General features: G+C 43.1%; 4 protein-coding genes, 1 long non-coding RNA gene and 1 pseudogene across 9 annotated transcripts in view; 4 read left to right on the top strand and 2 right to left on the bottom strand.

Moving 5' to 3' along the window:
* The first annotated feature begins 14,210 nt into the window (after positions 1 to 14,210).
* On the top strand, positions 14,211 to 21,118 carry LOC117712739 (serine/threonine-protein phosphatase 2A 56 kDa regulatory subunit gamma isoform pseudogene; annotated as a pseudogene).
* Scg3 (secretogranin III) lies at positions 21,007 to 59,791 on the top strand. The gene is made up of 12 exons (XM_034509408.2): positions 21,007 to 21,555; positions 22,182 to 22,234; positions 22,847 to 22,892; positions 22,987 to 23,202; positions 28,330 to 28,472; positions 29,618 to 29,767; positions 34,674 to 34,851; positions 38,360 to 38,476; positions 40,656 to 40,739; positions 41,186 to 41,323; positions 50,571 to 50,651; positions 59,220 to 59,791. Exons 1-12 carry the CDS (start codon positions 21,465 to 21,467, stop codon positions 59,336 to 59,338), a joined length of 1,416 nt encoding a protein of 471 aa, XP_034365299.1. The 5' UTR covers positions 21,007 to 21,464; the 3' UTR covers positions 59,339 to 59,791.
* A 1,126-nt stretch (positions 59,792 to 60,917) lies between these two features.
* Positions 60,918 to 67,011, top strand: LOC143443013 (uncharacterized). Its single transcript, XR_013111671.1, has 2 exons — positions 60,918 to 64,090; positions 64,137 to 67,011. It is a non-coding gene; the product is annotated as an uncharacterized LOC143443013 (long non-coding RNA).
* On the bottom strand, positions 65,323 to 80,410 carry Lysmd2 (LysM domain containing 2). 3 transcript variants are annotated; one of them, XM_076937889.1, is made up of 4 exons: positions 79,632 to 79,770; positions 79,092 to 79,173; positions 67,235 to 67,566; positions 65,323 to 65,887 (listed from the first exon to the last, which is right to left on the bottom strand). In XM_076937889.1, the coding sequence occupies exons 3-4, from the start codon at positions 67,564 to 67,566 to the stop codon at positions 65,845 to 65,847; spliced, it is 375 nt and encodes a 124-aa protein (XP_076794004.1). In that variant the 5' UTR covers positions 79,092 to 79,173; positions 79,632 to 79,770; the 3' UTR covers positions 65,323 to 65,844. The 3 variants fall into 3 exon arrangements, with proteins under 3 accessions (XP_076794004.1, XP_076794003.1, XP_034364065.3); XM_076937888.1 differs by lacking the exon at positions 79,092 to 79,173 and having other exon boundaries at positions 67,235 to 67,436; positions 79,632 to 80,410; XM_034508174.3 differs by lacking the exon at positions 79,092 to 79,173 and having other exon boundaries at positions 79,632 to 80,088.
* A 15,295-nt stretch (positions 80,411 to 95,705) lies between these two features.
* LOC143443012 (uncharacterized) lies at positions 95,706 to 97,515 on the bottom strand. Its single transcript, XM_076937887.1, has 2 exons — positions 97,074 to 97,515; positions 95,706 to 95,845 (listed from the first exon to the last, which is right to left on the bottom strand). The coding sequence occupies exons 1-2, from the start codon at positions 97,513 to 97,515 to the stop codon at positions 95,820 to 95,822; spliced, it is 468 nt and encodes a 155-aa protein (XP_076794002.1). The 3' UTR covers positions 95,706 to 95,819.
* The window catches only part of Tmod2 (tropomodulin 2), a 44,526-nt gene continuing 19,619 nt past the window's right edge, over positions 96,990 to 121,896 (top strand). Inside the window, exons 1-4 of one of the 3 annotated variants that reach the window (XM_034508987.2) lie at positions 96,990 to 97,130; positions 108,966 to 109,158; positions 111,905 to 112,061; positions 114,621 to 114,743. In XM_034508987.2, the coding sequence (XP_034364878.1) occupies positions 109,033 to 109,158; positions 111,905 to 112,061; positions 114,621 to 114,743 (406 nt within the window). In that variant the 5' untranslated portion in view covers positions 96,990 to 97,130; positions 108,966 to 109,032. Of the gene's footprint in view, positions 97,131 to 97,279; positions 97,722 to 108,684; positions 108,703 to 108,965; positions 109,159 to 111,904; positions 112,062 to 114,620; positions 114,744 to 121,896 lie in introns of those variants that run through there. The other 2 variants (XM_034508988.3, XM_076937886.1) reach the window with 2 other exon arrangements.

Below are 121,896 nucleotides of genomic sequence, written 5' to 3'. Positions count from 1 at the left end.
CATGGGAAAAACACACACTATAAGTTGTAATGTAGAGACCTCTCTGCAAACTGGATAGAAATCAGCATGGGGTGGGGAATTAGGCGTGAAGTTCCAACCATAGTCAAGAAGCTATTCTTGACAGATAGCTACTGGAAGAGAAAAACCGGTTTTCATCAACGGAGCGCCACTGGGTGTATCAAACACACTCCAGGAATGTGTTTGCTCAGGAATAGTTAATTCTGAGCATGGTCACATGTTGCACATATGCATTTGTTCACATACATTCAGTTCCAAGCATGGTCACATGTCAGTGCATATCCATGTGTTCACATGTGCAATTTCTGAGTATGGTCAATTTTCTGGTGCATAACACATATATACACATATTGTGAAATTTCTGAATGTGGTCAATTTTCAGAGCATATGCATGTATTCTCAAGCATACATTTTCAAGCATGGTCACTCATCAATTTGTATGTGCATGTTGGCACATGCATTTCCCACACTTAGGTATATGTCATTATGTGTGTGTTCATATGTGTGCAGTATGGTCATATGTCAGAACATATGTGTATATTTACACACATACAATTTCTAAGTCTAGTCACATTTTGGTTCATATGCAGATGTTCACATGCATGGAAATCCCAAAAGCAGTCTAATATTGACTCATATATATGCATTCATACATGTAAAGTTACTGAGTATGGTCAAATTCAGTTAACATGCACATGTTCATACATACAGTTCTTAGCAATAGTTACATGTTGGTGCCTGTGCATGTGTTTACACACATAAAATTTCAGAGTACACCTGTCTAAGCATATGTATCTATCCACACATATTCAATCTCCAAGCATGGTCAAATTTCAATGCATATGAGCATGTTCACACATGTGCAGTCCCAATTATAGTTTCATGTTGAAGAATGTATGTTCACATCCATGCATTTCTGACCACATGACATGTGCAAGGTCCAAGTGAAATCACATGTCAGCACCTATGTATATATCACATGTGTGTAAGTTCTGAGGATAGTCATATATCAGAATATATATACATGTTAATACATTTGCAGTTTGAAATACAGCCACATATCATGTGCATGTTCACATGTGTACAGATTCTAAGTGTGACTGTGTGCACATGTGCATTTACTTATAGGTATTCGGTTCCAAGTATGGTTACATGTTGGTGCATATATTCATGTTCACACGCATGCAATTTCAAGGCATAGTCAATTGTTAGCACATATATGTGTGATCATATACATACAGTTCCGAAGTTTAGTCATACATCAGTGAATATGTGCATGTCACCTGTATGCAGTTCTGAGTGTGCTCGGCTCGGATATATATATATATATATTCATACATGCAGTTCCAAGAGTGGTCACATGTTGGCACATTGCACATGTCACAAGCATGCAAGTTCCAAGATGAGACAAATGTACATGAATACTCATGTGTTCACACAGTGTAATTCCCAAGGGTGATCATATATGGGCCCATATGCATGGGTTCACATATGTGTGATTTATGAGCATGGTTACATGTCATCGCCTGCATGCATGTTCACACACATACAATTCCCTAGCATTGTCAAGTGTTGATGCATATACATATGTTCACATAGGTGCATTTTCTAAGCTTGGTCACATGTACACATGTACATGTTCACATGTGTAGAGTCCCAATAGCAGCCCCACATCAGTGCCTATGCCTGTGTCATACACATGCAAGTTTCATACTGTTTCATTTAAGCATATATGAGTGTATTCACATATGAGTTATTTCCAAGTATTGCCACATACTGGTGCATATGAGCAAGTTTCAACATATTTCTCATGTTGAAATATGTACATTTGTTCACACACATGAAATTACAGAACAAAGTCACACTTCAGCTCCTATGTACATGTTCAGGTACATTTAATTTCCAACATTGTCATATATCATGGCATATCCACATGTTCACATGCATGTAGTTCAAACAGTAGTCACATCTGAGCATATACACTCAGGTTCACACGTGAAGTTCCTAAGCATGATTACATTTTAACACATATGACCATGTTCACACATGTTCAAATTCTAAGTGTGGTAACATGTCAACACATATGCATGCATTCACATCCTTAAAGTTCATATATTGGACTCAATACATATGTTCATGTATATGCTGTTACAAGCATAGTCACATATGTGAGAATTCACAAACATGCAGTTCCTGAGCATGGTCACATATCAGCACATATGCACATGTCCACAACTGTGTAGTTCCAAGCAGTCACATGGTGTATGATCACATCTTTATACATGTGTAATTTCTGAGAAGAGTTGGCTGTTGGGGAATATTCACATGTCCACATATATGCAATTTCTAAGACTAGGCAACTGTTGACCCATATGCATGTGTTCACACATGCATTTCAGAGGGTTGTTATATATCAGTGCATATACATAAGTTGACACATGTGCATTTGTCAAGCTTAACCAATGTCAGTGCATATATATATTTCTCTTATATGCAGTGATTATGTATTGGCACTTATGCATGTACATGCTTGAAGTTCCTGAGTGTGGTCACATATTGGTGCTTATGCCATGTTCACATGTGTCCTGTCACATATGCAGTCACATATGTATATGTTCACATGCATGCAAGTTCTGAATGCAGTCACAAGTTGGTACATATATATGTTCACACACTTGTAGTTCTTGAACATGGTCATGGGTTTATGCACATGCATACGTTCATACACATGCTTTTCCATGAGACACATTTGGATAAACGTGTATGTTCACATGTGTACAAGTTTAGATCAGGGTCACATGGTAACACATAAGCACATGCTTATACATGTGTAGATCTGGGTGCAATGTAGGTGAATTTGTAGGTGCATATGCCATATGTTCACATGCATGTTAGCTCTGGACATGGTCAAACATCAGTACAGTTCAAAATATGGACACATATCAGCACCTGTGAATTTCTAAAGGATGGACACATGTTGGTGTATATGTGCATGTTCACACACATGCTTTCCAGAGCATAGTCATGAGTTGGCATATACATGCACACGCACATTTGTGCAGTTCCTAAGCACAGCCAAATGTCAGCACATGGGAACCTGTTCACATGTGCAGTTCCTAAATGTGGCCACATTTTGGTGTACATGCATACTATGTTTACATTCATGTGCATTTGAAGATTGGTCACATGATAACACATATGCATGTGTTCACACATGTGTAGACCCAAATGTGGCCACATGTGGGTGTATATGCACATGCTCACATTCATAAAAGTTCCAAGCATAGTTACATGTGCACACAAATGAGTGTACTCCCATGTGTACAAGTTCCAAGCACAGTCATATATCGGTGCATATTCTGTTTGCAAATGTCCCAACCATAGTCACTGTGGTAGTTTGAATAAGAGTGGTCCCCACAGGCTCATGTGTTTGAACACTTGGCCCCCAGTTGGTGGAACTGTTTAGGAAGGATTAGGGGCTGTGGCCTCATTGGTGGAGTCACCAGGAAGTAGGCTTTGGTGTTTCAAAGACTTATGCCAGGCTCTGCTACTGCTCCAGCTCCATGTCTGCTTGCCTGCTGCCATGTTCCTCACCATGATGGTCATGGACTCACCCTCTGAAACTCTAAGTAAGTCCTTACTTAAATGTTCTGTTTTGTAAGTTGACTTACCCAAAATGTCTCTTCATGGCAACAGAAAAGTAACTGAGATGGTCATCTTTCAACATGCATGTGCATTCTCACATGCACAAAGTTTCTGTGTGTCATCACATATATATATTTAATCACACACAAATACATAGTAAGTTTTGAGCTTAATCAGATGTTTAAGCATATGTATTTTCTAACATGTGTGAAATTTTTTTGTATGGTCACATGTGTTCTCATATATACATAACCACATTCTTGCAAGTTCTGATTCTGGTCAGATGTCAGCCCATATACATTTGTTCATAGGTGTTCAACTCAATAGCATTGTCATGTGTTATCACATATTGAAGTTCTTGAGCATGAACATGTATTCACTCATATGCATGTGTTCACATGAGTACAGCTTCCTGAGCATGGACATATGTTGGCACATAAGCATGTGTTGACATGTGTACAAATTCTGAGCTCAGTTATGTGTCAGTACATATTCATGTGTTCATACACCAAAGTTCCAAGCACAGTCACTTGTTGGCATACATGTCCATGTTTACACAAATGCAAGCACTGGGTACAGTCTCATGTTAGCCCAAACATGCACATTCACATCTATGCAGTCTTGAGTACAGTCACATTTTGCTGTTTCCAAGCATGGTCACATGTCAGCACGTATATACATGTTCACATACATGAAATTTACAAGAACAATCAAATGTTGGCAAATATACTATGGGGCAGATGTGTTGTAGAGACAGCTGGGCCTCTATGAGAGTTCTGTGAGGTGGTGAGCTGTGAGAAGCAGCTGGGTGCTTGATCGAGCATGAGCTTGGAACCCGGGACCATTATTGGACAGCAGGAGTTCAGCTCTGCTGGGGGGGGGGGGGGCCCTGGTTCTTTTCATTTAGCTTCAGCCCTCCACAGCCCCTCCCACAGTGAGGTCTATGGCCAACAGTCATGAGGAACAATGCCTCAGGCACTAGAGAGATTTACATATTAATGAGGTGCCTGAAGGCCAGAGGGTGGAGCCAATTAAGCATTCTTCCCCAGCCCCTCCACCTTCTGTCCCTCCCTATTTAACTCAGGTCTGCTCTGAGTTTGAGGGGGAGGGGGTTACATTCAGATCCAACCACCATCCGCCATGACATTAAAGCCTGTAAAAACCCATGGACTTTCTCATGTCATAGGGACCGCGCCCGTGAGGAATGGTGGAGGAGGCCTTTAATGAGCCACAGCCGCTGTGCCTAACTTCACCCTGGAGGAACCCAGAGCGTTCCCATCAACTACCTACAATACACACATTTTCACACATGTAAAGTTTCCATTTATTGAGATATATCATCGTTATGCACATGTTCCCTTACATGCAGTTTCTAAGCATTATTATATGGAGAGCTTCGTGTAGATGATTATATGCATATGACTTCTGGGCACAGATACATGTCAATGTATGTACCATGTTCACATGCATGTAGTTTTGAATATAATAAAATGTATGTACATTTTCTCACAAAACAGCTTCCATATGAAGTCCTATATCTTTGTGTACATGTATGATCATATGCATGCAGTTTCCAAAAACAATCACATTTTGGCATGTATGTGCATGTTCACATGCATATAGTTTCAAGGGTGGTCACTTGTCACCATATATATACATTTCAAATACATGCAGCTTCTGAGATTAGACAAATGTTGGTATGTATTTGTATGTTTACACATTTGCAGTTTCAGAGCACAATCGCATGTTGTTCTATACATGCATGTATACATGCATCAAAATTTTCAGTGTGGTCATGTGTCAGAGGGTATAGATATGTTCATAAGAATTCAGTTGTGGAGCAAAGTCACATGCTGTTATATATGCACATGCCAACACTCATGCATGTACTAAGTGTAATCACATGTAATTATTTACCCACACGTTTTCACACATGCAATCTCTGAGCCTTGTCATATGTCAATATACATGTGCCTATACACACACATGCAACTTCCAAGCACTCTATTATGCTATTATGTAGTGATTTATTCACATCTGTGCAATTTTCAATAACTCACCTATGTCATTGTGTCCATGTACATTCATTCACATGCATGAAGCTTCTGTGTATTGTCACATCATCATTCATATGCATATTCACACACATAAAAATTCTGAACACTATCACATGTCATATTCTCTTCCATATGCTCAGATGCCCTCTTCTGGCTTTCACAACACTCACACACATGTGCAGACACACATATATCAATAAAATATAAACATCTTTTTAAAAAGTAATGAGTTTGAGGCTAGCCTTGGATCAATGAGACTTAAAAATAAAATTTAAGAGTAGAAAGAGGACTTAGCAGTTAAGAGCACTGGCTGCTCTTCCAAAGATCCCCACTACTACTTCTGGCCTATGGGGGAACTAGGCATGTACATGGTGCAGACATAAATGCATTCGCAAAACACATACCCATACCCATAATAGAAACTGTGTTCTAAAACTAGAAACTTCAGAAATTCTAAAGAAATGACAAACACCTGAATCTGACTTTCCTAGGAATAACTGCACTTTACAAGTTCATTTTAATAGATGCTGGATACATAAATATGTGAGTATATTTTTAAATACATTTTACCATGTTTTATCATAATGTATTATATTTTCAGTGTTGTTAATTCTAGGTAGAAAATAGAAATGAATTTTATATTCAATTTGTTTCAGCTATGAAACATGCTCAGATCCCAGGCACAGTGACACACACCTTACATGCTCAGATCCCAGGAACGGTTGCACACACCTTTACTCCCAACCTACGGGGAGGGAAAGGCAGACAGTGCTCTTAGCCCCTGAGCCTCTCTCCAGTCCCTTCCTGATACTGTCTATCTGAAATGTTTAGAGTAACATTTCTCTTCTTGAGGCTATTAAAGTATTCACACATTTTTTCATGTTTTCCCATTTAAATCCCTGATCTGTAATATAATTTATTTCAGTGAAAGTGTGAAGAGTACATTTGTTATTTTTTAAAAAAACGCTAGCCAATCGCACTGACATCATTTCTGAATTAATTATTTATTTCCTACAGATTTTTTAAATACAACTTGTATAAATGCTAAAATAACGCATCCCTGGGAAACAGCCTGGAAGCCACTGTAGCAGTTCTATTTCTGGACAACTTTCTTTGGGCAAGGGCTAGGGTTAATAAAGATTCCTTAATGCAGGCTTAAGGACAAGAGTAAAGAAAGGAGTTCAGAAAGAAAGACAATCCTGAGCGTATAGCTATGGCTTCTCTAAAAGAATCACGTGTTCTCTTGTTGTGGTGCCGAGGTCAAAATATTTTAACTCTGTAATTTAACATCTAATAAGACGCTTTATCACCATTTTCTTTAGAATTCTCTTATTTATTACTCCTATTATTCACTGCTGAAAATATTACTCATTGAACACCTACTACTCCTTCCTGAGAGACTCCCTCCCAAGTGCAGGAACATGAGAAATAAGGTTTGTTCTGGCAGAGCGCTTGCATAGTCTGGAGGAGGACGTAGGGCATGAAATAATTTTAATGAAAGTTGTGATAGATTTGAAGAAGGAAAGAGGTAGAATAGTGTAATCGAAGGCAATCCTGTAGGATATTAATCAAGGAGCATCCTTCTGAGGAGGGGACATTTACCCTGCAGAGGAGAATAACCAACGGAAGGAAGAGCAAGACAGGTGAGGTGATAGAGGTGTGGTGACACAATCCTCCACTCAAGAGACTGGCACAGAGTATCAGGAGTCCTTCTCAGATATGGAGCAAGCTGAAGGGCACAGAACATACACTACAAAAAAAAAAAAAATGCATGCCGCGCGCACGCGCACACACACACACACACACACACACACACACACACACACACGGAGGGACACGATTTGACAGGCCTAAATTTGCATAAAAAAGAAAGTGTCGTGAGGTTGCAGCAGCATGAAAATAAAAGGTGACCATCTTTGATTTCCTCCTTGCCACATTCAGTCCATTTTTCTCTTTGCTACACAGGTTTACTTCTGGGACTGCACAGGTACCCTTTGGTTGCTGGTTGAGTCCTGTCACTTTGGGGTGCACCACCGGTGGAAGCTGAGAAGACAAGTGGAAAGTGGAATTGGGTTTCTTCAAAGCCTTCCCTGAAGGTTGCAACATCTACCGAAGGCTACAGCTCTGCCTACTGCCCTTCTGTGTGGCTCACTGAGTTCACGTCTTCATTGGTAATGTCTCCAACGATGGTGGCTGTAACTTCTCACATTTCTTCACCTAAAATCCACCTTTATTGTTCATCAAACTTCTATCTTTGAAACACATATTCTTTGAAATGTTTGAACTTTCAGTGTTTTGATTCTTTGGTTGTTTCGTTTTGTGGTGCTGGGATGGAACCTAAGACCTTGAACAGGCTGGGCAGCACTTTACCCCTGAGCCATATCCCCAGGCCTTCAGGTTGTTGTTTAAAGATCACATGGTTGCTGTGAACTATAAACAAAAGGTCTCAAAAAGAGAGAGCTTGATAGCAATGAGCTTAAATCCAGGACTGACCTGAAGAAAACATGAATGGTTGGACACAGGGAATCACATGTCTGAGCTTCCTTCATTTTGTCATTCAATGTTTTCAGCAAGTATTTATATGACCAATATTATTATTGGAACAATACTGTTCTTCTAAGAACCCTGGAAAGACAGGTAAATTGTACAGGATGCTCAAAAGAGACAAATGGCAAGGAAAAAAGATAAAGAATTAAGGCACACGGGTAGAAAAGAGGGTGAAATTTTAACTGACCCATCACTGAGGTGAAATTTGACTTTATGTTTGGAGGAGGAAACAGATGAGACATTGGAGACTCTTCTGGGTGGGTCTCAGTGACAGCTTCTGTGTGAGGATGTGTCTGGCCATGGCAAAAGCATCAGAGGCTGATAAGGCTGGACCTTTGAAGCCTGGGGAGAGTGGGAGAGAGAGGCTAGAGAGACCACAGAAGCACTCAGAGAAGCTTCTCTGTGTCACAGGAGTGGGAAGAAACAATAGTCACTGCCTCTCAGAAGGCATTAGTTCTACCTAATTACACCTAGGTACTATCTAGAAAGAAATGATACCCTAATTCCCCAATGTTTTGGAGATTACAGGGAGTTGCCAGCTAAAACACGGGAATGGGTGGAGGATGGTCTTTGAAATATCAAAGCAAAGCCATTGATTTCCATTTCCACTAAGGGAAATATTTAATTGCCTTTTTAAAATGACCTCTGGGAGAAGAGAAAGAACAGGCAAACCTCTCTCTCCACTATGAGAAATTGTCCTATAACTGCCTCATGTATCTGTGGCATGAACACCACACACACACACACACACACACACACAAACACACACACAGTATAAATCTGTATAATTTTAACAGAGCTTGGATTTCTTTCACAATGACTAGAAAACTTAAAAACTTCTTAAGAAGGGACCTCGAGAGATGATTCAGTTGGTAAAGTGCTTGCTTGCACAAGTGGGAGGACCCAAGTTCAAGCCTCAGCAATTGTGTTTTAAAAAGAAAAGCAGGGCTGAGCATGCAAGTGCACGCCTTTATTCTCAGCACTCAGAAGGCAGAGAGACACGCAGGCGGATCTCTGTGAGTCCAAGGCCAGCCTGGTCTCCAAATTGAGCCTAGGGCACTGTTAAACAAAAAAGCCCTGTATTGGAAAACAAGAAAGAAAGAAAGAAAGAAAGAAAGAAAGAAAGAAGGGAGGGAGGGAGGGAGGGAGGGAGGGAGGGAGGGAGGGAGGGAGGGAGGGAGGGAGGGAGGGAAAGAAACAAAGAAACAGAAAAAGAAGATAGAAAATAAAACAAGAAAGAAAAGAGATGAGGAGAGAAGAGAGGAGAAGAGGGGAGGGGAGGGGAGGGGAGGGGAGGGGAGGGGAGGGGAGGGGAGGGGCTTGTAATCCCAGCATTGGAACGAATACAGGTGGATCTACAGAGCTCACTGGCCAGCACCTTAGCCTCTTGGTGAGATCTTGGTCCCAGAGAGAGACAGTATCTCAAAAAACAATGTGGACAGCACCTGAGGAACATCTGAGTTTCCCTTCCCTTTCAATTCTAAACCCTTATTGTTAGTTTTAGGCCCCTGATATGCTAGTTACTGTAAATCTAGTCATGTTTATCTTTGGGATTTGATAATTAGTGTTTGCCAATCACCCCAACTCACTGTAACCATGAGTTAGAAACAACCCATGCCCCAAGCCTATGTCATCTGGCTCATGTCACATGAGGCCCAGAGAACAATGTTTTCTTTGGGCTCTTTCAGTTAGTTAGTTAGTTAGTTAGCTAGCTAGCTAGCTAGCTAGTTGTGTGTGTCTGAGATGAAAACTCATATGGAGTTCTCTCCCTCCCTCCCTCCCTCCCTCCCTCTTTCTACCATGTAGATCTGAGGAATTAAACTCAGGTCATTAGTCTTGGTGGCAAGTGTCTTTACCTGTTGATCCATTTTTATGGGTCTCTAAGGCTCTTATTTGAGATAATCTGTTAGTCTTGCCACACCCTAGGTTTACTAACCAATCCTCCTGCACATGTATGAACTGATGAAGTGTGTGTGTGTGTGTGTGTGTGTGTGTGTGTGTGTGTTCACCTCTACCTTGTCCTCTGCTTGACCTCAGATGAGAAAGTAGGCTTGGGAAAGATGACCTCAGTGTGGCAGCTACTCATTCAGTTTTGCCCAGACCTGAGTGTAGTGCTTTCCTGCTAAGTCCTGCTTAGACATGTAAGGGACAGACTGAAATGGTTCCCACCCCCAGACAAAGCAAACAGGGCTTGAGCCTCCATTAGTGCTGAGAGTTGCTGTGGGTATAAGGCTTGTTTGTATAATAACGTACATATGTTCATGCTCCTCTTTTGACAAATGTCCTCTCTGCCAAGATTAGTGACTCCATGATAGAGACAGCACAAAACTGGGGGGGGGGGGGGGCGGGGGCAAGCGTGTGTCTAATGTCTCAACAAAATGGTAGAATACTATGACCTTCAAAACAGTTCTTAAGGCTTGGGGAATGAACTCTGATAACATGAATTCAAAAATATATAATTCCTCAACTATGCAAAATATAAGGATGCACTGTGAATTTTATAAGGAACTTCACAGATCTAAAAGAAGAGAGGCAGCTGCACTATGCGCCAGCTTGTCAGAAAAAGACTAAAGAAGATAAAGAGATTTAGAGTGTGCTGATCACAAGGCAAGATCCCACCCACCTAAGGTTTTAAGGTTATGCTTACAAAAGCAGGCAGATTCCTGAGTTCAAGGTCAACCTGGGACAGAGTGAGTTTAGGTCCAGGCCCAGATGAGGTAAGAATGGTAATTTCAGGGTGAGGTTCCACTATCTTATAGTCTGTGCTTGTGCTTGCTGTCTCTTTCTAAGAATCAAGGGACTGGCTCATGGGATGTTGATTCATGGGATAATCAAAAAGGAACCTGGGGAAATGACTGAATTGACAATTGACATGTAAATAAAAGACTGGGCTTTTGATCTGCAAAAGATGAACTATCCAGAGAGTTCTTAGAATATCAAGAAAAAGTTGCTAGAACAGAACACAGAGAAAACATTCTGGAAAGCAGAACATAGACCATCAGCTTGGACCTACAATTTGACTTCGAGTTGTTTGTTTCTTGGCTCCCAGACACCCCTTTTTTCAGAATTTCTCTCCAAGCTGAGGCTGGTCCTTGGCATGATCCAGTATCAAGAGGTCAAGTTCTGATGCATTCTCTCTCTCTCACAACAGAAGACCATAGGATCCTGATAACAGTCCTGCTGGTTTGTAATAGCTTTCTCAGTGCTAGCCTAGTCAACACACTAGCCAAGAAATCAAAAATAGCCTGAACTTACAAGCTGAGTGCACTTTGTTGTGTCAATATCTTGTGCAGATCCACAAGAGAGCACTGCCCTCAATAGTTATGTACTGCATTTAAAAAAAAAAAAAAAAAAAAAAAACTTAGTCAAAAGAAGAGTTCAAAAGATGGTAGTCCCATAAGATTGTATAGCATAGTACCAACATCACCTCCTTGGTTTGTAGAAGTATATTCAATGATGATCACCCTGTGACACAATTCTCAGGACCTATCTTGTCATTAAGTAACATATAACTGTTTTACGAGATTCTCCAAGGCTAGACTCTGCTGGAAGCAACCCTAGTGTATTAGTCAGGGTTCTCTAGAGGAACATGAATAAATATGAATTTGTAGATAAATTGGGAGAAGACAGAGAGAAAGACAGAGACAGAGACAGAGACAGAGAGAGAGAGAGAGACAGAGAGAGAGAGAGAGAGAGAGAGAGAACAATGGCTGTCTACCAATGGAAAGTCCAGAAATCCAGTAGTTGTTCAATCCACAAGGCTAGATGGCTCAGCTGGTCTTCAGTATATGCCAGAATTCCAAATAAGTAGACTCTAATGCTAGTGAAAAAAAATGGTCTTACCACTGAGATTGAGAGCAAACAAGCTAAGAGATCAAGCTTTCTTCTTTCATGTCTTTTATTATAGGGTGCAAGCAGAATGTGTAGTCCAAATTGAACATGTATCTTCTGTATCGTCCCACCTCAAAAAAAAAACTGAATTAAGGGTGAGTCTTCCCAGTAGGTGGTGGTGGTACATGACTTTAATTTAGCACAGATTAAAGGAGGCAGAGGCAGGCAGGTCTCTGAATTTGAGGTCAGCCTGTTCTACAGAGTGAGATCTAGGACAGCCAGGGCTACACAGAGAAACCCTGTCTCGATAGATAGGTGATAGATAGATAGATAGATAGATAGATAGATAGATAGATAGATAGGCAGATAGGCAGATAGGCAGATAGATAAATAGATAGCTAGAATGGGTCTTCCCACTGCAAATTTTTTGAATTAGAAAAACCCTCCACAGGTATACCCAGCCACTTGGGTACTAGTTAATTCTAGATGTAGACAAGTCGCCAACCACAAATAGCCATCACACCCAGCACTTCATTTCTTATTCACTCCAAGCCCCATATCTGCACCACTGAACTGGAGCCATTCCCTAAATCCAGTCCCAGAGGCAGCCACAGTGCACAGGAGGGCGTCAACCTCAAGGCATTTGAGAAGCAGACTAGTAACCACTTAGCAGCTTCTTCCCTAGAAAGAGAAAAGACAAGGCTGGGGGAGGAGGGGCTGGGCAGTTTGGCCACTTAAGGTGAATAAGTAGCTTAACAAAAAGTTGCCAAGTCCTTTTGCTGCTATGAGTAGACTTATGCAATGGTAAGGTTCCATTCAACAAGCATGCATCAGCATCTCTCTTGTATGCTAGGCCTTAAGATAAGTAAATGAGTCCAGATTCATTCCTTCCATCAAGAATGTCACAATAAAAAAGAAATACTAAGTGAAAATAACATGCTTTGGAAATAGTTTCTAGCAACATTCACATAGTAGCTGCATGTCAGGGAAGACCCAAGTACCAACCCACTGGGCTTTAATTTCCCTTCTACTGATCTGATCACAAAGTATCTCCATATCTCAGAAAAAATAATTTACATTTTCTCAAAATGTAACAATATGAAACACTGTGGTATATAATAGTATTACATAGATTATACCGCCTTACTTTCTTGTTATGAAGTTACTGCATGTTCCTGTTTTAAAATTCAAGGTTTTCTAAGCTGCAAAGGAAGTAAAATCCCAACCAGGCATCCAGAAGTATGATGAAAAATAGACCTTGTGATAAGTCTCTATGCATAATTGAGCATGCACAAATATAGAGAAAAGGCCATACTCTATAACAAAAACTGTAGGCCCCCAAAGGGCCCTGGCTGAGACTTTCCGTGTGCTGCTGTCTGCAAAGTAACATTCTGCAGTTTTTCTAAGAACAAAACATCCTGTTGAAGGATGATGCCCCAGGAAGGGAATTTACACTTGACATGCTTTTGCCCCCCAGTTGAGTTCCTGTTTTTTCCTGAGTTTGTGTTTTTCCTTCCCTGGTTTGGTGTATATATTGAACCTGCCCAGTAAAGGCACAGGCATTCTCTCATAACGGATGACCTGAGTCCGAGTCTTTCTTTAATCCCCCAGACCTACTCCCAAGCTCGGTACCACAGGCAGCTCCAGAGCTGTCAAGTGGAGGTCACACTGAGATCAGGAAAGAGAGAACCTGAGGCCTGCTCAGTGAGTGGAACGTATTTGAGAAGCGGTGTGGGATCAAACTGAAAGTAGTAAGTAGCACTACAAGAGTTTGAGCATTTTGATTGCGCCATGGGAACTAGGAGTTCCTCCCTACAAGTGATGGCACAGTATGATGCAGCTAAGAAATCCTTGCAAGAGGTGGAGAACAGCTCCAGTTCTGAGGATGAGGGAGAAATTTTAGAAAAGGAAAAACTGAAGAAATGCAAGGTCAAAAAGTTGGAAGGGGAGCCTGGGAAAGCGGAAGCGAGAGCAGATGAGCAACTCAGTCCCCGGGTGGTGGCAGTGGCAGCTGGGACGGCAGGATGGCCAGGCCAGGGGCATTTCTGCCACTGCAGAAGCAGTGGTGGCGGGCGGCTGCAGGAGCTGCAGAAGCTGCGGTCCACACCAGCCATGCCAAATAAAAGCAAGAGAAAAAAAACACCAAAACTGGTGAAAAGTGGAAAAAGTTCAAAAGAAGGACAAGATACAGCAGAAGCAGAGATAGCCAGTGGGAAAAACAGCCTCTCAGCTGTCCAGTCTTTGACATCTACTAAAATAAAAGTACTAGTTCCTCAGCCAATCGTAGTCCCTGTGAAGAAAGACAAATGGCAGAACTCTTCACGGTTTAATGCCAGCAATAACAGAGAACTGCAAAAACTCCCATCTTTACAAGATGTTCCTCCTGCGGGTCAAAAGAAGCTTTTCATCCAGAAGCTATGTCGTCAATGTTGTGTCCTCTTTGACTTTGCTTCTGACCCACTGAGTGACCTGAAGTGGAAGGAAGTAAAGCGAGCTGCGCTAAGTGAAATGGTGGAACCTATCACCCACAACCGGAACATGATCACAAAGCCCATTTATCCCGAAGCCACCCACATGTTGGCAGTTAATATGTTTCAAACCTTGCCACCCTCTTCCAACCCTACGGGAGCAGAATTCGACCCAGGAGGAGATGAACCAACGTTGGAAGCAGCCTGGCCTCATCTGCAGCTTGTTTATGAATTTTTCTTAAGATTTTTAGAGTCTCCAGATTTCCAGCCTAATATAGCAAAGAAATATAATGATCAGAAGTTTATATTACAGCTTCTAGAACTCTTTGACAGTGAGGATCCTCGGGAGAGAGATTTTCTAAAAACAACCCTGCACAGAATCTATGTGAAGTTCTTAGGCCTGCGTGCTTACATCTGTATCTATGAGACAGAGCACCACAATGGCATAGCAGAGTTACTGGAGATCCTGGGAAGTATAATTAATGGATTTGCCTTACCACTAAAGGAAGAGTACAAGAATTTTCTGTTGAAGATGTTGCTGCCCTTGCACAAAGTGAGGTCCCTGAGTGTCTACCATCCCAAGCTGCCGTACTGTGTCGTGCAGTTTTTAGAGAAGAACAGCACCCTCACTGAACCAGTGGTAATGACACTTCTCAAATATTGGCCAAAGACTCACAGTACAAAAGAAGTAATGTTCTTAAATGAGTTAGAAGAAATTTTAGATGTAACTGAACCATCAGAATTTGTGAAAATCATGGAGCTTCTTTTCTGACAGTTAGCCAAAAAATGGAGGTGGGGATTCAGAAGAGCAGTTGTCCTCTCTCTGGCTATGTTAGCAAAAAAGAAGGAAAAGGCTGTTTCAGAGCCCTCCTAGGAGCAGGAGAAAATCAGGAGACGTCCTGCTTTCTCTCTGGCTCCTACTGGAGAGATCCTTAGTTCTGCTTTCCCTGTATATTTTCAGTTCTTGGCGCACCAATCTGTCCACATGTGTTAATTGTCTGGTTTTGTTTCATTGTTTGAATGATTGTTGTTCTATGTTTTATGTTTAAAAAAGTGTTTATTGGGTATGATTAAAAATTCGCAACTTTGATAATAGAAAGTTGGTTTAACTAGTAACTCAGGGCTGGAGCGATGGCTCAGCTGTTAAAGGCTAGGCTATAGTAGAAAGAACACATTTAACTTTGAAAAATTATCTTGAAAAAACAAAAGGGGGGAGTTTACCTCACCCCATGCAAGATTATCCTTTATTTTATATATTTTAAATTTTTTATCAGTGGATAAGGATGCATTGTCTGCAGCAGACAGACATTGGAAATGAGCCCAGAAGGCACTGGGCTTAGTGAAATGGAAAGAATTGTCATCAGGTGTATGGAAAGGCCTTGACTCTGTGTTAGTCAGGGTGAGAGGTTCTGTTTGTGTTTTTCCTAAAGATGCTGAAAGTCTTGATTAGATTCTTGAGAGTTGTGTGCACCCTGTCACTATGGAGCCTTGCACAGGCAGAGATCTACTGGAGCCTTGTGAAGAATCCCCCAGTTCTGATGTCAATGGGAATAAGCAGCTCAACCTAGCCAGTCATAGTATCCACCAACAGGACTACTGAAAAAGCTGTAGCGGGATTAATATTTCTTTGCCACTTATGCAGACAGCAGACCCAGTCCCAGGCAATTACTAAGCAGGTACTTGTGTCACTGGCATGAGAGAACCCTACTGCCCAGGTTTGTCTCTTTACAAAGAATAGTTAATGACAGGCAACTTTTTTGTAGTCCTTACCTACCTAAGACAGGGGCCCTGAGGCTGGCAGGGATTCCCAATGACAGGTATTTGGTATTGATGGAAGGTGACCTAAGACAGACACTATTCACCTATAAATAAAAATGGAGGACTTGTAGGACCCCAAAGGGCTGCTATGCCCTGGCTGAGACTTTCCGTGTGCTGCTGTCTGCAAAGTAAATTTCTGCAGTTTTTCTAAGAACAAACATCCTGTTGAAGGATGATGCCTCAGGAAGGAAATTTACACTTGACATCCTATTGCCCCCCAGTTGAGTTCCTGTTTTTTCCTGAGTTTGGGTTTTTCCTTCCCTGGCTTGGTGTATATCTTGAACCTGCCCAGTAAGGCATGGGCATTCTCTCATAACAGATGACCTGAGTCTGAGTCTTTCTTTAATCCCCCAAGTCTACGCCCAAGCTCAGTACTAAGGGCAGCACCAGAACTGTTAAAAAAAAAAAACAAAAAAAAAACAGTGATAATAGGCAACCTATTTCACTCAGTTCTGCTAGATCTGCTTTAATATTGTACTGTATATGTGCTTTAAGTGGTATAGCCTTAAAGATTCCATTAGAAATCAGAGAGCACGTGATGTTTTGTTTGCTTGTCACTCTTGCCCTGGCCCATTCTGGGAAACCTTTCTTTCTTGAGGTTCTAGAGGGAGCGTCCAGTGTCTCACTTCTTCCTCCCACAGTCCTGAGCTGGACCATTAGCTTAATGTCATTCAACTGCAGTACAAAATAAGGGAACCAGAAAAGTTTTCTGTGCATCCACCGTCTCTGGACACCCACTCTCAGATTCAGTTCTGGAACCTTCTGTGTGTAGGTGGCCTATGACGTTTAGCCATTTGAGCTAGTTTATTTATTTCTATTCTTTTTCCATGTCCCTTTTCTTGGCTGCATTAGTCATGCTCTTTCCAGTATTATGCTTGGTTATTGCATCTCTCCTCTGATGGTACACTGCCAGATTCCACATTTACTTCTCTTCTGCTCTGGACCATTAGCCATTTCAAGTAGGAGCACTTGGGTCATTTCCTCTCACGGCAACCGATCCATTCTCATCATTCTGAAGAACTGAGCCTTATCAGTTCAGACTCTATTCTTGGGCCTTTCATGAATACCTCTTTGACAAAAATACTCACTCTTAATGAAAATGTCAAACAGGGAACCATCTGACGGGACATGACCCTCTGAGCTGGGACAGCCAGCATAGTTTCAGCATCTGGAAACCAGTAATAAGCAAGCAACCCTCCACCACTTTATTAATTTATTTAAACAAGTAGATTTTTACATACTGGAAAATCACCAATAACTTCAACAGGATCTTTTCTCTTATAAATTCATAGGCAGGACAAGCAAGAGGCACAGATTTATAAATATTCACACAAAATATTTTCTTTGAAAAAAAATGCCCTAGCTACCTATTGTTATTGCTATCACATAAATGGATGATCACATGATTTTTTATTGCCCTTGTTTTTGCTTATTCATATCTTTAAAAAATTTCCCCTAACACATGCAATGTCAGTAAACAGTCTTGTTTACATCCTGGTCCAAGCAAATCTATTGTGAAAATATTTATAAGAAAATTCAGGAAATTTAAACTCTGTATATTGGATAATACTAAAACAGTGTTATTCCTATTAGGTGTGTTTAAAATGCTACAGTATCATTAAAAAATAACTCTCATCTTTTAGATAAATGCACTAACATATTTGGGGATGAAATGAAATCTATAGCTTTTATGGGTAATACCTGATTGGAAACTGAAATACCAAGAAGTTGTGGGTTTATAACTGTTGAAGTTGGACAACAGATTCATAGTGCTCATTTCCATATATTGTTTACTTTTATATTTGACATCTGTAACAAAATATGTAATAATAGTAAATATAACAATCACTTATTAATTATAATTAATACCATGCTTTTTTATAATAAGTAGGCAGGCATATCATCTAATTATCTCTACCTATGTTTATGCTGTTTGTTTACTTTTTGGAGACAAGGTCTCATGTAGTCCAGGCTAGCCTTGAATTCACAGTGTAATAGAACTAGCCTTGAACTCCTTATCCTACTATCTCCACCTCCTAAGTGCTAGGATTAGAAGTGTGGGCCACCATGCTGGGTAGATACGTCCATCTCAAGCTTAAAAGGCATCTTTCCGGGTACCAGTTGATCTGCTTGTGTGCTGAAAGCCACATGGGTCACAGTGACAGGCTCACTGTGTATTCTACTACTCTCACCGTGTCCTTTGTGTTCATGTGTTTCACCACTACTACTCTCTTGTAAAGTCAACATACTTTTAAAATATTTAATATTTACATGCCTTTGAATATAAGAATAAAATATTTTAATATTTTTAGTATTAACAACTTTTTCAAACCTTGTGTCTTAATTAGGGTTTCTACTGCTGTGAAGAGACACCATGACCATAGAAAACTCTTATAAAGGAAAACATTCACTTGAGGCTGGTTTAGTTTCAGAGGTTTAGTCCATTGTCATCATGGCAGGGAAACAGGACCATGCAGGCAGAATTCGAGAAGTAGCTGAGAGTTCTACATCTGGATCAGCAGACAGCAAAAATAAATAAATAAATAAACTATGAACCACTAGGCCTGGCTTGACTCTTTGAACCTCAGTGCTACCCCCCAGTGACACACCTACTCCAATAAGGCCCCACCTCTTAATAATGCCACTCCCTATAGGTCTATGGTGGCCATTTTTGTTCAGCTACCACACCTTGCCTGGTCATTGATTCCATAATTTGGACTCCATTTGAACTCTGCATATACAAAGGAGACATAACAAACCTCGGTGATTATTTACTCATTTATACTTAACTAAGAACATCATGTTGCACATGAACCTTATATAATATATAGTTGTTTTGCTGTTGGTTTCACTACTGTTTTTTTTTCTCCTTACTAGTCACAAGACCAGCAGTGACCAATGTCATCTTGTCATTTTATACAAGCAACTACATTTCAAATTATATATGTATATATATGTGTGTGTCTATAATTTATATATATAATTAATTAAATTAAGATTATTCCATTTACAAATCTATACTTTTCCAGTATGATCATGTATATTGAGACTAAAAAACATAAACTAATTCAGGTTCTATGATTCCTTCCTGCTCCATAAGTCAGCCGATTGAAACATTAGACGTTCCGTAGTTCAGTGTCTATCTAATATAATAAATAACAAATGGCATATATATGTCAGCTGACGGAACTGTCATTTATGCTTCAAAAACAAAAATCTAAAGAACTTTCCTTTGTCACAGCTGTGACTTTAAAATATGACCTAATTTTTAAATTTTTAAACATAATTTTAATTATTATATGAATGTGTGTCTATGTGGGGGTATGTGCACATAAGATGCTCACAGAGGCCAGAAGAGAATGTCAGATCCTCTGGAGTTGCAATTACAGACAGTTGTGAGCTGCAGTTATGTGGGTGCTGGGTCCTCTGCAAACCCACTGAACCATCTCTCTAGCCCATGAGCTAATTTTTAAGACTGCCGTACACCAGAATAATGATACTGTGCTAGCCACCATTGAGAAAGATGTATTTGGTTTGAAGTAACTGCTAGATTTTAAGTATTCTGTAACAGTTTTTAATGTATCAGTTTTAAAAACGGATTCACATGGAAACAAAAAGACTTTTAGATTCTCAACTGAAATACTTGCATGACTATTAAACTCAAAACATCCAGAAAGAGGGAAATTTGTCAGTGGGTTTGTTTGTTTGTTTGTTTGTTTTCATGTATTTAAATAAGTAACTTGGTCCATGAAAGGGAGGAGGCAGAAATCAAAGGCCTGACTGTGCTTGATCCTTCTTTGTGGCCATTATTCAGCTGGGTTCTCAGCAGGCTGCAGTTGAAAGAAAAAGATCCAAGTTCTGCTTAAAAATCAGACTAAAGAGCTTGCGCAGCACCCTGTCACATTATGCTATTTGTATTCACCGCTTAAAAGTCTTTGGATAGTAAGTTAGCTGTGTGCAATGACATCAGTCTTCTGGGGTATTCTTAGATTGTAGGAAGCACCCCTCTGACTTGCTTTTCATGGCAAGGAGTGTTTTCCATGGCTTTCTCTTTTCTTGAAAGACTCCCAGAGCATCAAGCTCCTCCGGTATAAATGAGACCCAGGGAAGAATGTCACGAAAGCGCACTATTTTTCCTACTTGGTGGGAAGACAGAGAACAAAACTGAATGTTTCTGGTGAGGACTCTCACTCCAAGAGACAATGGATTTTATTTTGTTTTTGTTTGTTTTTCTTCTCTGACTCACCATATGTGAGAGCGAAGTTTTATGCACAATGTATTTGAAATAATATTTGTACGATTTCCTAACCAAAAGACTCCTGTGGAGCTGAGATGCAAGAGCATCAAAAGAATGTCAACACTGATCAATAAAGGCATGTCTTTATACTGTTTAATAGAATTATATCTTTTGATTATAGTAGAATTACATAGGTATAATAGAATTATACCTTTTGAGTATAGCAGGAAGTGATTTGGGAGCAGATACTGCAGAAAAAAAAAATCACAAATCAAAATTAGACAAGATTACCCATTTCTCCTTGACAGGTTCACGGGGAGAGAGGGCATTTAGTCCTTGAGGTACGACAACCATGCCTATCGTCCAGCAATTCTGCAATCCGGCCGGACTCGGACGTAGAAACAAACCCGAGACTGCGGCATGGAGAATACACGAGCAAGCCTGTCTCCCCTCCCCCGCTCCATTCCCGCGGGATTGGAGTAGCGCTGGGTCGCTGACGCCATCCTCACGCCTCTGGTTTGCATGGAGCATGCGCCTCCTCCTCATTTCCTCTCCAGGAGCTAGTGGAGTAAAGCTACGCCCAGGCCTGAGTCCGCCCGCGTCGCAGGAACTTCAGCACCCGAGGGGCGGACAGCGCCCTCCGCACCTGCTCACCTGTTCCGGGCTGGCATCCTCCTGCCACCGCGCAACTGCCGCCAGAGGACCACCCAGATCCTCTCCCTTCCAGCACCCAGGCTCTTGTCCCTTCCAGCTTCTTACTCCCCTTCTCATTCATAACAAAAGCTACAGCTCAGGGGCCCAGCGCCAGGCTCTTTCCAGCAGAGCGCAGAGGAGGAAGAAAGAATGGGGTTCCTTTGGACCGGCTCTTGGATACTGGTGTTGGTGCTTAACAGCGGCCCAATTCAAGCTTTCCCCAAACCCGAAGGCAGCCAAGGTATGTGGACATTGCTCTGCTTTTGAGTTCTCTTTCATTTGGCCCAGCAAAGATAAAGCTTGATATGACCCGTGAGCTCTAAATCACCCTGCCTAGTTTTTCTAACCAGATCGTATCCGTGGATATTGACAGAATTGTTTGTTTTGACTTCAGAGAACGATGATGAGTTTTTCTTTCTCCTTTACTTTTAAAGTAATAGAGCAACAGCATGGTCTAATTTTGAAAGGGGGAGCAGGTACCTGTTCTTAAAGTGGCTAGGATTTTTTCCTCATTACATATGCAGGATATGATGATCTCTTTTAATGTGCCAGCAACAATAATCCAAATAATATATTTCCAATTGAAAAGAGCTAATAAGCCAGGAATTAGAACTATATGTTAAATTTCTGATCAGAAAATAGAAATGTGATTGCATTTAACTCAGGATATGCAGTAATATAATAAACATACTAACTTTGATACTCACCATATATACAATTGATAATCTTGCTAATATAAATTTATTTTATAACATCCAGAATTATTTCTCCAAAAAAACTTTTTTATTGTGTTGTTTATTTTAATAAGTAACATATTTGACCACTCAAATGCACAATTAAACTTATATTTATGTGTATTTATTCTAGACAAATCCCTGCATAATAGAGAATTAAGTGCAGAAAGACCTTTGAATGAACAGGTAGGTCGGATGTAAAATTATAACTCCTGTGTTATCTTACTTACTGTTGTCACTTATTATAATTTTCTTGTGATATCTTAGCCATTTTACGTTTATAAACTCTAAGACATTAATAATAAATTGACAAAAAATAAGATCATAAATCTAGTTCCAATAATTCTGTGTTCTCGAAATTAATGGACAGAGTTCTGTAGAGCACATGGACTGAGGCATGAGATAACCCAGTGAGATCACTACTGCAACCACTCTTATACGACTGCCTAATTTACCAAAGTGTGTACGTGGCTTCTTTTGGTTTGTTTGAGACAGAGCCTTGCTGGGTAGCTTTGATTGCCCTACAACTCTTGCCCTTCCTCTTGGTGGGATTATAGGCACATGCTATCACACTTGGCTGAAGATTTGTCTGTTGTCAGTATCATAGGAGAAAGGAATTATTTGGTTAAAGCATATCGACTCTTTGTTTTTGTCTCACTTAATCCTTACAACAGTGCTTTCTGCCTGCGTTTTACAAACAGAACTGAATCTCACAGAGAGTGAATCATGTGGCCCATATACTTAGTAAGTAGTGAAGCAATGATTTAAAAGCCGATCTGTCTCCTGTTTCTTTCACAGATCGCTGAGGCAGAGGCAGACAAGATTAAAAAGGCATACCCTTCAGGTAAAAAAGAAATCACACTGCTGTTCAGTTAAATATGTGGGTCACAGAATTCTAAACTAAAATGGATGTGTTGGGCTTGGAACTTTCCTTCCAGAAAGCAAGCCAAGTGAAAGCAATTATTCTTCTGTCGATAACTTGAATCTGCTAAAGGCAATAACAGAAAAGGAAACAGTTGAGAAAGGGAAACAATCCATAAGAAGCTCCCCATTTGATAACAAACTGGACGTGGAAGACGCTGATTCAACTAAAAGTCGGAAACTGACCGATGAGTATGATTCTACTAAGACTGGACTGAACCGCAAGTTTCAAGGTAAACAATTTAACAGATTCTCTGCTGCCTTTTCTTCTTCTCATTTTGAGTTTTTCATTACATATTAAGAAAAGGTCACATACTTTCAAATTGTGACTTATAACCTTTTATTTATCAAGTCTAAAACTGAGGTAAAACCAAAATTTACTGATAATGTACAAAAGCCAGAGTATCAATTTTTCAAAGGTTCCTTTACCAAAACAGGTGTGGTGGTCAGGCCTGTAATCCCGATCAACATTCAGATGCTGAAGCAGGAGAATTGTCACAAGGTTGAGCTATATAGGGTACCAGGCCATCCAGACCCTGACTCTAAAGAACTGACAAGGACAGCAGTGGTGATTAGTTTTCCTTACTGATGCTTTTTTTAAAAAAAGTTAAAACCTGATATCTGCATTTTATATGATTGAATTCATTTTTGCTATTTCTGTTTTTTTAGCAACTAGAACAAATTAAAATATGATTTCCTCAAACAATTAGATCAATTAAAATCCCCCCAATGGTTAAATGTATTTATTAAATGGTTAAATGTAAATATTTAATTATTGAAAGTTTCCTCCTCTTGCCTTTGATCATCTGCATTTTAATCCAGACTTCTTTGAGATATAGAGCTACTTTCTTCCTACCTAACATCTTGCTTCGGGAGTTTCAGATGCACTTGGAAACTGAGCATATCCCAGAGTCACCTTATGTGGTCTGTTCTCTCAAGTCCCCTTTAAGAGGTGGGGAGAGGAAGGGAAGGTCAGCAATCATGATGTAAAGTGAATGGATAGATAGATAGATAGATAGATAGATAGATAGATAGATAGATAGATAGATAGACAGACAGACAGATAGATAAGAAATAAAAGAAATCTTTCCTTAGGAACTGTGCTGCTATTTATTTATTTTTCCATGGCAGAAATCTAGGATTAAACTATTTTTTCTTACCTCTTTAAGTCTAGCCTTCCCAAACTTACTCATTTTGTTTCTCGTGTTATCTCCCAACTTCGTTTTACAAACAAAAAAATTACTGTTCTCAATCACCTCCAGCTTTACCCAATCACGTCTCACTTCAGCTACAGCAAAATCATTTACACATCTCCCAGCAACCACTCCAGCGTTTTTCAACCTGTTCATGATATGACAGCTGAAGTGGAGTTTTTAGTTTACAAATGTGACATATTGCAATGTGCACATGCCATGATTTGTAGAGGGTGTCCAATATCAATAGTCTAAACTATAGTCTAGTCTAGTCTTAAACTCATGATCCTTCTGCCTCAGTTTTCTGACTGCTGGGATTGCAAACATATGCCACCATGGCCAGCATGCCCTGTTAGTTTTGTTCATTTATTTTAAATCAAGGACTTTCATGCACTCAAGCTGGCCTGGATCTTAAGTTTCCCGTGCGTGTGCATTCAGATGCTGGGATTACAAGCATGCAATGAACATGCCTTCTTTATTTTCCATAAATCTCTTTAGTAGATTCTCATTCCTCTTGCAACCAACACCAAAATCCTTCTTATAGTCCCTGCCCCCTGAGCTACTGTCCAGCACTTCTAGGTTGGTCTAGCACACAAGACCTGACAGACACCTTGCCCCTTGCCTTCACTGCACTTCTTGTAGTTTGAACGTTTATATTTGTAGCTGTAGCCATGATTGTCTTTATCCAAAAATACATTGAAAACTTCACAAGAACAGAGACCTATATTATGGGCCAGTACCTGAACAGTCATTAATTCGTTGTACGAGTCTACAAATGAATGAAGAAATGAGTGTGTAAGGGAATGAGTGAATTGACGCAAGTAGGCCTTGAAAAGGAGAGAATTTCCATCCTTCAGACCAGTGCTCAGAAGTGAGTACGGGCTTTCTTCTCTGTCTGTATTTTGTTTCGTGGCAACAGGAGAATTATGCTGATTATCTCTGGGGCAGGGATAATGAGACTTTCACAGAACATCATGGTCTGAGGAGAGCTTGGAAGTGTATTATACATGTTGGGTAGATAGAGGCCATGATTTATGTTTTGCTACATGGGAATTTAAATCTTGAATTCTACTTTTTAACCTAAGGTATGTGGACCAGAAGCACAGACACTGGGCCTAACTGCATCAAAAACAAGTTTAATCACTCTAGTGGAACAGAACATTTAGTTTAATAGAGTATAAAAAGAGTGCAACGTTTGTTTGACGTGATTAGTCACCCTGGCTGTAGGCACCAGCAGAGACACAGATCTGGTTTTTGTGATCTGACCACTACTACTTTCTAAATTAGTCATTGTACTACCAGCTCACAAGCTTTTAACTACAGGGCTAGTCCTCATGGCTGTGGGCTTATCCTACAATTTACTTTAACTTTACTTGAGATCCTACAGAAACTGAGCCAAGGGTCTTACAGAGAAGGTTTTGTGGGTAAAGCTCTAGTTTCCTTTCATAGTCTACAAATCCTACAGGCAGAGGGTTTGAACCCACAGAGTATTTGAGTAGAACATTGGAGAAGTGTAGACTTCATCCCAGAAGGCAGAGAAGGAGAGATTCTCTTTTGCAGGCTATATCCTCAGACCTAAGGCCATCTGTAAGGAAGCTCCAAATTTCGAGATTCATGCCAGTTTCTTCTTATGTGCTTATGATTTAAGCTTCTTTGTGTGTTCACTAGCAAAAAAAGAAAAGAAAAGCCTTATCATGTAATTCCTATCTTGCAAGCTGTGAGCTAGGTCCAGGTAGATCCAGGGAGCATGCTCAGCCCAGTCATCACTCTACCAGTGCTTGGCAGATAGTAAGACTTGAATTCAATTTGGCTGAAGAAATGAATTCCAGGTATTAAATGAGATGGTAGAGATATAAGATGAACATGGAAAGATAATGACAGGGCATAGTCCTTCGATGTCTGTGTAGAACTCTGTAGCTACTCTGTAAGCTAAAGGCTTAAAATATGAATCCATGCCGACTTCTTAAGGAAGCTTCACATGGGGAGCGTAAAATACTCCTTTGTGCACAGTAGGAAAATCACCGTGAGATATTCTGCTCATTTTCAAAGAGCTTGGAAGAAACTGAGGGAAGCTAGGGGCAGTGGCCAAGGGCTACACTTTTAACTGCAGCTAGCAAAGCCCCACTGTGGGAGACCTGAGTTCTGGGCTCAAGAGCCTGCAGTGGTGCCACAGAAGAGGAAGATATTTCTTCTGAGTTACCAGCCTTCTCCCTGTTGGGAAGTAAATGAACTGAAAAACAGTCATCTGGGTCATTTTCCAGCTTCAGCCGGCAGCCAACATTCTTTCTCAGATCCTGAGGGACAAGTGGGGAGGGAAGTAAATTCTTCCACCTCTGCATAGACTATTCCCCAGCGCCTGACTTGCAACCCACAGATGGAAAATTCAGACCGAAGTGATCGAGAGGCTGTGCTCCTGAGAAATAGAACCAGCCAAGGGGGTGGGGGATCTAATTGTGTGATTCTTGTCATTCTGGCATTTGGGTCTCAAAGGCCTCACAGCTCAACAAGAGCTCAGCCTCTGTGTTCAATCACCACTTATCATAATAAGCTTGGTTCCAAAAGAGGGAGGGGTTTGCCTGAGGTGGCAGAGGCCACCATCCTGACACAGTCTAGAAGAAAGGCCACACTATGGGGAAAATTCGAGTTCCTGGGAGCCTCAGAAGAAAAGAGCAAAACTGAGATAGATATAAGTTGTTCTTTCTTTGGGCAAAAGTGATGAAGGTTATTCTCATGGCTGGGTGTAATGGTGCAGCACTCGGAGGCAGAAGCAGGCAGATCTCTGTGAGTTCAAAGTCAACCTACCCAATGGCTTTCTCCAAATATAAAAAATAAAAGGTCTTATTCATAGCATATCTGGCAAGGAATTCAATTTCCATTTTCTCCAGAAGATAATCACAGTCCCTTTAACTAAAATAAAATCTGAATCTGCTGTGCACTTTACAATAGTGCACTCGTCCATACACAACTAATGTCACTCAAAACGTGCATTTAGTGTCTTAAAATCTGCTCCTTATAACAACTTCATGAAAATTGCACTAGATAGCCTTGTTATTCATATTCACTTGTTTTATTGTTTTGCTTTGCTTTGCTTTGTTTCGTTTTCAGTGCTGGGGCTTTACACTATGCTAGGCGAAGCACTCTACCACTGAGCTAAATGCAAGGCCGGATACCCTTATTGTTTTGTACAGTGATCCAATGTTGCATAAATAACAAGAGATATCACTGAGCTAAACTACTGATCTTTCCCATCTGCCTCTATGTAACGGAGAGAGGTGCACACTGAACTGAGTCTGCTCAGTTTGGTACAGATCTCCGGGATTCCTGTGAGAGTGGAACAGAACTTCCGGGATTCCTGTGGGAGTGGTACAGTACTTTCGGGATTCCTGTGAGAGTGGTACAGAGCTTCCGGGATTCCTGTGAGAGTGGTACAGAGCTTCCGGGATTCCTGTGGGAGTGGTACAGAGCTTCCGGGATTCCTGTGGGAGTGGTACAGAGCCTCACTGGCCTCATCATCTTTCTCTCACACGTTATGTGTCATTATCAGCATTGTTGTTTATAGTTTGGATTTGTTTTGTTTTCTTTGAGACAGGAGCTTCCTCTGTAGCACAGGCTAGCCTCAAACTCAAGGCAATCCTCTTGCCTCAGGCACTCAACTGCTAGGATTGTAGGAGTGATCCATCATACTAAGCCCATTTCCTTCGCTCAGAATGGTCCCTTCTTTTAGTCTAAAGTTAAGCTGCAAAGAAACTAAGGACATATATTCATAGGCCTCTCTGCAAAGATTTACACACTGTTCATTCAGATCTCTCACCTTATATTAAAGTTTTGATTCCAAGCTCATAAAATAAGTTCCCTGTCTTTTGTCGATTCTGATTTAATGACATTACGTTTTGTTACATAGAGTGTCTCTAGCAGCAAGGCATGGCGGTGCATGCCCATGATTCCAGCACTCAAGAGACAGAGGCTGGAGGGTTGCTCCAACTTCTAGTCCAGCCAGGGTGACATAGTAGGATGCTATCTCTAAATAGATGGATGATTAATTAATTAATTAATTAATTAATTAAATGGAATGAAACAGGTAAGTATTTTACAAGGAATAGGTTATAAAATGATGCGTGGACTAGGTCTGTACTGACCAAGATGTGAAGCTGTGTTTGCTCTGTCTAGATGACCCAGATGGCCTTCATCAACTGGATGGAACTCCTCTAACTGCCGAAGACATTGTCCATAAAATTGCCACCAGGATTTATGAGGAGAACGACAGAGGAGTATTTGACAAGATTGTTTCTAAACTGCTGAATCTCGGCCTAGTAAGTTGTATGCATAAGAGTACAGTCTGCAGTGTCCTAAGTCAAGCCTCATAATTAAAGTAACCGAACGCTTATGGTGCTTTGCACTAAGCTCCAAAGAATTCCCGGGAGTTTTTCAGAAGGGCCAGATAAGCACACACACCCATCACACAAGCTGTTTGAGAGTCGGATGAGCTGCGCAGCTTGCCAGGGAATGTCTTGCGCCCAGCTGGAAGTCAGGAAAGACTTCAGAGGAAGAGGTGTTGGAAATGAGCTTAGAAGGAAGTGATATAACCTGCTGGATATAACAGCAGAGACTGAGGATGTGTGTGGCAAAACCAGAAATAGCACGAGCAGAGACTTGCACTGTGTGCTTGAGGAACTCTGAGCAATTGAATCAACCCTAGTCTCAGTTTGGCTGTTCAGCCCTGACACAACCCCAGCAGACTTTACCATGGTTCTTACTTTACAGTTACAAGGGACATGTAACTGGCCATGTGACCGACAACTGTAGAGCAGCATTCCCCTTCTTCCTCCTTCCACTTACTCTCTGAGGAAGCATCCGTAGGGTTTCAGAAAGTAGCACTGACAACTTACATGAATAGCCTTAAGACACTTCTTCCTAGAGTGCCAGGCACTCATGGTCACAGCCTACATAAGACAGGATTATCTGTTGTTTCCTTTATCAGGGTTGAACACTGCACTTATCTGTGGGAATAAGGACAAATGTCTAGATTACTGTTAGGAATTGTGCTGGATCAGTAAAGAAGTGGCTGTAGATTTCCCTCCAGTGTCCATGACTTCACTGTCACTGAGTAGCTAGGTTTCTAGCACCAGGCATGTTTTCACTTTTGTTAAGCAGGCCTTAAGTCTGACTAGAGAACTGTTGGTTACGTGAGGGCATGTGTGCCACTCACTACTGCATCTGCAGGGTAATCATGCCATGCTGATCCGTGATAGAGTTCAAAGGAGTCCTGGGTGAGTAGGACTGTTGGCAGCTTGGACTTTGGATGCTTGCTTAGTGCAACTGGACTTTACATTTGAACTTAACCAAAAGGACAAGAAGTGATTCAACTAGAGTTCAGATCTTTGTTTGTTTGTTTGTTTGTTTGTTTGAGCCCAGAAATAGAAATAGCAGTTATACATGCTTTGTCTCTTTATAACAGATCACTGAAAGTCAGGCACATACTCTGGAAGATGAAGTAGCAGAAGCTTTACAAAAATTGATTTCAAAAGAGGCCAACAATTATGAGGAGGCCCTGGATAAACCCACAAGCAGGACTGAGAATCAGGATGGAAAAATACTGGAGAAAGTGGTATGTCCATGTGTGTTAGGAATGTGAGCATGACATGGGCATGCGTGTGTATATGCTTTTGTATCTCTGTACATTAGTGCCTTGCCTGATGCCAGAGAATATTTGGAGAGTATAGCATTTTTAGTATACTGGAAACATGTATACAGCTAATTGTTCTGTGCCAGTGTGCTGGAACCAGTACTCTATAGATTTTTTGGTATTCAATTTTCATTAACAATGAATGTTATCATATATTTCCAGTGCATGTTTATGCATGCGCAGGTATACACACACACACACACACACACACACACACACACACACACACACACACAGAGGAGTGGATAGATCAATCAATCCTCTACACAGCAGCCTCATACCCCTCATCTTATACTGTTCCTCTGTTCTAGGCTGTGTTCTTCCTCCTGCCCTTTCGTCCTTTTCACTGGCTCAGAAGCCTGTCTATCACGTTTTATCTGGGCTAGCCATTTGCCTTAGTTAGGATTTCCTTGCTGTGAAGAGACACCATGACCACAGCAACTCTTATAAAGGAAAACATTTCACTGGGGCTGGCTTACATTGAGGTTTAGTTCATTATCATCATGGAGGGATACATGACTGGAGGAGCCAAGAGTTCTACAGCTTGATCCATAGGCATCAGACGGAGACTGTGTGTCACACTAAGTGTGTCACACTATGTGTGGAGTATAGGAGACCTCAAAGTCCACCCCCACAGTTACACACTTCCTCCAACAAGGCCACACCTTTCTCCAACAGGCCATACCTACTCCAACCAGGACACACCTCCTAATAATGCCCACTCCCTGGTGACCAACCATTCAAATCTGTGAGCCTATGGGGCTCATTCCTATTCAAACCACCATACTTTCCATATTCATAAAAGAACAAAAGTATACTTCCTAATAGTGTCACTCCCTATGGACCAAGCATTCAGACCCATGAGCCTGGGGGTGGAGGTGGGGGCCATTCCTATTCAAACCACCACACCATTCATCATTAGCTCCTGTTCCTTGTCTCCTCTCTGCATTTTCCTCTTGGAATCAACAAAGCTACTGTGATCTTTCTCCCTTTCTTCAGTTCTCTTTATAATTCTGAAGAAATTAGCCATAAGAGGGTGTCAGATTCCTTGCCTTGCCAGAGTACCCAGAGCTGAAGCTCCCTCTTTATCACCTCCAGCATCCTTTCCAATACAAAGTAAGGGTGTATAGAATATAAAGCTTCTGTTGTTTGGTTTCGGTTTTCTTGGAAAGTGGTTGTTTCTGTGGAAAAGCTGCCTTCTGGCCTTCTAAGTGCTATAAAGGCATGAAACACCACATGCATTATGGCAATGTTTGTGTGGGTTTAGGTGTGTGTGTGTGTGTGTGTGTGTGTGTGTGTGTGTGTGTGTGTGTTATATAGTCCAAGCTAGCCCTGAATTTTCTGTATACCCCCAAGTTGTCTTTGAACTCTAGATCAAATCCTTTGTCCACTCTCCACCCCACCTCCCAGGTTCCAAAGTGCTTGTATTAATTACAGATGTGAACCACCAGGGCCAGAAAATAAAATTAGTTCTAGATTTCTGACTTGATGCCTAGAGACTCTCCCTTTCTCTTCTTGATAACTATTCCTAGGAGCTGGCACCTATTTAAATATCTTTTAACGAAACTACTTCCTCTTAAAAAAATACTTTCTGTCTTAGAGTTTCTATTGATGTGAACAGACACCATGACTACAGAAACTCTTATAAAGGCAAACATTTAATTGGGGCTGGCTTACAGGTTCAGAGGTTCAGTTCATTATCATTATGGAAGAAGCATGGTGGCATACAGGCAGACGTGGTGCTGGAGAAGTAGCTGAGATTGGCAGCAGCAGGAACAAGAGGCACTGGGCATGACTTGAGCATTTGAGACCTCAAAGCCCACCCCAGTGACACAGTTCCTCCTACAAGGCCACACCTCCTCCAGCCAGGACACACCTCCTAATAAGTGCCACTCACTAGTGACAAAGCATTCAAATCTGTGAGCCTATGGGGCCATTCTGATTCAAACCACCACACTTTCCATATTCTTAAAAGAACAAATGTACAGGTCTGAACTGAAATAGCTGTGGTGATTTTCAAGAGCCTTCACTGTCAAGTCATTCATTTATAAAATGTCTGTATGCTTGGCTTGTTTTTCACGCCACCTAAATGTACCAATGCAAATAAAATATTCTTTTAGAGTACCAAATGTTATGCTAAGAATGCCTTGCTCATCTAAAAAAAAAAAAATAGTCTCTGTTCCACAAAGGCAAAGTTCCAGTGGAAGACATAAATTGTCTCCAGCATTGGTCATTTTAAGGGCAGCTGGGTGATGTGCTTTGAGGAAAGGCCCCTGTTCTGTACTTAGGCTGAGAGAAGGCTTCCCTAAGGAAGCCATTTGAGCTGAGAACTAAATGTCAAATAGGATTAACTTGTAAACAAGAGAGGCCACACATGTGGAGTCCAGGCAACTAAAACAAGGACTTATGGCTGGCACAGAAAGACAGAGTTGGGTTATGAGCCTGGGGAGTAAACCCATCCCAGACCATGCAGAGCCATCTGTAGAGTCTGACACCTACTGTAAAAGCCAAAGGAGCATACTGAAGGATTTTGCCTTCATCCACTTCCTGTGGCTACAACAGAATGAATACCTGGGACTGGATAATTCATAAGGCAAAGAAACAGGATCAGGAAGGATGACTCAGCATTAAGAACATTGATTTCTCTTCCAGAAGATGCAGATTTGATTCCCAGCACCCATGTAGTGGCTCACAACCTTCTGTAATTTCATTCTCAGGGGATCCAAGGTCCTCTTCTGACCTCCACCTTCATCAGGCACACACATGGCACAGAGACATATATGCAAGCAAAACACCCATACACATGAAAATAATTCTTTTTAAAGAAAAAAGAAATGTATTTCGCTCATAGCTTTGGAGGGTGGAAAGCTGAAGATGGGACAGTTTCTGGTGAGGCCATGTGTTGAGAAGGGAAAGTGAAGGACAAGCAAGTGTGTGTGTGTGTGTGTGTGTGTGTGTGTGTGTGTGTGTGTGTAAGCGGGGGAAGGGGTGCCAGCCACCTTTTAACAACTCACCCTCTCCTACACAATAGCTAGGCTGCTACAACTAGCCCAGTTTTGTCAACAGTTGAGAGATACAGCGTAGCAGCAGCACCAACACTCTAAGGAGCACCGTTTCAGCTAGGGACTCCACTCAGGTACAGCCAGATCCTTGACCACAGCTCAAAAGAGAACCCCAGAGCAAACCAGGGTGAGGCAAAGTCAGCAAATGTATCAACTGTTGAGACAGAAAGTCATAGGAAAAAAGACAGTCTGCATGGAAGGCACGGATGCAGGCTCCCTGAGAGGCTCACTTTTATGTTCTTACAATGGCTGTCTCTATGACCCTGTGCCTTCTTAAGTTAGATTGCACAGAGAGTGCAATTTTCATGTTTAAAAGGCTAGACAAGCTGGAGCCATAAGATGACTCAGCAGGTAAAGACAGCTACTGCCAAGCCTGGTGACCTAAATGGCCCATATGGAAGAGGAGGCACCAAGTAGCTAAAGTTGTCCTTTGATCTTTGTCCCATAACTGGACACCAACATGCATGTGCACACACACACACACACACACACACATATATATATAAACTCCTAGATATATATATGTGTGTGTGTGTGTGTGTGTGTGTGTACGTATATATATATGTATATATATATAAGTTTTATATATATATATATATATATATATATATATATATATATATATATGTTAGCTGGTTATCAAGCCAAAGAAATATGCCTATTTCCATCTTCCTAACATTGGGATTACAAGTATGTGCCACTGGGCTCAACTTTTATTTTTAATGTGGGTTCAGGGATCAAACTCGAATACTTATACCCATAAAGCAAGCAGTTTACCAACCCAGCTATGGCTCTGGCCTCCATGTAGAGATTTTAAGCAAAAGAGCTGTAAGTAAAATCAGATTACTAGAAAGATACCTTAGGCCCCAGGATATAAGATACTGAATGGAGAAGAGATTTGAGATACGTGGTGTATCAGTTAGAAAGTGGGAGTGAAGGGCTGCTTGAACTAACATGGGCTGCTGAAGAAAGATGTACAAAATGCCCTAAGATTTAAAAGTAGAGCCAACAAGGGTACTAGTGGATCATATTGAGGAAATAAAGGGGGGAAACATAAAAAAAAAAAAACCTCCTAGATTTTTGTCTCATCTACTGAATGGCAAATGCGCTCTCACCAACATAGGAACAAAGATCAGGTCTAGGAAGGAGGGAAAAAAACATTAAGCATCATCCAGACACAAATACCCGCTAGAAGTTCCAAGGTGTGAGTACTCTGTTACCGATGGACACTCTGAAAAGCTTTTATTTCCTAATGACCTGGTCCATCCTACCCACCCCACCCCTATATGTTATATGAATCAAAACTCTCTTCCCGCTGGGCAGTGGTGGCGCACGCCTTTAATCCTAGCACTTGGGAGGCAGAGGCAGGTGGATTTCTGAGTTCGAGGCCAGCCTGGTCTACCGAGTGAGTTCCAGGACAGCCAAGGCTACACAGAGAAACCCTGTCTCAAAAAAACCAAAAAAAAAAACAAAAAAAAAAAAAAAAAAAAAAAAACAAAAACCCTCTCTTCCCCTCTATGAAAGACTCCTGAAGAGGGACTTGGCCAAAGCAGATCCACAGAAATCCCTAGTCTAGTCTCTCCTGAGCCTCGTGAAGATACTTTACTTTCTCAAGGTGGCTCACACTGAGAACCTGCAGGATCTTATGACAAAGAAAGAACTCTGAGATTTCACATTCAAGGTCACCAGAAAGGAGAGGATTGAACTGGCGTTATGTTACTTCTAAACAGTGTTTATTTTCTATTGTTATTTTTCCCTCACTGAAGACTCCGGTGGCAGCAATCCAAGATGGCTTTACTAACCGTGAAAACGATGAGACCGTTTCTAACACCTTGACGTTGTCCAGCAGCTTGGAAAGGAGGACTAACCCCCACAGGGAGGACGACTTTGAGGAGCTCCAGTACTTCCCCAACTTCTATGCACTACTGACAAGCATCGACTCAGGTAACCGCCACTTTATGGCCATTCGGAAGGTAAATGAGACAGCAATTCTTGGAAGTGTGTGGGTAGCTTTCTTCCTGTTCATAGTCCCAAGTGCAGTCCTTCGTGACATACACTGTTGGCTGGAAAAAACATTTCACATCTTTTTTTTTTTTTTTTTTTCAAAAACAGTATACTAGCCATGGAAAGAGTAATCAGGAAATGTGGAGTTTCTGGATAATTTAATCTTGTTAACAGACAGTTCGTTTATTTGTTCAATAAACAGTTATGGAACATCTGCTGTGTTCAGGTCCTCAAATCTGCCACATGCTGAGATGAATCACCACCCTGCCCTGACACAGCCCAGCCTTCATTCTTTAGTACGGCTGCTTTTTTACTATCAACCTTTTTTATTTTATCCATTTATTCATTCATTTTGTGTGTGGGCATGTGTGCCACAGTGCACATGTGAAGACTGGAGGACAATTTCCGGGAATCAGTTTTGTCCTGTCTGCTGCAAGGATCCTAGGGATGGGACGCAGGTCATCAGGCTTGGCAGCAAGTGCTCTTAGCAACTATGTCATCTCTCTGGTCCTTCAGCCTTTTTAATGCTTTATTCTCAGCTTTATTGGGGTGAGATATAGATGGATAGATAGATAGATAGATAGATAGATAGATAGATAGATAGATAGATACAGAGATACAGAGATACAGAGATACAGAGATACAGAGATACAGAGATACAGAGATACAGAGATACAGAGATACAGAGATACAGACCCCTATAATCCCAGCTCTTGGAAGGCTGAGGTACCATGAGCATGGATCCAGCTGGGTCTATATAATGAGCTTGAAGCTAGCCTTAGCTACATAGCAAGATCTCTCTCTCTCTCTCTCTCTCTCTCTCTCTCTCTCTCTCACACACACACACACACACACACACACACACGCACCACGGTGTTTCAGTGTTCATCTACATTGTGAAATAAACATCATTGCTAACAACTGTACATCTGTCACCCGTACACATAGCTGTCATTATCTGTTTATTCGTTTTCTTTTTGTTATTGTAAGACTGCCCTCTTAGCACATTTCAAGTATGTAATCTGGTGATGTTAGCCATAGCTACCAGGCTGCATAGTGCCCCGACTTATTCACACTACAGAACAGAAACTTGATACCTTGGACCAGCATCTCCCAGTTTCACCCTCTCCACCCAGTCTCAGGCAATGCGTCTCTACTTCTATGACCTTGGCTATTCTAAATTCCACATCCAGTTGTCTCTCCACAAATGTAAAGGGGATGTCAGGACCTCTTTCAGATACCAAAATCCACACCTACTCAAGTCCTTTATATAAAATGGTACCGGAACTGTGGCTAAAGCTCAGGGGTAGAGTGCTTGCCTAGCATGTCCAAGGCCCTGGACTGGATTTGGTTACTTGTAATATACCTGCATACACACACACACACACACACACACACACACACACACAGAGAGAGAGAGAGAGAGAGAGAGAGAGAGAGAGAGAGACAGAGACAGAGACAGAGACAGAGACAGAGAGACAGAGACAGACAGAAAGACAGAGGCAGAGTAAGGGTAGAATATAGTATTTTCATATAATTATCACACACATCCTCCATGGACTTTAAATCATCTCTGAACTACTTACAATGCCTACCCCAGTGGCAGTGCTCTGGAAATAGTTGTTTTTCTGTATTGCTTAGAGAATTGTGACAAGAAAATGACCTGTCTGTGCACACTAAATTTTTCTTTCTTCCTTCTTTTTCTTTAGTATTTTTGATCCTCGGTTAGTTGAGTCCATGGGTAATGAAGCCTCGGGTTCAGAACTGAGAGAACGCACTATCTGTCTCTGTGTCTGACTTGTTTTACCTAGTGTGTTTTCTAGGCACATTGTCAAAAAACAAAACATCAAGAAGAAATCCTGCCAGTTGTATTAAATCTTTTTGGAAAGCGTTCCTCATTTTCCTCTCTTAGTAGGGACCTTATTTGTCCTTCTCTGAATTATTCAGGACGTTACTAGACATTTGCAGCTTGGATTGGTTTTTTTGTTTGTTTTTTTTTTTTTCCCAGTGAATTCAAATTAGCATTGGAGGAAAGGGAGTCAGGAGCACAAATATATTTGGGGAGATTTTTCTGTTTTAAACAAGTCCTGCCCCAGTTTTGTCAGTCATGTGTGTACTGAGCTGTCTGCAGGAGTTGGCTCCTGATCGTTTCTGGTTAATCTGCGAGGGTAGTAGTCTCCAGCTCGCCAGTTGCTGTTCAGGCAGATGCCCTGCGTGGCCCAAGTGGCTCTCCATGTCCCTGTCACTGCCCTCGAGAGAGCAATTGTGTCAAAATTTCTGGAACTGTAATCTGTTTTCTCCATAAAGTGATCTTGGAATGAGCCTTTATTCCCAGAGAGTTCGGTTTGCCCTTCAGGTCCAGACACTAGCCAGATGGCTCTGGCCTCTCTGCTTGAATCTGCCAGGCTGTGTGTCTAGGGGATCTGTTCTGCACCGTTTTGCCCCATTGGTTGGCAAATGACCAGTTCAGAACCTCCATCATTCCAGTGAGTCACCGCTCGTCCCTGAAGAGCATCTGCGTAATGCTAAATATACACGCATGCCCTTGATCTAGCACTGTGATGGCTAAAGTCACCTGTCAAGTCTTACTCAGGATCTCCCTAACCCATCTTCCTCCCAACCTGTGAGTTTTGTGGTATCTGAAAAATCCTGCTGCATAGAGAGTCCTTTATTTATTTTTCAGGAAGGTTGTTTCGTATGTTCCATTGATTGTTTTAAGACAATGTCATATATGCCGGGCTGACCTCAAACTCTGTATCTAAGGATGACATTGAACTTCTAATCCTCCTGTCCCTGATTCCCAGATGCTGGGATTGTAGGCATCCATCATCACACCAGGTTTATTTAGTGCTAGAGTTTAAAGCCCAGGACCTTGTATACACTAAGCAATCACTGTACCAACCGAGCTAAAATCTCAACACCAGATGCTATCTCTTTACTGTCTACTTTATTACTATAATAGTTCGGGTATAATTAAAGCCCTGTGGAAAAGTTAATATGTACTCATTTTTAAAAGCAGTTTTGTATAGTTATATACTGCCCTATATTTCCAGTCATGTGTTAGTTTGGGGTTTTGGGGGGAGTATGTGTTTTTATTTCAGTTAAATGTATGTGGATTTAGTTATAAATAAATGGAGAGATATTTCAATACTTATGATGCTATACTTCATAAATTGACAGTGAAAGATAAAACTGTTTCCTACCAGTTGTCTTTAAATTATTTTTGTTCTCATGGGGGCTGGAAAGATGTTAAGAACAGTTAAGAGTACTAGTTGCTCTTCCAGAAGACCCAAGTTCACTTTCCAGCATCCATACTGTGGCTCAGAACCTTCTGTAACTCCAGTTCCAGGGGAATCTGTCCCTGTCTTCTGACCTCTGAAGGCAAAGCACATAAAATAATATGAAATTTTCAATTTTTTAGTGAGTTATTTTTGCTCGTTTTCCATAGAAAAAGAAGCAAAAGAGAAAGAAACCCTGATCACCATCATGAAGACGTTGATTGACTTCGTGAAAATGATGGTGAAATACGGTACAATATCTCCAGAGGAAGGCGTTTCGTACCTTGGTGAGAACTCTGCTTTATTTATTTTTACCTCGGCCATTTCCATTGTTCAAAGCAAATTAAGGATCTGGCAATAATCATCTCACTAATTTGATGATTTATGCCAGAGCAGCCCAGGTCTCCAGGGTAACAGAATTGCTTGGGTTGGTGATGCATACAAATAAAATTAATTAGACAGTCTCCACTTTTCCTCTTAATAAATACAGCTTGATGGGAACTCTCCCACATTTTTATATTAAATCTTACTAGTGCTTTATAATAATCCTCAGAGAGTAATTTTTATTACAATTAAACTCATTAATTTTTTTTTAGCTTATGTTTAGAAGTCTGGATTAAGTCTTGATTTTCCCCCCTCTGAGTACTGTATGTGACAAGCAGCAAGAGTACTAGGTAGGTAGCCAGGATCCTCCTATGCTGGGAAAGAAGGCCCTGTACCATGCAAGGCTTCACTTCTTACATCTGTAAAATAAAGGCTGAAACAACTCTCAGGTTACCCCATCCTTAAAGGAAGTCAAGGCAGGAACTCAAAACAGGAACCTGGAGGTAGGAGCTGATGCAGAGGCCATGGAGGAACATTGCTTGCTGACATGCTCCTTCTGGCTTGCTCTCTTACAGCGCCCAGTACCACTAACTCAGGGGTAGCACCATTCGCCATGATCTGGGCACTTCCATATCACTCATTACTCAAGAAAATACATGACAGATTTGCCCACAGGCCAATGTGTTGGGGGCATCTTTGCAATTGAAGTTCCCTCTTCCTAAATGACTCTGGCTTGTGCCAAATTGACATAAAACTAGCCAGTGCACACATGGTGCATGTACATGCATAAAGACAAAATATTCATACGCATAAAATGAATAAATCTTGAAAATTAAAACACAGTTTCTAGGCTTAATTGTTTGGTTTTTTGGTTTTTTTAAGGAGTTTTGCTTCCCTGAGTACTTTTTACCACCCATGTAGTTTTGGTAAGATGGCCTCAGAGCCTCTCACTCTGCTAGGGCCAAGAGAAACAGATAAGGAAGTCTCATTGATTAGCAGGATCCAGAATTATTCAACAGGACCCCAGGATGTCTCATAAAAAACAGTTCTTCCTGGTTTTATTTTGATTATAAAAAGAACATCTTTCTTGTAAAAAGCCATTCAAGGCAAAAAAAAAAAGAAAGAAAGAAAAAAGAAAGAAAGAAAAAAAGAAATGAATGAATGAATGAATGAATGAAAAGAAATATAAAAGAAAGTTAAAATCACTCCTGATACCAATCTCCTCATAACATTTTGATTTACAATCTTCCAGATGTCTTGTTTAAAGTGTGTTCATGTTACAGTTGGTGCAACTCTACTCCTCTAACACAGTGATCACAACCTTCCTAATGCTTTGACCCTTTAACACAGATCCTAATGTTATGGTGACCCCCAGCCATAAAATCGTTTTCATTGCTACCTCATAACTGCAGTTATGCTACTGTTATGAACCATAATGTAAACATCTGTGTTTTCCGATGGTCTTAGGCGATCTCTGTGAAAGGGTCGTTTGACACCCAAAACGGTCACGACCCAAGAGTTGAGAACCTCTACTGCTATGAATCTTTATCTAAATATCTGATATGCAGGATATCCTGCATATCAGATATGTGACCCCCAAAGGGGTCATGATCCACTGGCTGAGGACCGTTGCTCTAATAGGATAGCAAATGTTACTCAAGACAATGTCAACAGTGAGACCTGGGAATTCTGTGCTTTGACATTTTTCCTGTGAAAATATGTCACGATACTGGAAAGACTTAATGTGTAAGCAGTTGTTCCTGAAGCTACCTGATGCTAAGTATCTAACACGGTAACCACTAACCACAAGTTGCTACTTACATGAAAAGTCATTAAAGTTAAGTTCTTCCTAAACTAAGCCAGCTGGCCAGGCAGGCATGGTGGCTCAGCCTATAATCCCAGCACAAGGGAAGCTAAAGCAGGAGGATTAAAAAGGAGTGGGAAGCCAGCCTTGGCTGCAGCCAAAGTTTCAGGTCAGCCTAGGGTAGAATGAGGCCCTGCTTTGAAGGAAATTAAAAATAAAAATGAATAAATAAATAAAATCTAAGACAGGAGTTGCAGTACACGCCTGTACTCACCACATATGGGAGTAAACATTTAATAGCTTTTCTCAGGAAATTAAAGCATATTTCTTCTCTCTAGAAAACTTGGATGAAACAATTGCTCTGCAGACCAAGAACAAGCTAGAAAAAAATACTACTGACAGCAAAAGCAAGCTTTTCCCAGGTAGTATCTGCTTAACAGTGTGTGTGTGTTTGTGTGTTTTAAGCTGTTAAAAACTGTTTTCAGAGGTAAGTAATGGGCTTCAGTAAACATTAATAAAGCATTGCAGATTTCAAAACATTTTAAAATCTCAAGTTCAACCATGGGGATAACCACATGTAACCTTGGCTATTTTATAGCCTGTCATGGCAGAGAAATCTTACCACCAAAAATACAAAACAGTTCTTTCGCTTCGGGGCTTCTTTGTTGGTTTTGCTGGCCTGGGAACTGAACACAGAACCCCAGTGTGGAAAGCTAACATTCTCCTGTAGAGCCATGCTTCTAACACTATGCTAAAACTTAATGTGAGTATTTAAGGAAGACTCTTTAGAAGTGACTAGTTTGTTCTCATTAAGAAATAAAGAAGGTATGAAATGGTGTTTTAACCACGGTGCACTATCTGATCACAGCGCCATCAGAGAAGAACCACGAAGAAACAGACAGTACCAAGGAAGAAGCCGCCAAGATGGAAAAGGAATACGGAAGCCTAAAGGACTCTACAAAAGAAGATAACTCCAACCTAGGAGGAAAGACAGATGAAGCCAAAGGTTCGGATCTAACAGCTCTGGGGTGGGCAATGAAACTGGGGGAGCAGAGTTTTTTAACACTCAAGTAAGGCGGTCCAAAATCAAGCCCCACCCCCACCCCCACAGCACAATCTGTGCGGTTAAGATTAGCGGAGTGGGGAGATCCAACATCAAGTCCCCCACAGCACGATCTGTGTGGCTAAGATTAGCAGAGCGCGGCAGTCCAACATCAAGCCCACACGGCACAGTCTGCGAAATTAAGATCAGCATGCAGCTCCTTTGCTGGAGTGTGTTTTAGTAGTCTTGAGTCTTCTGGGATGGCAAGTTGGCTTCATTCTTGAGTGGTCAGTGGCTTTTGGACTTGGGGAGAGATATTCACAATTGAGAGAATGTTCAGATATTTATGTTTTATTATGTCTTTAATGTTCAATTTATTATCCTAACTTATTGAGAAATGTTTGTTTGTTTATAGGAAAAAGGACTTACTGACTTTACAATTCTACATTTTGATCCATAGTAATAGTCATTGTTTTAGACTTTGTTGAGTTTGATGTTTTGAGACAAAATAGTTCAGGTTGGTCTAGAAGTCTCTGTGTAACCCAGGCTGGACTCAAACTCATGGCAACTCCCCTGCCTCTGCCTCCCAAGTATTAGAATTACAGATATGAGCAAATATTTTTTAAAAAATTGTTTAAATAGTCCTCCAGATAATCCCAATATGGCTCACTCAGCCCGGTCACCCTAGTGAATGGGCAAAGTCCTCACTCAAGCGGTGATGCAGCATGGCAACTCCTTTAAGAGCTTGGTAAAAATCACTAATTCAGTGCATCCGTTTGCTTTAAATATAAATATAGCTAAGGCCTGCAAAATTCACACCTTCCTAGGGTTTTACAAGCTTTCCCAGAAACCACCCTCCCTCCAGGAGAAAGACTTGATGGGGCATAAGTTCTAAATCATTAAATCCTTTGGTTGAGGGCAAAAAGTGGATTCTGTAATATGCTCATGGTTTGAACCCCTTTTATTACAAGTTTCATAGGTACATCATAGAAAACCTGCATCTCTATGTCCTAAGATACCTTGTTTGAAACATAGAGTCTTTATCAGAAGCTGGACAGAGATGTTTGGTCCTGCTTTATGTTTCTGTCTTCAGGAAATGTTGACCTCTTTGGTATAACTGACGCCCACTAGGTCTTACCAATGTCTTAGTAGCGGGTCCATCAGGATACTTTACCCCTCAAGAGGAGAGAAGGGAGTGGGAGTGGGTCAGTGCTCTCTCCTGAGGGAGAGGAACTGGTACTAGGCTAAGCTGTCATCTGAGAGCATGGCACTGGACCCTTTACACTGGCTCCGTATGTAATGGCCGCCCATGGCAATGAGTGGATTCACTTTGCTTTCTCTTTGCTATGCTATGGTAAAATATGATTACCAGGCACCTCGGGCTCATGCCTTAACTTTCTTTTATGCTTATTTATTTGTTTATTTATTTATATTTTTAGTGTGTGTGTGTACGCGTGTGTGTACGTGTATGTGTGTGTGCGCACACGTGCACTTCACACACACTAACACTCATGCACAGGTACAAACATCACAGAACACAAGATTGGTCTGGGGACACGAGGTAAGCTTGTCCTCTCCTCCCATCATGTGAGATCCAAAGATCAAACTCCGGTTGTCAGTCTTGGCAGCCATCTTATTGGCCCGGTATTGATCAACATATTTTTCAAATTTTTTCAGACAGATTCTCACTATGTAGCTTTGGCTAGCCTGGAGCTCTCTGTGTAGACCAGGCTGGCCTCAAATTCACAAAGAGCTACCTGTATCAGTCTCCCCAGTGCTGAGATTAAAGATACGTGCTACCATGAGTGGCTGTTAACATTGACTATTAAGTTTTTCCATTCTTGTCAGTCAGTGATGGTTTTATGGGGAGATAGACACAGTGTGGCAGTAGGAACCCTCTATTCATTCCACCACTGTCTTTTAACACCCCATCTTCACTTCTTACTAAGAACAAGATATTCTAGATCCACTGCAAATTTTCTTTTCCCAAGACTTGAAACCAATTTCTTCAAGGCATTCTGTTTCCTCCCTCCCTTCTTTCCTTCCCTTTTTCCTTCATGTGCAAAGGTCGTTTTCCCCAGGAGCACAGCAGCCACACAGTAAGTCCTTGAACCTGCCTAGGTAGCATGCTGAGTGTTGAGGATGACACCTTATGTTGCCGGACAAGCATCCCCAGGCCAGTGTAACATAGCTCAACTTTTCTACTTTTTAAAGAGAGCACCATGAGACTGGAGCCTGAAGGGAGAATCGGTGCTGCTTACAGAGAATGTGAGTGTTAGTCACCTTTCTCTCACTATAATACAACACCTGAGACTTGTGAAGAGAAAGGTTGATTTTGACTCAGAGTTTGGCTCATCCGTTTCTCTCACTGCTTTGGGCCTGTGGTAGGTGGCACATTGTAGGAGGGACACTGCCAGAGCAAAATCACTCACTTCAGTAGCGAGCAGGGAAAAAGAGAACAAGGTGGAGGCTGGAGTCCCACTATGCTCATGGAGAGTGTACCCCACCCCCATGACCTAGAAGCCCCACCTCTTAAAGTTTCCACAACCACCTATAGTGCCATCTTGGGAACCAGGCTGTGAATACTTGGATCTATGGGGACATCCCAGTTCTGAGCTATAGCAGAGCATTTGGAGACTGATGCTGGTGGGATAGTTCACCCTCCATAGGGTTTCCATCCGACAGTAATGCTCTGTCTAGTGTTAGTCTTTACATTAGCTCTCCTGAAACTCCTGAAGGTGGTGGAGACTCGGGGCTTAAATTAGCTCCCTATTCCCCACAGCCCTTGGTTGTATTATTCTATGGCAAGAACAAATGAGTCTAACATAGTTTAGGAAACACTAAACTGAACATAATTTGAGTACCAACATTTCTAACTTCCCCCCTTCAAAAAAATTTGTCTTTGATTAATCCTCAAAAGAACAAGCATTCGCTTGTTCTTACATTTGCTCATTGGCACCATTTTTCGAAGGTTACTTTGCTTCTGTTATAAAATCAGTGAGGATCACCCATTGACTCTATGCAGAAAGTAAGTGCATAGATGTGGTTGAAGGCTAGATTGACTGGGTTTCTTTTTCTTTTCCTTTTTCTTTATTTAAAAGCAGGGTCTTTAACGCTGGCTGGTTTGGAACTCACTCTGTAGCCCAGTCTGGATGTGAATTTGTGGCAGTCCTCTTGACTCAGCCTTCTGAGAACTAGGAGAAAAGACCTGAGCCACTGTGCCTGCAGAGATGCTTCTCACCCTCTACATAGGCAAGAGTCATACACATACACATACATCCTATTTATTGGTGAGTAGGCAGGTGGAGCACAGGCTTTCTTCAGGAGGGAGTTAGGAGCACTGCTGAACAGAGCATAGAATAAGGTAATGGCCCAGCTAAAAGAATTTAAGAAAATTGTTATAAGTAGGACACACTGGCCAGAATGTTCTCAGAGAGTCTCTTTTGGTCTTGGAGTATGAGGTGATGGTGCCATGTAACCACAGTTAATATTCCTTAACTAGGCAGGCAGATGCTGGACCTGCATGCAATATATGTGGGAGTAATAGTAACAACAACAATAAAATTCTAAGACATATCACGTCACTTTACGAAATATAGTTTGCATGCATTTTGTTTCACAAAATCTAGTATAGGGGCTGGAGAGCTGCTCTTACAGAGGACCTGAGTCTAATTCCCAACACCCAGGTCAGTGGCTCAGCACCACCTATAACTATAGCCCCAGAGAGTCCAATGCCCTCTTCTGACACCTTAGGCACCAGCATATATGTGGCACACAGACACACATAAACAAAAATTAAACCTTTATATCAAATTTAATTTTTAGTACAAAAAAATGACACACTTTATTTAAAAGATAATTCTTTTTTCTAATTTACTTTTGAATGTAATTTAGACTATTTAAACAATTGATTTCTACAAGGACTCGTATTTTTTACTTACTTGTATTTACTTATTTTGGTTTTTTAAGACAGGGTTTCAGGTGGTCCCGACTGAACTTGAATTCACTAGGTTGCTGAAGCTCTTCATCTTCCTGGCTTGACCTCCTAAATTCTGAGAATACAGATTTGGGCCACCACACTTGTCACAGATTGACAGTCTTTTTTTTAAAAAAAAAAAAAAAAAAAAAAAAAAAAACATGATGATTTCTAATTGGTAAAGTTATTTGAATGATTCCATAGCTATTTCTAAATTTAGGAATTTATTAATAGTGAAATTTTATTCCAATTCTAACCATATCCAGAAAGTTGCTTAATTTTCTCTAGAGACTAGGGGAATGTTCTTTGTAATGTTCCATTATGTAAGTGCAGCCCTTGCTGCCAGCTGGACATTCACTTACTCACTTTTGATTTGTGAGTCACTGAAAATCTTCTTTTAATTAATTGATTGATTTTTATGGGTGTTCTGCCTCTCTCTCTCTCTCTCTCTCTCTCTCTCTCTCTCTCTCTCTCTCTCTCTGTGTGTGTGTGTGTGTGTGTGTGTGTGTGTGTGTGTGTGTGCGCGCGCGCGCGCGCGCGCGTGTGCGTGCAGTGCCCATAGTGGCCAGAAGAGGGCATTTGATTCCCAGGACTGGAGTTTCAGATTGTTGTCAACCAACATCTGGGTGCTGCAATGGAACCAGAGTTGTCTGGAGAAGCAACCAGTGCTCTTAATCACTGAGCAACCTAGCCAGCCCTCTGAAAATGTTTTCAAAACTCATCCAAGGGATGAGATGAGCCTTGTGGCACCAGAGGCTCATTCTGGTGCCATCACTTGTCATGTTGATAACTTGATAATGACATTATAATGGAAAAGGTGACTCTGAGGGGACTTTCACCTGCACATCTTCTCATTCCCTTCCCTTTTTTACTGAAGCCAGAAAAGTCAGCCTATTGAATTTCTAAACCCACAGCTCCTGAGGATGTTCTTTGTTAAGCAACCTAAGAACAGACCATTACACACCTCAGGTCCCCAGCCTTCCACATACATCCAAATGCAGAGAGTCTAGTCTTCTCTGAGCCAAGTAAGATGGGAGCCCAAACAAACTCAGGAGGCTTTATATCAGCACACATTGCTAAAAGACATCAAAAGTGTCTCCTCCTTTGTAAAACCATAAACTGCCTTTCCAGAATTCACCCCTTAAAAAACCAGAAAGCAACATACAAGAAATGAATTGACTAACATAAGAGCTCATGACCAGAAAGTAGTAAAGCTGGGCCTTGAATCCATGACCCCTGACTCTTAATCCAGAGCCTATCAGCATTTGTATTACTGCATCTTGTGGGTATGTAAAATACTGTGGAGAAATGATATGCTTTCTCCTTTTCCTGCTCTTTCCCCTTCCTTTTTCTTCCTCTTTATTCCTCCTCCTCCTTCTTTCCTTAAGACAATGTCTCACGCACCTCTAGCTGGCCTCAAACTCCTTGTGTAACTGAGGATGGCCTTGAACTCTTAAGTGCTGGAATTATAGTCATGCATTACCATTTCAATGTGTTTGGTGCTAGGGATCAAACCCAGCTTTCACACATGGCATGAACTCTACCAACTGGGTTTCATTCTCAGTAAGTGGTTTTGTGCCCCTTCTCACTGTTCACACCAGTGGTTATATGTGGAACTCAAACTGGAGTCATGTAATATTGACATGGTTTTAAGTGTTACATAAAAAAAAAAATCTTTATAAACACTTGGGTTTTTTATCATTTACTTATTTATTTGATGGCAGGAGCACACACCACAGCAGGCACGTAGAGGTCAAAGAATAACTTTCAGGAGTCCTCTCCTTCCACCATGTGGATCCAGGAGGATTGAACTCAAGTCATTAGACTTGAAGGCGAATGCCTTTATTTGCTGGCCCATTTTGTATGTTGGGGGGAGGGTTCTTTGTGTTGTTGTAAATGTCCTTGAAGCTCTAATGTATTTAGGATCTACTGTACTCGGTAGAGTAATCACATGGATTTCTACTTTTCTTCAGGACAGGAGAAGGTCAGGGTCACATATTAGGGCCAAGAAGGCCATGAATAAGAAGGGGTGTTTCTCTTATAGCACTGAAGATCAGAACAGCCAGAGATGCTGGCTGAGTCTTGACTTTGGCTCCCTTCCATCTACTTCAGCATGTGTTTTAAGGCTCATGTCATATTACCTCAGCCATGAGCTATTTTTTTCCAAAGACTGCTGAAATAAATTGAAAAAAAAATAGCCCAGTGTTCCAAAGTGGACTCTCATGGGCTTTCAGTGAATAGTGCATAAATAAAAGATTTACTTTACAGCTCAGAGAAGAGAAGATGTAAATAAAAGCCAGCTGCTCCTCTTCAAGAGCAGAGGACACCTGACTTCATTCCTGCTCTAACACACATCCCAGGAAATGTGTGGAGGGCTCATACCGGTGCCAGTCATTTAGAACCATCTCAGGATTATTACTAATAATCCTGATGCTTCATCCCTCACCCCTGAATATGTTAATCATCAGTGTTTGTCAGTGGGCCGCAAAGTGTACCACCCAGGGGACTGTGTGAACATGCCTGAGGAAGCTGAAGTATTGATGTGTCATTTTGTTCTCTATCAGTTGAAGGCTGTCCTGTTATCATATGTGAATAAAGGGAGACATGGGGGCTCAGTGGTTAAGAGCACTGCCTGCTCTTTCAGAATACTCAGAGGCCATCCCAGCAAGGCAGTTCATGGCCATCACGTATCTCCAGTTCCATTGAATCCCACACCCACCTCTGGCTTCCTCAGGCACCAGGCCCACAGCTCACTTGCATCCATTCAGAAAACTCAATACACATAAATAAGAACTAATCTGTAAAAGGAAACCCAAAGGTAAAGACTGTATGCTGTGGTTTTTTAAAGATGGGTATCAGTAGGTAGTTCTGGCTGTCCTGGAACTCAACACGTAGACCAGTCTGGCCTCAAATTCACATAGATCATCTGCCTCCACCCCCATCCCACCCCACCCTCTCCTCCACCTCCTCATTCTGGAATTAAAGTTGTGAGCCACAAAGCCCATCTTCCCCTTCCCCCTCCAGTATCATATATATGCCAGGCTGGCTTTGAACTCACTAGGAATCTGAGGGTAACTGTGAACTCCAGATCCTCCTGCCTCCACCTCCCAAACGCTAAGGTTACAGTTATGGACTACCAAACCTGGCTTGTGTGGTGCTGTGGGTAGAACCTAGGGCTTTGTGCTTGCTAGGCAAACACTCTGTGAACTGAACTACATTCTCAGGACCTCAAAATATGTTTAACCTTTCTAATCCAGCATTTCTAACGTAGTATTTAAGTGACAAGCATTGATTTTCTTTTTCTCACATAAGCTTTTCTTTCCCATTGTAATATAGTATCCATGAACTGTCTTAAATTATTATAAAAAATATTTTAGAAAGAATGTATTAAGATACACTCAAAAGTTTCAGAAGTTCTAATTATCTAATATGTTAATGTTAAATCATTATCTAATTATTAAAATAAGTCATATGAGGATCAGTAACTTGATTTAAACACCTTACAAGAAAAAATAAGTTTGAAATAATCTACGCTGCACTAAAATTTCTTTCCTTGTTCAAAATGCCTCATTTGGGGAAAAATATATTGATATAGAAATCACTATATTACTAAGTCCAGAAGGAAGCATGGTGGCTTACACTATAATGGAAATATACAAAAGACAGAGGCAGGAGGATAGCCACACATTGGAGACCAACCTTATCTATGTAGAAAGTTCCAGGGAGCAATCAGAGAACATGGAGAGAACTTGTCTTAAATTTTCCAAATCCTGTTGGTTATCTTGCCACCAAGTGACAGACTGTGGCATTGTCCACAAAGAGTGTACCAAATGATTACCACTAACCAGGGGACATTGTTTTGTATGTGGTCTGACTTTCTTACTTAACTTTTAATGTATTATTATTGTATTTATGAGAGAGGATGTGGTGTGGGCATGTGTGGAGGTCAGAGAAAACATTTCAAGCACCAGTTTCCCCCTTCCCACTTCCCATGGGTTCTCAGGATTAAACTCCAGTCATTGGGTTTTTTAAGCAAGTACCTATAACCCACTGAGCCATCTTGCCAGCCTCATTATCTTACATCCATGAAAACAAACCATTGAAACCAAAGTCCCTTCTGCATAGGTGAAGATGGTGACTAGGGCTGAAAATTGTGGCAAATCTCTTATGGTCCATTTATCCCTTTCCATAGATGTTTCTCGGCACTTCATTGGGAACCTGATAGCATGAGGTCATAGTACTGAAGTCTGCTTGGGCTTCGGGCCAAGAAGAAAGCTCTTCAGAGTCCTCTTAAATGTAGTTGTGGAAACTCAAAGCCTGACAGATCTTAAGGCAGTGATACACTGTGTGTGAACTGTCATCAGATTCCCCCAAGTTCAGTCCTGGCTCTAAAACAAACTAGCTCTGTGTGTGTGTGTGTGTGTGTGTGTGTGTGTGTGTGTGTGTGTGTGTGTGTGTGTGTGCGCGCGCGCATGCACAAGCATGTGCATGCATATGTGAATGCTTATGTATGTATATATGTATGTATACATATATATACATATATACGTGTGTGTGTGTGTGTGTGTGTGTGTGTGTGTGTGTGTGTGTGGTATTACTTTACTTTCTCTCTGTGTGCCTCAGCTTCTTCATCTGTGAAATAAAGGATGGTATAATATGGCTGCCTTAAAAGGTTGTTGACCAAACCAAAAAGCCTTGGTCCCACCTTCTTATCCAGGTGTTGATTTATTGCCTCTCGAAGCTGGGCTTAGTGTTGTAAAAAGGTACTTACCCTACAGCCAGAGATTTTGAACCTTCAAATGATGGAGCTGGTAAATATCTGTCATTCTAACTCAGCCCTTGACTTGAGACTGCTCCTCAGAAGAGTCACTAACCTGAAATCACCCAATCTAAGAATCACAGGGATCCACCTATCTGGTAAATGGAATCAAAATGTCTAAGCAGAGGCTAAAGAGATTACTCAGTGGTTATGATCATGTAGGGGCTCTTGCAGAGAACCTGAGTTCAGTTCCCAGCACCCACATCTTTTAAGAGCCCAAGCGGACATCAAACTAAATTTGCGTGGGGTGTAACTAACCGTCCTTGATCTTTACCAAGCTGTCTGTGTCTGAAATCTTATTCAAAAGCATTCTCATTGAACACTCCCTACACATGAACGCGTGTGTACACACATGTCTAGAAAGAGGTACAAGGAAATTTTCTGCGTGTTCGATCTGACTCTCTTGCCTTTTTCAGGGAAGACAGAAGCCTACTTGGAAGCCATTAGGAAAAACATTGAATGGCTGAAGAAACACAACAAGAAGGGCAACAAAGAAGGTAAGGGCTGACTGAGCTCATGCATCATAAACTCTACCCAGTTCCCCAGAGTTCTTTTATCTACAATTCTTGAGGTCAAAAAGACTAAGTTAAGGTCTCCTCTCAAACTCAAAGACTCTCGGGTGTCAAGGGAGATATAACCCCCACTTCTCTCTCAGCTGATTTTTGTTTTGGTTTTTTTTTTAAAAAAAAAAAAACTTATTGTAGAGAGAAATGATTTTGTCTGCTTGTTTGTTTTGTTTTTGAGACAGGGTCTCATGGTGCAGCCTTGACTAGCCCAGAACTTTCTGAGTAGACCAGACTGGCCTCAGACTCACAGAGTTTCACCTGCCTCTGCATCCCTAGTTCTGAAATTAAAAGCATGTGACACCACACCACACCAACCCCAGTGATGGGTTTTATCATAGCATTTTCAACATATTTTGTTCTTACTGATCTTTCTCCCTACCTCCTCCATCTCTCCCCTCTCCCTACCTCCTGCTGGTCCTCTCCTTCAGTAGCTCCACCCTACTCTCTGGTCACATATATTCCATTACCCATAAGATCTCTTCTTCCCCTTTCATGGTCTCCTTTCTACTTTCATACCCTTATACACACACACACACACATGAGACGTGTGTGCGTGTGTGTGTGTGTGTGTGTGTGTGTGCATGTGTGTGTTAAAAATCAAGCACATGCATCTGAGAGAAAATCATGCTACTTATCTTTCTGGGTCTGGTTTATTTCACTTAACACAATGATCTCTAGTTTCATTCACTTTTCATTCACTTTCCTGCGATTCTCATAATTTCGTTTTCTTTCTGGCTGAAGGAAATGTCATCGTGCATATGAACCACATTTCTATCCACTCATCTGTTAATGGGCATCTAGACTGATTACACTTTTTATCTCCCATGAATGCTGCAGTAATAAACACGGATGTACACATATCCCTGTGGCAGGACTTAGGACCACCGGATGACCCAGCCATATCACTGTTGGGTTTATATTCAAAGGACATTATTTGCAGTTTTTTGAGAAAGTACTGTGCTGGTTTCCGTAGTGATGCAAAAGTTTATGTTCCCCCCAGCAATACAAACTCCTTCCCAAACACCCTCAACATTTTGGGTTTCTTTCCATTGTTAGACACTCTGACTGGGGACAGATGGCTAAAGATGTAGAACATATTGCCAAGTATTCATTGGTCATTCATGCTTTTTCTTTTAAGAATTGCCTGTTTGGATCTCGGGGTCTCCTGCAAGAGCAGCCTGGTCTAAGTAGTGGGTTCCAGGATAGCCAGAGTTAAATAGTGAAACTCTGACTCCAAAGAGCAAACAAACGAGCAAACAAAGAAAAACTGTCCGTTCAGCCCGTTTACCCATTTATTGACTGAATGATTTTGACTTGTGTGGGTGCCTTTACACATGTGTATATGTGGGAGGCCAGAGGTGGCATCAAGTGTCTCCCTCAGTTGCTTTCCACTTTAATTTTAATTAAACTTGAGGAGGTCTACATGCATGCCATGGTAGGTCTCTAAGGATCAGAGAACAGCTTGCAGGAGTCAGTTCTCTCCTGTCACTGTGAAGTCCTAAGGATCAAACTCAAGTAACCAAGCTTGGCAGCAAGCACCTTTACCTGCTGAGCCATCTCTACCTAGCCAATTGGCAAGACTGGTTGGCCCATGAGCTTCAAGAAGCTGTCTGTCTCAGCCAGGTGTGGAGGCACACAATTTTAATCTCAGCACTTGAGAGGCAAGATGGGTGGATCTCTGTGAGTTTGAGGCCAGCTTGATCTATATAGTTAGTTCCAAGACAGCCAGATCCACATAGTGAGAGCCTGTCCCAAACAAAACAAAACCCCACCTGCCTGTCTCTGCCTCCCCAGCACTGGGATCACAGATGTGCTCCACCACACCTAGCCCTTTGCATTGATGCTTGAGCTCTGAGCTCAGGTCCTCATGCCTGCTTAGCCAACACTTTACCAATTGACCCATTACCCAGTTGCCGTGACTTAGATTTTTGATGTTTAACTTTGTAGCTCTTTCAATAGTCTAGGTATTAACTTCCTGTCTGATGTATCGTTGTCAAAGCCTTCCTCCCATCCTGTCTGTCTCTTCACCCCAGTGATCACTTTACAGAAGCTTTCTAATTCCATGTGATCCCACTTGTCATGTCCTGGAGGTGTTGTAGCACTGGAATCCTTTCCAGAAAGTTCTTGCACATGCCTGTATCTAGAAATGCTTTTGCTGTTTTTCTCTAGAAGTTTCAATGTTTTAGGTTTTATATTAAGATCTTTGATCTGGGGTTAGAGAAATGATTCAGTATTTAAAAGTACTTGCTGCTCTTGCAGGGGACACGGGTTCAATTCCCAGCACCCCTATGCCAGCTGTCAACTATCTGTAATTCCATTCCAAGGGATCCAATGGCCTCCAGTGATACAGATCTACATGCCAGCAAAACATCTGTACACCTAACATAATTATAGTAAAAGACTTTTAAAAAGATCTTTGATCATTTTGAATTGAAATTTGTACAAAGTTGGAAGTGTACATAATATAATTTCATTCCTCTGTGGAAATTTAGATTTTTTTCAACACCCTTTGTTGAAGATGGTTATCTTCTCCCCATGTATGTTTTGAATGCCTTTATCAAAAATTAAGTGGCTGGAGCTGTAGGATTTATATCTGGGTCTTGTATTCTATTCTCTTTGTCTCCAACTCTATTTTTGTATTAGTACCACACAGTGTTTGTCACTGTAGCTCTATAATACAGTAGGTCAGGTATTTATTATATGTGATACAGTAGGTCAGGTATTATATGTGATACAGTAGGTCAGGTATTATATGTGATACAGTAGGTCAGGTATTATATGTGATAACAGTAGGTCAGGTATTATATGTGATACAATAGGTCAGGTATCATATATGATACAGTAGGTCAGGTATTATATGTGATACAGTGGGTCAGGTATTATATGTGATACAATAGGTCAGGTATTATATATGATACAGTAGGTCAGGTATTATATGTGATACAGTAGGTCAGGTATTATATATGATACAGTAGGTCAGGTATTATATGTGATACAGTAGGTCAGGTATTATATGTGATACAATAGGTCAGGTATTATATATGATACAGTAGGTCAGGTATTATATGTGATACAGTAGGTCAGGTATTATATATGATACAGTAGGTCAGGTATTATATGTGATAAGGTCAGGTATTATATGTGATACAGTAGGTCAGGTATTATATGTGATACAGTAGGTCAGGTATTATATGTGATAACAGTAGGTCAGGTATTATATGTGATAACAGTAGGTCAGGTATTATATGTGATACAATAGGTCAGGTATTATATATGATACAGTAGGTCAGGTATTATATGAGATACAATAGGTCAGGTATTATATATGATACAGTAGGTCAGGTATTATATGTGATACAGTGGGTCAGGTATTATATATGATACAGTAGGTCAGGTATTATATGTGATACAATAGGTCAGGTATTATATGTGATACAGTAGGTCAGGTATTATATGTGATACAGTAGGTCAGGTATTATATGTGATAAGGTCAGGTATTATATGTGATACAGTAGTGTTGAGGCCCGTACTCTTCCTCAACGCTTTGGCAAGTCTCAAGTCTTAAGTCTCTTTTATCAAGTCTCTCTTATTGAAGGGAATTCTGAGGTATTTATATACTTTTGCCACACGCCTTGTAGGCGCGTGGATACCACGTGCCTTACAGGTGTTGATATGACGTAAGCCTTACAGGCATCTATAGCATGGATAGCACGTGCACCGCGTGCCTTGCAGACTTGGATACCACATCTGCCTTACAGGCATATATGGCCTGGATAGCACGTGGACAGCACGTGAACCGCATGCCTTGCAGGCATGGCTACCACGTGCGCCTTGCAGCTGGGGGCAGTAAACAGCAACACAAAATATGTGGGATATCAGAGTGTGCTTCAGCTGTTGTAGGCTATTGAAAACCAAATCTCTTATCAGGGTATATGGTTCCAGATGGCTGCAAAGATAATCTAGCCGATTTCTGCTAAAAGTCGGCTCCCAACACAGAAGGTCAGGTATTATATTTCCAGCATTCGTCGTTCTGCTTGTTTTTCCAGTTTTCCATGTGAGAGCTAAGATTTTTCTCTAGTTCTATGAAGACTGTCACTGGAATCTGATGGAGATTACATTGACTCCATATACTGCCTTTGGTAGCATAGCCATATTCACAATACTAATTCTTCTGGTCCGAGGACATGAGACGCCTTTCCATCTTCTGATTACTTTCACTTCCTTGGTTATTTAGGTTACTTAGGTTTACTGCTAAGTGAGACTTTCATCTGGTTTTTTTTTTTATTACTGTCTTAAAGAGTTTTGTCTGTTCCTTCATTTGTTTGTTTGTTTGTTTAGACAAAGTATCAAAATATCCCTGGCTGACCTAAACTCCCACTATGTAGACCAGGCTGTCCTTAAATTTACAGAGACCTGCTTGCTCTGCCTCTTTAGAGCTGAGATGGAAGGTATGAGCCACCATGCCTCCCTTGGTAGCTTTTTTTTTTTTTTTTTTTTTTGGTTGGTTGGTTGGTTGGTTGGTTGGTTTTTGAAGCTGTTATGAATGGGACACTTTCCTAGTCTCCTTCTCAGTAAGGTTGTTATGTTATAGACAAGATAATGCTTTTTGCATGGTGAGTTTGCACCCTACTACTTTGCTGAAATGTTTATCAGATCTGACAGTAATGGTGCAGTGTTTATGGTGTCCTCTGAAATAGGGATAATTTCACTTCCATCTTTTTAAATTTTTGTTGCTTTCCTTTATCTTTCTTTATTATTCTGTGATTATTTTTTTTAAAAAAGAAAACTATATTGAATAAAAGTAGGTAGAGTATTCACCCTATCTCATTCTAGATGTTAGAAGAAATGTTTTCAGGTTTTCTCTGTTTAGTGTAAGGTTGGCTGTAGGTTTGGTATGTATGCTTTTTATTATGTTGAGATATGAAACTTCATTTCTTTTTATTCAAATCAGTTTTTCAAAGCATTTTTATTTTATTATCAAAAATGCCAAATAAAGGTAAAGGGAACAGTGTAATATCCCCATGTTTCCACAGCAGTCTTGAACAGAGATCAGATTTCCATACTTTGCCTATCCTATCTTACCCACATTGGCTTCCTTCAGTTTATTGTTGTCCTTGTTATTTGGTTTTGTTTATTTTGAGACAGAGTCTTGCTTTATATGCCAGGCTATTGTCAAAACCACAGCAATCCTCCTGCCTCGGGTTCCTCGGTGCTGGAATTACAGGTGCAAGACACCTCACCTGGCTTTTGAAGTATTTTAAACAGGTATTTTGTGATCACATGCCGGGTTATATTACATGCTGGTCACAGAGGAAGTCCCTCACTTATTAAGACCCAGACTCTAAAAGTTTCCGAGATAGAAAGGAAGATGCAGCACCCACCATTACCACCACTCCACACACAAAGGCAGCATCCTGTGTACCATGGTTCTGCTCAGTATTGTCCTACTTAGGCATAGAAGCACGGAGGAGCTGAGAGAATAGGGTGGGTCATCCTGGCAGCACAGACAGTTGGGGGTAGGGCTGCAGAGAGGAAGAAGTTCCTGGGGAGGAAGAAGTACTGGGCACCATAAATGAGTGGGCAAGAGGCTATTGTGTTCCTGGAACTAGAACTGTGTATTTCTCCAGGAACCTGCATGCCTGTTGGGTGGGGCCGCTGACAGGTATAGGAACTGACAGCAGCCAGGCTAGGAAGAAACTTGTTCACTCCGAAATGGAAGAAGACCGTTTTAGCAACAGGAGCCTAAATTAAAAGCTAATTTGTTCTCAAAGGCAAAGCAGCCATCAGCAGTGTGGTTACAGACTGAAAAATCAGGCCCTGGAGGGCCAGAGGAAGCCAAGATCTGGAGCAGAGAAGATGAGACTGAAACACCAGCAAGCAGAGAGAATGAAGAGAGGAGAAGCCCGAAGGCTGTGAGGAGAGGGAGCAGTCAGAGTGATGCCCAGGGTGTGTTCAGCCAGGGCAGCTGCAGAGCACTGCCTCTCAAGCTTAGAGGCATTTAGATCACAGGGTGCTTCCAAGTGGTCCCTACTACTTTGCATATGTTCAAAGAAATGCCCTATTAGGGGATGTTGTCATTATGCAGCATCACAGACTGAAGAAAAAACACAAACCTAGCACCGATCAGTCACTCCATGGGACCTCTTAATGAGCCCAAGCCTGCTATTCGAGCTCACATCCCAGCCAGCACTTGAAGCACTATGAGGCAGGAGGATCACCATGAGTTCCAGGCCAGATTAGGCTAAATAGTGAGTTCAAGATTAGTCCCAGCTAATGTAGGTGACCCTGTTTCAAAAAAGACAAGCAAACAAAACCAGCTGGGGATATTGGGATACAGACTCCTGGTAAGTGGACAGGCATGAGTTTAATCACCATGAACAGATAAATAAGTAAATTAACTTTTAGTTAGAAGAGATGACAGAGGTTCTGGTTAGTCAACAGAATGATGGACTGGGTATTAGGACTATCTTGTACCTCACTGGTACAATTAGGAATAAGTATGCTCTAACTGTATTTTGAGAGAAAAGTTTTACTTTAACAGGAAGAGTGATATGTAGGAGGAGCTAAGTGGGAAGGAGTACTGAGAGGAAGAGATGGAGTAAGGAGAGAAGATGAAGAAGAGGAGAAGCTAGGTGATGAGAGAGAGAAAGAGAGAGGGGGCATGGAGGCAGATGTTCACATGTCTCCACCAGTCAAAGATAGTTTTTATATCTAGGTTGGGTATTGGGTTACGCTTCCGATTGAGCATTACCAAACTTATAAATCCTTTGATTAACATTTTAAAAAAAAAATTGTATAAAAGCAAAAAGGAAAGGGGGGCATGGGACAGGGGTTTTCTAGGGAAGGGAAATGGGGAAAGTGGATGGCATCTTAAATGTAAATAAAATAAGAAAAAAAGGTGAATTAACAAAGTGGGTCAGAGGTAGTGCTCACTCTAAATGAAGACAGCAAGGAAAAGAAAAAAGAAAAAAAGCCAACATCAGCCTCAGCCTCTTGTCTCTGATATACGTCTGTGCTTGGCTTAGAACAGACCGCACCAGACCAAACGGTTCCAAGTGGGGTTTATTCAGGAGATGGGGCAAAGATTTGGGGGGGGGGGAGAAGAAGAGGAAGAAGATGGAAGAAGAGATCGAGGTCAGGGGGTTCTGCCTGTTTTATATGGGTGGTGATGTAGCCTCTCCCAAGTAAAGGTGGGAGATAGCCAGGTGGATTCTGGGAATGTATGGTGGTTGCCTTTGCAAAGATGTGGGGGTCGCCTAGATGTGATGTCACTAGGTTCGGAGCCTGATATCAACAGTCTCCACACACATATACATATGTGCACTCCCCACACACATGCAAACATGCATTCACATATGCACACTACACACATACACGCAACCATGCATACACATATGCACACTCACACGGGAGTTTCCACACACATGCAAAGATGCATATACATTTACACATATAAAAAATTTACAAAAGCAATTATTTCATCAAATCTGTCACTGTCTAAAATGCATCTTTTGATGTATCCCTAAAGCTACTAAGGACTGTGGAGACTCTAAAATTAAAGTGTCCCTCTTAGTATCAAAGAAATTCATCATGAACCAAACTGCATTTCAAAGCAGGTACAAATTGCAGACACCATTTTGGAGGGCTTACATCATTAGTTCACATTTGTATCCGATTTCTGGTCCTAGCCAGCACTGTGCCATTCCCATCCTGTCCAGAGGGAAGGGCCTGATAGAAAACATCACAAAGAGTGTATTGTCTCTGGTGCTTTCTTCTGCCTCCAAGAAGTAAGGGCACCATGTGGTAGTGCACGCTGCCTCCTCAGCTACCATATATGTTCTGCTTGGCACTCATCGGGCAGGTGTCTCTCAATACTATGGAGGTCTGGGTGCTTTGGTCAGGCCATGGCTGCAGCTGTGTAGACAGGGAAACTTACTATAGCTCTGAGCTTTAGCCTCTGCCGCTTTCCTGTTTGTGAGGGCCCTGGGTGACCTAAATCTCATGCTAAACCCCAGGAAAGGAAGAACCTGTGTGATGTGGGAATGGAGATGATGAGATCTTATATAACTGTGTTGTTGATTTTTTTTTCTGTTGCTGGGTTAAAATACCTCAAGCAAAAGCAACTTACAGAAGGAGCTAATGTAGACTTACAGCTCCAGGGGAAGAGTTTATAATGTCACCCCAGAGTGTGAACAACTCTCCATGAGCCTTGTACACTGCACATACATTAAAATTTACTAAGCCCTGGTCTATGAGCCTTTTTCTCTGTTGGTCAAATGCAAGAGTATATTCCCCAGGATTGTGGTGGAGAGATAATATGGTACCCAGAAACACTTTCAATAGCACAGTATTGCCCAAACCCAGAACTTCCTATTCTTCAGTGTAAAGATCAAGGCTGGGAATCCGCTTACTACATAAAATGTCTCTTAATGATAAACATTGTGATGAGATTTTTTTTTTTTTGATCTTTGCTCACAATTCTCTAATAATATTTTCTAGATTACGACCTTTCAAAGATGAGGGACTTTATCAACCAACAAGCTGATGCTTATGTGGAGAAAGGCATCCTGGATAAGGAAGAAGCCAGCGCCATCAAACGCATCTACAGCAGCCTGTGAAAACGGCAGGCAGCCTGAGCCTTCCAACCGGTCCGGAAAACAATATAGCTTAACGACTAATTCGGCAGTTAAAGACTTACCAGTCCAGGAGTATTAAGATGTGCTGGATTTATAGTAGTTAATTGCTTAGAAATGAGTAAAATAGAGCTCTCTTGCCATAAAAACCTTATGAGAAGTAAAGCTGTATAGAAGCTGAGGTTTTTCTATATAGAATCCTTATTTCCTCTTGGATTTACATTTTACAATCAGAGAAGTGCTGCTCTGGAAAAGACTAATGGGTTGAACATAAATCTGAACCTACTTCCTGCTGTCTTGAGCCCCCTCCCCCAAGATCTGAGAGGCCCTGTTTTGGCATGCTAGACACCTGAGCACCTCGATGGATGTTTGTCACATGATGTTGTTTCCACTAGTAGTTCTCTGTTGGGCACGGAAATAAACCCACATCTCTTCATATCCTTGATGCTCTGAGAAACAGCTGCTTTAAAAAAAAAAAAAAAAAAAAAGATTTTAATTGAAATAGAATTATGTCATGTTCTTCCCTCCCTTTCCCCTCTCTGTAAGACCCAGTGTCACAAAGGAGGAGGTTGAAAGGGGTATAAGAGTCACTGAGTTTAGCCTGGGAGAATGCTTACAGAGGCAGAATGCTTACATCAACGCCTGGATTTAATCCTCAGGACCAGGTACACACACACTCACACACACTCACACACACACTCACATACACACATGAATACAGACACACACTGACATGGACATGTACACATACACCTATACACACACCACCCACAAATACACACAGACACATGCAAACAGACACACATACATGCATGCACACACACACGCACACAGACATACACACACAATTGAATTTATCAACAATTTACTCCCTTATATTTCCTTTTTTTTTTCTTAAAAGTCTTTTGAGTTTTTCAGACATCTATTGCTAACTCAATAAAGAGAATATAGTTAAGAAGTCAAATAAGTTCACACACTGTTCAAAAGCAAGGTCAAAGTTTATGCTAGACTCCAGTTATTTGACCTGGATTTGACTTAGTCATGTTATCTCACCAGACAGCAAAGGACCAGGCAGCATGACAGACACAGAGACAAAAATCACCAGAAGGAAAAGGGCTATGAACTTGAGGTTTCTGCAACTTGGCTGCCGCCGCCACCGCCGCCACCACCACCACAAACACAAGCCTGAAAACAAACCTCAGACCCCGTGGTGCTCTTAGGTGCTCCCAAGTCAAAGGTGGCACTGGAATACATTACCCAACTAACTGTGTGGTATAGATGCTCACCTGGAACCATACACATAACAAGCTTTGTAAATTGGCTGTCCTTACTTCCTGTGATTTGGTGGTGGCTACACTGCCCTGAAGCCTCTCTCATACTACCAATAACACTGGGTTTTCATAGAAGCCAGATTTTTCCTGGAGAGGTACAGAGGCAAGCAAAAAAAAAAAAAAAAAAAAAAAAAAAAAAAAAAAAAAAAAAAAAAAAAAAAAAAAAAAAAAAAAAAAAAAAAAACCCAAAAAAACACACACCCACACACACCAACACAAAAAAAAAAAAAAAAAAAAAAAAAAAAAACCGCTGGGCACACAAACTACTCTCTCCACATGTTCTAAAGAAGCCAGGACTCAGCCACAGGTGAGAGTGGAGAGAGTGCAAAATACCGTTGCCCAAACTGTATTTACCAAAGCACATTGAGCAAACCGTTTAATGAATCTTCTGTGCTAGCTCAACCGACTCTGCTTTAACTACGTCACACAGGCTGTTTGGACCTGTTTGAAACCGGTTAGGGCTGCATCATCTTAGCCAAACACTTTCTAAAAGCATATCTGAGTATCTATGAGGGATTTTTTTTTTTAAAAAAGAAATTTATTTTATTATAGTCTTCATTAGTGTCTCTTGGTAACCAACACAGAAGGAGCGCGCTTGATCCTATTTTACAAACGAGAGCATCCTTTCACGGAGGGATCAGGAACACTGGATAAGCTCAAGGTCATGAGGTCAAGACATGGTAAACCAGGCGCAGAAGCCAAGTTTGACAATCTAGGTACATGCTATGGTGATTCTGTGCCAAGGTACTTCAGAACTCTATCCGTGAGGCAGAAGCAAGAGGGATTCAAGTTTGAGGCAAAACCAGGCCACACAGCAAACCTGTCACAAAAGAAAGCAAACAGAAGTGGCCAACCGTGTGACAAAAGCCCATTCTGATAGGATGAGGCAGGAGGATTCCAATTCAGAGGCTGCCTGGAATACATAGCAACTTCCAGTTCCAGGCAGCCTGGCCTAGGGTGGCATAACTCAGAAGGCTGAGGCAGGATTGGTGTGTGTTTGAGGCCAGGCAGGGCTATGTAGCAAGTTCTAAGTCAGCCTTGGAGGGACCAGTTTTGGCTCAAGACACCTCTAGACCAAGGCCTCAGCACAAAGGAGATTTATTTGCCCCAGAGGGACAGAGGGCAGAGGGCAGGGAACAAGAGACAAAGACAGGAGATAGAGGACAAGGGAGAAGGGGAAGGGAACAGGGAGAGGAGAGAGATTTGTCTGGACACCAACACATACACACACAGACAGACATACGCACACAGACACACACACAGGACTCTGGATAGACAAGCATGTAGAAAAATGGCAGTTTGTGAAGGTAAAGGGAAAAACCAGTGTTAAGATGTAGGTTTAACTTTGATTGGACAGGTTAATTAGGTGATCCAAAAGAAGCTTTTGACTGTGGGACTTCAATACCTTGATAGCTAGGCTTTGGTAGTCAATCTCAGGAGGAGGAAGTAGCCAAATAAGGGAATGGACACTGATGGCCAACTTTACCAATGTAATCTAGTGGTTTTTAGCAAGGCAGAAGGAATCGGGGAGAAGGGCAAGGCCTGGCAGAGCCATGTGTGCCATGCTCAGGCTGACCAGAGCCATTCCAAGCCAGGGATATAAACAAAACCCTGTCAAGACAAACCCTGCTAGTCTAGTACAGTTAAACTGTGGCTACAGAATTCCTGAATATTTAAAGATGAGAGATATTTTAGCTAGAAATTGCTGACAGGGAATTAAGAAACATATTTGAGCCTGTGGTCATAATTTAAAATTTGAGCTTCTATGATATCATGAATCTTTGCCAAATTAAATAATTTTCTGCTGAGTATAACTATATTTTTCTATTACTCCTATAGCCCACAGAAGCTTGCTTGGGCCTCTCCTGTTTTCCTTTTCGTTTTCTCGTTTTCCAATTAAACCTCCACAGCTCACATGACAACTATAGAAGAAACAATGAAGCACTGTCTGGAGAATGTCCGATTCTGAGCTGGGGAGATGGTCTCATGTGCAAGCTTGGGGAACTGAGGTCAGAGAGCATGGGAGCTGGGAGTGTGGCTCAGTGGATAAATCTCTTTCTAAGCAAGTATGAGGACCAAGAGTTCAGCTCCCCAACATAAGATCCAAGCAGGGCATGTTGGCCACCTGTAACCCCAGCACTGGTGAGGCAGAGGCAGGGCCCCGGGGCTAACGGCCTAGCTAGACTAGCTGGGATTGGTGAGTTCCTGGCTCAGAGAGAGACTCTGAGTGGATAAATAAAATGGAAAGAGATAGAGGAAGATGAAGATGTTCAACTTCTGGACTCCACTAGAGCACATTAAATGCATGTGCACACACACACACAAAATGAGAGAGAGAGACAGAGACAGACAGAGAGAGCATTTCAAGGGTTCAATGAGAAACAAGAAGACATAAAGGACTATACTAAGTGAGAAACAAACAAACCAGCAAGACAAGAACAGCCTCCACTTTCCATCATGGCACCTGTGGACCCTCCCAAGGCTGGGTCTATGATTGTAGTGGTTTGAATGAGCCCCCTGCGCCCCCCCCCCCCCCCAGGCTTATATAAATTTGAGCTGTGGTCACCAGATGGTAGAACTCTTTGGGAAGGATTAGAAAGGTGTGGCCTTGATGGAGGAGGTGTGTCACAGGGGGAGGGCTCACAGAAACCTTCCCAGTGTGTACTCTCTGCCTTATGTTTGTCAATCAACTTGAGGTCTCTCAGCACTGGTTCAGAACTATGTGGGCCATGTTCCCATCATAATGGTCATGGAGTCACCATCTCAAACTGTAAGCCCTAAATAAGCTCTTTTTTCTCTAAGTAGTCTTGGCGCTGGTACCTTAGCACAGCAAGCAAAGAGTAACTAAGTCAATGATATTCTGGTACTGCAGGCTCTGCTACACTAACACCCCAGGGCTCCCACTCTGTAGGACCGTGATAGGATGGCTGGTTTTGGTTGAAGCACTGGCTTGAAAGCCCGGAGACCCAACAGGTGTCCACTGCCTGTAAGGGACCGGCATCTATTCCGCTGCACTCCCAGAATCCAGGCTCCATTGACCTGCACTGTTCAGTCACATTCAGGGCAATGCAGCCCCACCCAAAGAGCACACAGGTAGAGGGTATGACTACAGGCCTCAGGCCCTAGAGAGATTTACATACTAATGAGATGCCTGAAGGCCAGAGGGTGGAGCCAATTAAGCATTCTTCCCCAGACCCTCCCTCCTTTCTCCCTCCCTATTTAACTCAGGTCTGTGTGAGGAGCGGGTGCATTCGAGCTCTGCTTCTTGCCAGTTTGCTCACCGTGCATGGCCATGTGGCAGGTGCTGATTGGGACAGGCAGGGGTATAAAAAGGACGGCTGTTCAGAGAGATAACAGAAGACCACCCAGAGAGATAGGAGAAAGGCATCCAGAGAGATAGGGGTAGGTCATCCAGAGAGATAGGAGAAAGGCATCCAGAGAGATAGGAGTAGGTCATCCAGAGAGATAGGAGAAAGGCATCCAGAGAGAGGAGAGATCAGAAAGGCATCCAGAGAGAGGAGAGGACAGAAGGGCATCCAGACAAAGAGAGATAAGAAAAGGGCTTCCATAGAGAGAGAATGGTTAAGGATCCTGAATAAAACTGCATTGAGAAGAACTCCGAGTTGCGTCATTCCTGTCTGCTGGTCGGATAGAGAAGCGACAGGTCTGCCCTGAGTTTCAAGCAGGTGCACATCCAGATTCAACCATCATCCATCATGCCAATACGGCTCTTGGAATCCCAGACACCACGTGTCTTTTGGGGCCCTTCTCCACATTTCCAGCCACCCTACCCACACTACTCCTGATGAGTATAGCCAGGCTCCACTACACTAACACCTCAGGGCTCCTGCTCCTGAGGAGTATAGAGGAAGAAAGTAATAGAGAAGAAGAAAGAGGGCAATGAAAACAGAAACAGACTCCATTTTACTCCACAGGTAATGGGGGATGTCAAGGAGAGGTAATCAAGGAAAATGTCTGTGGAAGCCTAAAGACTTATTTGACCCAATTAAAGGTATTTAGTCCAGGGCCAGAGAGATGGCTCAGTGTTTAAGAACACTGACTGCTCTTCCAGAGGTCCTGAGTTCAATTCCCAGCAACCATGTGGTGGCTCACAACCATCTGTAATGACATCTGATGCCCTCTTCTGGTGTGTCTGAGGACAGCTACAGTGTACTCATATAAATAAATAATAAAAAAAAAAAAAAAACATAAATAAATAAATCTTTAAAAAAAAAAAGAAAGGTATTTAACCCAGTAAATGAGATGTCAAGAACATCAACTGTCATTCATATGTTGCTTAAAGTTTGCTGCTGTAATTTATAGACATAATGAAAAGCAAGATGAATTAAATGAGACAAAAACCTAACTTTTAATTCAATGGGTACAGTAATACACTGTAAAGTGAAGTGACACAGAGAGACAATGTCAACAGAGTTCTGCCTGTCCTGATGTGGTTTCATTTGCTCTTCTGGAATCCCAGCACTTGGAAGGCGGAGGCGAGTGGATCAGGAGACCAAGGTCATCCTCAGATACACAGTGAGTCCAAGCCTGCACGCCATGAATCCTTGTCTTCTGAGCAAAAACAAAACCAAACAAAATCAATCTTATTTCCCCACTTAGAATAAAAGAAATGAAGGCTCCTGTGTGAAAACATACTTTATTTTCTCATCCAGACATTTGTAGTTTACTTTTACAAAATAGCAGACAAAATTTGGTTCTTTACATTAGTACAGAATATGTAATATTGAAATATATACTATAGCACTTGAGTTATAAACACACAGCAAATGCATAATCACTTTACAGCCACCATGTTATCCATACATTTAGGAGCTCATCAGGAAATAAACATAGCTTTTGGCTTAAATATATAAAGAGTCTCTGATGCTTTTTGTATCTACAAAAGCTGATCTAAAACTAACACCATCTATAAAAGTGATAGGCTTTAGAATAAATACAGTTTTGCTATCATGCCATAAGAAGACTTAACTATAGCAAGCCAGAGGAGCTGATCACGTCGGGGCAGCTGCAGTTGGTCTGCTTAACTGTGGCTCATAGGTGCGCTATGGGAGTCCAGGAGCAGTGCTGCTCCTGAGGCAGAGCCGTGGATTCTTTAGGGTGCAGCCATTTCGTGCTCCAGATTAGTCAGTCGGCTGGTCACTAGCTATGATAAAGAGAAGCAGCATAAGGACTCTCTTCATCCCTGAAAAAGAGAGACACAGCGGAAATCAGTGTTTACAACCGTATTAAACACACACACACACACACACACACACACACACACACACCTTATTATCTGCTTGCCAAAGAAGAGCAAAAAGATACCAACAGAACACTCTATATGCCTTGGAGGCCAGGTGAACAGGCACACTTGCTCAGGTGTAGCTTACTTCTCCCCTTCTAGGGGACTCTCAGTTACTAGATAGAGAGTGGCATCTGCTTACAAAATATCCAAATATATTAAAGATACACTAAATTATATTTTATTCTATTATTTATTATTATACTAAATTATATTATTAAATTAAATTATATATGCCAGATGGGAGGCTGAAGCAGACTTGGAGGCCAGCTGAACTACAGTGAGACACTGATTCAAAAATAAATGAATAAATAAAAATTAAAAGGATTTGAGGTCCATAGAACAAATGGCATATATTATAACATAGAAATTTAAAAAGGAAGACTAAGAAATCAATATGTTAACCATAAAAAAAAAAAGACAGCGGTTGAACCTTGGCATCAATTCTATTTACAAAAAAATAGCAAACAAGATAAAAAAGGAAACAATAGTTTGTGTCCCTTCGTGAAATCATATAGGAAGAAGAACAAAATTATACCTAGGGAGAAAGGTTTGCTCTAGTGTCAAAGTTAAAGGGTTCATGGGGAATCTTAACATGGGGGAATCCTGGGTAACAAATAGCAGCAATCTCGACAAGTGCTGCAAGTATCAGTATTTTATGCCTTCTCCAGGGCACTGCTTCCCTTGAAGATGTCATGAGATGTTCTAGTTCCAGCTGCTACCTCAAATTGCTAGCTGGACAGTAACATTAGGCAAAGAAGCAAACTTTTTATGCTAAATAGCAGAGACACAGGAGAGACTACAGACAAAGCCTTGTCTACTGGGAAGCAGTTCTGTTTAGATTTCATATATCAAAGAAGCCTTTCTAGGACTAAGGAGATGGCTGTCCATAAAGTGCTTGTGCAGTCATGGGGACAAGAGCTCAAGAACCAAAACCAACACAAAAAGCCAATCATAGGAGCAAATTCATACCAATCCCAGTGCTGGTAAGGCCAGGGCTAGGGGGATCCCTATACACCCAATAAGCCTACTGAGCAATCCCAGTCTCAAAAAACCCAAGGTATACAGGATCCTGAGGAACAGCATCCAAAGTTGACCTCTGTCCATCATGCTCCCATGCACACACATACCTGCACACACATGCACCTATACACACACATACACTTTCTACAATTAAGATAGTTTTTCAAACAAGGGCATCTTAAGAGTATTGCTTCAGACACTGACACCTATACCAGGAACCTTCACCTGTTCTCTTCTTTGAGTTTCCTGGCTGCCTGTGTTGATAGTTTAATCTGTAAGTCAAGTCTTTGCAAGAAATCTCTGGCAGACACTTCCTCAGGCTGCGCAGGCTTGGGGTCCGGGTCCTGAGGACTGGGAGGGGGCAGTTCTTCCTCAGACACTACAGGCTTGTCTTCATGACAAAAACTGCTGTCAACAGTTTCATTTTCTGGAGAATCAATGGAGTTAAGTCCATTAAACACCAAAGGCTTCTCTGATACAATTGGGATGCTCAAAGTTTTCTTCAGAAATATACAGTCATTGGTAAACAGTTTGTTGGCCCTTTTGATCTGTTCCATCTAAAACACACACCAAAAAAAGAAACAGAGTTATATACAACCATGTTCCAGAGTTGAAATTATTATAAATGTGGAATCATACATATTCATGGACAATTGTGTGCAATGCTGTGCTGGCTTCTGTTATAGCAACTTGACACGCACTAGCGCCATTTAGAAAGAGAGACTCTCAACCGAGAAAATGCTTCCGTAAAATTTGCCTGTAGACAAGCCGGGTAGTGCATTTTCTTGATTAGTGATTGACCTAGGTGGGCACATCCCACAGGGGTGATGCCACCCCTAGGCAGGCGATCCTGGTGATGGAATAAAAGCAAGCTAAAGAAGCCATGAGGAACAAGCCAGTAAGCAGCACTCCTGCATGTCCCTGCATCAGCTCCTCCCTTAATTCCTGGCCTGAATTCCTTTGACGATGGACAATAACCTGAATTAAACGCTCTCCTCCCCCAAGTTGCCTTTTTTCCCTTCAACATAATATTTTTATTAGTTACTTAGGAATTCCATACAATGCACTCTGGTCACACTCACTTCCCAGTCTTTTCTGGTCCACCCACCCTTGCCCGACCGCCACAAAACAAGTCCAATTTGTGTTGCCCACATACTCACTGGAGCATGGTCAAACTCCCAGTGGCCAGCCCCTTAAAGAAAACTGAGTGGGTCCAGTCCTGTGTGTTGTGTCCCATCCCCTGTCCCAGGTTCTTCCCACCCCACTACCCCCCACTAGAAGCCATCAACTCTTCAAGCGACACTAGAACATCTTTATCACAATTTTTAAGGACTCTTCAGTAGCTTCCTGTCTGGACTGTTTCTTTTGGGGGGTTAGAGAGAGGTTGTCACAGAGGCCTTCAGTGTCTCTCCTCAGTTACGAGTCTGCAGTCATCACTACCACTGCAAAAGAAGCTTCTTTCCCCTATAGCAGCTAGCAGCAGCATGGATGGTTCCCACATGGTTTTCTGCAGTAGCATGGATCATGCACATAAACTCAGCCTCTGGTGACAGCATGAAACCCAGACCTCAGCATGGCCTCCAGCACGCATCCTAGACCTGCAGCATGATCATGGAAGTCTTCTGAGGAGACTGTACTGGTTGGTGTTGTGTATCAACTTGAGACAAGTTAGAGTCATCAGAGAGGAAGAAGCCACAGTTGAGAAAAATGCCTCCATGAGAATGAGATCCAGCTGTAAGGCATTTTCTCAATTAGTGATCAGTGGGGGAGGCTCAGCCATGGTAGGTAGTGTCATCCTTGGGCTGGAGGTCCTGGGTTCTATAAGAAAGCAGGCTGAGCAAGCCAATAAGCTGTACCCTCCATGACCTCTGCATCAGCTCCTGCCTCCAGGTTCCTGCTCTGCTTGAGTTCCTGCCCTGACTTTCTCCAATGATGAACTATGATCTGGAAGTGTAAGTCCTCAAATAAACCCTTTCCTCCCCAACTTGCTTTTTGGTCATGACATTTTATTGCAGCGATAGAAACCCTAAGACAGAGACTTGATCCAGAAAATGAACTGTTTTTCATCTCAGATATCTTGTTGTTGCTTAGAACAGGGTGATCATGGGCAGTGTGTCTGAGACAGAACCTGCATGAGCTCCAAGTTGCAATACACCATTCTGCCCTCCACACCAGCCACCCTGTCAGCACTCTGAACAAAATCATGCTTGCAATCCTCAGGCAATGCCACTTACCCCCACGCCCCGCAAGTTACTTTTGATCATGGTCTTTTACAGCAGTAAAAACTCTAACTAAGGCAAATGCTTTCTCTGCATTCAATGTTCTTTCCCTCTGCAAATAACTCCTATTTCTTTCTTTGTTTGTTTTTTGCTTTTTTTCCCGAGACAGGGTTTCTCTGTGTATCTCTGGCTGTCCTAGAACTTACTCTGTAGACCAGGCTGGCCCTCTAACTCAGAAATCCACCTGCCATTGCCTCCCAAGTGCTGGGATTAAAGGCATGCGCCACCACTGCCCGGCAACTCCTGTTATTTCAAGGAATAGCATGAAAGTCATTTCCTCCTATACAAGCAGATTCATTTATTTTGTTTGTTTTATTGGTGGCTTTTTGTTGTTGGTTTGTTAGGGTGCTTGTTTGTTTGTGACAGGGTCTCACATCACACAGGTTGGCCTTGAAGTCACTACATAGCCAAGGATGACTCTGAACTTCTGACTTTTGTATCCACCTCCCTAGTGCTGACACTATGTAACGCCATACCCAGTTTATACATTGCTGGGAATCAAATCTCAAGCTTCATGAATGGGAGTCGAGTTCTCTACACAACTGAGCAACATCCTCTGACCTCTCTAGGCAGGTTGGTTTGTTTGTTTGTTTGTTTGTTTGTTTTGCAAGACACAGGTGTTTATTGAATCCAGGCCCGGCCTGGCCTACAGCTCAGAATGAAGGGCTCGGGGAAGGCAAAGATTATAAAACTGCTTTAATGGAAAGCCTCCCCCTCCCCCAATACACCATCTGGGATGTGGTAGATGTGGCCAGGGCTGGCCCCAGGACAATACTGAGCCTGTAGTCGGTACCAAAATATACATCTGTCACCATAAAAAACTGCTGCACCGCCTCAGCCCCACAGGTATAAAATCATAAATATTTATACTTTTCCATGCCTTTCACAGAACCAGGGTGCAGGGAACCCCTCCCATAGAAACAGGCTAGGATGGAGGTGGGCGTCTGGGAAGGACATTAAGGCCTAGAGGTCAGCCCCTCAACTGGGAAGTCAGAGGCGGGCAGAAAACAGAACTTTGGTCCAAAATTTGAAGGTAGAAACCCACAAGTCTTAGAGCTTTTTCTCCAGCCCTGGCCTGGGCCCACCTGCAAGTTGGTCACTGGAAGGAAGGGGCGCAGGGGACACAGAAGCTTAGAGTACACACATACAGTTGTATTACTGCTATAAAAAGTTACTTAAAACTGTATCTCTTGCATATAAATGGAAAAGACTCGGGTATTTGGTCAAGTGGAAATATTGCTAGGCACAGGTGTCTGTGACCACACAGAATAGAATACAAAGGTCACATGAGGCTCGGCAGCTGAGGACGGCCTGGGCCCTCTGGGCTGACCAGGAACATGGGAGAATCATGTCACTTGATTATAGGGTGTAGGGGAGTGGCCCCAGCTCTTGCACAGCATTGGGGAGCCACCTGGCTCACCTGCAGGTCTAGAGACAACTGGTGGCCTTGGAGGGTGGGTGTGTGGCCGTGAGGCACGGAAAACGGCTGTGTTCGGGGCACCGCTGTGGCCTCACGTCTAGGCAGCTCTTAACATATACCCTCTTCTCTACAAGGCACCTTTCACTATCAGTAGTCCTAGATCACTGATGTATAAAGATGGAGAATTGTATCACTTATTTATTTTTATTTAAAATACAATTTTATTATTTTATTGTGTGTATGGGTGCTTGGCCTGTGTTCATGTCTGTGTCCCACATTCATGCAATTCCCTTGGAGGCCAGAAGAGGGCATTAGATCCTGTAAAATTAACATTACAGAGGTTGTTAGCCATCATGTGGGTGCTGGGAATCAAACCCAGGTCCTCTGGAGGGACAGAGCTCTTAATTGCTGAACCATCTCTCCAGCCACTTTAATACTTAATTCTAATTTGAACATTTCTTTTTTTAAATTGAGGCTTCTTTTTTATTTTATTTTTTTTAAAGATTTATTTATTTCATTTATATGAGTATACTATAGCTGTCTTCAGACACACCAGAAGAGGGCATTAGATCCCATTACAGATGGTTGTGAGCCACCATGTGGTTGCTGGGAATTGAACTCAGGACCTCTGGAAGAGCAGTCAGTCCTCTTAACCTCTGAGCCATCTCTCCAGCCCTAATTTGAACATTTCTGATACCTGGCTTTTTAAAATAATAATAATAATAATAATAATAATAATAATAATAATAATAATAATGTCTATTGATATAATTTTACTTGTTGAGGAATCCCTGTGTCTCTGGAATTCTGCTTGGTGAATTAATAGACCCAGGAGGTGGTAGAGGCATTTGTGTAAACAGAACGTCAAAGACTCCTGCAGCTAATGAGGCAGCTTCATAGAGAAAGTGGAATCTGGTTCTGATCCTTTTGACTTCAGATGGGCCTTAAAGAGTCAGCATCCAAGGGCCGGGTAAGACCAGGGGATAGGAGACATCTCACTAAGACTGTGCCACTTTTTACCCTATGGAGAGTGAACACTCACTTGAGGGTTCCCAGAGATTGTGCACATGTGAGTGGCAGAGGGACACAGGTTTACTATCTCCAACCCTCACAGCCTGTGGAGGCCCTCTCCACGCACAGAGTGGGGAAAGGGGGGAATGGAGACTAGAACACACATATCTTCCATAACCCTCATAACAGCTCTGCAAGCCAGATCTCTTTACAAGTGGGAAGACAGAAGAATGTGGCCCAGGCCTACAGTGAGGCTCACACTAATTGGCTCGCTGCTCGGTGGAGTACATCTCTTGCTACTCTCCTCTGTTGTGGGGTGCTTATACTTCCCCATGCTAACCTTGAACTTGCACCATGGTAGGCACCCCACAAGCACAATGCGGTTCATTTACACAAACTGGTTCTAGTGAGTTAAAGACAAAAAGTTTAGTGAGATTGTGAAACAGCCTGACTGGCTTGCATCAAGCCTTTAAACTGATTCTGAGTGAAAAAAAAAAAATCATTCCTACTTCAAAGAGACTAAAGAAATAACAGTCAAACAAATGGGCTCCATTCCTCCTGCCTTGCTTTGTTTTGTCACAGGGTTTTACTACAAAGCCCTAGCTTCCCTTGAACTAGGGAGATGGCAAAGGTGGGAAAGAGAGACCGTGATGGGTAGGGCATTTTAGAGACAAAATTAAAATGTAAATATCCCAAGTACCTCTGGCTAGCAGGCTCAGATTTGAGATAATAAGATAACTTGACATTTTTGCCCACGTAGACTGAGGTATATTCTAATCTACCCACTTCTGAGTCCCTAATGTCCAGGTCCTCCCATCACCCTTGGCACACAAGCTTCCAAAGGCAGGCTGCTCCAGAATGCATGGGGAGCATGGACTCACTCCCACCCCTGTGGCACTGCAGCACCTCAGCTTCACAACACACTTCTACCCTAGAAGGATGGCATCTGCTGACTGTCCAGAACAATGTTCTCTCTTTCCTGCCAGTCATCCTGCTACCATGTGGAACCTGACACTGATGCTACCCTGGAGGATGGCATGTGGGTCAGAGCCTGAAGCCAGAGTACCTCAGGCTTTTCATTCCCATGAGTGAAAATAAAGCCCACTTTTCATTTGGCTTGATGTTTTGTTCTGTTTGTTTTTCTGTTGTTTGTTAATTAAAAACAAATCTTTACCTAGTGTCAAAGTATGGCACCAGTCACGAAGAGAGCAACAACTGCGTGGCAGAGCTGGGAAACTGTGACAATGCTGGGGGACAATAAGCCTCCAGCCATGGTAAAGAAGCCAGAATTTATTGCCTCCCTGCCCTGTGGCTAAGATCAAGTGGAGTTGAATGTGGTAAGAAGCCCTTGGACAGGGATAGATATTAGCCTGTAACCTCAATGCTAGGAAGCCAAGGGAGGGAGATCCCTGCAGCTTCAAGGCTAACTGTGAGCAACATACACAGGAGGGGAGAGGCTAGCCCAGGAGGGGAGAGGCTAGCCCAGGATACACAGGGAAACTCTTGCTTCTGAGAAAGGTGGGAGTCGGGTGGGAGGCTGAGATGTAGTTCAGCTAGTAGTTTTGTTAGCAAGCTTAAGATCCTAGGTTCAACCTCCAACAATGCTTCTACTAGAAGCACATAGCTCTAATCCAAGGATGGGTATGGTAGCACATGTCTGTAACGCCAGGTCAGGCATGGCAGCACGTCTGTAATCCCAGGACATGTGTCTCTGTAATCTAAGCACTTGGGAGGTGAAGGCAAAGGACTGGGAGTCCAAGCCACAGAAACTCCATAAACCACAGCTGACTTCGAGGCCAGCCTGGGATACATGAGACCCTGTCTCAAAACACAAAAAGCAAAAGAAAACAAAATGGTAGCTCCTACGGGATAAAAGAAAGAAGAGATGTGATCTAATTATAGTCAAAGATCACTCACTTATAAAAAAAAAACACAAATCAACTACTCAGGAGCTGTGGGGTACATGGACTGAAAGAGAGACTCTGGTGGAGGAGGTGAGGAACTGAAAGCCAGTGACAGAGGAAGCAGCAACAACAGACGTGTAACTGGATAATCCAGGACACGGAGGATATTTTATCTTGTGAGGAATACTTTCTATTTCCATCTGAACACAGGTGTGGAAATTTCACCTCACAAGAAAGAAGGCCAGCTCATGATCTATGCAAGGAAAAGCTGGGAACCCCTTTCCATGGGCCTTCTGCTCATCCTGACAGCCACTCAACCCTGAGAACAACAGAAAGTGTGACCTTTGAAAGTGACGCAGAACGACTTTCTATTTCGCAGAAGTCGGAGGTTTAGCAATCAAACATTTCTATCCTCTCCTGGCCAGGCGTGAGCAGCATGACCCAGTGAAACCAGCCTGCCATCTGGTCACTAAGAAACAGACCGTAGATGGCAAATAAGAACCCTCAGGGCAGAACAGGAGCAGCCATCACTGAAGTGATTTTCCTGTAAATACACGTTGTGAAAAGGAATTTATACTGCAGGGAAATCACAAGACTTAGGCCCAAATGTTATCTCATAGTGGCTGCTGGCTTGGCTTGTAAAATACTCTCATATGCATATACAACTACCATTATTTTTACAGAAAACAGACTGAAATAGTAAATGGTTTTCTTAATGCACCATGTATCTGTGACCTGTTCCATTCTGATGTTAGTGGTAACCAGTCCCTTCCCCTCACCACGTGCTCATGGGGAAGGAAAGAGATGCTCGTTTTCTTTCTACATTCTCAAAAGAATATATGAGATCCACTTATAGGAAATGCCCCCCAAAAGGTAAATGTGTGTGTGTGTGTGTGTGTGTGTATTATATAATATATATTAATCAAATTAAATTATAATTCTAAATTATAATTAAAATAATTAACACATCAGTAATAATATATATTATATGTGTCAGACGGTATATTATCCATCTCCTGGAACTGGAGATAGTGAGTGAAAAGGGTCTGGAGGTATCTTCAGGGTGAAGAAACTTTCTGAAATTTAACTGTGACAAGACGACACAATTATAAACTTATTAAACATCACTGAACCTTACACTTAAGGCAAGGTGAACCTGTGCTCTATACTTATTCCTCAGTGACAGTGTTGGGGGGGAAAGGGAACATGTAAAATCTATTAAAACCCCAAATCACAAGTGACCCTGCTATACCTTTCACTCTAGGTGGCGATGTGAACCGTCAACAACCTCCACCACCGCCTCAGTGGTTACATTAAAAATAGCCCAGAAGTCCACACAATTAAGTCTAACTCCCAGGCTCTTGCTCCCGTAACAGGAAGACCACTTTCTCCCCAGCAAGGTGTCTTTAATGTGGGGAAGCGTGGAGCAACTCAGCTTAGCAGCTAAATGGAAGAGAAAGAGCTGACCCAGGACTTAGTCTGAACTCTGATGCTAAGCATAGTGCCCTGTTGTCCCTGTATTCAGATGGTATAAGCATTTCTCTGATACAGAGTGAGTCTAGACTGTGTCAAAGAAAGAGAGAAGAGGAGGAGGAGGCAGAGTTTATGCAAATCTGTCTTTGCTGCTTCCTTCCTATTTGCTGCTTCTGTGCTGCCCTCTGGTTTTTCCAAGGTTTCCAAATAAAATATTCTTAAGTGGCAATTTCGTGCTGTGACCTGACCAATTTCCCCCAGTGGCTTAGATAAACAGGGAGGGGCCAGGATGCAGGAATTAAACAATAGCTAAATCTAGAAGCAGAGCTAAGGGGCCTTAATATCTCAGTAGAGATAAACACTGCAGGGACATTCCAGCAAGTCTACGTTGAGGTTTGAACTGCAGTCAATGGTTTTCTCAACCAGACCCAAATGGTTTCGGTTTCCCAGAACCACTTCCTCAAACTCTAGCAGAGATGCCCCAACCTAACCCTGTGTGTAACTGAGTGTTAGACTCACAGCTGAGGTGAGGGTACCAACAGCACCCACCAGCAACTGCAGCTGGTACACAGAACTGGCCTTACCTGGGGAATGGTACAGCCTATAACCCCAAGTTCTGAAATGGAGGCTGGAGGATCAGGAGTTCAAGACCAGTGTGGGCTAGATAATGACTTCAAGGGTAGCTTGGGCTACATGAAACCTTGTCTCAAAAGAAATAAAAAAAGGAGGGCCTACGAATGACTCTGGAAAAGTGCTCGCCACCAAGTCAGACGACCTGAAATGGGTCTCTGGGCCCCACAGGGTAGAGAGAGAGAACTGACTCCTGTAAGGGGACCTCTGACTTCTACTCACATCCTGAGTTGCATGTCACACCTCCGCCCCAACCCAAAAAGGAAAAAGGTCATTCTTAAAATGTTATTATATTTATTTCCCATGTATGGTCTTCATGTACATGCCTGGTACCCAAGGAGGTCAGAAGAAGATATCAGATCCCCTAGATTCAAATATAGATGGTTGTAAGTCATCATGTGGGTGCTGAGAACCAAACCCAGGTCCTCTGAAAGAGCAGCAAGTGCTCTTAACCACTAGGCCATCTCTCCGGTCCCACTTTAATTTTTTTTTTCTCTTAAGAAAATAAATAGGCCACAAATCAATTCTTGCATTTCATATCTTCAGCAGCCTGTACATCCTCACTCAGTCCCAACCTCGGATCCTACCTTCTAGAACCTGCTTCACTTCAGGGGCTAAAATCTCATGCCACTCAGACTTTTTATGGAGGACCCATCATGTGCTAAAGAGAACATTTTTATCATGTAGCCTTGGTGTCTAACACAGGCCTCAAATAACCCAGGTCCGATCCAAGTAAAGGAAGGAATAGTGAGTATGAGTTATTGGTGACTCACTGAAGAAAGGACATTGTGGTAATGTCATATTTTCCAAATCACTGAAGGAAGAACTGGGGCCAGTCAACCTGGCTCAATTCTTGAACAGAATTTTTCCTTACAGAGAGAGGGCCCCTGGGTCTCCAGGCAGATGTCTAAGTCAGACATAGTCAACGGAAGCAGTAAACAAGCAGAATAGGCAGTCATGTCTGTCTTTATTGTGACTGACACTGTATCAAGAAGGCGAGAACCATGCAATCAAGTTGCCAAAATACAAATTCGCAATGTTTCAAGTGAGTTTATAATTGTATACTAAGTCACACTCCCAGCTGGTCTGTGTGTGGCCCCTGGTTTACGGTTGAGACGCAGCTGACAAGGGGTCAACAGAGGACCCAGACCCAGTCACTTCTCACCGCATCTTCCCTTCTTCACTGCTGTTATCCTAGTTACTGTTCTAGTTCAATGCATCACTACAAAGCCTCCATCCTATCTTGTTCCCCTTGGTCCTGATCCATACTGTCTCTCATCATAGCAGCAGCCAGAATGACCCTTTACCGTCAGGTATGGTGATGCATGCCAGCACTCCAGAGGCTGAGGCAGGATTTCAAATTCAAAGTCAGACTGGGATTATACAGGGAAACCTTGTCTCAAAACAAGACCTACCCTGTTGGGTGGTTTTTATGCCAACTTGACACAAGCTAGAGTCATTAGGAAGAGAGACCTTAAGAGTCAGGTGGTGACAGTACGTGCCTTGAATCCCAGCACATGGGAGGCAGTGCTCTTCTGAGTTCAAGACCAGCCTGGTCTACAGAGTGAGTTCCAGAATAGTCAGGGCTACACAGAGAAACCTTCTCTCAGAAAACCAAAACTAATAAAGAATACCACTGGAATTCAAGGTCATCCTCACCTACAGAGGGAGTTCAAGGTCATCTTTCCCTACATAGGGAGTTCAAGGCCAACCTGGACTACATGAGACCCTGTCTTGAAAAAAAATTTAAAAATTTAAAAATATATTAATAGTATTGAAGTTGAGAAATCACATTATAGACTATTTATGACCATTGATTAAGTACCTAATTTTTTATATATGAATTTACATTAGAATCATAAGTTGGGGCTGGCAAGACACTTTGACAGTTAAGAGCACTGGTTGCTCTACTCTGGACCAGGTTTTTATTCTCAGCACTCATGTGGTGTTGGCTCACAACAGACTTTGACTCCAGTCCCAGGGAATCGCCCTCTTCTGACTTCACAGGCAGCAGGCAATGCATGTGACACACAGACATGCACTCAAGCAAAACACCCCTGCACATAAAATGAATAACGTTTTAAAAAAAATAAAATAAAAAGATCAGAAGCCTTTATAAAATTAAGGAAAATCTGATTTATACTTTAATAGGAAAAGGTAATAATGTCCAAAGTAATAGGATTGCTTTAGATAAATCACATTTTTAAATTAGAAAGCATTTGGACCAAAGTCTAGATCTCGCTAAGGATGTGTTTAGCAGAAGCAAGCAATTCAGGAAGAAAATGTGTCACAGAATAACTGTCATAGGGAAAGACCATAGAAAATGACTCTTTTGGATATCACAGATTCCTAAGTATACACATACGTATTCCTAAGTATACACATACGTACTAGCCTAGTAGCTAAGCTGTGCAGAAACCAGACAAAATGACCCTCCTTCTTCTGTGAGCAGGATGCCGAGAGCTCTTGCTAAGAATGCAGACTGCAAGCAATATTTAGAGCAAAGAAGATCCTTTATCCCTGCGTTAACTCAAGCCGGTCTTGGTTATAACCATATTTGGAAATACCCTGACCACTTATCTATCTTCTCATCTGCACACTCTCAGATGAATCACACCTGTCTCCCCTTAGGCCTCTTAAGAAACTAAATAAGGAAAACACGAAAACAACCGAAGCTGGAGAGGTGGCTCAGTAGTTAAGAGCCTTCTAGAGAACCAGGGTTCAATTCCCAGCACACACATGATGGGTTACAACCCTCTGTAACTTCATTTCCAGGGGATCCGACACCCTCTTCTGGCCTTTCTGGGCACCAGGCATACAGAAGGTGCGCATACATAAATTCAGGCAAAACACTCATACACTTAAGATTTTTCAGTTCTGCTTTTCCTAGGCTCTGACGCAAACCAGACCCTAGAGAATGCATGAAGACAAGCTTTAAGTATGTATGTATGTATGTGTGTGTGTGTGTGTGTGTGTGTGATTATATATATATTCACATTTAGAACTTCCAAGAAGGGTCTCAAAATGGTGTGATCAAGCTCTCTCAAAACGCTTAAATGATATATAGAAAGACTTACTGGTAAACAAACACCTGGTTAAATATGCAAAATAGGTTACTCTGAAGACACAACACAGGCAAGATCATCTTTCTTCTGACTGCTGCCCATGAAGCTTCAGGAAAGATCATTGAAAACGGATACTGAGCTCCAATGTAAAAAGGCCATCCCACAGCTCACAGTTAATTATAAGTAATTTTAATGAAACAATTTGTTCCCTCGGGTTTCCATGATCTTCCCCAAGGTGTAATGCAATATACCCAAGACGCACATCCTTATAAATTTGTAAAACACGGCCCTCCAGCTCACCTAGACCACAGTTCCTGGCTGCTGTTTAGCGACAGGTGTCACGTTCAGGGTCGCCAGTGAGCACAGGGGTGTAATTTCACTTCTAAATAAAGAAGGAGAATCGATAGATCCAGAACCATCCACGGGGAGAACTGTACATCCTGACTCATCACAGCTTGTTTACACAGCGCAGAATTCGTATCCGTGTGGCTTTGAGTAAATATGTAGTGAACTCCGGGTAGGAAAACGGGTAAAGGTGGCTGTGGATAGTGCCCAAAACGCGGGCCTCATTGGTGTTTCTCGCGCGACAGATACGACCTGAGACCCGCAGGGTGGGTACTGGGAACGCCATGCACTAGACGGTCGGGAAAGCTCTGGCGGCCGCCCCTCGCAGCAGCAGCAGCAGCAGCAACAGCAACAGCAGCAGCCGCAGCTTAGATGCCCATTGCAGTTGCAGCAGCGCGCGCTGGGATGCGGCGCGGAGACGCGGGGACGCACGGCCCGCTCCCCACCCTCCGCTCCCATCCCCGACCCCGCCCGGGGGCCGCAGGCCCTGCTCACCGTAACTCCATACTTGAGCGCGATGCCCTGAAGCGTGTCCCCGGCGCGGACCCGGTGCTCCACATGGCGCTCGATGACGCCGGCGCCCAGAGGCGCCCGCACGCTGGCCGTGCTGCCGTACGAGCGGGTCTTGGTGCGGGCCAGGCTCAGCGACAGCTCGGCCTCCTCGGGCTCCGAGGCGGAACGGGAGCGCGGCGGAGGGGAGGGCGCCGAGGGCCGGTGCGCACGGGGGCCGCCTTCCCGCAGGGCCGGCGCAGGCGAGAGATCCGCCATGGGTCCTGCCAAGGCCGCCCGGGTGCCGAGCTCGCCAAGGGGGCGGCGCCTCCTCCTCCGCCTCTTCCTCCTCACTGGGGCTGCGGCTGGCCGTGCCGCGGGGGCGGCAGGCGCGAGGCCGAGGCGGGGAGCTGCGGGACCTGCATGGCGCGCGCGGCTCTCCGAGGCCGGCTTTCCCCCCCCCCCCCCCATCAGAGGTCCCAGTGCTGGTGGGGATAAGGGAGCTGAGCCCCGGCTGCAGTGTGCGGGTCCTGCCGGAGATGGCCCTGCGGAAGCGGGAGTGTGCCGAGGCCTGTGGGCCAACAGAAGCCCACGGAGGAGTCCTAGGACCCATGTGGACACGGAACCGTGCAGACGAGAAAGAGTCCGACTAAAGCCTGCCCTGGCCACAGTACACCCCCCGACCCAGCTTTGCTAGCCTTTACCGATGCCTCAGTGGGGAGCCTGCTGGCTCAGTGGTACCCCCTTCATGGCATCTAAATCTTGGTGGCAGGAAACCTTAAGGTCATAACCTTAAGAACATAGCTTCTACAGGTCCCTCTCCACCTGGGTGGTACAGTTCTTCTGACACCCTCTCAACACACGCACACACACGCACAGGTGCACACATGAACACAGCACACACCCTTGCTTGATCCTAGGGATTGATCTCAGTCACACACTAAACCAGTGCTCTAGCACCGACCTATAATGCCTTTGTATAAACCAATTCTTTGTGTTTGGTACTCAGGACTGCTGGGTAGCCTCTGACTACCCTCTACTTGTTTGTAGTTCATTCTTCTTTGAGGACCAATGCCAGTTTCAGGCCTGGGCTTGTGCAGAGTTAACTGGAATCTTCTGTCATAGCTTTTGAGAAACCCCACCACCACCACTACCTGTCCATCAGTCTGCCCTTCCTTCAGTCCCAGCCCCATCTCCCTCCCCCGACTCTAGGTAGAAGAGAATTGTCTCTCGTTTCATTGGTTGTCTGAAGTTTGGTATGTTGCTGCATGCACATAAAAAAAGGAACTTCTCAGGACAGAAGAGAGCAGTACTCCCCAGTATCACCCACCCCCTTGAGGATCCCTCAGTTGCTCCCTGATAATAACAGCATCAGTATAAACCCACATTGGTACCCGAGTCAGTTGTTTTTACTATTAACATATGTACCCCATCTACTATTCGTCCTGACCAGAGCCACCTAAACTTTCTTTACTCCCACCTGCATGTTTCGTGTATGTTGTTCCCTCCATGAGTAACAGTATTCTCCCCAAACCCTGTCTACTGTTCATTTGTTTGCCCATTTAAAATTTATTTTTATGTATGTGTATGTGTGTTCCGTATGCGTTTAGATGATCATGGAAGCCAGAAAAGGTTGACAGGTCGGCTGGAGGTAGGATTGCAGGTGATTGTGAGATACCCAACGTCATTGCCAAGAGCCAAATCCTTGTTTTCTAGATGAACAAGACAGTCTCTTACATGCTGAGCCATCTCTCCAGCTCTGTTTTGGAGAAAAGATCTCATATAACCCAGGCAGGCCTGGATCTCTTGATTCCCATGTGCTAGGATTACAGGCATGTACCATCACAACCGCGGCAAGCTGTCTACCAGATGAGCTACACTTTTGGCGCCAGCATTTCAGTGTTCTTTTCTGAGGCACGGTTTCCTTGTGTTTTCAACGCTGATCTGTATAGGACAGCTTGGCCTTAAACTCAAAATCCTCCTGCCTGGGCCTCCAGAGTACTGGGATTACCTGCGTTTCATTACATCCAATATGTTTATTTGTGTTTGTTGCCTGGGACTCACGTTGTCAAAGCTGGTCTAGAGCTCCTGAGCTCAAGTGATCCCACAGGCACAATAAATGCTGAAAGTAGATGCCCAACCCATTGTACCCGGATTTCTTCCAGCTTTAAGGTCCTTTTTCAAATAGTGCTCTTGAGCAGTGCATATGCTAGAATCAAAGGATATATCTCCATGGGATTCTTTTTCTGATTCTCCCCAAACTGTACCTAGTCCCAGCCTGCCCAGTTGTTATTACTTCCCCTTGGAGCCTTCCAGGTTTTGTTTGAAACATTTGTGTATTTACCTTATCTTCTCCACTGGATCCCTGATCCTAGGAGGCATAACTGGTTCTTTCCCTTTTTTTTTTTTTTTTTGCTCCAGCAATGCGCACTTCAATAGAATAAAAACGACACATTATTACATGTAGCTGAAGTACAATAGAACATATTAAGGTCTGAATTGGTTCAGTGTGCACTCCCAGATGCGACCTATCTCTGCTATAAGAACAAAGGCAATGGGACAGACTGGCTGGCTGTCCTGAGACCCCCCCCCCCCAAGTTAAAAACTGAAACTAACTCTCCACTTCTTTTTAGCTCACTTCTTTTTAGCTCGATTACCTCCGACACTTTGTCAAGGTGACTGGAGGCCAAATGATTCAACAGGCAATTCTGAAACAATTACAAGCAAGGCCCATAATAGCTGGAGTAGAACTGTTCTAACTAATAAGACTTGATGCATCAAGAGTTGGGTCAATGGGCTGAACACTGCGGTTCTCTTCCATAACCCGCGCACTTAGGGCAGAAGCAAGACCTTTGCTGTGAGTTTGAAGCCAAGACTGGACTGTAAAGCAGGTTCCCTATCAACTACAGAGTGAGGGAGAGTCTGTATCAATAATTGTCGCGAACCCCCCACGCTTGGGCACAAAACTGTTGCAGCCCGTACTGCCCGTTCCGGTCTGAGGGTCAGGGTCTAGCGAGAGAGAGAGAGTGGGGATAAAGGGGAAGAGACGCGAAGAATGGAGACAAGACAGAGATTCTGATCAAGTCTCGTTTATTGAAGGGAATTCTGAGCTATTTATAGGCTTTTGTCACGTGCCTTGTAGGCGCGTGGATACCACGTGCCTTGCAGGTGTTGATATGACGTAAGCCTTACAGGCGTCTATAGCGTGGATAGCACGTGGACAGCACGTGAACTGCAATACCTTGCAGGCGTGGCCACCACGTGTACCTTGCAGCTGGGGGCAGTAAACAGCAACACAAAATATGTGGGATATCAGAGTGTGCTTCAGCTGTTGTAGGCTATTGAAAACCAAATCTTTCGTCAGGGTATATGGTTCCAGATGGCTGCAAAGTTGATCTAGCCGCTTTCTGCTAAAGTCGGCTCCCAACAAATAATAAAATAAAACATTATCAAGAGTTGGCTCAATGGCGCTGTTTAAAGATTCTTTTGTAGTGTTTGTCTTAGTCCATTGGGATTGTGCTGACAAAAGAGCACATGTGGGGTAGTTTACAAACAACAGCAGTTTATTCTTCACAGTTGTAGAACTTGAGAACACCAAGATGTTGGGGAGAGCATGTCCAGTGTCTGGTGAGCCTGCGTCCTTGTTCATACACACCCTCTTGATGTATTCTTACCTGGTGGAAAGCGACAGTGAGCACCCCTTGGGTCTGTTTTATAAGGACTGATTCATTCCTAAGCTTTTTCAATCTAATCACTCATTAAAAGCTCTTCTTCCTTTATCCTTGGCCAGGAAGGTTAAGATTTCAACATTCAAATTGGGGGAGGGGTAGCAAAATATTGAGACACACACACACAGAGACAAGCTATGCTGTGTTCCTGAAGAAGACATCATAAAAATGTCAGGACTCTATAATTAGCCTCTAGATTCTATGCAATAGCAATTAACATCCCGATATGGGGTTTAGAGGAACAGGACAGGCTGGTCTAGCATGATCTGGAGGCTCTTAGGATAGCTCTTAGGAATAAGGGAAGCAGCATTGATTTGGAATGAGGTTAGTCCTCAGATGGCATTCCCTATGCCTTGTTCAACATGATGCAACCATGACAGGCACAGGATTCTGGGTATGGCTATTCTGTACAGTGAGCTGGACTAAGGATTCTCCCTGCTACTCCTGTTCACTGAAAGGATTTGTGTAAGATCAGCTTGATATGAACCTTAAAAGGTTGATAGAATGTGCCAATAAAATACTTTCTTTCCTGGAATATTTTAGATATTATGTAGCTAGATTCATACAGTATATAGCCTTCGGTACACACATATACCTAGATATATGTGTGTATATATATATACACACACACACACACACACACACACATATATATGTTATACATATATTATACACTTATGTATGCATACATATATGTGTATTTATGGCTTAAAGATTGTCTCTAAAATAAATTTATTTCATTTAAACAAAAAATAGGGTGCTGGTAAGATGGCTCAGTGGGTAAAGTCACTTGCTGCACAAAGCTGGCAACCTGAGTTTGTTCCCCAGAGCACATATAAAGGTGAAAGGGAAAAACTGACTCTAAAGTTGTCCGCTGGCCTCCACATGTGTGCAGTGACACTGGTGTACTACACACATGAACACACACACCCAAACATATACACACATACACACTCCTCATACACATACGCACACACATTCCTCATATACACACATACACACATATACACCCCTCATACACATACACACACAAGCACACATACACACACCCCTCATACACACACATTCCTCATATACACACATATACACACACATACACCCCTCATACACATACACACACAAACACACATATACACACCCCTCATACACACACATGCACACACACACACATACACACACACACACACATACACACACAAACACACACACACACAAACACACACACACATACACACACCCCTCATACACACACATGCACACACACACCCCTCACATGCACACACATGCACACACACACCCCTCATACACACACATGCACACACACACCCCTCATACACACACATGCACACACACACCCCTCATATACACACATACACACACCCCTCATACACACACATGCACACACCCCTCATACACACACATACACACACATGCACACACCCCTCATACACACACACACATACACGCCTCAGACACACACTAATTATAATCTTGCAGCTCGTTTCCTCTCACTATTTGGTAATGTTTTATTGTACTTATTCACTGACTGGAAGACGTCTCTTTTGCTTCCAATTTTTGGCCAGTGTGAACTTCTGTGTACAGGTTGATGTGTGATCATAAACTGGGACTCATACAGGAGCACAGTTGCTAGATCTTATCAAAGCTGTGTTCGGCTCTGTGAGAGGCTGACAGACTGACTGTTGGAGTCGTCATGGCATTTTCCATCCCCAGCTGCACTAACAGTTGGGGCAGCCCCTGTTTAGAATCGCAGCCTGAACCTCAAGGCAATACTCTTGCCTCTGACTCCACCCCACCCCCAACTTCTCCACCTATCTCCAGCTCCTCTCCCCCATCCTCCTTTTTTAATTACATCAGCTAGTACTGGGATGTTAATTAGAGATATTGAGGGAGGAGAGCCTTGCCTTGCTTATGGAACCAGGAGAACACATAGTTTCTCACTCCTGTGTTATGTTAGCTGTAAAGTTGTTTTCTTTCTTTTTCTTTCTTTTCTTTTAAAGGCCCTCTTTATTAAATCAAGGAAGCCTCCTTTAATTCCAAGTTTGCTGAGAGCTTTTTTTTTTTTTTAAATCACAAATACACATTAAATTTTGTCAAAACTTTTACAAATGCATATATTTTCTTCTTTCCCCTGTTGATGTAATAATCAGTTAAACTGGTCTCTGGGGATTGAAACACTTGATCGTGGTGTATAATTCATTTTATATATGGTTTAATCCAATTCACTAAGACTTAGTTGGGATTTTTGCATTTGTATCTGTGGGAGCTACTGACCTAGATTCTCTTTTCTTGTAAAGTCTTTGGTTTGGGATTAGGGTAATTTGGGCTTCGCCTGATGAAATCAAATATTGAGCTGCTTTGCCTTTCTATTAAAGATTGTATAAAAATGATATAATTTCTCCCTTAAATATGTAGATAAATTCATCCTGAAACCATGATTAATCTTAGAGTAAAACCAAAGAGTAGATTAGAAATATTTGGGGAAATCAACAAAACAAAAAGGTAGTTCTTTGATAAATGAACAAAATTCATGAACTTTTGTATGTAATGACCAAGGCAAGTGTCTTGGTTAGGGTTTCATTGCTATGAAGAGACACCGTGACTAAGACAACTCTCATAAAGGACAACATTTCATTGGAGCTGGCTTACAATTTCATAGTTTTAGTCCGTTATCATCGTCATGAAAAGCATGTCAGTGTCCAGGCAGACATAGTGCTGGAGGAGAGTTCTACATCTTGATCCGGAGACAGCCAGGAGACTGTGTAACACACTGGGTGTAGCTTGAGCATATATGAGTCCTCAAACCCCGCCTCCACAGTGACACACTTCCTCCAATAAAGCCACACCTACTCCAACAAGGCCACATCTAACAGTTGTCACTTCCTACCAGCCAAGCATTCAAACACATGAGTATATGAGGGCTACTCCTATTCAAACCACCACGGGGGAGAGAGAGGGAGAGGGAGGGGGAGGGGGAGGGGGAGGGGGGAGGGGGAGGGGGGAGGGGGAGGGGGAGGGGGAGGGGGAGGGGGAGGGGGAGGGGGAGGGGGAGGGGGAGGGGGAGGGGGAGGGGGAGGGGGAGGGGGAGGGGGAGGGGGAGGGGGGAGGGGGAGGGGGAGGGGGAGGGGGAGGGGGAGGGGGAGAACTCGCGTTGAATTGATTAAAATTGGGGATAAAAGAACACCAATATTTACCTTATTGAGATAAAAGGAATAATAAAGGAATATTATGAACAACTATTCTAATAAATTAGATAACTTTAATGAAGTGGGAAAATTATCAGAAAGACACAAACTAATGAGACTGTACAAGGCTGTGATACCCATTGTCCTAGCACCTGAGGAAGACAGGGCGTTCAGGGCCAACCTCAGTGAGTTTCCAGGCCAGTCTGAGCTACATGAGACACCTCCTAACACACCATGCTGCAGACAGGCAGAGGACACCCAGAGACCAGCCTGCCACCACACCATACTGTATGGGCAAAGGAAGGCACCCAGACTTGCCCACTCACAAGCCACATGAGAGTAGCAGAAGAGGACACCAGAGACCTGCTACCAATGTGGCCTGCCCTCAGCAGGAGCTACTACAATGTGCAAGTCTGTGGTGGACAGATGGGAGAGAGAAAAGCAGAACAGTCTGAGCATTATGAAGAGAGATGGAACTGGAGGTTTAAGGGCAGAGAGGAAGAGCCTTTTGTGAGTAGCCTGCCCTATCATCTGAGGCCATGTTGAAGTTCCAGTCCATGCTGCCACTGAGGGCCATGTCTGGGTCCTTGGCTATGCAGCAGCTGCAGGGGTCAGTGCCAGTGTGTCTCATATTACCACTAAAAACATCCCTGCAGACAACCCTGGTCTGGGTTACCACCTTGGACCACATAAATGTCCAAGGTTGTAGAGAGCTGATCCCACCCCTCACTAGCTGCAGCTCTAGAGAACTGGCTCTGAATACAGCACTTGGGAGAGAGGGCCCTGCACCTCCCTAGGCAGTACAGTAGAGCTGGCCCTGGTGAGTGAGGGCGGTGCAGGTAAGCTGGCCCCACCACTCATCTGCAGTCAGTGGCATAGTTGCAAAGATAAAATACCCTTTCCCCTCGCCCCTCTCCACCTATTGCCTATTGTTGGAATAGCTGGCCCCAGGGTCATGAGAATGGGAGAGCTGTCCCTGCCCCTCACCACTGCAGCATTCAGGAGAATGGACCCTGAACCTTGACTGAGAAGCATAGTGGAGCTGGCTCTAGTGGCAGGGGGTGGGTGAGCTGGCCCCTTGCCATATGAAGCATTGGGTGAGCTAGCCTGGGCAGTGCTGGAGAGCTCACCCTGGTGGCACAGGTGTGGGAAAGCTGACCAACTCAGCTAACAGCCAGGCCCAGATCCAGGGCTTTGAGTTGGTCCAGCCCCAAATCTACCTCAACTATGAACTGCTGGAGTGTGTGAAAGGGTAGGTCCTGCTGATTCAAAACTGCAGAATCTCCATGACACTGGGCATCAACAGGATAATGGAGAGGAGTCCTGATGAGGATCCAGGGTTGATAATGTACAGTAGCCAGAGTCCTCAAAGCAAACCAATGATTTATTACAAGGAATATTTGCAAGTACAGATGTGTAGATAAAGGGGGGCACTATGGGACACCCTGTGACAAACTATAGTTTCCACAGGATTTTCTATGCTTTGTTTTATTTTATTTATTTATTGTTGGGTTTTTGTTTTGTTTTGTTTTGGTTTTGGTTTTTCGAGAGAGGGTTTCTCTGTGTAGCCCTGGCTGTCCTGGAACTCACTCGGTAGACCAGGCTAGCCTCGAACTCGAACTCAGAAATCCGCCTGCCTCTGCCTCCCAAGTGCTGGGATTAAAGGCGTGCGCCACCACCTCCCGGCTTGTTGGTTTTGTTTATTTTCTTTTGGTGGAGAGGCTGCAAAGGCAGAAGGCAGACGTGAAGGGACAGGGAGCTGAGTGAGATTCAGGTACCTGATGTAAAACTCCCAAAGAACCAATGCAAAGTTTAAAAGAGAACAAAACCTTTGAATAAAGAAAAGCCAAAGGCAGGCCTCAACAGGTTGGTGCATGCCTGTAACCCGAGTCCTTGGAAGACCTGAGGCTGAAGCTTGCAAGTCAGAAGCCATTGTGGACCATATAGTAACATTTTGCCTCAAAACAAGAACAAAGAACAGCAACAAAAAAGATATAAAAAAAAAAAAAATCCTAATTCATGCCTTTATGCCAGCCCTCTGGAAAGTTGAGTCCGGGTAAGAAATTTGAGGCTAGCATGGACTACATAGTGAGATCCTTTCTCAGAAACAAAATGACTCTACCAAAACCCAAAGAGCTTCACCAGCAAATTCTCCCAAATATTTAGAAAAAATTAATACCATGCTTTCACAAACATTTTCAATGGACAGAAGACAAGAAAAACACTAACATCATTCTATAAAGCTAATATTAGCCTAATACCAAAACCATTCAAAAACATGAAAAGAAACTTTAGACCAATATAACCGGTGAAGCACAGTGAAAACTTATCTCAAAAAAAAAAAAAAAAAAAAAAATGCTGGGCAGTGGTGGCGCACACCTTTAATCCCAGCACTTGGGAGGCAGAGGCAGGCAGATTTCTGAGTTCAAGGCCAGCCTGGTCTACAGAGTGAGTTCCAGGACAGCCAGGGCTACACAGAGAAACCCTGTCTCGAAAAAAATAAATAAATAACAAGAAAAAAAAAGCTGGACATAATAGTTCATATCTGCAATCTTAGCACTTGGGAGGCAGAGGCCGGAGAATTAGAAGTTCAAGACCAGCTTCAGCTATGCAGTGAGTAAGACCATAGCCTGACCTATTTGATAACCTGTTTTAAAACAAAACATCATAAACCAGAAAACACTGTTATGGGGGCTTCATCAATTACCAACTCACAACCAACCCTATTTCATCTACACTTCTGCTCTGCTCCTTCACACACACACACACACACACACACACACACACACACACGCACGCACGCACACACGGGGGGGGGCATTATTTTAAAAGCAAAACCCTATTTTTTTTTGGTAAATTTGTTTATTCTCTGAAAGATAAGGATTCAAAAATAAACCATTATCATGATACCATTATTACTACCCCAAATGTTTAAATAGTACCGTAATACAATAATAAAATATCCTCAGTTTGCAACCCAGTGTGTGTATGTGTAGGACTCCGAATCTTGTCTTGAACTTGCTCTGCAGCTGAAGGGACCCTGAAGGGCTTTCTGTCTCTACCTCCCAGATACAGGGATGACAGATGTATGCCACATGGTCAGATACTGCTGTAACTTTTTGTTTGTTTTGTTTTGTTTTTCGAGACAGGGTTTCTCTGTATAGCCCTGGCTGTCCTGGAACTCTCTGTAGACCAGGCTGGCCTTGAATTCAGAAATCTGCCTGCCTCTGCCTCCCAAGTGCTGGGATTAAAGGCGTGTGCCACCACTGCCCGGCCTGCTGTAACTTTTTAATAGCTGTTTTGTTTTGCTCAAACCAATACCCACACATTCTGCTTGGTTGTCTATCGGGTTTCCGCAGGTTTCCACGCTTCTCCTCTCTCATTTGTTTTTAATTCCGATTTACTGAAGAAAGGCTGCAATGGGAGGCATTTAGCTTGCTACATCCTGGACTTTGCTGGTAGAAGTATAGTGGTGTCATTTAACTTGTTCACTATAATACAGTGACTCTCTTTTAATTGCTTGCTGCCAAATCTGCTATAAATATGACTTAATCCCTCTGTAGGCAACATGCTCTTGCTCTTGTGGTCCTTACTAACTACTGCATCCTTTGTAGCACAGTTGGAGCTAGAGATCTCATCCAATCTTCCTTAAAGCCCTATATGGTATATATAATTATATAATTCTCCCTAATCTAGAGATGAAGAACACAAAGCTTGAAGAGGTTAAGAAATTTTGACTACAGTAAATACACCAGTAAATACCTGGGCTCAACCATAGGTCTGTCTGATGTTAAAAAGCAATATTGTTAGGGCTGGAGAGATGGCTCAGCATTTAAGAGCACTGGCTGATCTTCCAGAGGTCCTGAGTTCAGTTTCCAGCAACCACATGGTGGCTCACAACCATCTGTAATGGGATCTAATGCCTTCTTCTGCTGTATTTGAAGAGAGTAAGAGTGTACTCATATACATAAATAAATCTTTTTTAAAAAAATCCATATTGTTATCCATTTTGAGATAATGTCTCCTTGTGCCCCTTTGCCGGGGGCCTGTAGTGGCTGGCCATTTTAATGAGCTCCAGGACAGAGCCTTTCTGTCTATTTAAAGAACTTTCATCATTTACCTCCTAAGTAACACGTAGGCTGCTTCCAGCCCCACATAATAGAAAACCTCATCTCAAATGAACTCAACAATAAGGATATTTACTATCTCACATAACAAGAAAGCTAGAGGTAGGACCACACCAGGGCTGGTTGGTTGGTTTCATGATCAACAACAGAAGTATACAGATGGAGTTTATTCTGTTTCTTCCCTTGGACATCATCAGTGTGGTTTTACCTTTCAGCTGGAACCTCTGATGGTTTTAAGACAGCCACTCTAATTTCAAGCCACATAGCCCCATGAAACAACATTCATCATGAATACTGGCATGCTTCTCCATGTATCTCTGTTTGAGAGCAAGAAGTTCCATCACAAACACAGAAGCAACGTTAGGAGCCAGAGAGTGGGAGGGGTGCTATGAAATGAAAGCTGTTGCTCTCCCAAACTCGCTGCACTTATTATTTCTTCCATTAGATCAAGCCAGCAAAATCAGTCAAAATTTCAGCAGATAGCGTTAACTGAATTCAATGATGGTAGGTCCATGAGAGTGAGATGGGGGACATGTTGGGAGGTATCTTGAAAGAGTAGAAGGAATAGTGGGAGTGGATAAACACATGAAATTATAGAAGAATAAATTAAAAGGTAAAAGAGAGGTTTCTTCAGCAGACCTTGCCTCAGCTGCCACTGCCTATTCCCTGGACTATAATGTCATATAGTCCAGAAAAGAGTCCTGTTCCCCATGGCCATAATAGGGTTAGGAGCATATCCCTAAGATGGTAACAGGGCATCCTTCCCTAATGGATGGATTCCACTGTAAAGAAGAACATGGAAGAGCCAGGCTGTGGTGGGGCACCCCTTTAATCCCAGCACTCAGGAGGCAGAGGCAGGCGGATCTCTAAATTTGAAGCTAGCCTGGCCTACAAAGTGAGTTCCAGGACAACCAGGATAACACAAAGGAACCCTGTCACAAAAGAAGAAGGAGGGGGAGGAGGGGGAAGACGAGTAAGATGAAGAGGAAGATGATAGAATGGATGTGGAACAGGCAAACAATCCTGCTACCCACTTCCACTGGGGTGTGCTGCACTGTTCTGCCATAGGTAATTATAACATTTCATTGTAAGTATTGCATGTTTGTTTCCTGCCATCTGACATTTTCTGCCAGGGTGTCAGTTTCTTCATTTGCATGAGGCTACACCAGATTATCTGCCATCTAGCAGTTCTGGTTTAATTCTGTATCTTCACAGTTCACAAAGCAAGTCGAGGTGCTGGAGAATTGACTCAGTTGGTGAAGTGCTTGGTGCACGACCATGAGAGTCTGAGCTTGATCTCTAGGGCCCATGTAAAATGAGGGCTGTGGTGGTGAGCACCTGTAACTCCAGGGATGGAAAGGCAGAAACAGGAGCTCACTGATCAACCCAGTCCCAAAAGAGAGAACCTGTTTTTTTAAAAAAAAATGAACAATACCTGAGGAATGACATCTAAGGTTTGTAAGCAGCTGACCTGACAGACCTGACAGACCTGACGGCTGGAAGGCACCGCAGGTCTGTCAGCTTGAAAAGCCGGCACCGCTGCCAAACGGCTGTCCGTCTTTTCTAACAGCGCGCTGACTAAAAGCGGCTGCCTGCTTTGAAAAGTGGCAGCCATGCCTGCTTCGAAAAGCAGCTGCGGCTGCCAGCTGAGAGAAGCAGCGCCCCAGCCTCAAAGCGGCTGACAGCGCTGACATTCGCGCATCAGCCGCTCTAAGGCACAATCCAAGATGGCGGCTACTCAGGCTCAGGTAAAACTATCAGTGTACTGAGCATGCGCAGTGCACTTAGGAATTTGACTCCAGCCCCTCCCAAACGGGGCATGCAAATGAGGTACAACTAGGGTACCATGAACCTGGCCAATCACCCCCGCCTGGGCAGGGTATGCTAATGAGTATGCTAATGAGTCATTGCAAATTGACCAATCGGACACCTCCATGTGCTTTGCCACGCCCAGGGCTGGGGATATATAAGCAGCCCGTTCTGGGCATTCGAGTTAGTCTCTCCCAGAAAGCTAAAAGAGCGCTTCCAATAAAGGCTGTTGAGAAGAATCCGGTTTGTCGCGTCTTCCTTGCTGGACAAGCAGGGCGCAACAAAGGTTGACCTCTGGCCTCCATATACACATACAGAGATGAGCATGTGAGTGCGCACATGGTTGGGGGGGTGCAAAACTAGCATGGTAGTACAGGCCTGTAATACCAAACTTGGAAGGTAGAGACAAGATCAGGAGTTCAAGGTTACCTTTAGCTAGAAATCAAGTTGGAAGGCAGTCTGAGCTACATAAGACCTTGTCTCAAAAGAAAATGTTTTTAACTATGGTCTAGAAATTCTGACAGGTTTAACTTAAGTCAGAGGTATGATTGTATTCTTTTTAAAAAAAAAAAACAAAAGGACATGAACAATAATAAATTTGAAGAATAACACAGACTGAAACTGGCACTATCTAATCTTTATTTAGTTGGTTGGTTGGTTGGTTGTTGTTGACATTTTTCTTTTTTTTTTTTTTTTTTTTTTTTTTTTTTTTTTTTTTTTTTTTTTTTTTTTTTTTTTTCTTCGAGATAGGGTTTCTCTGTGTAGCCCTGGCTGTCCTGGAACTCACTCTGTAGACCAGGCTGGCCTCAAACTCGGAAATCTGCCTGCCTCTGCCTCCCAAGTGCTGGGATTAAGGCTACCACCGCCCGGCCCTGTTGTTGACATTTTTAAATACAGCCTTTCTAATAGACAAGGCTGGTCCTGAAGACCTGACCCTCCTGCCTCTGCCTTCCAAGTGCCCAAACTAAAGGTACACACCTTTATACCCACGATTTGTTTTATTGTTGTTGCTTGTTTTATGGTTTGTTTCGGTTGTTTTGTTTTGTTTGAGACAGGATCTTACTATATAGCCCCGAATTTCTGGGAGCTCACTATGTAGAACAGACTGGACTTGAACTCACTGATATTGCCTGCCTCTGCCTCCTGAGTACTGGGATTAAAGGCATGTGCACCACACCGAGTTGGTATTTTGATTTTTGAAACAGCATCTCACACTATAACCCAGGCTATCCTATAATTTACTGTGTAGCCCAGGTCAGCCTTAATTTCTCAGCAATGACACTGCTTCAGCTACCAAGTGCTGGAATTACAGAAGTCCTCTTCCAGGCCAAGCTTCTTATTAGTGTTTGTCTGTCTGTCTGTCTGCCTGCCTGCCTGTCTGTCTGTCTGTCTGTCTGCCTGTTTGTGGTTCTGAGACGGGGGTCTCTGCAGCCCAGGTTGACCTTAAACTTACTACATAACTGAGGGTGAAATTGATCTTGTGATCTTGCTGCCTCCATCTCCCAAACGTGAGAACTGTAGGCGAGTGCCACCAGCCTAGCTTATTGATTGCTAATAATAAAAATAAGAAAGTTAGGGGGACAGAGGGCATCGATTGAGATGTAAAGTGAATAGATAAACAAATTAATGGAGAAAGATAGGAAAATTAAGTAAGTATCCTACTTGCCACATTTGTATACCCATTGACGTCTACTTACTTCTAGCCCTCACGGGACACACAGAGGTTGACCAGATGTTTTGTTTTCTCAGCTGTCTTTAGTGTAATTTCAATATCTTTCTAAAGCTCACACATAGCTCTCCATCTCTGCTTGGGCTGCCGACTATGACAACAGTGTAAGAAGTCACTTCTGTGTCTTCTTCATTCCACAGACCGCTTCTGAAGTAATGATCCATTCGTTGTATCACATGAAGCCCTTTCTTTCTGGAAGACCATGACATAGTCACAGAAGATAGTCAGCTAGCAGGTATCTTTGCCTCTTTCCTCCAATCTAAACAAAGGTGCTTCATTATCTTTCATTCATGCCTACACCACTTTTCTCTAGTAAAACTGTTGATCTGATCTATAAACAACCCCATCTTTATTTATTATGATTTGTGATGAATGTACAACATAAAAAGGTCAGATACCCTGTCTGTTATACAGGACATTTGACATAAAAGCATAGGAAAACTCGAGAACATTATTTAAGCTGGCTTGGTCACACCTCCAGTTCTTCTCATTCTGACAATGGGGTGCAGGGTGTCACTTTTGACCATGGAAACTCTGGTGTCACTTATTTTCTGACTCAGCCATCCACTGGCCTGTTTGTTTGTTTGTTTGTTTTAGTGTTCATGTTACTTGTGCAGGGATGCCCTAGGAGGGCAGAAAAAGGCATAGGATACCCCAAAGTTAGAGTGACAAGCTGATGTATTCTGTCTTGTGTAGGTGCTGGGAACCTCACTTGTGTCCTCTGGAAGTGTTATCAAGTTCTGTTAATGACTAAGTTACACCCCTAGCCATCCCTGATTTAAAATGTACAAAGGAAAATGCTGAGGTGGCCAGAGTAGACGGGAGAACGATGTCCTTAGTGACTGACAAAGCTGGGCAAGCCTGAGTAAATCCTATCACCTATCTTGAATGATTCTGAACTGATAAAAACTCCCTCTGTTCATCCCATGGGACTGTTACAAAAATAAAACAAATACAGGAAGAGGAAGGCGTATTTTTCACACATGCATGCAAAGTTTCTGTTATTATTTCAACTTTAGGATTTCTTCTGCAGCATGGGGTTTACTTTAGTCACGTGACTATTGCATACCTCATTCCAGATAGCAGTCATTCAAGTTCACTTTCATCCACCCTTTGTCTACTACAGATCCCATCAGCCCCGAGGCATGCACCTCTTTAGTTCATGTTCCTGCACTAATCCCAACATAACACAAATCCCACCATACAGTGAAATACTGCACAGAACTGTTGAGGCCCACACTCTGCCTCAACACTTTGGTGCTAAGTGCTCTGGTCAAGAGAGAGAGTGGGGCTCTTGGGGCAGGAGATGAGAAGAATGGAGACAAGACAGGGTGTGATTCAGTCTCTTCTATTTTCTCAAGTCTCTCTTATTGAAGGGAATTCTGAGGTATTTATATACACAAGCAGGAGAACACAGGTGAAAACATTTTACCACGTGCACCATACAGCTGAGGTCACTAAACAGCAAAACAAGCTATGTGGGATAAACAATATATTTATCAGAGTGTGCTTCAGCTGTTATAGGCTTTTGACAACCAAGTCTTTCATCAGGGTATATGGTTCCAGATGGCTGCAAAGTTGATCTAGCCGCTTTCTGCTTAAGTCAGCTCCCAACACAGAACAACTTGGGGAAAAAAAAAAAAAAAAACCAACTCAGAACAGCTGTAACTGTCAAGTACCCTTTAAAAGTTATACTCAAAGTACCCAGCAAGGAGTCAAATGGAGAGAGACCTTATTGGGGGGTTGGGGGAGGGGAAATGTCTCTATAACAAAGTCAGGAAGATTGTGAGTTCAAGACTGGCCTAGGCTACATAATAAGACCCTGCTCGTTCTCAAAAATAAGTTTCTGGAAGGAACCCGTATGCCATCTACTTCCACAATCATGGATTCGTTCCATTCAACATTCATGCCCCAGAACAAGACAATATTCTTTGGTTCCTAAGAATCAGACAGAGAAAAACGGACATTTCAGTACATATTCATTGGTGGGGGTGGAGGTTAGACTGCTAAAAGACTCACAATAATAAACTCAGGGAGTTTACCCAGGTCAGAGATGCAGCTATCCTTTGCATAGCACTTTTTGTAGGACTTTCCTTCCCATCAGAGACTGTATCCAAAGTATGTCTTTGTAACCACAATGAAGTACTACTTAGTGTGTACTCTTAGTCTGTGCTCTTAGTACAGACGGACCTATGGTCGCTGACTCCCACATCGCATCTTTAAGCTATAAACATTTTACCGGGAATGAGTCTCGAATCCAGTGTCCACTGTGAAGCCAGCGTGTAGGTGTCCGTTCTCCAATACTCCCAAACCAAAACTTTTTTATCAAGCTCCCTAAACCCCAGCTAGCTTTCCTCCCCTCTTAAGCAATTAACCCATCTAGTCCTTCCCACACCTACACCCAGCCAGTAAATCTTAGGGCAGGTCTGGTCTGTTCCTGAGCTTAGCCCAAAGTGGGCCTTCATGAGGCTGCCCAGAAAGATGCTCACTTGTCCACAGTCTTGACAAGCCTCTGCCACCCACTGCGTCAGTGATCCTGAGCATATCCACAGAGCTTACCCAGCTCCCCCCAAGCCCAGGCTCCACCTGCCTCGCAGCACGGTGGCACATATAGCTCCAGATTCTATGTGAGGACCCTGTGAGGCCAGCGCGTCCTCAGGAGACCCAGCTGCGGCCCGGGCCGGGGTCCTGTCTCACTGTTGCCACCGCGCGCCGCCGGAACTACGCTTCCCAGGCTGCCCCTCTGCAGCCGCGCGCCCCGCGCCCCGCGCCGCGCCCGGCCGGGAGCCGCCTGTTGATCGCAGCTCTAATCCGGGGCCACGGCGCCGCCCCTGCTGGTTGGACCCACTCACTCTGGGCTCTAAGGCTGCTGGCCAGGATCTTCCGCTTCGGGATGGGCGCAAGCAAGGGTGAGAACCCGGGACAGGAGGGGACTGTCGGGGCAGCCTGTCTAAAGCACCCGGGTCTGCGGCTTAGCGTGTCCGCGGGAGGATGCTCCGTGGCTTGGCGAGCGGTCAAGCTCAGCCCGAAGCGGCTTGCGCCGGAGCTGCGGGTGCGCGGGGTGACAGGGGACGGCGGCCGGGAATGCGTGTGGGTACCGGTTGCACTGTGCCCTGCAGCCCCGCAGCTCCTCAGCGCCGCAGTCCACGCGCAGATGCAGAGAGGGCGCGGTCTCCGGTCGCTTGGGGCTACAGAACTGGGGTTTTCCACCTTAGGCTTTGTTCCCCATTTTCTAGTCTCCGGTGAACGTAAATGTGATAAGCTCCCAGAGTCTCGAGCATCTCGCGGCCTCATTTGAGCAAGAGAGCCTGGGAAGGGAGGAGTCCGGCCGGCATTTTTTCTGAGATCCTGGAGCTGTCACAAGGACGCCTCAGCCTTCAAAAAGCCTCCTGGGCAGGTCCTAGAGAATCTTTTCTTATTCTTCCTGGTTAAAATCATGCTGGTTTGTGTCTTTCCGAGGCTTCCTTTCTTCAACCTGATAACCTGCAAAAAAAATGAAGGTTGGTTTTTAGCGGGGGGGGGGGGGGGGGGTGGTTTTTTTTTTTAAAGGCTCTGGGAATTTTTACTTTAAAATACTAGAAGGTGGGAAGGTGATGCGGTTAAAATGCAAATTACAGGAAAGGGGCCGAGGACGCCACCGTTTCTCCGGCGCCTATTAAATATCTGATTCACCATGCGCTTGGAAAAAGGAGGAAAAAAGAACATCAGAGTACGTGTTACAAAAGCATGGTTTCCATAGCAGCTCCACCATCTAGGAGCTCAGGGATCCTGGGCCAGACCCCCTCGCCTCTCTGAGCAGCGTTCTCCGTGTAAAATGGGATGTTTGGTGAAATGGTTTCTAAACCTCTTTTCTTCCTAGATTCTTGTATCAAGGTACTGAAATGAGTGTTTAACACTTTTACAAAAAGCTTGGTGGGAACAGAACGGTTTTCCCTTAAAGAAGCAGGAGGATTTTTCAGGGTTTAACCAATCCAGTTTTGTTTTGTTTTGTTTTGTTTTAAATATACCTGACTCCCTCTGTTTTCTTCAGTCTAGTTCAATAAATATCTCAAAGGTTTTGGTTTTTATGTTAACATAAATTGGCAGGCCACAGCGTGGTGGTTTTGTTTGCGGAGCAGCTGATAAAGGTTAGTGGCTCCCTAGGGCTGGGCCTGAGCTGTCAACTGTGCTCTGCAAGACCGTGGGGGAGGAGACCCCAGCAAGCAATAGCCAGAGGGAGTCTACAGTGAGGAGAGATGAGTGGTACTGATGGGTTATTGTGTGAAAAGTGAATTCACAATAGAAGGTCTGAGAGACACCCTGTACAACACTGACCTAACTCATTAACTGGTACAAAACCTTTAAGTAAAGTGTGAGCATCTTCATATTAGTTCTGAGCAGCATCTTACCGAGGAAGCACGTGTCTTTACAATGCAGCCATTAGGAACTTTCCACCATCCTCCAAAGGTCAAGGTGGTACCACTTGTGGGTTTCCTGCTTTAAGACCATTATTTCACCCATATAGTAATCCAGCCTATATAATGCAAGCATAGGGGAACAGCTATCATAGTTGGAAATACAGTTAACTGTGGATTGGTGTATGTGGGCCTTGACTCTTACATGAGAAAACAATAGTTGTTAAGAGATCATTTGGGAGGACAGGATGTAGTGGAGCCTGCCTTAATCCAAGCAGGTAGATCTCTGTGAGTTTAAGGCCAGCCTGGTCTACATAGTGAGTTCCAGGGCAGCCCAGCAATGTGTAGTGAGACCCTGTCTCAACCTTGCATCCAAAATAAAGAAATAAATAAAGATAATTTGTAGATGTCCAAGATACCTGAATATGCACTGTATGTTAGACAATATGGAATTACTGTTCTTAGATACAGTAAAGGTATTGTAGTATATAGGAGACTTCTAATGTTTTTGAATTTTAAATATTTTTAAATACCTTTACTTATTAATTGACACAATGTATCTTGATCCTATCCATTCCTCCTTAGCCCCCAATATGTCCCCTTCCCACCTTCATGCTTTTGCTGCTGCTGCTGCTATTATTACTGTTACTACTACTGCTAACCTACTAAATCCAAAGTTAAGTGATCTTGTTGGGTTGGTGTGCAGATGGTGCATTCGTAACCACAGCTGCTGTGGGTTCATGGGTGCGGCTGCAGTGTCAAGTCTTGACTATTCCACCGCACGCCTGCCCATCCTCCAGCTCTTACGTTCTTCCCACTTCTTTCCATGATGCTCCCTGAGCTTCCGTGTGGTCGATATGGATGTTCCATTGAAGGGTGAGCATCAACAGTTACTTACTCTCCGCACTTCAGTCATTGTGAGTCTGCATTAACTGCCGCCCATTGTTGAGGAATCCTCTCTGGCCACAGTTGAGAGCAGCGCTAACGTGGGAGCAGAGCAGCGAGTATTTAGAAGACAGTTTAACGGTGTGTCCATTTAGCAAAACAATGAACTCTTAAGATGCCACCAGGTGCCATGATTCATGCCCCTAATCCTAGCGTTGAGGAAGCAGAAATAGGAGACTCATCACAAGTTCCCGGCAGGCCTGGTCTAAACTTTTCAATACATACATACATACATACTTACATACTTACATACTTACATACTTACATACTTACATACTTACATACATACATACATACATACATACTTGCATACAATATTGCATTTAGTCTCTGATACAGACCCCTTTTGTTCAAGATTAATTTTTCTATAACTAGATCTCTTGTGTGTGTGTGTGTGGCAGAGAGAGAGAGAGAGAGAGAGAGAGAGAGAGAGAAAGAGAGAGCTAGCTCATCTAAAGCATGCATGTTTACTTGGATATGTGTTGGTAGTGGCATTTGTAACTGTTCTGCGACTCTCTCAGCTGTTGTGCTTCCAAACACTTAGAATATTGTTAGTGTTACAGGAGAAACTACCTAATCAGATCCAGAAAAGCTGGTTTACTCTTCACAGTCAGAACTTTGTATAGGTAATGACCACTGAGTTCTGGGATCAGGTAGAGAGGGAAATCCTGTAGAATATGGTACACAATGTTTTCCAAGCTCTGTGAAAATTGTTTATATTATATAATTATATGTGTATTTCACATCATGTGTGTGTATATATATACATATACATATATACATATACACACATATACACACATATACATACATGCACATATACATATATGCATATATGTATGTGTATATATACATATACATACATACATATACACATATGGGCATTTTGAAAAACTGACTAGCATTGAGTGAAACCCACCTTGGAAAATTCTACTTTCAATGTATTTTTGAGTAGATGACCAGAATATTCTTAAAAGTAAGAATAGATCATAAATATTGTCATCTGTGTTTCTCATTACTTGGAAGGTTAAAATTCAGACTTCAGCTTCTAGTTTTCATGAATCATTTGACCCCAGTATTCTTTCCTAACCTTAATTTCCTCTGTTTCTTCCTAGAAGCTCTTTTTATTATTTTTTATTATCATTAATTTTTATTTTTAGTACACCAAAAAGTCAACCATAATGCTGAATGTGGTATATGCCTTTAATCCCAGCACTCGGGAAGCAGAGGCAGGTGGATCTCTTGTGAGTTCCAGGCCAGCCTGGTCTAAATAATGAATTGTGGGCCAACCAAAACTACATAGTGAAACCTTGTCCAAAAACAAACAGACAAACAACTGTCCAAAAACAAACAAACAGAACCATTCAGTTATATATACAACTTTGAAGGCTTTGTGGCTATGTAAAGTGAGAGGCATTTCTGGCTTGTCATTGGGGCTGGTACTGTCTCTTCTCTCTCTACAGCCAGTTTGAGTTCCTTGAACTTAGGTCCTATATTTCAGCACATCCCTCCTGAGGACTGTAATTGGTTATTATATTTGCTCTTATATTTTCAGCCTTCCTGTTTGAGCATCAAGATTACCCTATAAGTTTTGTATGGTGGCACATGCTTTAATTCCAACACTCAGGAAACTGATACAGGAGGATCACCATTTCAAGGTCTGCCTGGGCAGAACAGCAAGATCCAGGCCAACCTTTGCATAATGAAATCTTTTTTTTAAAACTCTGCCCCTCATCCTGAAAGAAGGAAAGAGAGGGGGTTGGAGAAAAGGAAAGGGGGAAAAAAAGGAAGAAGGACTTTCCTAGTGATTATTTCTTTCATGTGTATTACCTGGTTCCCTGAATGACAGCTGGGTTGGTGAAAAGGTTGATTCTAGGACTGTGTTCCTAAAACATGATGTAAGACCAGCTCTGCCAAGCCTGGACATTAAAATGCCTCCAAGTTGGCGCCTAGCCCTGAGGAAGAACCAGAAGGCCTCTCATCAGATCACTTGAAGGACTCTGGAGTCTCATGGGCCTGGCTGTCATGTAGTCAGTGTGGGTAGGCATGACAGCACTTTTGTTTATAGACAGCCATTCTGATTGGCAGTGCCATTGCGCACCAATTGCTGCATGGCTTCCCTATCATCCTGAGTCAATTTTTAAGCAGTCTTAAGTCAAGTTGCACATGACACTCATGGGCCATAACAAGGCATAAATCAAAACTTAGCTGATGGGTGCCAAAGAAAAAGAGAGAGGTAGATCCGAGAACACAAGAGCAAGCAGAATCCAGGAAAACATGAATCAAAGGACACAAACAGGAAACTCATGGTGTTAGGAAGTTAAAAGTCTTTAAATGCCCAAAGTCTGGATGAGGGACCTATTAAAACCAACATGAAACTGGAGCTGGTGAGAAAAGGACCACATGAGACCCTGTTTTTTTTTTTTTTTTTTTAAGATTTATTTATGTATTTTATGTATGTGAGTACACCATCGCTCTCTTCAGACACACCAGAAGAGGGCACTGGATTCCATTACAGATGGTTGTGAGCCACCATGTGGTTGCTGGGAATTGAACTCAAGACCTCTGGAAGAACAGCCACTGCTTTTAACCATTGAGCCATCTCTCCAGCCCCAAGACCCTGTCTTGATGATGATGACATCAACAGCGACAATAGAAAACTAGCTGGAAAACTAGCTCAGCAGTTAAGAACACTGTTTGCTCTTACAGAGGACCTAGGTTTGATTCCCAGCACCCATGTGGCAGCTAACAACTATAACTCCAGTTCCAGAGGATCCAACACCTTCTGGTGTCCTCAGACACTGTACACACATATGGGAGATACACACACACACACACACACACACACACCTGCGGGCAGAAGTACTCATACACAAAAATAAATTAAGATTTAAAATAATGATAACAACAATAACAGCATCAGGCAGTTAAAAACCAGGAAGGCCGAAATACGAGATAAAGAAGTAGATACAGATCTAGAAATGGGAATTCAGCAAGACATGGTGGTCCACCTTATATAGTCACCAGTACTAACAAAGGAAAAGCTAACCTGGTCTTCAAGGAGTTCCAGCCTTCTGGGACTACATGGCAAAACCTTGACTCAGTAGGAGGGGGGAAAAAAAGGCATAATAGCAAAAAGAAATAGGAACACCTCAGAATAGAACTTAACCAAGAGGGAGATGCCACAGCAGGATGTAGGAACCATCAAGAGAATTAGAAGCCAAGAGATAGCATAGGAAGGGAGGCAGGCATAAGGCTTCCATGTAAAAGAGCTTCTGCCCCAGCTGGAGTCTTGGCTACCTCCTGCTCAGGTGGAAAGCAACATCAGTTTGGGTGACCCCCAACCATGGAGGCTTGCTACACCTAGCAACGGTGATTTGAGACCCTAGTGTGATGCTGCTTCTTTGTATTTAACCTTGCTAAGGAAAAAAAAAGGGGGGGGGAATACTTCCAAAAAAACCTGCTCTCAGACCAAAGAGAGAATCATCAAGTGAGCGCTCACATGCTCTGTACCTCACAATACCATAATACCCCAAGTAGCACCTGCATCCCATGAGACAAAGTCATGTCATGTGATGATGTTTCTACAGTGGAGTGCATGTATGACAGGGGTTCTATGGATTATATCACCTGATTCAGTTTAGCTATTTTAAGACTGTTAGTATTCTGTCTAAACTCCACCTCCACAGTTACCTGGCAACAGACAGGTATGCTCCTCCCCACAGTTACCTGGCAACAGCCAGGTAGGCCTGGTCCACTATAAAAGGGGCTGCTTGCCCCCCTCCTCTCTCTCTCTCTCTCTCTTACTCTCTTAATCTCTTACCCTCTTGCCTCTCTGTGCCCCCCCCTTCTCTTTCTCTCTCTTCACGTGGTCATGGCCCGCCTCTACTCTTCTTTCTCTTCTTCTCTCTTCTTCTTCCATCTTCTTCCCCCCACCTTTGCCCTATCCCCTGAATAAACCTCCCCCACCCCCTTGGAACCGTGTGGTCTGGAGTGGTCTGTTTGGCTGCCTAACCCACATGGCAGACCACCACGTGGTGGGCCGCAGCTGGAGTTGCCTGATGATGCATTTCTCCAAATACTGCCTCAAGGTGAAGGAATGTGTGGCTGCACTGTTCCTTGCCTGTTTTGCAGAGGACAGACTGTCAGTTCCTTGTGCTTCTTCATCTAGAGGCCCTGAGCTGGTTCCCTCCAAGGCCAAGCATGCTTTCAGTCTTCCGTGCTCTCTTGTCCATCCCTAAAACCACTTGGCCGTGACTACAAGGCCTTCTGTGCTTTCTAAACTAGAAGGGAACCTTCTTTTGCAGGTCTGTTGGTATCAGAGATGACTGTTTTCAAGCTGGAAACCTCTTGACAGTTTTTGTGCTATAAAAGTAGGAAACAAGAATAAATAGTTTCAGCTAGAAACGCTTTGTGAATCTGGTAAGATCAAATCCTCCCTGACCTTTCAGCTTGGTTAGTCCCTTTGCTTTGCTGTACTTTTTTTTTTTTTTTGGCCAGAAATTTTCCCTTGAAGTTTCTGTGTCTTTCATCCTCTGACAGTTATTCTCAGAGAAAGACAGTCTTGTGTAGTCCAGGTTGTCCCCCAATTCACTGTATACCTGAGTCTAGCCTCGATCATCTTTTGCTTCTACCTCTGAGTGCTCAGGTGTCAAGCCTGCACTTTCATGCCTAGCTTCATTTGGCAGTTTACAACAACCACAAAAGAGTTCACTGTCTTCAAATAGCTAGGTTCCAAAACCCAGGCTATAATTGTCACAGCTTTATATTTGTCTAGAACCTAGAAATTAATTAAAGTTATGTGTCAACCTTGCCTTTAAGACCTGCACTCTGGATGCAGAGGCAGGAAGATCTCTATCAGTTTGAGGCTAGCCTGGTCTACAAAGTGAGTTCCAAAGGACAGCCTCCACTACATAGTGAGATGAATTAAGTATGCAGGAATAGTGCATGTTTTGTTAGAGGAGTTTAATAAACTTGTGATGTTCTATTTATTAGTTTTAGAAAGTATGGCTTGACTCTTGTGCAAAATCTGTTCATAATTTTCTCAAGTCTTGTGAAATAATGAAGGTATATTAAACAACTGAAGATTATCATCATCTGCTGATTCAGAAACTCAGCAGCTTGGGTTTGGGTCTGTCTTTGTGTGGAGAAGGGGAAAGGCTGGGCCCTTTGTGTTATAGCTGAGCTTCCTCTTTCACCGCAGAGCTGTATTAACAAGACAGTGGAAAAAGAAGCACAGAAAAGCATGCTCTAACTTTCCTTCCCAGGGCCTGTTTCTGGGTAACAGGAAGAGGCGCTTCCTGCAGCTCCTATTTCCATTTTGCTAATAGGCTCTGTTTGCCCACCTGGGCTCCTGGAAGCCTCAGAGGCACCATCCAGGGTGTTCCATCCCAGGGTGTTCCATCCCAGGGTGTGCTTTAGGATCCTGCTGCCTGTTGAATGTTTGCCATGGGATAGACACCCCGCTGGAGGAGAGGCTGCGCAGGACTTTGCAAACTTTCCACTGTCTCATCACTCCCAGGAGGGGAAACAGATGTGAGCCCAGCAGGGCCAGGGTAGCTACAGGCCAGCCAAGTGCTGGGAAATCAGAGATGTGACATTAGGAGCGAATATTCTTCTCTACAGCATACCTGTGTTTGTTTTAGGAGTTTAGTTTGGTTTTGAAATGAGACTTTTACTATATTAGACCAGGCTGGCCTCAAACTAATATCAATCCTCCTGCCTCTGTCCCCAAAATGATTAATAATAATAGTAATAGTAATAAGAATGTAGCCGAGTTTGGCTGTGTGTGCCTGTAGTTAACAACCCAGGATGAGGAAGGATTGCTATAAGTTTGAGGCCAGCTCTAGGCTACACAGTGAATTCCGGGCTAGCCTAGGCTATAGTACAAAGAGCCTGGCTCAAACAAAACAAAACAATTCACCAATAATTCAAGGTTCTCTTTGAACCTTCAGATCAGTTTAGTGCTCTAAACAGATACAACTATCTTTTTCCCTCTGGCTCTGAGACCCCGTGGCACCTTGCTATAGTATATGAAGTTTGTTTCAATAGACACTGTTGGTATTTAATTATGACTGTTATTGCTTGGTGTTCTTTCCCTTGTGGATTACACTTAGCACCCAGTACCATCTGTTTTGTCCACGGCTGAGTCTCAGCAGTGTTTAGAAAAGGTAGGCCTTCAATAGACATTTGTTGAATGAATATGCAAACCTGAACTTGAGGAATCTGGAATCACTGAGAATTACAACATAATTCCCTGCTTCCTGGGAGGTTACAGTATCTGGAGAGAGAGCTCTATAATAACATGCATGAGAGACAGCAGTGATGGGTGGTAAATGGGTGGCGTAGGCAAAGCAAATTTAGGGAGATGAGCAAATCCTGTGGGCTTAAAAAGATCTCAGTGATCCACGGAAGGGGAAGGGTAAAGATGGCTGCCGTGAAAAGATCTCTGGACCCATGTCCACCTCACGGTCTGAGCTCATTTTCTTCATTTGACATCAGTATTTACTGGATGTCTACTGTGGGTCAACATCTGTGCTGGGAGCCAAGATTTTATATAGATTATTATATAGACTCCACCCTCACAGAGATTACCAAATAACTGTGTTGAAGCCAAGTTGTAGTCAAGAAGCGGGGTACTATAGGGGCAGCAAGTGACCCACAGGGTCTGATCTGATGGAAGAAAATAAGCTCACATTGACACTGGAAGATGAGTCTGGCACAGTCAGTCAGGGGTGGGATATGAGTAGGGGTTCTTAGTGCTCTGAGCAGAGGGAACATGCATTTATGTTCCAGGAATGGAAATGGTCCAGGAGGCTGGATCCAGGAGGACACTGGGGATACGATGCAGGAAGAGATAGAACTGCAGAGGCCAAGAGTGTGAGTTTGGACTTCATCCTTGGGACAACAAGGAACCACTGAGGGATTTTTAAAAGACTGAAATAAAGGTAGTCAGAAAAAAAAAAAAATCCCTTTGAGCACAGTGTGTAGAATGATCAGAAGGTGAAGGGCTGGCATGGGCATGGATGGAGATATAGATAAGGCTCCCATCATTCTGTAAGGATAGGATTTGGTGAGTGATACAGGGAAGGGAGGGGAAGGGAAAATGGCCAGGATGAAACCCTGGTTTCTGAAACAACTTCTTGAAATTCTAGAGGACGAAAGGACAGGTGAGGGCTCTTCTGGTGTATTTTCAAGGTCTGAGGTAGCCAAAGGGAGATTTTGATCAGATAGCTCAGACCTGGTCCTCGGGGATGGAATCTAGGATACAGATAGACTTTAAAGTTAGCAGAATATAGATTATAATTAAAATTTCAAGGCAAGTAAACACCCTTGCTGAACTTGAGGATAAAGCTAGAGAGGCCAGAGTGTGAATTCGAACTTCATCTCTGGGGCAGTGAGAAGCCACTCAAAAAGTATGTAACTCCCAAGGAGAGACTCTGAAGGATACCAGTATTTAAGGCAGAGGAAGAGAAACTTGAAGAGAGGCAGAGAAGAGTGATGAAAGAAAACCCAGAGCTGGCTGTGTGGCTGGGCTCAATGGCCCTCAGCCTCCCTCTCTCAGTCCTGTGGTCCTGCAGAGCTTGGGATCTTAGCCAGGCCTCAGAGGCACAAAGAGAAGGGGACATTCCAAGCCATGGTGCCACATCTGCCAACTTCCCGACAAGAAACAGAGGGTGGGCTCAGACCGAATAACTTGAGGAGGCTTCAATAAAGAGGCTATTTACAAGGATGTAGGAAGCTTTAGAGAATCAACAAGGCAGAAATCTGGCAAGAGTCATCACAGAGACCCTTTACCACCCCTTGCTGGCCTGGAGCCAGCGAGAGGGTGGCCTTGGGGAGTCGTGGTCTTCTGAAACACCCTCTCCCCACCCCCACTATGCCTTCTTCTTTGCCACTGGTGCCTCCTGTTGGTCAAACAGACAGCAAAAGCAGTCTGAGTCAGATAGTACCCCTGAGGCACAGAGCAGAGTAGACAGCAGGGAGAACAAACCAAGGATTCTAGAACAGATACCCCGGAGATGAGAGCATTTGGGAGAGAGTATGTTAGTTTCTGTATTGCTGTTATGACAAAGAACAAATTCAGTTGCTTAAAACAATATGAATGTGTCATCCCTTCAGAAGTCAAAGAAGATCTGGCTGGTGTCAGGGAGACCTTATCGCTCTCTAAAAGCTATTAGGAGAAAGTCCTAACTTACTTCAACTTCCAGATCCTCACGTTCCTCTACTCGTGACCCTTCCTGCATCTCCAAAGCCCCAAATCATGATGTTCCGATCATGTTCTGTTCCAGCTATGACCCCTTGGCTTGCTCTTCCATGTTCTGAATACTCTGGAGTAAATTGTGGCCACCCAAACAATGCAGAATACTTTTGATGTGAGAGGTCCTTAACTTAGTGCTAAAGAGATAGCTCAGTTGGTAAGATCCAGGTCCCTTAGGTGTAGTACATAATTGTCACCAACATCCTGTTCTTCGAAGCCAACCAATCCTCCCCCTAGCCAACCCAACCCATCCCGCCAACCCGCCGTGTACTTTCCCATCCTGTGTTTCTGTGTATGCTCTGCTCTATCCTAGATGGCTCTTGCACATACATGTCCTCCTTAGGACCTCTTCCTTCAAGGCTCAATGACAATCTCTTTTTTGAATGACTCCCAAACCTTCCCCTTCTCTTATCCAACAATTTTCAACCGACTTCGGACATTATTGTAACACTTACTGCATGTGTTGTTGCCATCTGTGTGGTATACATACATCATAAAGGTAGGAACTTTCAAGTGAATAAAAAAAACTATTAGAATACTCTCAAAGACATCATTAAAAATGGAAGATAAGGAAAGAAGACAAATCAAGAGAGAGTAACTGTGTGGCCAGAGCTTTCGGGTGTCTCTTGGTTTCACTGGGTGGACTTAAGGGACAATGTGTTCTCACCCAGAGCCTCTAAACTCTGAATGAGTCCCTTTCTGTGTTCTCCACAGCCCTCTCCACCCTGAAAGGGCACGAGTATGCTGCTTACAACTGCCACACAATTAGTCATTGTTCTTCACTGTTTTCAATGGAAAGCAAGGAGAGGCTTTGTAGTAGAATGGAAAAGCACTCACCACCCTGGGAACTCACCACCCTGGAAGCACACCTCCAGTCGCAAGGTCTCTGGTCACCACTGCCTCAGCCGTGGTCTGTAAGATCCAGGGACGCTATCTCGCAGCCTTCCTAACAGGGCTGCTCTATGTGGGGAAGTGGTTGGGATAATATGCTGTGTGTGAAATCCTGCAGGCTGTGGTTGGCTCTGGAAATTGGGGTAATACTGCCTCTCCTCTCAGGTCACTTGTCTGACTCCATTTCGAGCAGGGCACGACGTTCCTAATTGTTCAGTGTACAGTAAGGAGATGACGTTGTTTCTCTTTGTCAGTGGTAGTGTGAAGTCTCAGGAAGCTGGCCCACTCCAAGGTGTGTGAGAGAGGTGTATCTTGGAAACCATGGCGCTCCCCTTTCAAAAAGGGCTGGAGAAATACAAGAACATTGATGAAGACGAGCTTCTTGGCAAACTCTCAGAAGAGGAACTGAAACAGTTGGAAAATGTTCTAGATGACCTAGATCCTGAGGTTTGTAGCACTGGGGTGGGGCGCTTAATAAGTGCACAGGAGGAAGGGGGCGGGCAGCTCTCTGCAGCACTTGCTGAAGTCCTACAGCCCCAGAGCACAGTTCTGTTCGTCCCCATTACTGCTGAGCCATTTTTACAAGTTCACAGTGAGCCCCAGGGCCACTACAGTGAGAAACGTCTAGTGTGTTTCTCAAAAAACTAGTTCGCTATAGATGCGCAAAAGTGTTTTCCATTGGGAAGGAACAGTCTGATTTAGCCTGGGACTTGAGGGCGCAAAAAGAAAAAAATCTTACCAAGTATTTTCCAAGTGTCAGAATCCTTGGGGGAAATGGCATTAACTCTGTTTCATAAATAGAAGGCACACTAACAAGAGTGAACCACACAGGGTCCCACACTGGTAAATGTCTGAGGTGCTGCTGCAAACACTTGTATCGTATAGAGGTTTTTTTTGTTTTACTTTTTGAGACAAGGTCTCATGTACTCCAGGCTGGCCTAGAACTCATCATGTAGCTGAGGATGACCCATACTTCTGATCTTCTTGCCTCCGTCCTCCTAAATACTGGGATTACAGACATTTCAGTATGTTAGGGATTTAACTAAGCCACAGCCTCAGACCATCTTTTGGGTTTATTGATACAGGGTCTTGTAGCCTAGATGGGCTGCAAACTCTCTGTATAGATGAGGATGACCTGAATCCCTCTGGTCTTTACCTCCCAAGTGTCTGAATAGCAGGCATGATACATCACACTAGCCAGACTTTTTGTTTTTTAAGGCAGGTCTTACTATGTAGTCTTGTCTGGCCTGAAACTCACTATGTAGCCCAGGCTAGTTTCAAACTCATAGAAATCTACATGCCTCTGCCTCCCAATTTCTGAGATTAAATATATGTAACACTATAACCAGCCCTGAATTTTTTTTTAAGATGGAGTCTCACTATGTAGCTAAGGCTGACCTGAAACTTCTTATGTAGCCCAAGCTGGCCTCTTACGTGTTGACTATAAACATGCAACGCCATGCCTGGTTTTATGTCATTTTTTTCTCTTTTTGATTTGTTTCTATTTGTGGTACTGTTGTTGTTTTTATTTGGGGTTTTTGTTTTGTTTTGTTTTTTGAGACAGGATCTCACATAGGAGAGACTGGCTTCAAGCTCATTATATATGCAAGGAGAACCTTAAAATTTCTATCATTTCACCCTCACCTGTGAAGTACAGAGAGTGCATGTGCTGCCACAGCTGGCATTATTTTATTCAAGTATACAAAGAACTTGAAATTCTATGACATCTATAGATGACTGTCATCATAATAGCAATTTCTAATGTTTTTGTCAGCTCTTGAAAAGCTAGGTAGCTCTTTAGAGCATTCCTTTTGTATTTTCTTCAGCCCTAATGATATTATCTTAAGCTTAAAATTGGAGGCATCCAAAATAGTGATTTAATTCTAAAGATGTAAGTAAATAAAACTATTTAAAATGGCATTTTTCTGTGCCAGATTCTTGGATATTTAATTTATTTTTTTAATTTAAATATATATATATATACATATATATATATATATATATATGTATATATATGTATATATATATATATGGAACCTTTGGGGCTTAATCAGAGCAGGTGGGCATAATGCCACATGCCTATCATCCCAATGCTTGGGAGAGGGGTGGAGGAAGATTGTGATTTTGGGTCAAACCTGGGCAACATAGTGAGTTCTAAGGCAGCATGGGCTACAAAGGAAAACCTTAACTTAAAAATCTAAAATAAAGCCAGGCATAGTGGTGCATTCCTTTAATCTCAGTACTTTGAGATTAAAGTAGATTTCTGAGATGAAATGAGGTAAAGACCAGAGAGATTCAGGTCATCCTCATCTATACAGAGAGTTTGCAGCCCATCTAGGCTACAAGACCCTGTATCACTGGCAGATTTCTGAGAGTTCAAGGCTAGCCTGGTCTATATAGTGAGTTTCAGGACAGCCAGCCAGAGATAACTGGTGAAACTTTGTCCAGAAAAAAAGAAAAAAAAGGAAAAGAAGGGAAAAGAAAAGAGAAGGAAAGAAAGAAGAAAGGAAAGAAGGAAGAAAGGAAGGAAGGAAGGAAGGAAGGAAGGAAGGAAGGAAGGAAGGAAAAAAGGAAAAGAAAAAGGAAAGGAAAAATAAACAGACAAGTGAAAAATCTAAAACAAGAGCTGGCCCTGTTGGCGCATGATCTTAATCCCAGCACTCAAGAAGTGGAGGCAGGAGGATCAGGAGTTGAGGCTAGCCTCGTTATACAGTGAATTTGAGGCTAGCCAGGGCTTCATGAGACTGTGTCTCAAAAAGACAAATAAATGAATCTTACCTGGGCGGATATCATCATATACCATGATATTTACTTATCTCTTGGTTATTTCTCAAGAAGACAGGTTAGAAATAAGTGAGTGTAGCCATTCTGCCTTTAGGAGCCCTCATGTGCACACCTGACCAGACCTAATCATGGTGGACACAGAAAGACCTTTCCCCTCCACATTCCAGAAGACAGCTGCGGAGAGTCCAAGGCTGATCCTTCTGTCACTGTGCCCCTTGAGCTGGTTGGGTTCCCTTCCTTAGCAAAGGAGGTTAGAACAGCCACGTCCCCAGAGCCGTCCTTGAGACCCCAGGTCTCAGCTGGTGTATGTGCCTCCTGCTTTCCCTCTCACAGTCAGTGCTAAAGAGTAAAGAAACAACAAACTCAGCCTAGTCAACGTGTTCCCTTCATCTCATATCTGTCTTGTCAGAGTGCAACACTACCGGCTGGATTCCGACAGAAAGACCAGACCCAGAAAGCAGCCACTGGCCCATTTGACCGAGAGCACCTGCTCATGTATCTGGAGAAAGAGGCTTTGGAACAGAAAGACAGGGAGGACTTTGTACCCTTCACAGGAGAAAAGAAAGGTAAGGCCACAGACTACATGTCTTAGGATAGAATGTTCTTCACACACTGTGGAGCACCAGCCAACGGGATAGGAAATAAGCCTATGAACTACACATGGCGTTTTAGAACACTGTGGCTCACAGAGAGGTGTCCAACACCCAGAGTGAACTCTAAGTAAATTACAGCTCATGGGTAATGACAGTGGGTCTTCATGGGTTCATTGGTTGTTACAAATGCCCCACTATAGTGCGGAACATTAGTGCAGAGGTTTGGGGAGGGCACAGTACATGAGAATTTTCTGCTCGACTTGATATGAACCTAAAGCTATTCTCAAAATTAAAGTTCATTAGTTTAAAAGAGAAAAGCCAGGCAGGATGTGGGATTAATTAAATGAATACATGGGTTCTAATGGCTCTGCAATTAATCCTGTCAAAAAATTATTTTCAAAGTCAGAAAAAAAAGCATTGAAAACATAGAGTGCCCTCCCTGCCTGAATGAACTGCACAGGCAATGATGGGTTTCCCTCAGCCTTTTGATCCATTAACTACAGGAGTCTAGACAAGGCCTTCTTGCTCCATCTAGCGTGGTTAGAGCCCCATCCCCCAACCCTAGAAGCGTACCATTCATTCATCTTAGTGCAGAACTCTGTGGCAGACCCTGAACCTCCAGCTATATAATCAGATCTTGACCTGCCCTCAAGAAGTAGGCTTGTCATCCAGTAAAAGGAACACAGGGATGTGACTGGGAAGGCTGTGAGGAGCACGTCCATGTCAGAACCCTTCCCTGTCCCCTCCTCTCTCCTCTTTCCCTCTCCTCCTTCTCCTCATCCCTTCCTCCCCCATCCCCTCCCCTGCCCCCATCACTGTGTAGCCCAAATAGGCTCCTAGTTCCTCACTTTACCCCCTCAATGCTGAAACTTCAGGCATGCTGCCTGCATGGTGTCCTAAATTCCTGTCGCAGCCTCAGCATGGGTGTAGCTTCCACAGCCTCTTGCCTGAGTCTCTCCTTTCCTTGCTAAGCCCCAGCCTGTGTCTTTGTTCATTTTCCCAGACTTGTCCAGCTCTAGTTTTCTCGTCATCTCTTCTCTCTGACCCACATCCCACCCCCACCCCCACCCCCACCCCCACACACACTTTTTTATAAATTCAAGACTCTCAGCTAAATGCTAGGTCTTGGGTTTCCCTGACCCCTCTCTGTCACCCCCCTTTTCCTACCATGATCCCAGGGCTTTGCTTTCATAGCCCTGTGACTGTGTTCATCATTTTGCTGGTTTACTTTGGTGGTTGTGTGGTATCTGTATCAGCCTAAGAAATTGGGTAGAGCTGAATGACAGGAGGAAGTGCTCCTTTCTCTGAGCTCCAGTGAGGTGGTCTTTGAGCCTCTACTCAGTGGCTGAGCCTCTACTCAGTGGCGAGGAAAAGAGAGCACTCAGGAGTCATCCCTGCCACTCCCTCTGTGCTGTGCACATAACAGGTCACAGGCCACTGAGAAAGAAATTAAGAAAGTAGAGCTGATCAGTGATGAGTCAGGTTAACAGCCTCGGATTACTATGGAATATGAGCCGTTTCTATGGTAACACAAGCTGTTTCTATAGTAACACAGTTGCTGTTGGACTTACCAAATTGTGACAAGCATAAAATATAATGTAAAAAATCTTCAGTAAAATTCCCAAAATGCTAATAATCCCAGCACTTGGGAGGCAGAGGCAGAGGCAGGCGGATTTCTGAGTTTGAGGCCAGCCTGGTCTACAGAGTGAGTTCCAGGACAGTCAGGACTACACAGAGAAACCCTGTCTCGAAAAAAACAAAAAAAACAAACAAACAAAAAAACCCAAAATGCTAAGTATTCAATAATGACAGAATAATAAAGGAGGGAAATTTGTCATTTCTTCTCTGAGTTGAGGAGTGTCTAAGGCAAATTACACCCAGATTGACCTAGAGGAGGCTTGTGGTGAAGGCAGGAGCTAGCTGAGTGTAAAGGGTGCACACAGTCACCTTAGAAGATGGCCGGTGGTGTAGTTACCCTCCCTACCATGACAAAGTACCTGACTGAAGCAGCTTAAGGAGGGATGGGCCTGTTTGGAGTCACAGGTCAAGAGTCTTATGTGCCAAGCCTTCAGAACAGCAGAAGCCTACAGCAGAGGTTCACTTTGCATCCACAGGCAGGAATCAGATGGAAGCTGGTACTCAGCTCACATTCTCCTTTTCATGAAATCCTGGACCCCAGCCCACAGATTGGAGCTGCCCACAGTTAGGGTCTTTCCAATTAACCCAGTCTAGGAACTTCCACATAAACATGCCTGGAGGTTTGTCTTTTCTAGACCCTGTTAAGTTGACTGTCACCATTAGGAAGATGCTTAACCACTAAAGTGAGCTCCTGGGAGTTCTGCGTGGTAAAGGCAGGACTCCTTCCTCCTCATGCTAGATTAGCCCCCATCCCAGCAGTTCAAGAGCCTCAAACGATACAAAACAGCTCAATGATGGGTGTCTTTAACGCCAGCATTGCATCTTCTGTTCAGTCTGCCAGCCCTACACGTAAGGCAGTAGCTCAGTCGTCTTTGTTTTTCTTCTCATTTCAAGGGAGAGTCTTTATCCCCAAGGAAAAACCTGTAGAAACTCGTAAAGAAGAGAAAGTGACTCTGGACCCAGAACTGGAGGAAGCCTTGGCCAGTGCCTCAGATACTGAACTCTATGACCTTGCAGGTGAGTTCTCGGGCCTAGCCCATGGTGCCCATGTGACCCCCAGGCATGCACTCTCTGCCCTGGTGCAAACCTGTGAGCTGCTGGTAGCTGTTGAGTACTGTGTGGCCAGGGTGACAGCAGCCCTATCTTATCTAGAAAACTGGAGCCTGTGGCTGAGCAAGCCATGTTTTAGCCCATGCTCCTGTTCAGATGATTTCCCATCCTACAAGACTCCCGTGAGAAACTGAAGAGAACTGATAGGAAATCGTACTGTTAGCTTAAAAGGAGTAAATTGCAAGCTAGGTGTGGTGACCAATTCCTGAAATGGTAGCACTAGCACACTAAAAGGCTAAGGCGGGAGGATTATTGTGAGTTGGCAGGGCTACAGAATTGAGACCTTGTCTCAAAAAAGAAAACATCCCCAAATGCTTCCTGGGAGCTTCCACATTCAAATACACTTATGAGACATCACACACATTTATGGTCACATTTCTTTTTGTTTGTTTGTTTATTTTTGTTTTTTGAGACAAGGTTTCTCTGGGTAGCCTTGGCTACCCCAGAACTTGTTCTGTAGACCATGCTGGCCTCAAACCCAGAGATTTTTCTGCCTCTGCCACATGAGTGCTAGGATTAAAGGTGTGTACCACCACTGCCTGGCTTCAAGATCACATTTCTGTAGAGTTCTTGGTCTCCCTTACAATTGCCATTACAAGCTGATTTATGCCAGAAGGTCAGCTAGCCTTCTTGTTTCCTTAACAACTGACGCATGACAATGACAACAGGACTGTTATTTTAATTGACTTTGCATGTAGATTGGATTAGTTGCTTTTCTGCTGCTATGATAAAACACTGTGACAAAGGTGACTTATAAAAGAAAGTGTTTAATTGAACCTATGGTTTCAGAGGATTAGAGTCTGTGGTGGTGAAGCAAAGACTGGCAATGGGAACAGCTGAATACTCACATCTTGATCCAAAAGCAGGAGGCAGAGAGAGTATACACTGAGAATGAGTCTTTTAAAAGCCTCAAAGCCTACCTCAGTGACACACCCTCTCTGACAAGGCCACACCTCCTGTCCTTCCCAAACAGTCCCACCAGCTCAAGACCAAGTATTCAAACATATGAACAATGATAATGAAGACCTCCAAACTCAGGAGACCCTACTCAAGTCTCAGGAAATCATGGCCACCCCAAAATCACAAGACACCGTACCTGGATGCAATCAGCAGAGGTTTATTGGGGAGAGTTGGCTAGCCAAGGTCAAACTGCTCGTCCACGCAGGAACAAAGTTTGACAAAAGGCCAGCAAGCTGAGGGGTTTTTTTTTTATAGCATGGGGTGGGGAAAAGGAGGAATTTTCGTGCAGTTACACATGATTGGTTGTTTTACAGATTTTGAACATCAGCAGGCTGTAATACTGGGAAGACCTCAAGGGGGGAGGGGTAACCAAGAACAGTGGAAAGTTAGCTACTTCTTGGAACCACCCAGATGACTTGCATCATCTTTCTCTGTGGTCAGGAATGTGTCTTCTTGCTTTGGGCCTTCCCCACCCTGAGGCTTGAGGAATGTTAATCCAGCAAGTGTCCTCTGATTCAGGAATAATGTCCTCCACCCAGAATGTATCCCAGGGCAGTGAAGCCTGAAATCTTACATTCAGTTCCGCCTTCTGGAACCTGCATTCTCTTGCTCAGGTTTAGGGTAAAGAAAAAGCCTATATATATTTCATAAAATGGCCTTTATAATTTTTCACTCTACAATGACTATTAGCAGCCAAACTGTGATGTAGATATTAAAAGTTCAAATAATACAAAAGAAATGAAAAGCAAGCCTTTCCCCCAAATTAAGTCCTTTCTCTTAAAAAAAAAAGAAAAAGAAAAAGAAAGAAAGAAAAAAAAGTATGTGATGTGGGTGGGTGAGCAACATAGAAAGTTCTAGAGAAGCGCAGGCTACACGGTAAGACCCTGACTTAAAAACCTAGAACAAGAGTGTGCGTTTATGTTCTTAATCCCCACAACTCAAGAGATAGAGGCAGGAAAGTCAGGAGTCCTGGCTAATCTCCATACGTGTGTGAAGTTCAGAGGACAACTTGATGGATCTGGCTCCCTCCTTCACCTTTATGTGGGTCTTTCTGAGGATCAAATGCAGACCATCCAGTTTGCATTGTAGAGTGGCAAGTGCCTTTTCTTGCTAAGCCCCAAGCCCCACCTGCCTTTCCTCACCCCACCCTCAGCACTGGGGTCACTGATGCACACCTCCACACCCAAGGTACATCTGTTTCTTACTTAAGTTGTGGGATTCTAATCCAGGTCCTTGAGTGACCAAGCCAGCTCCATCAGTCAACAGGTTCTCCAGCGCAGGAGTGAGGATTAAAAGAAAAGAGACAATTCGATAATATTGCAGCGTGACCCCAGCCAATTCTGAGGCTGAAGGTAGGTTTGTTTTTTCCCAATTTTCTTTTAAACAATTTTAATTACATGTAAGTATTTAGGTCAGTTCTAGGTTGAGGAACCACCAATACAATAGATGCAAATAGTCAAGGAACAAACAAGGCAATAAACAAAGTCCTGTGATCACTCTCATTATCACTGTTTCTAAGGGCTCATCAGGATGACAAAAGTATCTGAGCCTACTTCCCTATCCTAGCCCACAGTCATGTTCATGCCTGAAGCCTACTTCTTTGTTCTAGCCTAAGACTTAGATTCCTGGGCTGAAATTACTTCCCTGTCATGGCCCAAGGTCAGATTCCTGCCTAAAGCCCATTTCCTTGTCCTTGGCCAATGTCAGATTCCTGCCAAGCAGCCCCAAAAGCTCTCCAGGGAAGAGCTTTCAAGGGAAGTAGTTTATCAATTTTTAGCTGCTTCCAGGCTCTGGAACTCTGACTCTTATTCCCCTAGAAGATGTATATAAGCATCTATCTCCTTGTGGGAATACCTGCCCTACCTTATTCCAATATGTCTGCCATCTCCGCACATCTTCATCCATCTCTGATGACATCAGTAGGGGACACAGGTTCATGTCTGAATGTCTGTCAGAGGCCTCTGTAGCATCTGATTCACCTCATGAGGAAGGCGTTTTACAGTGACTGGGCATCGTGGCCCTGTGGTTACTATGGAGAGATCCCTCCATGGTTACTGCTTTTCCCAAGGGTTGTCTCACAGGTTTTACTGGAATTGCCCAAAGGAAGAATGCAGGGTGGGACTTTGATTCCCAGAAAACACCTGAGAAAGGAGAAAGAAAAAAGGCAGTCATTCTGGAGATACTTGACCCTGGAATTAGTGTAATAAATCCAGGGAGATAATGCAAATAGAACTGCCTTTGTTTTCCTTTCTCAGCTGAACAGACACTCCCTAAGAACTCAGTGGAAAGCCTTCTGTGGGAACGAAAATCAAGCAGCTTCCTCTCTAGGGTGGATCTTTCTAGAAAACTGGGAATAACCTGTAAGCAGAAGGGCTCACAGCAGCTGAGGGAGCGCTGAGGACCTTTGTCTGTGCTGGTATGGAAGGTAGTGAGTAGAAAGACAAACACTTCAAAGGTGCCGCAATGGCTCTTCTTTTATCCTTTCTTCCCATCATGCGGTGGTGCGAGGCACGTTAAGAGTAAGGCTTTCCCCTTGTGAATGCTCTGAGGAAACACACAGAAAGTCCTGCCTGTGCTTCACTAACCAAGCCACTAATCAAGATAACAATCAGTTGGGGTTAATGAGGAGGCAGACTCTGTGGGCATTCAATGGTTTCCAAAATCATACAGTTAGGATGTGGCGGTCAGGGTTCAAACTCAAGGTGCTTCACATTTCCACTCCGTAACTGTGGTTATTGTTGTTATTCTGTTTTCAGTGAAAGGGTTAACTTAACTATAGCCCCAGCCTTTGTTTTTTCAAAACAGTGTCTCACTATCTAGGCTGGCCTTGAACTCTTGAACTGTCTGTATAGCCCCAAACTGGCCTCCTGGAATCCTTTTGCTTCTCAAGTGCAAGTCACACGCCTAACTCTAACTCCTGTTTCTTTTTTTCTCCATGTAACCGTGGCTGTCCTGGAACTGCAGACCAGACTGATCTCGAACTCAAAGATCCACCTGCTACTGCCTCCTAAGTGCTAGAATCAAAGGTGTGCACCACTACTGTGTGACCTAACTCCTGTTTTTACTGGTTTACCCAGTGACCCTTCTTTGCTGGCTGCCTCCCTTCTAAAATGTAGCTTATCCAGTCAGGCTTTTAGTGCCTGTGCCTCTCACCTATAATTTCATGAGAAGGGAAATCTGTTTCAGCCTACCCAGGACCACCCATAGTGTCGTTCCCTGCATGTGTGCCTCCTGGTGCCAGTTCCATGTAACATTGGGCACTAAGACCTTGGTATGCTCATCTGATAGCCCTTCCCTTCTTTCCCAAAGGGAAAGAAAGGACCACAATCTTTCTGACCTTACCTCTGAGGGGGGGAAAAACAGCATAATAATCTATATGACATTGGATCTTTAAAATTCGTAGACTCCATCAAACTTATTAGTACAGTGTTAATCTTAATACTCAGGAGACAGGAGGATTACTGCAGACCTAAGGTCAGCCTGGTCTACATGATGAGTCCAGGCTAGACAGGTAGTAAGCCTTTAAACAAAACAAAATCCTTAGATTGAATTCCACCTTTTTTATCTTACAGATAAGAAAAGTACGTGGAGGTGGGTATGGTAGTACCTACTCATAATTACATTTGCGAGTAGAGACAGGAGATTCATGCTGAGTTTGAGGTTATCCTAGCCTACGTGGGTTCCAGACTATGCAGGGCAATAAAGTGAGACCCTGAAAACAGAATAACAACAACAAAACAAACAAAACAGCTGAATGTTGAGTCTACTTAACTAGGTCTAGTTTCATTTCTTTTACTATGATAAGACCCCCTGAACAAAAGCAACTCAGGGGAGGAAAGAGTTTGTTCAGCTTACATTGCCAACTTATAGGTTACAAGGCGGAGTCAAAACAGGAATGTAATCCCCTAGTCACATTACATCCACAGTCAACAACAGAGAGAAGCACATAGAGATGGCACTGCTTCTGTGCAGCTGGCTTCCTTCACACTTGCCCACTTCAGGGCTCAGTGCATGAAGTGGTGCTGCTGAAAACAGGCTAGAGCTTTCTGCATCAATAATAATCAAGACACACGCACACATACACACACACACACACACCCCACACCACAGACACACACATGCCACACACTCACACACAGAGAGACAGCATAATCTAGAGAATTCCTCATTAAAACTCTTTCCAGGTAACTCTAGGTTGTGTCAAATTGACAGTTAAGAGTAACCAGCACCCACACTTTGGTCTTCCTTCTTCATGAGCTTCATGTGGTCTGTGAGTTGTATCTTCGGTATTATGAGCTTTTGGGCTAATATCCAATTATCAGTGAGTAAATACCATGTGTGATCTTTTGTGATTGGGTTACCTCACTCAGGATGATATTTTCTAGTTCCATCCATTTGCCTAAGAATTTCTCAGATTTATTGTTGTTAATAGCTGAGTAATATTCCATTATGTAAATTTGTAAGACCCCCCACGAAGGGAGGACCTCCTTCAAGCCTCAGGAATTCTCGGCCACCCAATAACTCACAAAACACCATTCTTGATACAACAGCAAGAGGTATATTTTGGGATCAGTCGACAGATGGTCAATTCATAACCCACACAGGGGCAGAGGAATTGACCTCGTCAGCTGGGAGTGGAAGACTTATATAGGGAAGAACCACAAACCAAGAGGGGGTTGAGGGGGTAACCAAGGAAACATAACATAAAAACAGTAGAAAGTCTTAAAAAGTCCCAACCCAAATTTAGTCAGTGTCATGCAGAAAACATACACTTATCTTTTGTAAGAATGTAACATTGCCCAACCATTTATTTATTTATTTATTTATTGCCATCAGCCAGTTCCTGGGACTACCCAGATGGCTTGCATCTTTCTTTGTGGTCAGGGATGTGTCTTCCTGCTTTGGGCCTTCCCCACCTGTAGGTGGGTTCTCTTCCCTGAGGTCTGAGGAATGTTAATCAGCCTCTGCCTTCCTCTCCTGAATGTTAATCTAGCAAGTGTCCTCTGACTCAGAGATAATGTACCCCTCCCGGAATGTAGAATGTATCCCGGGGCAGTGAAGGCTTAAAATCTTATATTCAGTTCTGCTTTCTTGGAACTTTATATTTTTCATAAGTTTTCTATATCTTTCAAATGTACCACATTTTCTGTATCCATTCCTCTGTTGAAGGACATCTGGGTTCTTTCCAGCTTCTGGTTATTATAAATAAGGCTGCTATGAACATAGTGGAGCTTGTGTCCTTGTTATATGTTGGAACATCTTCTGGGTGTATGCCCAGGAGTGGTATACCTGGGTCCTCAGGTAATGCTATGTCCGATTTTCTGAGGAACCACCAGACTGATTTCCACAGTGGTTGCACCACCTTGCAATCCCACCAACAATGGAGGAGTGTTCCTCTTTCTCCACATCCTAGCCAGCATCTGCTATCACCTGAGTTTTTGATCTTAGTCATTCTGACAGTTGTAAGGTGGAATCTCAGGGTTGTTTTGATTTGGATTTCCCTGATGACTAAGGATATTGAATATTTCTCTAGGTGCTTCTAGGCCATTCGAGTTTCCTCAGTTGAGAATTCTTTGTTTAGCTCTGTACCCCATTTTTAATAGGGTTATTTGGTTGTCAGGAGTCTAATTTCTTGGATATATATTGGATATTAGCCCTCTATCAGATGTAGGATTGGTAAAGATCTTTTCCCAATCTGTTGGTTGCTGTTTTGTCTTATTGACAGTGTCCTTTGCTTCAGTCCTTCTTAGAAGGAGTAGCAAAATACTCATGGGAGCAATATGGAGACAAAGCGTGGGACAGAATCTGAAGGAGGGGTCATCTAGAGACTGTTCCACCTGGGTGTCCATCCCATGTGTAGTCACCAAAGGTAGATACTGATATGGATGTCAGGAAGTGCATGCTGACAGGAGCCTGATACAGCTGTCTCCTTAGAGGTCTGCCAGAGTCTGACATATTCAGAGGTAGATGCTCACAGCTAACCATTGAACTGATCATGGGGTTTCCAATGGAGGAGTGAGAGAAAAGACTGAAGGAGCTGAAAGGGTTTGTGGCCCCATGGGGAGAGCAACAATACCAACCAACCAGAGCTCCCAGGGTC

This window comes from Arvicanthis niloticus, chromosome 7, assembly GCF_011762505.2.
Source record: "Arvicanthis niloticus isolate mArvNil1 chromosome 7, mArvNil1.pat.X, whole genome shotgun sequence".
Classification (NCBI taxonomy): domain Eukaryota; kingdom Metazoa; phylum Chordata; class Mammalia; order Rodentia; family Muridae; genus Arvicanthis; species Arvicanthis niloticus.
This window is presented reverse-complemented; position numbering and strand designations above follow the sequence as displayed.

Bases quoted from the DNA above. Each gene is read 5' to 3' on its own strand.
- Scg3 (XM_034509408.2), top strand. From the start codon at position 21,465: ATGGGGTTCCTTTGGACCGGCTCTTGGATACTGGTGTTGGTGCTTAAC. The intron at 22,893-22,986 runs GTAAAAAAGAAA...CTTTCCTTCCAG, and splicing joins TAAAAAGGCATACCCTTCAG to AAAGCAAGCCAAGTGAAAGC. The intron at 41,324-50,570 runs GTTCGGATCTAA...TGCCTTTTTCAG, and splicing joins AAAGACAGATGAAGCCAAAG to GGAAGACAGAAGCCTACTTG.
- Lysmd2 (XM_076937888.1), bottom strand. From the start codon at position 80,238: ATGGGTCCTAGGACTCCTCCGTGGGCTTCTGTTGGCCCACAGGCCTCG. The intron at 67,437-79,631 runs GTGAGCAGGGCC...TTGATTCTCCAG, and splicing joins CGCTCAAGTATGGAGTTACG to AAAATGAAACTGTTGACAGC. The intron at 65,888-67,234 runs GTGAAGGTTCCT...TCTCTTTTTCAG, and splicing joins AAACTCAAAGAAGAGAACAG to GGATGAAGAGAGTCCTTATG.
- LOC143443012 (XM_076937887.1), bottom strand. From the start codon at position 97,515: ATGAGGCCGCGAGATGCTCGAGACTCTGGGAGCTTATCACATTTACGT. The intron at 95,846-97,073 runs GTGAGTGGGTCC...TTTTTCCCCAAG, and splicing joins CAGCAGCCTTAGAGCCCAGA to TTGTTCTGTGTTGGGAGCTG.